The sequence below is a fragment of the Oncorhynchus nerka genome, linkage group LG23 (genome assembly GCF_034236695.1).
Source record: "Oncorhynchus nerka isolate Pitt River linkage group LG23, Oner_Uvic_2.0, whole genome shotgun sequence".
In the NCBI taxonomy this organism is placed as follows: domain Eukaryota; kingdom Metazoa; phylum Chordata; class Actinopteri; order Salmoniformes; family Salmonidae; genus Oncorhynchus; species Oncorhynchus nerka.
The window spans coordinates 44338799-44480946 of record NC_088418.1 but is presented as its reverse complement, the minus strand read 5'-3'; the positions used below and the strand labels follow the sequence as shown (position 1 = coordinate 44480946).

At 42.8% G+C, this 142148-nt stretch overlaps 9 protein-coding genes, 1 non-coding gene and 1 pseudogene across 20 annotated transcripts; 8 read left to right on the top strand and 3 right to left on the bottom strand.

The window, feature by feature from the left end:
* The first annotated feature begins 6083 nt into the window (after window positions 1–6083).
* LOC115106892 (putative violet-sensitive opsin) lies at window positions 6084–9778 on the top strand. The gene is made up of 5 exons (XM_029630081.2): window positions 6084–6847; window positions 7003–7171; window positions 7508–7673; window positions 7781–8020; window positions 8194–9778. Exons 1-5 carry the CDS (start codon window positions 6508–6510, stop codon window positions 8281–8283), a joined length of 1005 nt encoding a protein of 334 aa, XP_029485941.1. The 5' UTR covers window positions 6084–6507; the 3' UTR covers window positions 8284–9778.
* LOC115106893 (calumenin-A) lies at window positions 9095–20921 on the bottom strand. Of its 5 annotated transcripts, none has more exons than XM_065008144.1 (7): window positions 20899–20921; window positions 19828–20049; window positions 12150–12343; window positions 11773–11939; window positions 11588–11648; window positions 10603–10802; window positions 9095–10347 (listed from the first exon to the last, which is right to left on the bottom strand). In XM_065008144.1, the coding sequence occupies exons 1-7, from the start codon at window positions 20904–20906 to the stop codon at window positions 10243–10245; spliced, it is 957 nt and encodes a 318-aa protein (XP_064864216.1). In that variant the 5' UTR covers window positions 20907–20921; the 3' UTR covers window positions 9095–10242. The 5 variants fall into 5 exon arrangements, with proteins under 5 accessions (XP_064864216.1, XP_029485946.2, XP_029485942.1 ...); XM_029630086.2 differs by having other exon boundaries at window positions 12162–12343; window positions 20899–20920; XM_029630082.2 differs by having other exon boundaries at window positions 20829–20917.
* Window positions 20922–25201: 4280 nt separating this feature from the next.
* Window positions 25202–45258, top strand: LOC115106890 (regulator of nonsense transcripts 2-like). Of its 4 annotated transcripts, none has more exons than XM_065008143.1 (23): window positions 25202–25291; window positions 26181–26549; window positions 26693–27472; window positions 27668–27828; window positions 28029–28217; window positions 28312–28467; window positions 28941–29044; window positions 29202–29287; window positions 29578–29686; window positions 29836–29949; window positions 32041–32157; window positions 32698–32883; window positions 34556–34759; window positions 35159–35434; window positions 35614–35797; window positions 38384–38544; window positions 38938–39042; window positions 39112–39210; window positions 39308–39481; window positions 40434–40575; window positions 42110–42230; window positions 43528–43575; window positions 43742–45258. In XM_065008143.1, the coding sequence occupies exons 2-22, from the start codon at window positions 26182–26184 to the stop codon at window positions 43532–43534; spliced, it is 3843 nt and encodes a 1280-aa protein (XP_064864215.1). In that variant the 5' UTR covers window positions 25202–25291; window position 26181; the 3' UTR covers window positions 43535–43575; window positions 43742–45258. The 4 variants fall into 4 exon arrangements, with proteins under 4 accessions (XP_064864215.1, XP_064864214.1, XP_029485938.2 ...); XM_065008142.1 differs by having other exon boundaries at window positions 43739–45258; XM_029630078.2 differs by lacking the exons at window positions 43528–43575; window positions 43742–45258 and adding an exon at window positions 42429–43371 and having other exon boundaries at window positions 28312–28455.
* A 2580-nt stretch (window positions 45259–47838) lies between these two features.
* LOC115106889 (mucin-2-like) lies at window positions 47839–56317 on the bottom strand (annotated as a pseudogene).
* An 8551-nt stretch (window positions 56318–64868) lies between these two features.
* Window positions 64869–75008, top strand: LOC115106888 (serine-threonine kinase receptor-associated protein-like). The gene is made up of 9 exons (XM_029630076.2): window positions 64869–65392; window positions 65661–65796; window positions 69331–69412; window positions 69615–69687; window positions 69774–69873; window positions 70222–70359; window positions 70658–70794; window positions 72298–72447; window positions 74284–75008. The coding sequence occupies exons 1-9, from the start codon at window positions 65281–65283 to the stop codon at window positions 74349–74351; spliced, it is 996 nt and encodes a 331-aa protein (XP_029485936.1). The 5' UTR covers window positions 64869–65280; the 3' UTR covers window positions 74352–75008.
* A 271-nt stretch (window positions 75009–75279) lies between these two features.
* LOC115106887 (lamina-associated polypeptide 2, isoforms beta/gamma-like) lies at window positions 75280–90323 on the top strand. The gene is made up of 6 exons (XM_029630075.2): window positions 75280–75864; window positions 82976–83093; window positions 83465–83608; window positions 83845–83954; window positions 88901–89004; window positions 89216–90323. The coding sequence occupies exons 1-6, from the start codon at window positions 75634–75636 to the stop codon at window positions 89577–89579; spliced, it is 1071 nt and encodes a 356-aa protein (XP_029485935.1). The 5' UTR covers window positions 75280–75633; the 3' UTR covers window positions 89580–90323.
* Window positions 90324–95108: 4785 nt separating this feature from the next.
* LOC115106886 (solute carrier family 25 member 3-like) lies at window positions 95109–101302 on the top strand. 3 transcript variants are annotated; one of them, XM_029630071.2, is made up of 8 exons: window positions 95109–95214; window positions 95685–95821; window positions 97938–98068; window positions 98448–98627; window positions 98863–99044; window positions 99750–99922; window positions 100297–100407; window positions 100802–101302. In XM_029630071.2, exons 2-8 carry the CDS (start codon window positions 95701–95703, stop codon window positions 100960–100962), a joined length of 1059 nt encoding a protein of 352 aa, XP_029485931.1. In that variant the 5' UTR covers window positions 95109–95214; window positions 95685–95700; the 3' UTR covers window positions 100963–101302. The 3 variants fall into 3 exon arrangements, with proteins under 3 accessions (XP_029485931.1, XP_029485933.1, XP_029485934.1); XM_029630073.2 differs by lacking the exon at window positions 97938–98068 and adding an exon at window positions 96839–96963; XM_029630074.2 differs by lacking the exons at window positions 95685–95821; window positions 97938–98068 and adding an exon at window positions 96839–96963 and having other exon boundaries at window positions 95161–95214.
* Window positions 99291–99525, top strand: LOC115107229 (small nucleolar RNA SNORA53). Its single transcript, XR_003860168.1, has one exon. It is a non-coding gene; the product is annotated as a small nucleolar RNA SNORA53 (small nucleolar RNA).
* Window positions 101303–109929: 8627 nt separating the features above from the next.
* LOC115106885 (L-lactate dehydrogenase B chain) lies at window positions 109930–120859 on the top strand. Its single transcript, XM_029630070.2, has 8 exons — window positions 109930–110020; window positions 117461–117600; window positions 117848–117965; window positions 118192–118365; window positions 118823–118996; window positions 119305–119422; window positions 119910–120033; window positions 120154–120859. Exons 2-8 carry the CDS (start codon window positions 117472–117474, stop codon window positions 120319–120321), a joined length of 1005 nt encoding a protein of 334 aa, XP_029485930.1. The 5' UTR covers window positions 109930–110020; window positions 117461–117471; the 3' UTR covers window positions 120322–120859.
* Window positions 120860–127829: 6970 nt separating this feature from the next.
* On the top strand, window positions 127830–139474 carry LOC115106883 (glycogen [starch] synthase, liver). 2 transcript variants are annotated; one of them, XM_029630067.2, is made up of 16 exons: window positions 127830–128197; window positions 131479–131660; window positions 132048–132239; window positions 132480–132665; window positions 133251–133395; window positions 133627–133744; window positions 133851–133971; window positions 134064–134170; window positions 134382–134441; window positions 134775–134853; window positions 136113–136226; window positions 137222–137348; window positions 137506–137601; window positions 137848–138011; window positions 138333–138418; window positions 138740–139474. In XM_029630067.2, exons 1-16 carry the CDS (start codon window positions 128077–128079, stop codon window positions 139119–139121), a joined length of 2280 nt encoding a protein of 759 aa, XP_029485927.2. In that variant the 5' UTR covers window positions 127830–128076; the 3' UTR covers window positions 139122–139474. The 2 variants fall into 2 exon arrangements, with proteins under 2 accessions (XP_029485927.2, XP_029485928.1); XM_029630068.2 differs by having other exon boundaries at window positions 127831–128197; window positions 138333–138413; window positions 138740–139057.
* LOC115106884 (spexin prohormone 1-like) lies at window positions 139035–141433 on the bottom strand. The gene is made up of 3 exons (XM_029630069.2): window positions 140356–141433; window positions 139975–140037; window positions 139035–139797 (listed from the first exon to the last, which is right to left on the bottom strand). Exons 1-3 carry the CDS (start codon window positions 140501–140503, stop codon window positions 139673–139675), a joined length of 336 nt encoding a protein of 111 aa, XP_029485929.1. The 5' UTR covers window positions 140504–141433; the 3' UTR covers window positions 139035–139672.
* Between the last annotated feature and the right edge of the window lie 715 nt (window positions 141434–142148).

Sequence of the window (142148 nt, the reverse complement as noted above, 5' to 3'; positions counted from 1 at the left end):
CCCCTACTGTTTGTGTATCTGTGTGTGTGTAATCCCCCTACTGTTTGTGTATCTGTGTGTGTAATCCCCCAACTGTTTGTGTATCTGTGTGTGTAATCCCCCAACTGTTTGTGTATCTGTGTGTGTAATCCCCCTACTGTTTGTGTATCTGTGTGTGTAATCCCCCTACTGTTTGTGTATCTGTGTGTGTAATCCCCCAACTGTTTGTGTGTCGGTATGTGTGTAGTAGTAGATAGGGGGAAGGAGAGTTATAAAATTACATGTCTTTGCATTTTTTTAAACTTTAGAAAGTTCTCGTGAATAAAGGACCATACCTTTTTGCATAAACTGAGTCTTTGCATAATAATGATTAAACCCAGGGTCTTACAAACCTCGGGAATTGGTCAAAGCTTAATTGATTGTTAGTTATTATCATTGGGATTGAAAATTCTCGTGACAGCTTGGTCCATTCGAGCCGGATCTCAATACCTGCTTCTGTCGGTCCAGGGAGACACCGAAACCGTGCACGGGCGGATGAAATATTCGTAGTTTAAAGACCTGGCCCCTTTCTGAGGGTTCTTTACAGGCCGGTGGCGAACTGGTATGCGACAGAAACGGTGACGAGATCCAACCAACATTGAAACCTCAGCTGCAATAATAAGGTCAGTCCTCTTTATTCACGGATACAGGGGATAATATCTGTATGATTGCATTAAAGGATTTTAATGTACTCTGGGTGTTAGACGCTGAAATATCCAAAGGGGTTTATGTCTGGTGACCTGTCTTTAGAATTTTGTGTGGAGAAAAATGTTTTAAAGGGAACCAAGTATTCTGTGCAAATGGAAGGCAGGAATTGGATATAGATCCAAATTGAACGTAAGAGTTCTGGGAGGGGGGTCCGTAATTACCCTAGGCATCTGTGGCCACTGCCGATTTAAACTAGCTAATATTGAGATCTAAAAGGAAACCTGGTCAAAATATATATTAGGCTGCGAACGTAAGAGTTCTGGCGAACGTAAGAGTTCTGGCGAACGTAAGAGTTCTGGTGGGGATAGTCGAGATCTACCGGAGGGGCGCAAAAGAGGTCTGATTATTCCATGAAAGGAAGTCCCGTCAAGGTCCCTCTAATCTCGGGGGGATGGAACTGCCAGCTTTGTAGTGATAAACGAGTGGTGAGAACTATGGGGAAGGATACATCCCACCTACTGCTCCAGAGTCCAATGGCGGCGAGCTTTACACCACTACAGTTGACAGCAGCTCTAGCAGGGCAAATTTTTTACAAACTGACTTGTTGGAAAGGTGACATCCTATGATGATGCCACATTGAAAGTCACTAAGCTCTTCAGTAAGGCCATTCTACTGACAATGTTTGTCTATGGAGATTGCATAGCTGTGTACTCGATTTTATACACCTGTCAGCAACGGGTGTGGCTGAAATAGCTGAATTCACTCATTTGAAGGGCTGTCCACATACATTTGTATATACAGTGTCTCTCATGTTTGTTCATTGTTACTTGCTCTATAAGGAGTGTTGTTTTACATTTACTATGGGTGTTTAGAAGTCTGTGTGTGAAAGCTTTGATTAAAGCATCACTATATTTTAAAAGAGCAACTCTTAGGTGAACTTGATTTAGCTTGCCTTGCACACCAAGAGGGTGTGGTTAATTAACCCCTTAGAGATCATTATGCTGTTACTCCACCCTCACAAGATTACATTATTTCATAAATCCCTTTTTAAATCAGCAGTTGTCAAAAAGGGCTTTACAGATATCCAGGCTAAAACCCTAAACAGCAAGTAAACTAGAGGCAGAAGCACAGTGGCTCGGAAAAACTCCCTAGAAGGCAGGAACCTATAAAGACACCTAGAGAGGAACCAGACTCCAAGGGGCTGCCAGACCTCTTCTGGTTGTACCGGGTAGATCCCACTGGTGTCACCAACCCCCACAGCTGCTAATCTAAGGGTTTTCAAATGGATGCATTTCGATTGGCCATGGTCTCACAAGGGCAGAGTGGACAGAAGTACAAGGGTCGTTCCATTCAGTTTATTTTGTGGATCACTTCGCAAAATACAAAAGTCAAGAGTGTCATTTTAAGTAATTTTACAGCTTTTTTGGGGCTGCTATTACATTCTTCTCTTGGCAAAACGTAAAGGAAAAGTGAAGGGAAGAAAACACACCCCAAATAATCAGTTATGGAGAGCCATTGGTGTTAGCATCCTCTGTTTGAAGGCAGCAGCAGACCACCGCCAAACCCAGGTCGTATCATACCCATACTTCTAAACCATACAGGTTGGTTATGATACAACCCTGAGTCTGGGGATGATATTTATCTTGCACCCTCGTTCTCTCACTCGCGCCCCGTCATTTCTTCGCCATGTATCTTGAAGGACTGTAGTGGTCCTTCATCTTCCCCTAGTTTGAGGAACAAAATCTTCGAAGGTAAGGGTCATCGCAATGCACGGGCTTCGGTTTGCTGTTACAGTACAAACACAGCTTTGCTTGTCAATAGTGTCACACTATATAAAATACTTTTTAATGCTAAAAGTTATATACATTTTTCCAAAGATCTAATCTCGGTCAAATAAGTATTGTCGACTGAGATTTCTCCATCAAGTTAAAATCTTAAACTGATCCATATACCTCCAATTAAACAACCTACACAAATGCTAAACTGAAATACAGCCTGAAATACAGGCCTACTCACCCATACAAAAATACTGGAAATGAAAAAAGCATACCTTTATTTCTGCTGGTAAATTGGGAGAAGCTCTGGTTTTCAAGCAAAAACTAGCTCAAAACTAGATCAAACTAGCTGGTCCCTACTGCCTCAAATTTAACTAGAGTAGCACTGAAAAGACACGAGAGACAGACAGAGGCGGGCGGAGGAGGAGGATGGAGGAGGAGAAGGTTCCTTGGAAAGGTTCCAAGGGAAAGAGGATTGGCTGACTGTGTGCAAGTGTATAAAAAGGAGAACAGGGGGCACGATGAGGAGGAGTAGGGAGATTTACCAGTAAACCCACCCTTGATCCTTCCTCAAATTAGTCATTTGACCCAACAATCTGAGGCTAAAGGGATGATCCTGTAGTTTGATCCTAATCCCATGTTACATCCCTGCAGTTTGCAGAGATTTGAAGGATTGGCCAGGTACATCTCAGGTAAATCTTGTTTCCAGATTAAGGCTCATCCCTGTATTGTGGCATTTTAAGACCCCAATGTCAAGTAATCTAATATGCATGGCAGGCAACAGGCAGTAGGCGGATGGCAGAAAGGTTTCACATGTGATGAAGCTCAGGGGAAGGGCCACTGACAACAAAACTAAGCATCTTATGTAGCTAACACTATCTGTAATAACTTCAACTACTATAGCATACAGTTAATCAAGTAAACCAATAAGATGTGGGAAACTTTTCCATCATTACATAGTGGGGTGGTGTCGCTACAATGGCCTATTTATTGCCTTACTTCCTCACGCCATTTGCACACACTGTATATAGACTTTATTTTTTTCTGTTGTGTTATTGACTGTACGCTTGTTTATTCCATGTGTAACTCAACACTAACTGTGTTGTTGTTTCTGTCGCACTGCTTTGCTTTATCTTGGCCAGGTCAACGTTGTAAATGAGAACTTGTTCTCAACTAGCTTACCTGGTTAAATAAAGATGAAATAGAAAAATGACAAAATAAATGCAGACACACCAATATGCAACACACTCTCATGAGTTATCGGTAAAAAAAAATTAAAAAAACAGTAACTGAAAAAAAATTGCCTGAGAAACTTTGCAGATCAAATGTCTGCGGCTGCCATCCCTGACAATATATGCAACAATATCGTGAAGAGGAAAAATAGACAAAACGTTCTGAATTATCCATGTCCTTGCACAGAGAAGAATCATAGTAGTGAAAACATATTATTTGTTAGTGAGGTATGTTGATCAGAATTCACCTGATCAACTCTCAGAAACGTTCTAGACACCCTTTCAAGGGAGGGAGGGAGGAAGGGACGAGGGGGTGGGGTGTATTGGGGGCTGATGGTGCTCTAATTGGCTTGCTGCTGGCTAGTCGTAAGCTTTCTGTTTTTACCCGTTCAAGGTCTAGAATTATAAACCGTAATCTCTGTCCCATGTCAAAACCAAGGAGCAGTTTAAGGGTCAAATGCCTTGGTCAAAGGCCATATTTTTTGGTACGATTTGGGGATTCAAACTGGCAACCCTCAGGTTGCTGTCCCACCCCTCTAACCTACCTGCTGTTCGTTATATGGCACTCTTTTTTTGTTCCATGCTAGCTACATCTTGATACCAGTAGGTTAATTTAGATCTGAATGTGCACTGTTCAAATTAAGTGCTTTGCAATACCCAAAATAGTGGCAACTGAGCTGCCACCAACTTGAAGGAGACTTTATTGAAACACATCATATTGAAATGTTTTGAAACATGACATGGTGTATTGTAACACCACTTAATTAAGAGTAGAGCAACACCTTGCTAGAAACGGACAGTCCTACCGAATAAGGTTGTAAACATCATTTTGGTGTTTTGAGATCCTGCCCAGCGTAAAATTAGACCACTTCATCTGGAGAATTTGAACAGTTAACATTGTTTTATGTATTTAATCATTTGCCATTTTGGCAGGCATTGTCAAGCACAGTGTTCACATCACCATTAGTAACTGGAGATTAAACAGCAAGAATTGAGAATTCTGCACTTGCCTCTTCCATTAACAATCATGATATGCGCGTTCATCATGATCCATTACACCTCATGGCACAACAAGCTAAATATTAATATGAAAATATACTTTTCTTTCATCAAACTTGTATACAACATTGTGTGAAATAATTATGAAGTCAAAAAATGTTGAATTACCCACAATCATAGTCAAGTGGCAAGATAGAAAATGCAAGCTGATTAAAACCACTTCCAATGAGTTCCGTCACTAAATGTTCTCTCTCTTTGGTAATCCTCATGAAAGATACATACATTTTGAGCAACACATTAAATTCTATTTAATCTTACCTTATTTTGGTCAAAATCATTTAAACGACTGCATAATTAAATATATACTGTCTTTATTTTGGGGGTATTTTTTACACTTTATTGAGACAGGTATGAAATGACAGAGGGGATACAGATAGGTATGAGAAACAGTCTTTGGTGGGGAGAGGGGTGTCTTAGTGTGTTACTGCTAGACCATGGACTCTGCATGACTTGCATACAGTTTTTTTGGGGGGGGGGTCAATTTCAATTCACCCCAGAATAATTTCTTACAGTGTGGCTGTGTTCTTAAGTGGATAAAATTCCAACGAAATGTACAATCTTACTGCCCCTCCTGTTTCAAAAACATGCCTAAATAAAGCATTGAAAAAATAAAGATGGAATTCCACAAAAAAAATATTATTTCTAGTCCCTTATCATCAATCAATATATAAGCTATAACCCATGTCCATTTCTAAACCATTGATTGTATGAGAAACACCGTTTTTGTTTATTGGTGCTGCCTTTTACATGCACTGAAAGTCCAACATGTTTTTTTTTGTTGCGCATCACTCTCTTAAAAACACCAATATTAAGGTTGAACAACCACTTTAGGCGTTTCAGAATACTTCATTTTGGGTTCAAAACACATGTGGTGTACTACAACACTTTACATTGGGTTTACATTCAAACACCCTCCAAACACCAGACCTCAGCTTAGGTGCACTACTTTTCAGGGTTTCATGACACAATCATGGTGTTCTCAGACGTTCTAATTTCACAGTGTGACTTGTACGTGTACGATTGAAAAAGGCATTGAAATGTAAACAGTCTCTCCCAGTGCTCAGTGTGCTAGAGCTTCCCTGTACTGTAGACAGGTATACAACAAAGAGCAAGGCTCTCTATGTCGGCTCTCGGTGTTTGCTTAGACCCTATAATGAATTCATTCCTTGGTTGATGGATTAGCACTTAACAATAATTAATTGCTAAAGTGGAGTTTCCAAACATTGTGGAGGTGAGTGCCACTGCCCGGTCAGCTTCTTCTTTCTACCACTGTTCACCACATCCCCTTCCCCCCTTAGGTTATGTTTGGAGGAAGGTTAATGTCCATCAGAGATTAAAATAGGAACTGGATAAGGCAGTTACCACCTCATGAGAGCAGCCAACACAGCCTCGCTTAAATCATTGATATACATTACAAACTCCAGAAGTACGGCAATGCTTTCTATCCAAGCACTGTTCCCACCAACAAAGAATTGCTATAAGTTCAATTCTTCTTCTTCTAAATTGTATTCTTTCTCACTGGCTCTTTAAGATGGATTACTGCGCCCAACAAAGTAAGGTCTCTTCTGGCAGGTCATGGTCACGGGGGCAGCTTAATCCGAAAGTTTATTCATCCACCAGACAAGATCAGGAAGATCCGCAGGAGAAGCTTGTTCCTTACATCATTTATAAGAGGTTTATAAGTGGTTTATGGTCGTATAAAAGGGAGCCTTTCAGCATCATAGTTCACATCTAAGGGACGGACAAGTAGTGGTCTGAGTCAGAGAGGAGCCAAGATGGGAAAGGACTTCCATCTGTACGAGAACATCTCTAAGGTCAGCCCATTTGAGGGGCCACAGTATCACCTGGCCCCAATATGGGCTTTCTACCTACAGACTGCTTTCATGGGCTTTGTGTTCTTTGCTGGAACACCCCTAAACTTTATCATTCTCGTGGTGACAGTGAAGTACAAGAAGCTGAGACAACCGCTGAACTACATCCTGGTCAACGTCTCGTTAGCAGGCTTCATCTTTGTGACGTTTTCTGTGAGTCAAGTGTTTGTTTCTAGCGCGAGAGGATACTACTTCCTGGGTTACACCTTGTGTGCAATGGAAGCTTGCATGGGTTCAATAGCAGGTAAATTCAAACGTCATCATAAGAACAACAACAACAAAGATGTACTTTAACGATTCATTTTTTACTCTTCTGATTTATTTGCATGCAAACTCGTTCTTGTGTTCGATGTCTTTGATATCTCCTAACATGTTGATGGCTTCTTCTCTCTTCCTCAGGGTTGGTGTCAGCTTGGTCCCTGGCTGTCCTTGCCTTTGAGAGATATGTGGTCATCTGCAAACCCTTTGGCACCTTCAAATTTGACAACAACCAGGCTCTGGCGGCTGTTGGCTTCACCTGGGTCATGGGGATCGGATGTGCCACCCCACCGTTCTTCGGCTGGAGCAGGTACTGATCCACAAACACTTTGATCTTGTACTGTGTTATAGTTTGGATTAATAAATACTCTTTGTATTTGGCTACTATTAGGCTATTTGGTTCACATTGCACACACAGGGAATGGGGAAAATGGTAATTATCCTCAAATTTGTTAAAAGTACATGTATATGTTTTGCTGTACGTGTAAGGTTCTGAGCAGCAATTAATGTCACTAATTGGCTTCAACGTTTGCATCGCTCGCTGCTTTTCAAGTTAGACAAGTCACTGATTGATATAGGCAAGGAGGAAACCCTGCAGAGAGACAATGTGGGGCTTTAGTAGAAGTAACTTGGTTTTGTTTTACAGGTATATCCCTGAGGGTCTGGGCTGCTCCTGTGGACCTGACTGGTACACAAACAACGAGGAGTACCACTGTGCCAGCTACACCAAATTCCTTATTGTTACCTGTTTCCTCATGCCCATGTCCATCATCTTCTTCTCCTACTCCCAGCTGCTGGGAGCACTACGGGCTGTGAGTACAATGCTTTCTGGGTAAAAAAAAAAGAAGAACAAAACAAAGTAGAGTAAAGTCATGATTTGGAACCCACATGTGACCAGTGTGCGCGTGTGTGTGTGTAGGTGGCAGCTGCACAGGCTGAGTCAGCTTCCACCCAGAAGGCAGAGAAGGAAGTATCCAGGATGGTGATTGTGATGGTGTGCTCCTTCATTCTGTGTTACGGCCCCTACGCCCTGGCAGGCTTGTACTTTGCCTACACAACAAGCGAGAACAAAGACTACCGCCTGGTGACCATCCCTGCTTTCTTCTCTAAAAGCTCCTGTGTATACAATCCTCTTATTTACGCCTTCATGAACAAACAGGTGAGTCTATAACCCCCGAACTGCATAGATATACACCAACATAGTGGCACACACACACACTCAGTCATTGACAAACACTCCGAAATGAGGCACATCAGAGGTGAGTCAGAACAGGACACACAACCGTATCATGTTCATTGTCTGTCATATAAATCTATCTACTTCTCCCTCAGTTTAACGCCTGCATCATGGAGACTGTGTTCGGAAAGCAGATTGAAGAGACTTCAGTTTCAGCCTCCAAGACTGAGGTCTCCACAGCATAAACTGTGACGCTGGTCTCAGTCCATCAGGAGCCCATCCCCAACAGCCAACACCTGACCACCCCTTACCTCCACTGCTTCATACCAGGAAGGTCCTACTGTCAGAGAACTTTTCCAAACTCCATAGTATTATTATCATAATCAGTGTGTGATTTGTATAGGGTTTGTGGTGGTATTGTTGGCCATTTTATTTCTTATTCATATGGGAACACCCCTTAGCACACCATGAGAGCCAAAAAGGGGTTTATTTTCTCCTGCTCTTTCTTTCTCTCTTCCTCCTATCCACCTCTCTCTCTCTCGCCTCTCCTCTCCCCCACAAATCGCACCCTGTTTAAGACCGTAATGAATCATGTACATTTCATTCTGAATATTGACCGAACCTGTCTGATGATGGCATATATTAGCTTACTAAAGCTGCAGTCTAAAAATAGCAATGCATGAAAAAAAAATGAAGAAAAATATGAGTTTAGCACTTTTATTTTTGTATCTCCGGAATGGGGGGTCTTGGGGTGGATTCAATAAACCATCTAAGGCTCCCCAACACTTGATTGAAAATGTGAGTTCAGGGCAAATAGGGTTTATTGAATCTACTCCTTGATGAAATACTCAAAATGTTGATTTATTGTAACATATCTAAGGTAAATAAAGATTTATATTGTATTACGATGCACTTTTATAACAGTGGTGGACAGTGTTTTATTTCAACCACAATCACCATTTATTGGATGTCTTAACAAAAATCATTAACACAAACACAACCAGACAAACAAACTCTTAAAAAGAAGATGTGCCTTGAGGCTCAAACTTGAACAAATAAGTTTACTCAATTCGGGTTTTTTTTATTGAGAAATGGGCTGTGGAATCAAAAGTACAGCATTCGATCCAAAATATGAATGTCCATACATTCTGTGCATAAATTCAGAAAAGAAACACTTGCTGACTATGTAAATACTTCAACATAATCTTCATTTAATTTTAAGCAAGCGTAATTCAGCAACGATGCTGCAATGCACCAACCTTTCAGTTCAGCACACCCCACAGGAAGGAAGAACAAACGCTCTTATTTCTAACCAATAGAACAGATGCGTTCTCACACTTGTGCTGCTACTCAATTGTCCAAAACGGTTTCCCTTTCTTGTTTCACATTGGTCATCTAACATACTTCTTTCACCTATCATTTGTTTCTAGACCAATGCAGATGGAGGCAAGGAGAGGAAGCCACTGTAGACTGCTGAGAGGCAGTGATTGACAGCGGAGAAGGCTGCAGAAGCAGTGATGAACTGCTAATAATAACGGCCCTAGTCATGTAATAACGGCCCTAGTCATGTAATAACGGCCCTAGTCATGATAGACAAATACAGTACATGTGAAGAAAAGGGGGTCAAAGAAAGTGTTTATGGAGAAACAGAGCAGGGTGAGGGATGATTTCACTGTAGTGGACTCACGTTCCCATGACCCCCTGATTCACTGATATTTAGTGTCAGTTTCATTGGTTGAGCTCCCAAAAGACTACTCAGAGAAGGCACACACTGGGTAAAAGGAAATGTAGGAGGCTAATGTTGGGTAGCATCTCTCATCTACTAACTATACCAAGAAATGATGGGCTATCACTACAATCAGTGTCATTCAAAACATGACTGTAAAAAACACCAAATCATTCCCACATATGAAGAGTTTGGTGGAAGAATTATAAATGATTACAACTCTAAAAGGAGTATTCAGTGCTTGTGAGTATACCATTGTGTTTCAAACCAAGGCAAAAAGAATGACCAATCTAAACTACCTATGTACGTAACAGAACAATAAAATGAAGTGTTGGGATGGGAAGTCAGTATATATAAACACACTTAGGTGCTATCAACCACAAACGAATTGGAGACAATGTACTGTATGAATAGGTTTCATACAAAATAAAAATCAAACCAAGTATAAAAATGTTTTATCTAGCTAGGACTAAATCATCTAAAACTCATCGTGCCGTACCAGCGCCTCGCCAAAGTCAGTTGCTTGACTTCCTACAAACAGGTCGTACTTGTTCAGGATCTCTTCCTTGCTGAGCTTTCCATCCTGAAATCAAAACAAAAAAAGGATATTTAGTCAACACAAGGTTTAAAACAGACACAGACATTGAAATGAGTGAAATAAATAAAAGGGGAGAAAGAGAGAAAGAAAGAAAGAGAAAGAGTGAACGAGAGAGAAAGTGAACGAGAGAGAGAGAGAGTGAAAGAAAGAGAGAGAGTGAAAGAAAGAGAGAGAGTGAAAGAAAGAGATAAAGAGAGAGATGAAAGAGAAAGAGAGAGAGAGAAAGAGCGATTGTCTCACTTTGTTTGAGTCAGACTCGTAGACGAGGTGTTTGGCCTCGGCCTCTGCGTGGTCGTAGTCTGAAGGAAGGATCCAGTCCATAGTCTCCTCCCGATCCATCTTCCCGTCTTTGTTCTTATCCCGGAACTCTGAGAATTGCTCGCGCTCTGTCGCAACCCAGTCTGGCTCCTCCATCTCATCTTCATGGTTGTACATGTCACCTAGGAAACGAAGGAGAGGAGGTAGAAACATCAATACAGTACATCTATTGAATGGGGACCTCAGAATAAAGTGACTACACACTGAGTACACCAAACATTAGGAACTACTTCTTCAATGCTTCCTATAGTTGTGTTAAGTTGGCTGTATGTCCTTTGGATGGTGGACCATTAATGATACACACAGGAAACTTTTAAGCGTGAAAAACCCAGCAGCGTTTCAGTTCTTAAAACAAACCGGTGCGCCTGGCACCTACTACCATACCTTGTTCAAAGGCACATACATCTTTTGTCTTGCCCATTCACCCTCTGAATGGCACATATACACAATCCATGTCTCAACTGTCTCAAGGCTTATAAATCCTTCTTTAACCTGCCTCCTCCCCTTCATCTACACTGCGTTAAGTGGATTTAACAAGTGCCATCAATAAGGCCTTGTCACTTTACCCTGCCTTCATGTACATATCTACTTCAAGTACCTTGTACCTCTGCACATTGATCAGGTACTAGTACTCCCTGTATATAGCTCCATTCTTGTGTATTCAATTGTGTTAGTTACCATTACATTTTTTCTAATAATTTATTAAACTCTGCATCATTGGGAAAAGTTCGTAAGCAAGCATTTCACTGTGAAATCTACACCAGTTGTAGTCTGCACATGTGATAAGTAACATTTGATTTAAGGGACCATAGCTTTCACCTGGATTCGCCTGGTCCGTCCATGTCATGGAAAGAGCAGGTGTTCCTAATGTTTTGTACACTCACAGTATGTCCACTTCAGTCCTTACCTATGTATTCATTCAGGTCAATGAAACCATCACCATTCTTATCAATGTCCTCCATGGTTTCCTGTAGGGTAAACAAGGAGAAAGAGGAGGATGGTCAGGGAGCCGACCGGTGAACGCTGGTCCCGTGTTTCATTTTTTACAAATAACATTTCATCTAACGAACACAGAGAATGAAACACACATACCAGCACCACTATGTCCTTCATATGGTCGTACTCCTCTGGGTGTAGGAAGGCGGTGAACTCCTCTTTGTTGGCGATCTGGTCTCCGTTCTGGTCGGCCATTTTGAAACGCCTCTCGTCCCTCGCCATCATGTGCTGGTAGTTGTAGCCATCATCTGGTTCCGAGTCATCTGTGTGTTCAAAGGGAAGCGGCTATGATCTCTAGTCAATCACACGTGATACACCCTGACCTGAATTGACACGGTAAATCAACCAATCAGTGAAACTAATACTAAAGGCCCTGCAATTATCCAACCAATCATAACCAACACATTTATGTTTTGGACCAATTGCATTTCCCGGGCTCATGCTCATGCATGCTCACGTCATGCCCTTCTTACCCAGATAGGTACCATAAGTTACGTTCCTGTATTCCTCCCAGGAGATCATGCCGTCATTGTTGACATCAAAGTCCTTCCATTGGCGGTCCACGTTCTCATAGATGTACTTCTTCTGAGCCTTCTTAATCCAAGCTTTCAGCTCCACCTCAGTGACAAAACCATCACTGTCCCCATCAATCTTCTCTACAATCACACTGTAACAGAAAGGGGAAGAGCAAGAGAGAGAGAGACTTAAAAAATGAAAAATGTAGTTCAAAAGAGGACAAACTACATTTACTATAATACAAATGTAATAACAGTCAACACCAAGATCTAGAACAGTCTATGTGAAAGTGACAGCCTGTTCTTTGAATCTGATGATGGGAAAGGGGAATTCTACCTCCTCTCCATTTACTGGCAAACAAGTCTATACGTTGATGAACTTTTACTGACAAGAGAACATACTTCCTTGTATGAGTGACAGCATTAGTTTTACATTGCAATAAGTACTTTTACATTTATATTACTCTGCCACGTTAACATACAGGTAACTTGTAGGTAGCAAACTACATGAACAGTCTCTGATTGGCTCCTCAACTAGGGCTATGACAGTCTAGGAATTTGAGGTAACGGTAATTGGCAAGGCCAATGTACACGTCACCGACAGAACCGTTCAAGGGATAAGGGGTCAAAAAAGGAGAGATCACAACTCTATTTGTACACTTGTTTACATGGATATGCTTCTTAATAAAAGCCTTATTGAAAAAACCCATTACACATTGTTATCATCATGGCATTTCATTATTATTCAGGTTATTACTTAAATATTAATCAACAAATTAAGAAACAAATGATTCTGTCTTTTCTGCCACGAAGAGGCAGAATCATTATATCATTTATTCTGGTATTGCAGCTATGTAGCTTGTTTCTGGTCACAGGTTATAATATTTTTCTTCAACTTACAATCTGTAGATGCTATGCAATTAGAAAGAATTTCAGAATTCTAGGGGCGCCACCCGGCGTGCCACCTAGGCGAGCCTGACGAGCCGGCCGAGGCATGAGCACCGGACAAGCCGGGTGGAGCGTAGAAGGTGTGAGGAGGTGTGATGGTGCGGGGGTGCTTTGCTGGTAACACTGTCTGTGATTTATTTAGAATTCAAGGCACAGCATTCTGCAGCGATACGTCATCCCACCTGGCTTGCGCTTAGTGGGGCCATCATTTGTTTTTTTAACAGGACAATGACTCAACATAGAGTGCCTTGCGAAAGTATTCGGCCCCCTTGAACTTTGCGACCTTTTGCCACATTTCAGGCTTCAAACATAAAGATATAAAACTGTATTTTTTTGTGAAGAATCAACAATAAGTGGGACACAATCATGAAGTGGAACGACATTTATTGGATATTTCTAACTTTTTTAACAAATCAAAAACTGAAAAATTGGGCGTGCAAAATTATTCAGCCCCTTTACTTTCAGTGCAGCAAACTCTCTCCAGAAGTTCAGTGAGGATCTCTGAATGATCCAATGTTGACCTAAATGACTAATGATGATAAATACAATCCACCTGTGTGTAATCAAGTCTCCGTATAAATGCACCTGCACTGTGATAGTCTCAGAGGTCCGTTAAAAGCGCAGAGAGCATCATGAAGAACAAGGAACACACCAGGCAGGTCCGAGATACTGTTGTGAAGAAGTTTAAAGCCGGATTTGGATACAAAAAGATTTCCCAAGCTTTAAACATCCCAAGGAGCACTGTGCAAGCGATAATATTGAAATGGAAGGAGTATCAGACCACTGCAAATCTACCAAGACCTGGCCGTCCCTCTAAACTTTCAGCTCATACAAGGAGAAGACTGATCAGAGATGCAGCCAAGAGGCCCATGATCACTCTGGATGAACTGCAGAGATCTACAGCTGAGGTGGGAGACTCTGTCAATAGGACAACAATCAGTCGTATATTGCACAAATCTGGCCTTTATGGAAGAGTGGCAAGAAGAAAGCCATTTCTTAAAGATGTGTCGTTTAAAGTTTGCCACAAGCCACCTGGGAGACACACCAAACATGTGGAAGAAGGTGCTCTGGTCAGATGAAACCAAAATTGAACTTTTTGGCAACAATGCAAAACGTTATGTTTGGCGTAAAAGCAACACAGATCATCACCCTGAACACACCATCCCCACTGTCAAACATGGTGGTGGCAGCATCATGGTTTGGGCCTGCTCTTCTTCAGCAGGGACAGGGAAGATGGTTAAAAATGATGGGAAGATGGATGGAGCCAAATACAGGACCATTCTGGAAGAAAACCTGATGGAGTCTGCAAAAGACCTGAGACTGGGACGGAGATTTGTCTTCCAACAAGACAATGATCCAAAACATAAAGCAAAATCTACAATGGAATGGTTCAAAAATAAACATATCTAGGTGTTAGAATGGCCAAGTCAAAGTCCAGACCTGAATCCAATCGAGAATCTGTGGAAAGAACTGAAAACTGCTGTTCACAAATGCTCTCCATCCAACCTCAGTGAGCTCGAGCTGTTTTGCAAGGAGGAATGGGAAAAAATGTCAGTCTCTCGATGTGCAAAACTGATAGAGACATACCCCAAGCGACTTACAGCTGTAATCGCAGCAAAAGGTGGCGCTACAAAGTATTAACTTAAGGGGGCTGAATCATTTTGCACGCCCAATTTTTCAGTTTTTGATTTGTTAAAAAAGTTTGAAATATCCAATAAATGTTGTTCCACTTCATGATTGTGTCCCACTTGTTGTTGATTCTTCACAAAAAAATACAGTTTTATATCTTTATGTTTGAAGCCTGAAATGTGGCAAAAGGTCGCAAAGTTCAAGGGGGCCGAATACTATCGCAAGGCACTGTACCTCCAGTCTGTGTAAGGGCTATTTGACCAAGGAGGAGAGTGATGGAGTGCTGCATCAGAATGACCTAGACTCCACAATCACCCGACCTCAACCCAATTGAGATGGTTTGGGATGAGTTTGAATGCAGAGTGAAGGAAAAGCAGCCAACAAGTGCTCAGCATATGTGCGAACTCCTTCCAGACTGTTGGAAAAGCATTCCAGGGGAAGCTGGTTGAGAGAATGCCAAGAGTGTGCAAAGTTGTCATCAAGGCAAAGGGTGGCTACCCTGAAGAATCTCAAATATAAAATATATTTTGATATGTTGAACACTTTCTTTTGGTTACTACATGATTCCATGTGTTATTTCATAGTTTTGATGTCTTCACTATTATTCTGCAACGTAGAAAATAGTCAAAATAATGAAAAACCCTTGAATGAGTAGGTGTCCAAACTTTGACTGGTACTGTAAAAACAATGAATATTTTTGTCAGCACAATATTTTTTAAAAAAGAAGAAAAAAAAGAAATGGAAATGCAAATAGAAAGATATGCCTACCTTGACCTTGTCTGTTGGCTTTTCTGCATATACTATTTCGACGCACAAAACCATTCAAACGAACTCTCACTTTCCTCAAAATATTTGCATAACGTCACAAACTCTGTTGCTGCGATCATTCAATGGCAGTGGCATTGACATATTTTCTTCAACGAGAGGACGCCATAATGAGAGAAATAATGTAGCCTAAGCTACTGAAAAGAGGCCTTTTACAAGATTACATCACGACAGGAGCGCTTGATTCTTAATAAAGAAATGGAGTCCGGACTAGGGCTAGTCAAAATAATGAAAAACCCTTGAATGAGTAGGTGTCCAAACTTTGACTGGTGACCGTATTACCGTCACACCGGCAGTCACGAGTCATGAAGGCAGTCAAATTCCACGTGACCATTTAGTCATGGTAAATTGGCTTCTCCAAGCTCTGATGCTGCTGATGGTCATTAGTAGCCTACCAAACTTGCCAGCTGCCTGGTACTCAACACTCGATTGTCCCTCTAATCACTCTGACATCAATGCAAATTTATTTGAAAATCTAATCAAACACTTAATGAGAGCCCATGAGCTCATGTTGCGCAATATTTCAATAGGCTATGCAATTTGGCGAGAAAACAGAGTGAGGGCCTCTACTAAAAATAGGAGGATCAGCTTTCTATAGGCCTACTATATTTATTTCTCAACATTCCTAATATTAAGCACATTGCTTATATTTACAACAGGAGTATAGCCTACCTGGCTGGCATGAAAATAAACCACGGGGAAAAGCGTCCTCTATTCGCTATTTAAGTGCATAGATGACATGTATTTTTTCAAGTGACCCTGTTTCGATACAGATGCATGACAATGGTCCATTCTAAATCAAAACAAAAATAAATTTCACATATATTATTTAGTATATGTAAAGACAAGATTAAATCAAGAATAGTCTGATGGGTGACCATATTAGCCTATCACTTGTGAATAATGCCCAGCAGAAGAAACATTGTTTTTTTTGGCGACTTTTTCGAGTCATAGTCACACACCTCATCTAGCCTAGCCCATAGGCCTATATGTTTTAATACGGTTTGTATCACAACTAAAGTGGCCAAATAACTTCTAAAATCAGGCACATTACAAGGGGTGTAGAGCCTAACTGGCATACATAGGCAGCACGTGAGTTTCAAGTTTGGGGGAGATCATTTTCACCATAAAAATGCACCTTTATAATAAAAGCATTACATGCATAATTGCATTTGCGGTCACTTTTGATAATGTTTTCCGCTAATGTAAAATGTGCGCTTTTAGCCTACTACCATGTGCGCATTGCTGCGCTTATAATGTGAAGAAATAGCCTAATAATTTATCAACATTTTAAACTAAACATTCAGATGTGTTGCGTCGGCAACATTGCGTAAACAAGTTTTTTTCATGCTAGTTTTTGTATTCATTTGGGATATATCGCATCCCACAACTGTCCCAGACTATGTTTGTAAAATGTATTTCTAGCACAGAATAGGTCGAACTTTGGGGATAGTAGATTGACATTGGCTAGTGCTTTTGCTGTTCGTGCTTTTGCTGTTCTGTCTTCACTTGTAGCCTGTAAGAAAGACCGGATCACGTGATGGAGCACGCAGCACTTAGGGAGAAGGGAACGATGGCCACTGGCCGCAAAAGGCATGAATTTTTGGGGGGTGCATTACGGCCACACAAAGGGGATGCTGCTGTGAAATTCTCGGCATTATCAAATATTTGTCAAATTGTGAATGAGTGACTGATATAGTTTATACAGCCTGTGCAAAAAAACTAAGCAAAGCTCATGCGTTTCAAGCTACTTTTTTCAAATCATCATTAAAGTCACATGTCGGGGCTTCCCGAGTGGCACAGTGGTTAAGGCACTGCAGTGCTAGCTGTGCCACTAGATATTCTGGGTTCGAGTCCAGGCTCTGTCGCAGCCGGCCGCGACTGGGAGACCCATGGGGCTAAGCACAATTGGCTCAGCGTCATCCGAGTTAAGGGAGGGTTTGGCTGGCAAGGATCTTCTTGTCCCATCGTGCACCAATGACTCCTGTGGCGGGCTGACACAGTCGCCAGGTGACACATTAGTGCAGCTGGCTTCCGGGTTAAGTGTCAAGAAGCAGTGCGGCTTGGTTTGGTTGTTTTTCGGAGGACGCACTGCTCTCGACCTTCCGACTCTACGTACGGGAGTTGCAGCTATGAGACAAGACTAACTACCAATTAGGGTATCCAGTTGGATACCTCAAAACATACAGCCCAACGATTGTAGAACAACTAAAGATACATAAATAACTCTAAATTAAGCATATAGGAATACCTATTTCTTTATTAAACACTCAACACAGAATAACCGCACACTCCCTCAAAATCGTTTGGAGAAAATATCATTTGTATTTTATTCAGCTTTCTTCCAAATGTATTCTTCATACTATAAAATAACACCACGGAATTCTAAGCAAATCTTTTCTGCATAATAACTAGTGCAGCCCTCAGCCATTTCAGCCAGATCAGGGCCTAACATCAGCACAACTCAGAGTATGCTATTCTGTTCTTCTGAAATAGACTACATTTTCTTCATATGATGCTTCTTTAGACCTGTCTAAAATAAATCATGGATTTATTAGACTTTTTCAAATGTAGATGTTCCAAAGGTCTGCATCAGTGACTTGTAGGCTATGAGTGGAAGCCAGGAGATGCTAAATGTGTTTATGTTCATTAACGGTCAATTACTGTGAGACCAACAGTTATTTGCAGCCCTAGTCCAGATAGGCTACTTTAGGAAACTTTCTGAATGGACATTCTCTCTGTAGAGAGAATCAGCGAACTCACACACACACACACACGCCCATAAAAGCATACAACAATCAAAACCACCAGCATACTCTACTTCAGACACAAGAGCAAATATTTATCCTTTCACTAAAACATAATAAAAAACCTAGGCCTAGCTTAGGCTTTCCTGAGAGGAGGTTGGAAGACATTGACAATGAAAGATAGTATTCTATGCTATAGAATGAAGATCAAATTGACCATCATTAAAATAGAAACAAATACACGAAACATGTCCCTAGCCTATTTATCAGCGACTTTGATTATGGAGGGGGAGAGTGTTGGAAAGATTTTTCAAATACTGTGAGTAACTATTACAATGGACTTCGTTGACTTACTATGTGAAGAAAATATGACTTAGAAGCCCAGCTGGGCACTTTCCTACTTTTGACATTTGCGAAAAGCAGGCCAGGTACTTCTGTGCGTGTTCAGGCGCGCGCTCCGTCAACATTAACAGGTCAGAGAAACCAGACACATGCTCACATGGAGCGAGTAAATTATGATATGAAATAAACCAAAACTTGTTTATCACAAGTGTAGCGGGTTTTGAACTGTGAAAACAAGAATGAGAACGGTAAATGACTGTAATTAATACATGCATTAACAGAAATGAATGTAACCAGATGACAGGAATTAATGGGAAATTGCCTATTTTACAAATGGTATCCTACCACATAGGCATTCCTAAAAGTGCATTGCGGGCCTAGGCTACTATTCTACTTTGCGGGGATAGGAGGACAGCAATTTTTTGGGTCTAGCTTAGGGCAGCATATCAGCCAGAACCGGGCTTGATCAGCATTGATTTGTTTATAATTAAAAAAAAAAATCATGTATCAAATTATACCATGCCAGGTTGGAGGCTTGGTGAATTGTCCATTTGACACAACATTAGCGCATTATATGCCTCAGAGCCAGAACAACCTTGCCGACTGCTGTTGAATAATTAATGAAGTCAGAAACATCTAAACTTTTTTTTTTAAGGAAGACCAGATTTATTTACTAGCAAGCAATGAAAACATGTACTGTATAAAAAAAAGTCCACACATCAAACAATGTTTTAACTGAAATGTCATAGCCTATAACACTCTACATCCCACTCTACAAGCAATTAGCTGCTCAAGCAAATGAAAGCTGTAAAGAGGAGATGTAGAAAGTTCAATAGACAAACTAAGTTAACAAAACATTTGCTTACAATCATTAGTAAACACTTCCGCTATTAGGTAAAGTCTATCTACATGAAAATAATATTAATACAAAATAATAATTCTAAAATGAATGTAGGCCTATTTAAACGGTTTTGGCGGTTTTATTTTCATGACGCTCTTCATCCATAATCGTCAGTTACACGGTTATTCAATTACCGTCACAGCCCTACCCTCAACTTGATACTATTGATACACAGCCGAGCCGAGGGATGGTGGCCACATTGGACTGCTGAGACGCAGCTAGGCAGAGACTTGAGTCTACTCACCCTAGCCTGCGCTTGCTCTCCTCTGGGCTGAGCTCGTCAAAAGATTTGGCCTCCTTTTGTCCCAGGAAGGCATCGTGGTCGTAGTCGAAGCCCTGAGCATCGTCGTGCTCGCGGCTGCTGAGAGGTGCATCGTGGTGAACGCGTTCCTTTTTCTCGGTGGGTTTACTGGTGGCATAGACCACGCAGAGGGCAAAGCACATGAGCAACGGCCTGATCTCCATCCTATGAGAGAGAGAGAGAGAGAGAGAGAGAGAGAGATAGCAAGATTAAAGACAGATTAACATCACATCTGCTGCTCATTAAGGCTGTTCAAAGTCTTTCAGAATTTAAACATCTCTTTGAAATTATGGTGTTACAGTACTTGTTTCACATATTCAACTGTTGGTTGTTTATTAAACGGTTGCTGCTGGCAGCATGTCAGCATAGACTTGTGATAGGACATTTAAAAATGGAAGAAAAGAGATAGTCCTGTAGACAGGATAGGACAGATGAGTCAGGCAGGAAAGCCTAAATACATGGCTGAAGTCCCTGCATGATGTCATGATGTGGTATTTGTAACATTGAGGTTGTTATATTGTTAACAGTATTTGAATGCAGATCAGGGGAACCACAATATCAACATTGCTCACTATAACGGTAAAGTGGAAAGAATGTAGCGTTTGGCTGTCTGAACACAAATATAGGCAGTTTGTTAACATACACAATGTATCAACGTATACACCATTCACACACGGAATACACTTTATGTAATATGTCACATTTCGCTACATTACCAAATGTGGAACAATACAACAGAAATCAGTTGTTGACTGCAATGTAAGATATTTTGTCTTCAGTCACTTCATCCTAATAAGAACGCCTGCTAGCCGCTAGCTCTCTTGTCAGACTATTGGAATGTGCCTGAATTACATATCCTACCGTTAATGGTTAGCTGATCATACAAAGTAACACTATCAATAGTAGCGTGTAAGAGAAGTAATATCATTGTATTACCTACCTACCTGCCTGATGATTCCAGACACAATATCTACACTATATCTGTTTCACAAGTCAACAGTTTAATAAACACACCCTAGCATCGGCCTCCTTCCTTCTTAAAGGAGATCCAATGAGATTACAAATTTGAGCCTTTACGAGCTTTGATTGGTCCACTTCAGCAAAAAGGCACATTTGGACGATGACCTAACGTTCCATAATAAAACATTTATACATCGTATTCAAGTTTGATTGGCTTACACGAAAAGCGTTGTAGTGTTTGAACCAATCGTGTTTTAGAGAATGTTTTTACATTGGGTAAAATCTCAGCTGTGGACCCTTTGTCCGAAATCTCATCCTGGGCACCTGATTGGCTACTAATTGCCACGTCCCCAAATTTGAGTAAATCTTTCTAGAACTGTCATCATCCGCTGAAGTTTACATGGATATGTTTTGCAGTTGCTGTTGAACATGGGATAAAATATAAATATATGTGAAGTGAACATGTTCTTCTGCATTTCAGTCCGTCTATCAGTCATCAGTCTTGAGTGGTCCTGCCAACTTTAACTAGCTAGCTTCAGTGTCGTGAACAAGACCTAAATATATGCAGCTGATTAGGTGTTACATTTATGGGGAGATGGATATGGTAGAGGGTAAATAAATAAATACATTTACAGTATAATACATTTTGTTTAACATTTGGGTTTGAACTTTTGTGGGATTAGATGTCGCCCTAACATGAATTGTTATTTTTTTGCCCGCTATTTCACTGTCAATGGAGGTAGGCTCAACTCACTTTGGTATGAATGTATGTGCAACATTCACTGAAAAATCGAATAAAAGTTTATTGGTCGAGTACACAGTTTTGCAGATGTTATAGCAGGTGCAGTTAAATGCTTGTTACTAGCTCATAACAATGCAGTAAAATGCCAAACATGTACACAAATAATAATACAAATAAATAAATAAAAAATATTGAAATGTCGGAACAAATCCAATTAACCCAAATAGCACTGTAACAGTAATCCAAATGCAATCTATACTATATACACAATACATTTACACATTATATACTAAGAATGATACAGTATGTACAGCAGTAGATAAATTAGAGTGAGCTATGCATATTAATACATATGCAGTGTGTATAAACAGTGTAACTAAAATGCTATGTCCAGTAGTAGAAATAATAGATGAAGCTATGTCTAGAATACAGTGCTTAAATACACAGTACAAAACCCCCATGTCAAAAAACAAAACAGAGTACGGAATATAAATATACATGTATGTGAATTGTGTACACTGAGTATAGGGACACCTTCCTCATATTGAGTTATACAAGTGGTAAACTGTTCTTGACACAAACCGGTGCGCCTGGCACCAACTACACCGAACAAAAATATAAACGCAACATGTAAAGTGTTGGTCCAATGTTTCATGAGCTGAAATAAAAAATTCCAGAAATGTTCCATCCACACAAAAAAGCTTATTTCTCTGAAATGTTGTGCACAAATTTGTTTACATCCCTGTTAGTGAGCATTTCTCCTTTGTCAAGATAATCCATCCACCTGAAAGGTGTGACATATCAATGATTAAACAGCATGAAAATGATTAAACAGCATGATCATTACACATGTGCACCTTGTGCTGGGGACAATAGAAAGGCTACTGTAAAATGTGCAGTTTTGTCACACAACACAATGCCACAGTTTTGAGGGAGCTTGCAATTGGTATGCCGACCACAAGAATGTCCACCAGAGCTGTTGCCAGATAATTAAATGTTTGGTAGTGGGTCCAACCGGATTCACAACTGCAGACCATGTACTCCCAGTCATGTGAAATTCATAGATAAGGGCCTAATGAATTTATTACAAATGACTGATTTACTTATATGAACTAGTAACTCAGTCAAATCTTTGAAATTGTTGCATGTTGCGTTAATATTTTTGTTCAGTATGGCCTGAAGATAGACGTTGTTAATCAGTTTCTCGGTTCCAGCTTTGATGCCCTTGTACTGTCTCCGTCTTCTAGATGAAAGTGGGGTGAACAGGCTGCGCTTGATGGTGCATCTGTATAAGTTCCTGAGGGTCTTAGGGGCCAAGCCAAATTTCTTCAGCTTCCTGAAGGAGAGCTCAAATATTCAAGCCCCTTGGGTGCTGCCATAGAGTTAAATCAGAAAAGCCCATCCAAGAAGGCTCAAGATCATTGGCTACAGATAAAATGATATCAAAGTTTTTAAATTGAATTTATTTAACTAGGCAAGTCAGTTAACAACAAATTCTTATTTACAATGACAGCCTACCAGGGAACTGCCTTGTTCAGGGGCAGAATGACAGATTTTTACCTTGTCATCTTGGGGATTCGATCCAGTAACTTTTTGATTACTGTCCCAACGCTCTAACCACTAGAATACCTGCAACCCCAAAATCACATTATATCTACCGTAGCTTTGATTGGACCGATCATGTCAACATCATACTTTCAAAATCTTAGCTAGCAAGCAAGACAAGCAGTCATCGTCATGAATCACGTCAACAATCTACTGGAAAATCCTTTTCAATCCAACATTGGAAATCACAAATTCAACAATGAGTGGTTTGGAAGGAATCAGTGGCTAACTGCAAGCGTTGCAAAGCAATCACTAGCCTGCTATTCATCAGTGGAGAGGGTGTGTGGTCCAAGTCTGGGTTTAAGGGTCTCTATTCCAAGTTTAAATGGATAAACATTCAACACCATGGGTAAGAAAAGGTTGAATACATTAGCCATGCCGTCAATCCAGCATGACTTCTGCCATGTTCAAAACAACCGGAAACTCGGAACTGGGAAATCTCAGACTTCAGTGAGTTCAAGACAACTGGGAACTCAGAAAAAACAAGTTCCGACTGGGAAAATATGTTTTGAACGGTGATCCAACTCTGAATTCCAAGTCGGGTACTCAGGCCTATTTCTAGAGCTCCGACCTGAAGATCACTGATGCCATGATTTAACCTTGTTTTTTTCCAGTTGTCTTGAAAGCACCATAAATCCAGAGAATTACTTTCCTGTTCAAGTGAGTACAGCACAACATGGTGAGTCCAATAATATATTGTATGCTGCCGCATAAATTATGTAAAATGCCAGGGAGATATGTATACTGTAGCTAAGAAAGTAATACTCAGTGTAAGTTGTGTAGTAAGCTGATGGTGGCCCATGTGCCTCACCATCATTATTTGGTCCCTTTCCTCCTCATAACTTGGCCTACTGTTTTGACTTAGTGGTGGACATGTAGCCTAAACGCCTGTTTTTAGAGAAATGCAATAATTTAATATTGTAAGAGATTTCATTGACTGCTTTACATGCCCTCTTTATTTAGCTTACGGTTCTGACTTGGTATACAGGGAGAATAATGTAAGAACGACACATGTTCTGAATTCTGTCGCTGTACATTAAAAAAATTCTGAACAAATAAGTTATATTGACTACGTCCGTCCTAGCTCGCTCATTAATGTCTTAATCGAAATTACCGATGGCCTCTTATCCGCTCGTCGTCCCCTAATGCCATCATTTGTACATCTCAATTGTCAGTAGAATCCACATTTGTTTTAGCAAGTCAGCCATAGCAGCTATGTTTTGGTTAAAGGCAGTGAATGATGCTTTGCCCCGCAAATATTTACATGCTAAAATCAGCAGTGGACCTGTAAAGCAGATCCCCTGAATGTTCTCTCCATAGAATGTGTTCTCTTATCAGTAATAGATGAGGGAAAACTGACAAAAGAGAGAGGAAACCTTTAGACTATTGAAACCATAACACATGTATATAAATGTAATTAATGGATAATAGGATGATTTATGAATATTTATAATATGCCATACCATTAGTTGTGTTTTCTATGATGCATGCAGACATCTGACAGTAAAGTGAAAAATAAAACATGATAACCAACTATTTATCAGCGAAGACAGAACCAAAATAATTCTCTACCCACAGCAGGTAGTTTAGCGGTCAAGAGTGTTTGGTCAATAACCAAAACATCGCTGGTTTGAATCCCCGAGCCGACTAGGTAAAAAATCTGAAGATGTGCCTTTGAGCAAGGATAATTGATAAAGGATAAAAGTATAATTGCTCATGTAAGTCTGCTAAATGACTGAAATGGTATGTGTGTGTGTGTATAATTGACTGGAACTCTCTCGGCTGCAACTGTTGCTCCAGCAGACACAACAGAGACACACTCCCTAATGTCATCTGTGACGTTGCCTGTCTGAATTAATGAATACATAACTCAATTATATAATTTGTGTAGGTAAACGATTATCTATTGATAAAATATTCGTTAGAAAATACTTGAAAGATATTCGATCTGCATATCGATTCAATAAACAAAGAAGATTAGTCCTACATGTCCTTTCAGGCAGAATGTTTGGTGCCTAATCAAAGGGGTCCTTTCCCGCACAAGGAAATCATTTTTACTTATTAACACAAGTCTGATGTTTATGTTGACAGAAATCGAAGGTAATAATATGTTTTAGACTATATTCCATAATGAACGACATGTAATGATGACTAATATATATATTGCCGCTTATGTTTGGTTTATGCAGACGATTGACATCGACGATCTCAGTGCTCGCGGGCTACCAAGCCATTTGTTTACCTCTACTCAAGCCGAAGCGGCCTAACAACAGTTAGCTAGCTAACACGTTAGCAACGTAACGTTGGCTTAGTGTGTGCTGTTCTCTCGACACTTGTGGTAAAAAGCACATGTTTTTACACGTTATTGCATTGTTCTAAAATCATTGTACGTAATCGTCGTAATTTAGCAATTGTACAGCTAACGGTTCTCACTTAACCGTTCTGTGTTCAGCAAGTTGGCATGCTATGTTAGGCTAGCTATACGTGCGTCGTAGGTAAGACAATGTCAACATAGCTAACGTTACCTTAACAACACTATCAAACAACTGCGATTTAATAGAGAAAATAGTCTCATAACGCACGTTGATAAACATTTAATTGGAGGGTAATCAACTTTTTGTGGGGGGGGGGGGATTTTATAACGTTAAGTTACCTATATAACGTAAGTTAGATATGGTAGTTCGCGGATATTAGAAAAATAACTAGTTAGCTAAGCTATTGGAATGTTCAATCACTGACAATTAATCTTATGACGCTTTCACCAACGGCTGGCTAAAACTTTTAGCGGCTCGACCAGTCACAACACAGCTAGTATTGTTTTATCGACATTTTGTGATGCATGTGTAGCTAGCAATGTGAATTAGCCAATGTTATGATCAGCGAATATTAACGTTAAGTCAAAGTGTATGTTATTAACTAGGCTTGCCTAGCTCTGATATTTGTAACACTGCTAATGAGAATGACTACATTTGTTTTTTTGTTTTTCTAGAATGCCTGCTGAGGGCAAGAGATCATTAAACATGGATGAGAAAGAGGTGAGCTCCTTTAGTAACAAGGAGAAAGACCGGGATGCTGATAGACGGCCCGCCTCCTCCCGGGATAAAGTGAAGGATGAGGCAAAGATGAGTGGCAAGAAAGATATCGGTAAGGCTGCAGAGGAAAAGAGGAGGCGGCTTGAGGAGGACAAAAGAAAGAAGGAAGAAAAAGAGCGGAAACGGAAAGAGGAGGAGAAACAGAAGGCAGAGGAGGAGCAGAGGAAGAAGGAGGAAGAGGAGAAGAAGCAGCAGGAGGAGCAGGAGAGGAAAGTTCAGGAGGAGGAGGCCAAGAGACAGCGTGAAGAGGAGGCAGCTCAACTCAAGTAAGAGCTCAGGGGAGGAACCACGATAATAATGTATCATGTTCTACTGTAGGTGCTCTCAACATCATGAACTTTGTGTATGGTTAGTATTTTTGAATTCAGATAACTGCTAACTTGATTCTCCATCTTTCTTCCCACTTCAGAGAGAAGGAGGAGGGCCACCAGCTCCACCAGGAGGCCTGGGAGCGCCACCAGTGCCGGAAGGAGCTTCGCGTCCGCAACCAGAACGCCCACGAGGGCCGTCCCGAGGAGACCTTCTTTAGCCGCCTTGACTCCAGCTTGAAGAAGAACACAGCCTTCGTCAAGAAGCTGCGCACGCTCACCGAACAGCAGCGCGATGCCCTCTCCAACGACTTTGGCTCGCTCAACCTCAGCAAGTACATCGGCGAGGCGGTGGGCTCTGTGGTGGAGGCCAAGCTGAAGATCTCTGACGTGGGCTGCGCCGTGCACCTGTGCTCCCTCTTCCACCAGCGCTACGCTGAATTCGCCCCACTGCTCCTCCAGGCCTGGAAAAGGCACTTTGAGGCGCGCAAGGAAGAGAAGGCACCCAACGTGAGCAAGCTGCGCACCGACCTGCGCTTCATCGCAGAGCTCACCATCGTAGGCCTGTTCACCGACAAGGAGGGCCTGTCGCTCATCTACGAGCAGCTGAAGAGCATCATCGGGACGGACCGCGAGACACACACGCATGTGTCAGTGGTCATCAGCTTCTGTAAGCACTGCGGGGACGACATTGCGGGCCTGGTGCCTCGCAAGGTGAAGGCTGCACGGGAGAAGTTTGGCCTGGCCTTCCCTCCCAGCGAGATCATTAACACGGAGAAGCAGCAGCCCTTTCAGAACCTTCTGAGGGAGTACTTCACCTCGCTCACCAAGCACCTGAAGAAGGACCACCGCGAGCTGCAGAACATTGAGAGGCAGAACAGGTGATGGGGTCAAGGTTACTTGGAGAAACTTTACTTGGAGGAACTTTTCTACATGACCTATCTCACTTCTTCTCTTGTATTATTGATTTCAGTGTAATACTCCTGCCACAGTACATGACGATTTGCCATTTTGAGTAACATGCTAAATGTGTTTGAGTCTACATACTGACAGCTCCATGTTTTTTCTCCCTCCAGGCGTATCCTCCACTCCAAAGGGGAGCTGAGTGAGGACAGGCACAAGCAGCATGAGGAGTTTGCCACGTCCTACCAGAAGCTGCTGGCTAACACCCAGTCTCTGGCTGACTTTCTGGATGAGAACATGCCAGAGCTTCCACTGGACAAGACTGTGCAGGAAGGTAAAGAGTAACAACCCTTGTATACTGTTTATTACTTTGTTATAGGGACAATGTAAAGACTGAGCTTTTTGTTGTACTTTTGGGTGATTTGTGTTATAAAGCCACATTGTTATCATATTTTATTGCTGTTGGTTATATGTAGCCTACAGCCTTTGGTGTCAGTGTGTATCTAGCCATCTTCTCTCCTCTCTGTGTGATAGAGCACGGCCCTGGCATTGACATCTTCACCCCTGGGAAGCCCGGGGAGTATGACCTGGAGGGGGGCATCTGGGAGGACGAGGATGCCAGGAACTTCTACGAGAACATGGTGGACCTGAAGGCCTTCGTCCCCGCCATCCTGTTCAAAGATAACGAGAAGTGCAAGGACAAAGAGGAGGCTGCTGCTAAAGGTGCAGCCACCTACACATATGCACGCATGGAGACTCACACAGACACTCACGCTGTCTAACTGAGCCTGCTCTTGTTGCTGTGTCCTTTCCTCAGAGGCTAAAGAGGCTGCGGCCACCACAGAGGAGTTGGAGTTGGAGCTCGAGGCTCTAGACATCGCTGATGACCCTCTGGAGCTGGATGGACCTGACGAGGCAGAGAACGAGGCAGAGCTCGCCAAAAAACTGTTGGACGAGCAAGGTAAAGATGAAGGTATTCTCTATCCACGCACCAGCCACCAAGCAGCACACACCACCCAGCGCTTTGCACACCCAGCTTTCCATTTTGACAAAGACAACAAGAGGGCGGTAATAATCTAATATCTACAACCTCTGGATAAAGGAACCATGTTGGTTATTGTCATGGACAGTGTCTTGGTGTTTGTGTGTCTTTTCCAGGGATCAAGTTAGGGTATGAGAGAGGTCAGGGAAACAGAGCTAGGGCCCACTCATGGGTGCTCAGGGCCAATCAACTAAACAGAGGTGTGTTGCTGAGCATGTGGAAACCAGACAGTCATTCACAAGGTTTCTAATATACCACATGTATCAACCCCGTTCCTAGGCTTATACCTATGCTATGGTATATGTTTCTGTCGGTGAGTGACTCTTAAGTTAGCTAAGGAGATATTTGGAGCATGACTTTGCTCTATACATGTTTGACTGTGTCCTCCCTGTTTCTGTATGAAGAACAAGAGGATGAGGAGGCAAGCACCGGGTCCCACCTGAAGCTCATTGTGGACGCCTTCATCCAGCAGCTTCCCAACTGTGTCAACAGAGACCTCATAGACAAGGCAAGGAGAGAACACACACCTTCAGCATACCAGAAGGATGTATTCCCAGCTTGACAATTTGAGTTTAGCCACAAAGGCAACGGTTCACAGTGAAATATGGTACTAAGTATACAGTTGTGCAGTGAATTAGTCTGACTGTAGGTGTGTTTGTTCACAGGCTGCCATGGATTTCTGCATGAACATGAACACAAAGTCAAACAGGAGGAAGCTGGTCCGAGCTCTCTTCACCGTTCCCAGACAAAGGTACCACACATACCATAAAGCAGATAGTTAATTTGGAAGGATTTGATCAGGAAGCTGGTACGGAATCTCTTCACCGTTCCCTGACAAAGCACCCACGCATGCACATGCAGATAGTTAATTTGGAAGGATTTGATCATGTATTGATTTGTGTGGGAATAAGTGTTTTTTTCCCCTCTCCCTTTTTCCCCACTAGGTGGTGCTGTTGCTCCTCATTTAATTTGAAATGGCATAAAGGAAGTTAATGGTACTTATGCTATTGTAAAGCTCATGGTTGTATTGTGTTCGTCCAGGTTGGATCTGCTGCCCTTTTACTCCCGTCTGGTGGCCACCCTTCACCCCTGCATGTCAGATGTGGCCGATGACCTGTGCTCCATACTCAAAGGAGACTTCAGGTTTCATGTAGGTCCCAAGACTTTACCTCAGCTACTAACACCTTCCTCGTTGTGTCTTTCATACAGAACCACTGTCTCTAATAGGACCTATACTGAAGGAAACAAACAGTTTTGAATGAGTTTTCAATACACAATGCTTGTTGTGTTTCCTTGTAGATCCGGAAGAAGGACCAGATCAACATTGAAACAAAAAATAAAACTGTGAGGTTTATCGGGGAGCTGGCCAAGTTCAAGTTGTTCTCAAAAACGGACACTCTGCATTGTCTGAAGGTAGGGGGTGCATCTCTCTCACCAGGAAGCTGTGCTATCATTAGCTAGGTTCCCATCCAATTAGCGACACATATTCATGCAACTCTTCTAAAATCTGCATGAAAACAATATTCACATTTTCACACCATTTTCATGTACCAAATAAAAGCAGGAGTTCAATGTTTCCATTTCATTTTTACCTCTACCAATAGTTTTGTCACAAACTGTTGCTATAAATAGGTAACTTGCCCAATCTGGTTTTGGCACATGCTCTAGATAAGTTTGCTGATAACGTGGACATGGGTAGGTTATAAGTTATATGGATAAGAGCAATATAATTAAGCAATAAAGTACAAGGAGGTGTGGTACAGTGGGGCAAAAAAGTATTTAGTCAGCCACCAATTGCAAGTTCTCCCACTTAAAAAGATGAGAGAGGCCTGTAATTTTCATCATAGGTACACTTCAACTATGACAGACAGAATGAGAGGCTCCTCTGTCCTCCACTCGTTACCTGTATTAATGGCACCTGTTTGAACTTGTTACCAGTATAAAAGACACCTGTCCACAACCTCAAACAGTCACACTCCAAACTCCACTATGGCCAAGACCAAAGAGCTGTCAAAGGACACCAGAAACCAAATTGTAGACCTGCACCAGGCTGGGAAGACTGAATCTGCAATAGGTAAGCAGCTTGGTTTGAAGAAATCAACTGTGGGAGCAATTATTATGAATTGGAAGATATACAAGACCACTGATAATCTCCCTCGATCTGGGGCTCCACGCAAGATCTAACCCCGTGGGGTCAAAATGATGACAAGAACGGTGAGCAAAAATCCCAGAACCACACGGGGGGACCTAGTGAATGACCTGCAGAGAGCTGGGACCAAAGTAACAAAGCCTACCATCAGTAACACACTATGCCGCCAGGGACTCAAATCCTGCAGTGCCATATGTGTCCCCATGCTTAAGCCAGTACATGTCCAGGCCCGTCTGAAGGTTGTTAGAGAGCATTTGGATGATCCAGAAGAAGATTGGGAGAATGTCATATGGTCAGATGAAACCAAAATATAACTTTTTGGTGAAAACTCAACTTGTCGTGTTTGGAGGACAAAGAATGCTGAGTTGCATCTAAAGAACACCATACCTACTGTGAAGCATGGGAGTGGAAACATCATGCTTTGGGGCTGTTTTTCTGCAAAGGGACCAGGACGACTGATCCGTGAAAAGGCCTCTGTCATTGCCAGCAAAGGGTATATAACAAAGTATTGAGATAAACTTTTGTTATTGACCAAATACTTATTTTCCACCATAATTTGCAAATAAATTCATAAAAAAAATTCTGGATTTTTGTCTGCCATAGTTGAAGTGTACCTATGATGAAAATTACAGGCCTCTCTCATCTTTTTAAGTGGGAGAACTTGCACAATTGGTGGCTGACTAAATACTTTTTTGCCCCACTGTATATGGCCATTATACCACAGTCTAAGGACTGTTCTTAGGCACTACGCATCCTTGCTATTATAAACTGGTTACCAACTTAATTAGAGCAGTAAAAATACATGTTTTGTCATACCTGTGGTATATGGTCTGAAATACCACTGCTGTCAGCCAATCAGCATTCAGGGCTCGAACCACTCAGTTTATAATTTGATAATTGGTAGCCATGCATCAATCATCATGTCACCAGCATTCAAATAACACCTTCGAAGCTCATCACCACCCATCACTTAACCACCATGAAGTTCTTCAGAACTTATTTCATCTGCCTATAAACTCTTTGTACATTTCCATGTCGTAGTGGTGGTACAATTTAGCATATCTCGTGACTCCAAATTTACATCAACACGATGGTTTATTATATCAGTATTTGTGCATTAAGGAGTTTTCACTGCAACTCTCACATAATTAGTTTTACCTACACAAAATGACAAATTCTTGTCGACATTTCTGAAATTGTATTGACACTTCCTGTTTCCGTCACAACTGTCGTCATAAAAAAAAAATACATGACTTCACTTGCATAAAAACTGTGGATGGAAACGTGATTACTGTTACAATTATTGTATTACACTGTCATCATCATGTTACTGTGTGTGTGTGTATGTTCTACAGATGCTGTTGTCAGACTTCTCCCATCACCACATAGAGATGGCCTGCACCCTGCTGGAGACCAGTGGACGCTTCCTCTTCAGATCCCCCGACTCCCACCTCCGGACCAGCGTCCTTCTGGTACGCACGCACACGCACACACGGCAATGAACGCACGTACGTGTGCAACACAGGAGGTTGGTGGGACCTTAATTGGGGAGAACGGGCTCGTGGTAATGACTGGAGCGGAACAGGTGGATTGTTTTTCAAATCCAGGTGTTTGATGCCGTTCCATTTGCTCCGTTCCAGCCGTTATTATGAGCCGTCCTCCCCTCGGCAGCCTCCACGAGTGTACAAGCAAACACACACACACCTATCAAACACTGTACTGGAATTCCCCTAAGGTTGTGGAGTGCATCCAGAGTCCCGGAGAGAGACCTGCTTTGGCCTCCCTAACTGGTGCCAAAATCCAGGGTTAAATCTGGTTTATAGAGCTCTATTAATCCAGCTTTATTGTTAAATTGCTTTTGGACGAGGTTATTCATGTCGCATGCACAGCTGCCATATTTACTAGCTTACGTTTGGCAAGATAATAAGACCACGTGCCTTTTTGAGGGCTTTTAGCTGTGTTCTGGGCTATATTGAATGACTCAGTTGTTTTTGTATGTTTGCGTGTCTCAGGAGCAAATGATGCGTAAGAAGCAGGCGCAGCACCTGGATGCTCGCTACGTGACCATGGTGGAGAATGCCTACTACTACTGCAACCCCCCGCCCATGGAGAAGACTGTCAGGAAGAAGAGGCCCCCGCTGCAGGAGTACATCCGCAAACTGCTCTACAAGGACCTCTCCAAGGTCACCACGGAGAAGGTATGAAGATTATTACATTTGAGTTAGAGTTCGTGCATTCATCTTAAGATACAGTGAGCTCCAAAAGCTTTGAGGTTAAAGTGCAGACTGTCGGCTATAATTTGAGGGTATTTTGATCCATATCGGGTGAACCGTTTAGAAATGACAGCAGTTTGTACATAATCCCTTCATTTTAGGGGACCAAAGGTATTGGGTCAAATTCACTATGTGTATTAAAATAGTGCAAAGTATTTGATCCCATGTTCCTGGCACACAATGACTGTACAAACTTGTTGGATGCGTCTGCTGTGTTTCAGATTATTTTGTGCCAAATAGAAATGAATGGTAAATCATTTATTGTGTCATTTTGGAGTCATTTTTATTGTAAATAAGAATAGAATGTGTTTCTAAACACTTCTACATTAATGTGGATGCTACCATGGTTACGGATAATCCTGAATTAATCGTAATGAGTGTGATGAGTACAGATGCACAAATATCATACCCCCCAAGACATGCTAACATCTCACAATTACAATAACAGTGGAGGTTAGCATTTTTTTAGGGGGACTATGATATATAGGCCTCTGCAACTTTCTGTGGCCTCAGCAGTCTAAAGTGCCTGAGGCGTCACTAAAGACCAGGTTCGATCCCAGGCTGGGTTACCACCGGCCGTGACCGGGAGTCCCATAGGGCGGCGCACAATTGGCCCAGCGTCATCCGGGTTAGGGGAGGGTTTGGCCGGGGTGGCTTTACTTGGCTTATCACATTCTAGTGACTCCTTGTGGTGGGCCGGGCGCCTGCAGGCTGACTTCGGTCGTCAGTTGAACAGTGTTTCCTCCGACACGTTGGTGCAGCTGGCTTCCGGGTTAAGCGGGTGGGTGTTAATGAGCGTGGTCTGGCGGGCCGTGTTTCGGAGGACGCATGACTTGACTATCGTCTCTCCCAAGCCCGTTGGGGAGTTGCAGCGATAAGACAAGATCATAATTGGATATCACGAAAAAGAGGGTAAAAAATAAAAATATGAAACTTTCTGTGAAACGCTCTCGATACTTTGTAGAGTCCATGCCGTGACAAATTGAGGCTGCTTTGAGGCCAAAAGGGGGTGTAACTCAATATTAGGAAGGTGCTGCTTTCAGACTCGTATTATACTGCTCTATTTATACACTTGCCCCCCATCCTCCCCTTCCCCAATATACATGTAAATATTGAACAATAAATGGTGCCTTCTTGTATTATACTTATGCTAAAATGTATTCTATTCTACAGCCATTTACTTTATGTTCGTGTTCTTTTATTATTTCTTATTCTTGTTGCATTTCTCGAGAAGTAACCTGCAAGTTGGCATTTAGTTGGACGATGTATACCATGCGTATGCCGTACATACGACTAATAAAACTTGAAACTAGTAAGGGAGGGAAAAAGTAAAGTGCAAGTGTTAGTTCATGGTGCCTCATTTATACAGTCACTAGCTTATGCATATTCATCACAACACTATTGAGAGATATGAGGGGAAAAAGTGTTGTGATTTCACCCCCCGACCCCCCCTCCAACCCTGATTAGTCTGGAATTTCTTTAACATACAAAACCACAACAGAAGTATCACAAACACCTGCCAATTATCATCTTACCTTCTCGTTCTCCGCTTCCTTGTCTCCCTCGTTTCCGTCCTCTTCTCTCCTCTCTCCCCTAGGTGTTGAGGCAGATGCGTAAACTCCCCTGGCAGGACCCAGAGTCTAAAGGCTACCTGATCTGCTGCATGGTCAACATCTGGAATGTCAAGTACAACAGCATCCACTGTGTGGCCAACCTGCTGGCCGGCCTTGTGGCCTACCAGGAGGACGTGGGCATCCACGTGGTGGACGGGGTCCTGGAGGACATCCGCCTGGGAATGGAGGTGAGCACCATGGGAGGGGTGGTAAGGGGAAGGCAAGCCCAGGGTGGTGAGCAGTTTCTGGGATTGGAGGTGAGGACCGGGGAAGGGGATCTTGTTATGTGAAGAGTCCTAGCAAGAGAAATTGATGGTACGTTTCTTATGACTTGAATGATTGATTGTTGAGGCTACGTGTTGTGTACCGTGTGAACAGGCTGAATGTTAGGTTCTTGTGGGTAAGGTCTTCCTGGGGCTTCATATTTATGGTGTTTCAGAGCACGGAGGCACTCAACTTCAAAACCTCTCTGACATTCCATCTCACCTGCTTTCTCTCTCACTCTCATCTCTGTCTATCCATCTCACCCACTTTTCTCCTCTACCCCCCCCCCCCAATGTCGCTCCTTCTCCCCCTCTCCTTTGCAGGTGAACCAGCCCAAGTTCAACCAGCGTCGGATCAGCAGTGCCAAGTTTCTGGGGGAGCTCTACAACTACCGCATGGTGGAGTCAGCGGTCATCTTCCGCACCCTCTTCTCCTTCATCTCGTTCGGGGTGAACCCGGATGGCGGCCCCAGCCCCCTGGACCCCCCCGAGCACCTGTTCCGCATTCGCATGGTCTGCACCCTGCTGGACACCTGCGGACAGTACTTTGACCGCGGCTCCAGCAAGAGGAAGCTGGACTGCTTCCTCATCTACTTCCAGGTCAGTCGGTTAGACCGTTTGACCTCTCCTTATTTCACTCCTCTCAGCCTCTGTCTCTCGCTCTCTTACTCTTTCTTTCCTTTAAGAAGCATTTTGATACTGTTGTGACATAATGTCAATTACATTCATTTATTACAAGACTGTCCCTAAACTCTGATGTGGTGTTGTCTGTCCTCCAGAGGTATATCTGGTGGAAGAAGAGTGTGGAGGTGTGGAGTGCAGAGCACCAGTTCCCCATCGACATTGACTACATGATCAGTGACACCCTGGAGCTGCTCCGACCAAAGATGAGGCTCTGTATCTCCCTGGAAGACTCCGCACGACAGGTCACCGAGCTGGAGAGGGAGTTCCTCGTTAAACTGGGTAAGAGACCGAGAGAGATTGGAACTCGTGCATAAGGGCACACACACACACACATGTACGCACACGACAACAAGGTTGTTAAAGATCCTTGTCATACGTCAGTCCCCCAGATGTGTGTGTGTGCCTGCAAGCCTCAGAAATGTATTTGTGTTTCTGTAGCAACTAGCTCCATGGGTTGGCCCAGTCCTGCTCTCTGTCCTCCCTGCTGAGCAACATTCCCATGTGTGTAGGAGGGTGCTTCAGCTCTGGGCACTCTGTCTGTCAGACAGGTCTAATTCCCTCATAATAACACACATACCTGGCCCTCTCACACACAAACACACAGCAGCCAGACCTGCCTCTGCTGTAGACTGCCACTTAAAAACACTCACTCTTAAGTCAAGACGAGTACATATTTTCTGAAATAAGGGGAATATTAATCAATACATGAGTAACACCCCAATGACATGATATGTGAATATATCGTTGCCCTATTGCACCTGCTGTTCTAATGTGGCACAATACTGAAAGTGTTTCTTTAGCTGAAATGCTCATTTGTAGTGCTCTCTGAACAGTTGATCAATATCTGATGGAGAGCAAAGAGATGCACAGAGATAAAAACACAATCAAGAGACAGACAGGATGTAGATAATGAAATACCCTGAGAGACTTAGAGGAGGAAGAGGGAAGCATTCCTTTTGCAGGTGTAATGGACAGTCAACAAGCACAGCACTTATACAAATGACTGATGATTGGCTGAGAGAAACTGATGATAAAATGATTGTGGGGGCTGTTCTTGTTAGACTTCAGTGCAGCTTTTGACATTATCGATCATAGTATGCTGCAGGAAAAACGTATGTGTTATGGCTTTACACCCCCTGCTATAATGTGGGTAAAGAGTTCCTACTTCTAACAAAACACACAGGGTGTTCTTTAATGGAAGCCTCTCAAATATAATAGAATCAGGAATTCCCCAGGGTAGCTGTTTAGGCCCCTTGCTTTAATTTTTTTTTTTACTAACGACATGCCACTGACTTGAGTAAAGCCCGTGTCTATGAATGCGGATGACTCAACACAAAAACGTCAGCTACTACAGCGACTGAAATGACTGCAACACTCAACAAATTGCTGCAGTTAGAGTGGGTGGCAAGGAATAAGTTAGCCCTAAATATTTCTAAAACTAAAAGCATTGTATTTGGAACAAAACACTCACTAAACCTTAAACCTCAACAAAATCTTGTAATAAATCATGTGGAAATTGAGCAAGTCGAGATGACTAAACTGCTTGGAGTAACCCTAGATTGTAAACTGTAATGGTCCAAACATATTGATGCGGTAGTAGCTAATATGGGGAGAATGCTGTCTGTCTAAACTACTGGCACACAGTTCGGACACCCATGCATACCCCACGAGACATGCCTAAGAGGTCTCTTCACAGTCCCCAAGTCCAGAACAGACTATGGGAGGCACACAGTACTACATGGAACTTTATTCTAGATCAAGTAACTGATGTAAAATGTGATTTTAAAAACACCTTATGTGGGGGCTGTGAAGCAACACAAACATTGGCGCAGACACATGCGTACACACACAGGATAACATACGCACTATACATACACATGGATTTAGTACTGTAGATATGTGGTAGTGGTGGAGTAGGGGCCCGAGGGCACACAGTTTGATGTGAATGTATTGTATGTTTTTAAAATTGTATAAACTGCCTTAATTTTGCTGGAACCCAGGAAGAGTAGCTGCTGCCTTGGCAGCAGCTAATGGGGATCCATAATAAATACAAATACAAATATATCCTGACTCACAGAACAAGTAGTCAGCAGTATTAACACACAATGAGCATTGTTCAAGGTTTCAAGGTGTTGACATGGAATGTGAGAGAACACTTTCGAAAACCCTGTGCGTGCGCGTGTGTGTGCGTGTCTGTCTGTACTGTGTGTGTTCTGAGTGATTGATGAGGGTGACATAAGCCACAGGCTGTACAGTGGCCTCATTGTTGCACCTTTCATCCTTTAACCAAGATAAGGCAACGAAGGCATTCCTCTGCCTGTGTTGAACCTCGCTTAACTAAGTTCTACTGCTTAGCAGCGTCTCTTAACGACACACCTATCTGCTCCTCTACTGCTCTCAGCTCGTCAGGCTTCTGAAGTTATATTCGTGGTCTCAAAGCACTGTGTTGAAGCACCTGTTTTAGTTTCACCGTGAACGTCACAGTGACTTGTATTTCTTGCAATGACTTGCTTTTCCTGCAGTTTCACTTCCTATTTCTAAACGGGCTTGTCGTTTGCGTCAATCTGTCCTCGCCCCTGGACGTACTTCAAGTAGTTTAGGATATTATCTGTGGTAAATGTCTATGCTTTGTGTATAATCTGATTTAGTATGGAAAGAGCCAGGGTGTAAAGCCTGTTCAGAACATGGAGCGGTGGCTCACGAGAGGAGCTTGTTTCCAAGGACTGTAAATCAATGACTAATATGCAAATGATTTAGCGTTTTCTCTTGATTTCTTGCTTCGAGACTTAGTCTCGCGACCTGACGTTGCGCCGTTCCAATAAAGGTGTGTGTGTGTGTGTGTGCGCATACGTTTGTGCCCTGCAGGACTGGCCATGGATGGGCAGAAGGACGGCCGGCCCTCCAGTGCCATGGGGAGCGAAGGCGAGGCTCTAGACGAGGATGACGATGATGACGACGAAGAGGGAGGGGCGGACACAGAGGAACAGTCTGGCAATGAGAGCGAGATGAACGAGCCAGAGGAAGAAGTGATTCTGTCAATCTTTTATTCATGGGCATCAGACCATTCATTGCACGTCTAAGACACAAGTCTCTCATAATAGGTGGATACTAGGTCACTCACTCATTCACTCATCCCTATAGTTTCGTAGGGTCAAACTGAGGACAGAAGCCCAGTCCTAAGCAGGATACTGTATAAGAAAGTGGGTCATCTTGTGCGTCTAGAGTGATGTGTTGACACCACGGTCAGAAAAGCATGACGGGTCAATCTTCTGTAATTCTTTGTTCCTCCTTCATAAATCAACTCTATCATGCCAGGCCTACCCCTCCCTAGCTCTCCTGGTTTAGTGTTTGTTTTTCTACCTTCCACAAGCTAGCACACAATCACCCCCCCCCATCTAAGAACCCGCTGTGTGTTCCAGGAAGGGTCTGAGAATGAGGAAGAGGAGCGGGAGGAAGAGGAGGAGGAGAACACCGACTATCTGACCGACTCCAACAAGGAGAACGAGACAGACGAGGAGAACAATGTAAGAAGATGTCATGGAGGGAGGGAGGGGGAGAGAGGTTATTGTGTTGCTGACGGTCTTGCCCTGTAGGAGGTGACCATCCGTGGTGGCGGTCTGAAGCATGTGGCATGTGCTGAGGATGAGGACTTCATCCAGGCTCTGGACAAGATGATGCTGGAGAACCTGCAGGTACAGTATCTCGCCTATTCTCTCAGTTCACCATGTCTGTACTACTTTAGTTAAATAAATGGGTATTAACAGGGGTGGTGTCTGCGTGTGTGTGTAGCAGCGGAGCGGGGAGGCGGTGAAGGTGCACCAGTTGGACGTGGCCATCCCCCTGCAGCTGAAGAGCCAGCTGAAGAAAGGTCCTGGCGGACCCGTCTGCTCTGGAGAGGGGGACGCAGACATCTCAGACACCATGCAGTTTGTCATGCTCACACGGAAGGGCAACAAGCAGCAGGTACACACACACACACACACACACACACAGTAAAGATCACACACACTGAGTATGGACGCACACACACACAAACTTGTTTAGGTCTTCTTCGCTGTGAGCTCAGTTAGATCCCTCCACAGAATCAGCACTGTCAGACAGACCCAGCGATAATACTGACTCTTAACTGTGTGTGTGTGTCTGTGTGTCTCTCTGTGTGTGTGTGTGTGTGTGTGTGTGTATTTAGGCCCAGTCCGCGGGTGGAATGTAAGGTTTTGGGGTAGAGATGACAAGCTCTTGTACTGTAGTAGGGTCAGGGTGTGTCCACAGTCTCTGCCCAGACAATCAAGACGTTAAAGTAGAGCTCACTAAACTCAGTCCACTACACCTCCAGCAACTACATTTACCGGATTACAAACGCTATGTAAACATTACGTTTTGACCAAATAACAGTACCGGTTACAGACGGTCTTTGTTGATATAAAATTAAGCTATATAAATGACTTCATGCATTATAAATGACATGTCTCCATACTCCCCCATGGTAAACACAATATCCTCTCCTGTAGTGTGTTTCCTGAGGTGAGAATAAAGGGGTTCAGTGTGTGTTAGTCAGCGTCACAGCTTCTCTATGTGACGTACCTGGACCCCTCCCTGTCAGACACGTTCACTGCATTCCTCTGTCAGCTCCACACCATGGGAGTGGCCCTCCCTTTCTCTGCTGCCTGGGCCTTCGTCCGGGAAACACGTTTAGGTTTTAGGTCAAGTAGGGATCCCAGGGAACGTTGTCAAAGGTTGAATAGTAAACCAGGAGAGCATGTTTCTGCAGTGTGAATACTGAGCCCCGGTCCCGTTGTCTGCCTACAGCATGAGATGTCCTTCTTGCTCCTTATCAACCCTTAATGTACCTGTTTCAGATCTCCTAACTGCAGTGGAAGATCTTGAATGTGTGTCTGTTTTGTCTCTTGTTTTCCAGTTTAAGATCCTGAACGTGCCTTTATCCTCCCACCTGGCTGCCAACCACTTCAACCACCAGCAGGCGGAGCAGGAGGAGAGGATGAGGATGAAGAAGCTCACTCTGGACATCAACGAGAGACAGGAGCAAGAGGACTACCAAGGTATTATGTAGGGTGTCCACTCACTCGGAGCGGGTGAAAACACGCTTTGGTGACCAAATGTAACTTCCTTATGTCATAAAATACATTTCACCAAGACAAATAGAATTATTCGCGTTCTGAATCATTCAGGATGGTCTTTCTCGAACATATCACTGGCGTTCTATGCAAAATGTCGGATTTCGTAACCTAATACAGCCGACAGTAAACAAACAGTCGCCACTAGCCGGCCTCCGCCCAGCACCCTGCCCTGATACTTAATCACTGTTACTGGCTGGCTACCACCCAGTACTCTACCCTTAACCTTAGAGACTGCTGCCCTATGTACATAGTCATTGAACACTGGTCACTTTAATAATGTTTACATACTGTTTTACCAACTTTATATTTACATACTGTATTCTAGTCATGACTCATCCTATATAACTGCGGCTGTACACCTTTTCTATTCATATACTGTCTATACACACCATTTCTATATATACACATACATACATACTGCCAGTCAAAAGTTTGGACACCTACTTATTCAAGAGTTTTTCTTTATTTTGACTATTTTCTACATTGTAGAATAACAGTGAAGACATCAGAACTATGAACACGTGGAATCATGTAGTAACCAAAAAAAGTGTTCAACATATCAAAATATATTTTATATTTGAGATTCTTCAGGGTAGCCACCCTTTGCCTTGATGACAACTTTACACACTTGGCATTCTCTCAACCAGCTTCATGTTTCTGCGGGTTGCAAAAGGGCTAAATCAGCATGACACGAGCTGAATTAAATGTAAAGGGCTTTGAGAATAGAACGCTTGGTATATGCTCAGTGCTCCGTTGACATTTCCCAGAGATACGCTTGTTTTTGTGTGAAATCTTCTCAATGAAAAAGCGTATAATATAAAAATACGTATACTTAAATATGAAAATACTATATATGTCATGTCTCAAAACCGATATCCATCTTACCTCTATTGTTTTATGTCCTGGCGGTTCAAAATAAATAAATAAAAATGACGAGTTCAATGGGAAAGTGAGCCTGTCAGGAGCAGGAGCCTTAATACTTTCACAGAATCCTCCCAGCTTGACGCCATGCAATTGTCCTGACTTTTGCCCGCGTTTCTTCTCACACCTCCATTGGTTTTTAGTTCTGTCCATCCTACAAGAGTTAACTCTCAACTTTTGGAACGGGTTACGATAAGAGACATCAGGCTTGGACAATTGGTTTTCGTAGAGGAGTGTCTACACAGCAGTATTTTACACATTGGTCAAAATATGTGTTTTTGATTGAAAAGTACTAGTAAGAAGAGGGACAGATGGAGAATGAGGCATGCATTAAGGGAAAGAAATGGGGAGTGTGTTTGAGAGATGACGAGAGAAAGTAGCAGGAGTACTACCAACATTCCACATGCCTACACTTTGTTGGTTTGTGTAGCATGGTGTTAACATTGTTGGTTTGTGTTGCCTTGGTTTGTGTAGCACTGTCTTAAATTCTCTTGGTTCGTGTAGCATTGTGTTAACCTTCTTGGTTATTATGTAGAAATGATGGCGTCTCTGGCCCAGCGGCCCGCTCCTGCCAACACCAACCGGGAGCGGCGGCCGCGCTACCAACACCCCAAAGGGGCACCCAACGCCGACCTCATCTTCAAGACCGGAGGAAGGTGAGACTCGCTCCTCAACTTACCTACCGACTACTCTCTCACACACACACACACACACCACCAGGGACAGGAATTAACAGCAGACCACCAGCCAAATGATGGTAGAAATAGGGTTGGCATTAGAATGGGATCCTGTTCGAAGGACGTGGTGCTTGTCAACTTACTGACTCTCCCTCCTTGTTCTCTGCACCTGAACAGAAAGCAGGAAACAAAGCAGGAGAGAATTGAAAGGCACGAAAAGCGTGACAGACAAGAGAGGCAAGAGAAACACGAGTGAAAGGACAGATATGAGGGCCAGGAGGATAGGGCCAGCCAGCTCAGCCGGACACGCTACTGACAGACTCTGCACTCAGGCCTGCTTATGTTAAGACGGGAAAGGGTTTTAATGTCTCCCAACTGTCAAACCATATTTTGTTGGCGTATGATCACTCTGATCAGAGACAGATTTGTCCCCCTTTTATTTTTGCACTGTGAAAGAAACTATATCTTAAATGCTGTAAAGATTGCTTTCTATTTTTGGAAATAAAGATTGCATGAACTTTCTATTTTCATCAGAACAGAAATAGTTTGTGGTTCTTTGTCCTCCTCATATTTGTCTTGGAAAAGTGACTAAAGAATTCAGAAAGGAGATCTTTAGATCCGGGGCAACATCACGCATCATATTCATACCTAACATACATTTGACAGATGCTTATTTATTTTTTATATTTTTTATTTCACCTTTATTTAACCAGGTAGGCTAGTTGAGAACAAGTTCTCATTTACAACTGCGACCTGGCCAAGATAAAGCATAGCAGTGTGAACAGACAGCAACACAGAGTTACACATAGAGTAAACAATAAACAAGTCAATAACACAGTAGAAAAAAAGGAGAGTCTATATACATTGTGTGCAAAAGGCATGAGGAGCTAGGCGAATAATTACAATTTTGCAGATTAACACTGGAGTGATAAATGATCAGATGGTCATGTGCAGGTAGAGATATTGGTGTGCAAAAGAGCAGAAAAGTAAATAAATATAAACAGTATGGGGATGAGGTAGGTAAATTGGGTGGGCTATTTACCGATGGACTATGTACAGCTGCAGCGATCGGTTAGCTGCTCAGATAGCAGATGTTTAAAGTTGGTGAGGGAGATAAAAGTCTCCAACTTCAACGATTTTTGCAATTCGTTCCAGTCACAGGCAGCAGAGAACTGGAAGGAAATGATACTGATGGCAATGTACACACTGATGTTTTTGATGAATAACAAAACTTTATTTTGGATTGTCACTCACAATTCCATTTTCTTACGAACAGACGCTAGACCATCGCAACCTATGGATGGAAGGAGCTGCAGTAATGATGGTACTGAAGGAGTGAACGGGGATGGATATTGGGGTAGGAGGTTGAGGGAGGGATGGGTGGAGAAAAGGGGGTGGATGTTTTGGGGATTTGAGGAGGGGATAAATATTACAGTGAGTGTTCTGGAAGACAGCTACTGCAGTAAAAGCCCTGCTCTGTCCCCTAGGAGATGCTGATTGGAGTCTAGCTGAGGGAGCGAGCGAATGAGAGAGCGAGAGAGGGCGAGCGGACCATCGGTCTCGCCTGAGCAGGGAGTGAGTCCGCCAGCCGCCCACTGACGCAAGCGCAGACTCCCACACCTAACCCCGCCGCCGGAAGAAGAGAAAGAGAAAGGGCATCAACGAGGAGTGGGGAAGAGGGGCGCACCCCCTTCATCCAGCTAAGGCGTTCCAGAGAACACCCCTTCCTTTCTGTGCGTCGCCCGGGACGACACCAGCACAGCAGCACAAACACCCACCCCGTCTCAACAAGAGAATGAACCAAAAGATGAATGAAAGAGCGACTGACCAGCTGACGGACGGACGTATGTACGGACAGACAGACGCGGACGCAGACAAACAGACGCGCGGACAGCTAGGCAGCAGGACAAGGGACCACAGTCGTCTTCTCTTCGCTCCCGTGCCGGATGAGGATATGGTGTGCAAGGGCTCACAAGAGGAGGAGAAGGGACAGAATGTGTGTGAAAGCAAAGGGGACGGGTGAGGGTGGGCCGTCTTTGGAGATGGACTGTGCTTCTCTTACTAGGAACAGATCTGTCATTCAGTCTTTTTATCTCTTTATCTAGCTAAATCACACACTGTTCAAAGGCAGCTTCGAGAGGGGTATGGAGGAGGAGGAGAGGGAGCACAGACGGGTCACCACTACTAAATGACTTGATAAACAAGGGAACAAGGAGGACAAGATTATGTACAGAAAGGCGTGGTTGCTTGTGTGTGAGGAAGGGTTGCAGATAGATGTAGGATCTTAATTTGAGCCAGTTTGCTACAGCAGGACAATAATCCTGCAGCAATAGGAAATGTGGATTATGATTAGTGGATATTTTTGTAGGGTACATTGTTGATACATTTTTGTAAGGGAAAATCAAGTCTGAAATTTCTAAGTGGAAATTACAAACTTCAGAAGCCTTTTTAAACCTCATACACTAAAAGTTTTAAAATGTCCCGCATTGCAGCAACAGTTCTCCTGCAACAGGGTGATCAGATTAAGATCCTGCATCTGTACCATAGAGATGGTTTGCTCCTCCTAACCCTGTTGGAAATGGAACACCTTGTCACAGTGACGACCCTGACCCGGAGGCGGGTACGAGACCAGTGTTGACTGACCAGCGTTTCATCATCAGAAATAAAATATAAGTGATGAATATAATACATATTCTTTATTTTTTCAGCATTTTGGCTTTCTAGATGTTTCCTTTATTTTCATGAAAAATCTATACTTTTTTTGAGGTGATATACAGGTTGTTGATTTGGAATTTGTGTGCCGTATTGTAGTTTTTGACAAATGGATAAGATTCTTATCTGTGCTCTTGCCTCCTGAGTCCTACTCAGTGATGATAACTTCTGTTTGATTATTTCTGTCTGTTGAATCTATAGATAGATAATCTGTACTCTACTGCATGGGCCTTTCTGCACCAGCTCTGTAAGCCAATTTCTGCCTGTTTCAGTAAAAGTGTCCGTTTGTGACTCACTCCTCTGGCTCGACTTCTTTACTGGGTCCATGATCTTTTTCCCACCCAGGGTTGGGTAGGTTACTGTCTAAATGTTATCTGTTAGTTACTAGTTACTTGTCCAAAATGGTAAAATGCTACTTTTGGATTGCCAAAACTCGGTAACGTAATCTGATTACAGTCAGTTACTTTTAAATTACTTTCCCCTTATAGGCATTAGAAGAAGACATACATGTATGTTACCAACATAACCACATCATTGCTGGGTAAATAATGTTAAAATGTACATAGCTGGCCATATATGGATATTCATTTTACTTTATGGGTTGGTTATGTAGGCTTCTTCTAAACCATCGCTTTCTACAACATATATGACTAAATGAATATCATCATTATAGTCACTCCAGTAAATGTTGTAACCCTTGACCTTCAAGAATAGGACTTGGAAATATGGAAGTATAGATTAGCCAAATTGTTTTACCTGAGCATAAAACGAATGCCATACGCTGCACTTGCTTTTGGCCTATTGTCTCCCTTTTTGTTGGTGACACTTTGATGTCTTGATCATATGCAGCTGTTTAAAGGGCAAATCCACAGATGAAACAATAACAAAAGAACCACCTCTGTTTTGTTAAAAAGCTGAGGGATGGGTCTGGAGAAATGTAATCACTCTCAGATTAATAGACAGAAAGAACTATGGACGAAAAGACTGACCATCCCTGATATCAAAAGTATTGTTTTAACAAACATTGGGAGAAAAACAAGCTTATATTTTGGGTTCTGATGGAGTACGACAGTTGATCTAAGCTCATGAGGCATTTATAAGTTACATTCTTCAAGAATCAATGGATATATATATATATATAATTTACATGTCAAAATATGGATGTAGCAACTACAGATTGCCCCTTTAAGTATATCAAAAGTATTCGAGTTTGAACATGTGTCCTTTTGGCCTATGGATTTTTTAAAAATGTACCAGCATGAATTAGATTCAGCAATAAAAGCCCCACTTTTATTCCATAGGCTGGGATCCGCACTGTGCAGCTGTTGCAAGAGCGCATTTTTCACTGGCTGACCACTGGTTTCAAAAACAACGATTGATAGACACCTTAAACTTCTTGAATTCAACCATTATTGGGTTCAAATACACATTTAGATTTGTGAACAGCCATCCACAACATCCACCATCCATGAGGCGCAAATAGCTAAATGAGAGATCAGCAGTGTGATTCACATCAATGCGCTATGTAGATATCAATAATAAGTGATATCCATATCGCCGTAGACTACACCACTGCTGTCATCCTTACCTCCAAGTGTTTATTCAAGTTGGATAATCTTTGTATGCCGACAGCAGCCGCACCATTGGAAGGAATATCTTGGACTGTAGCCTACAAAAGCCTATTCCTGCTCTTTTCCCGCGATCAATCAAACCCATGTGCTGTGTCATCATAGTGGTCTCTAACTTGTGTTCAGACTCGCTCAGGTGGAACAAACATAACTTTGCGCCATTTTTCAATGCTGATTTGAATGTCATTGAGAAAACAGGTGTCCAATATTTATTTTTTTGCAAACCTCCTTTCTGAATTTTAAAGTAATCCTCGAAGTAAAGCATCTTGTTTTTCAAAAGTATCTGTAATCTGATTACAATATTTTTTACTGGTAATGTACAATTACAGTTACCATTTTGTAATCCCTTACTCCCCAACCCTGGTCCCACCAATATGGCTGGGAGCCTTAGCTCCTCCATTGATGTACCTATGTGTGTATGAGAGGGAGTGCAAGACAGTATTAGGGGATCTGTGTGTAAGAGAAAGAGGTAGTATTGCACAGGGAGTGTGTGTGTTTGTTAGAGGGCACTCTTAAAGGGTTTTTCTGCTGCCTCTAATTACAGACCCTAACTAAACATGCTTATTTCCTCAATTCCTGCCTGCGTACCTCCCCTCAACACACACACGCTCCTTACCAAACCACAGCTTTAGTTGCCCTTGCTCACACTCCCAAAAAAGCCAATGCCCCAGATCTTCTTGGTCACACACACTCAGATACACACTTAGACCCATGTCCTATAGAGGGAAAGAAAGGCTCTCTGTTTTGGCTGGGTAAAGTGGTCTGAACTCTACAGTGTAGACAGCATACCCATGTGAAACTGGGAGCGGCCGTCCGCCGAGCAGAGAGAGAGTACACAGTGGGCTACAGCTCTCCAGTGAAATATTCTGTACGAAAGAAAGTATCTCAATAGTCTTACGTCTTCCTCTGTCATCCGATCTGAAAAAGGGACAAACAAAAACAATATTGAGACTTATGGGAAGTTTGACTGTCCAATTATTTCATCTTAGTGGCAGAAAGGGAGATAGGGAACTTTGGAATCATGACCTTCATGGATGGACAGTCAATGAAGTAATAGAATGAGGGCTTCGAGTGTAGGCTGAGGTGAGTTGATGCCCTGGAAAGCTTGTCTGTTTACTGTTCCATTAAAACCATGGTGAATTCCCAGGGAAGAGAAATCATTATAAACCATACACTGAGATTCTACTCGTTCATAACATGGTATAGTAAATGCCCTGCGAAGAATAACAAACTCTGGATAGGATAAGTCATGTATATTACTCTCTTTATTAGGTGACACAGATGTACATTAAACGTTGTGTACAATAAGACAATGAGACAAAACTATAAAAGGCGCTGTTGTAACCATAGCAGCAACTTTTGTTGACAATTTGTAAATGTTCATTGAATGTCAAATAAAGATTGTGTACGTGAGTCTCTTTGGTTTCTCTCCCTGGGTCTGCAAACTACAGGTATATTGTCCCCAGTGTGTGTTTGTGTGTATTAGATACTTCATGAGTTACTGTAGATGAACTACAAAACCGGAGTCTGACTTTTTTCATTAAAAAAAAAAAACTTTAAAATGGACAAACATGTTTCTCTCACACACACACACACACACACCACACACACACACACACCAGGGTTATGTACCAATACATCTGCAGTCCAGCGAGAAACAAGAGGCATCAGTTATGATGACAGATAAATGACACACTGTAAATGCAAGTTCAGCACACAGTACATGAACAAAAGAAGGGCAAAACAAGAAAAAAAAAATGGTCCTTGTGAGTATTTCTGGATGCTGTGGCTTCAGTGCTTGTGTTTTGGACATTGCAAGCCCTTGCCCGTCCTCACCAAGTTACATTTTTTTCCCCTCAAAGTAGTAAAAGTCTACTTTTCAAACCACATTCAGTGGTTTTATGTGGGAGGCACGTCCATGGAGTAAAAATACCCTTTAGCCAGCACTGTAGTTACATATCACTCCTTTCCTAGAAACTCAAGCCTGGGTTATTTTCTGCAACTTACATTCACAAAAATGTCATATGAGGAGATAAAACACATGGGGTCACTTCAGAACTTCCAATAATTTGATAACCCTCGAGCTGAGCATATGAGGTCCATGAATGCAAACTACTTGAATCGCTGCTTAGTTTGCTTGGTATGCCAATCAATCAATTGTTACATTCCTAAGCTTTGCTCTTGCATGGGGGAATGTACCCCCCTTCTGAGTGACCTGTCATTAACATACCATGAGGCAGCAGTGGAAATCAATGGGTGCATAAATACCTATCAAGTAGGATATCATCAATATTTATGAGTAGGATGGTTACCGTCCTCACAGGGAATATAGATACATTCTAATAGATTAGTGTAACGTGTACGCTGGGAGCACGTACAGGGAGTGAATTTAATAAATAAATGAACATGGAACAATGCAAGCAACACGAGTAGCCTATATACATGAACCGGCTAGTCAGAAACAGAGTCAATAACGCCTGAGGAAAGAACCAAGGGGAGTGACAGCTATAGGGGAGGTAATCAGGAAGGTGATGGAGTCCAGGTGAGTTTCATGAGGCACAGGTGCGCGTAACAATGGTGGCAGGTGTGCGTAATAATGAGTCAACTGGTGAAGTCAATTCAACCTTATTCTGCCGGGAAAAGTCCTTCCAACCTTGTCCTTGTTCACGCTCATAAGAGCTGAACGGTGAGATACATCACACTCATAATAACCCCCTGGATAACAACAACGCTGAAATCGGTAAACAAAGTAACATGTTGTGAGGCTCTTCAGTTCTCAGGTGACTTCACAGCCAGTTTATAATGGTTCAAGTCCACTTTATCAGTACCTGCCTCAAACGGATCAGTAATCAATATAGTGTCATACAAAGTAAGCGTAAATATATTGGGTATATATATATCCATCTTTGGAGAGCGAGAGCATGTAAGGATTCTCACTGGTAGCTGAGGATGTGACATCGGTGGCAAAGGTAGTAAAAAGTCTGTTTCTGCCAAATGTGCCAATGCCAAAGACATTCAGCTTTCTGCGTTCCCCTTTGAACAAGTCTGTTGTTGTCTGTTTCGGGCCCAGAGAACAATAGAGGTACGTGTTTTCTGTAAAGTACAATATGTCTGGATTCAGAGGCAATGTAAAACACTTAGTAGGACCACAGTTAAATAGAGCACAATAAAGAGAGTGCTTTGATGCATATACGTGGGGAGTTGTTGGGTGAATGCATTTGTGGGTATGAGTGCGTGTGCAAAGTGTGTGTTTGAGTGCGTGTGTGTCTGTTTGACGAATGTGTGTGCATACATGTCCGTGTGTGTATTTGTCAACTAGGCCATGTGACGTGTCAGACTCGTTTGTCAGCATTCAGCACTCAGAACCGGGTGTGCCGGTTTCAGCCCGGATCCTGTTTCATTCCGCCGTAATGTAGGTATCCTCTCCTGCCACGCCTCGCACCCTTTCAGAAAAACTCCAGAGGCCTTCGTTACGTCTGTCCACCTGGAAGCTGAATGGAGGTTATGCAGAGAGTTAGAAAGTGTCTTTCAGCAGTCCCAGTTTCCGGAGAGCTTCTCTGCGCGACTCATCCGTCACTCCCCGTCCGGAGAACTGCACTGTGATCCCCTGGGAGCGGAAGGATGGCTTGGAGATGGACTTCGGCCGGGACTCCGGAGAAGTGGGAGACGCCACCGCCCTGTTGGCGCTAGGGGGAGTGCTATAGCGGAAAGGTCTGGAGGCTGGAGAAGGCACTGGGGCTAAAGCTTTGCTGGGGGACCTCACTGGGGTGTGTGTGAGGATATCAGGGGTGGAAACGGGGAGGGGGTGGTGTGGGATGGGGTGACCATTCTGGTCTTCCCCCCGTAGCTCTTGACCTCGTAAGACATGGTTTCTCCTTTGGTTGGGATGGAGGTGGAGGTTGGTGGAGGCATCCTATTGGCTGGGGTGGAGGTTGAGGCTGGGGGAGGCATCACTCTGGCTGGGGTGGAGGTGAAGACTGGGGGAGGCATCACTCTGGCTGGGGTGGTTGAGGCTGGGGAAGACATCACTCTAGCTGGGGTGGAGGCTGGGGGAGACATCACTCTGGCTGGGGTGGAGGCTGGGGTAGTCATCACTCTGGCTGGGGTGGAGGTGGAGGCTGGGGGAGGCACGTCCCTGCTCTCAATGTCTGGTTGGGTTAGGTCAGCCCTGGTTGTGGTAACAGGAGCAGGGTTCATTACCTTAGTCTTACCCCCGTAAGGGTTGAAGTCACTGTGAGAGGTCACTGGGTGGGCCTTACTGCCATGGCCACTGGTGGAGGGAGCAGCAGCAGCAGCCTTAGAGGGGTTCACCACGATGGTCTTCCCACCATAGCTGTTAAAGTCCTTAGATGAGACTTCGGGCGACGGAGAAGCAGGCTTGTTGTCATGGATACTTGCATGAGAGGTGTTGCTGTTGACTGTTGCTGGTGGCAAGGTATTTGCCTGTCTGGCCACATCTGGTTTAGTCACGGGTGTCAGTGTAGGGGTAGGCATAGGAACGGGTGTAGGGGTGGCAACCGGAATCGGGGCAGCAGTGGGTTTGGTGTTTGTGCTGCTGTTTCGGGTCAAGCCCAGTTTGGACAGTGCCTCCATCCGGGACTTATTTGGAGTGGGATCCTTGAAAGACACACTGCGGGTGGGAAGGTTTACATGGGCCTTCTGCAGCCCATGGAGCTCCTCCGCCTCCACAGGGTGGGTCGTCCCTGATAGGTTAGCCAGCATCTGAGACTTCCTGTCCTGGAGGTTCACACTGGCCAGCGAATGGCTGTGGTGCTGGTTGCTGCCCATTATCATGCTGATGTTGTTGGGGTAATGGGTGGGCTTGGCTGAGGTGGTCGGGTCCTGTTTGATTGGATAATCTGGGTGGGTGGGTGGTATCTCTCTGTTCTCTAAATTGAGGCTCCTACGGCAGTTGGGCAGGAGGGAGGAAGAGAGGATGTTGGTGTTCCCCGCACTCCCCTGGTGCTCTGCAATCTTCTGGGCGATGCGGACGGGGGTGGGGACAGAGCCTACAGGCTGGTACATGGCGTGGCCATAGGGGGCACTGTCCTTGCCAGGGAGGGGCAGGTTGTACTCTGAAGGGAAGTTTTCCATCACCTCACGCCTCGGCTTGTTCTCAAAATGCCTCTCGGGGTTGTTCATTACCATATTCTGGGTGAAATCTGCAAAGAGAAAGAGTTTGACAAGTAAACTCATCAGTTCTCTACACGTTTTGTATCTTCAAAAGACAAGGTCAATGGCAAATCTATATCTTCAAAGAACCATTGGGTCAATGGAAAGTCAACCATATTTCCTGTTGTAACGATGTACGCTGAGAGTCGGGAAGCAAGTTTGGGGAGTGAATACATTTTAACAAACGAACAAAACAAGAAACACAAACGGAGCTCCGACATGAAACGGCAACAACGACGACTGGGGAAGAAACCAAAGGGTGGGACATATAAAGGGCAGGTCATCAAGGAGATATATGGAGTCCAGGTGAGTGTCAGGCGCGTAATGCTGGTGACAGGTGTGTGCCCTAACGAGCAGCCTTGTGACCTGGAGGCCGGAGAGGGAGCACACGTGACACTATACAGTACAAATGTCCATGTTGAGTAATCTGTCATGCTGATGATAGTGAAGTCTGATCTCATTTGACTGTAGTAATTCTAATGATCCAAGGGACTGATAATCAAATGTAAACATTACTGTTCAGGGTGGAGCAAGGAGTGAACTGTTCTGTACCTGGCATGGGGGGGTTGAATGGAGCATGTGGGGTGGACCAGATCAGTCTGTGCTGGGCGAACCAGGTCTATGATGTCCTGGTTCTTGGTCGGCCTGTCCAAGGCTGAGAGGGGTGGTACGGGGCTGAGGCTGGGGGCGGATGCCCGGATGGGGGGTCCTGGTCCATCAAGCTCATCCACTGCTGGGGTAGTCAGCAGGGAGTCGATGGTCTCCTCAAAGAACAGGATACAATCCTGCTCCTCCTGGCTTAAGAAATGCAGCGCCTTATCCTCCTGTAGGGGGCGACACAGAGCAACAACACACGAGTTACTTGGATGGGAAGCGCCAACAACAGGGACACACTAGTAGATCATCAGAAACGTAGGTTAAAGGTGCTCTTTGGTTGAGGGGTAATTGGTAACACGAGTTACATTCATGTGACATACAGTATCGTATAACAGTATCTCCTATACCATAATCAGGTCTAGTGTATGGAATATACTTCCTGTTGCCCAAAAAAGTTATGTTAAGGATGTAAACAAACACAGATCCTGTTGGTTTAGCCTTTCCCCTCGTACTCGAAAGGACCACACACACACACTACACTGAATGTCGATCTGCTGTTCGTCTGCCGTTCGTTCGGTGTGCTGTGTTTTAGGGACCATCCGCTCGTGGACATCTGAGACCTGGAGGAAGGAGCCTACACCCTCCAGCAGGGAGGCCTCACTGCCTACCTGTTACATCACTACCCGTCCCTCTGTACAGAGCACATACAGCCACACAACACAACACAATAGACAGAGGGTATACAACGATGGGGCTGCTTTGACGGCTGCTGGATGACGCCGACCATAGATTTTTCCACTGCTCCCTGGGGTCTGTTTCACTCAAGATAATACGCTGAATCAAAGGGCAACCTGGTTAGATTGTTTAAAATGAACCTTAATGGGTTTAGGAAAAAGGTATTAGGTCAACAGAATGCACAAATGAGCTAGAGACTAGCTATATATACTGTAGATCCCCCATAAAACAATGTGTCATCTAAATACACACATGTAGGCAGTAGACACACAAACCCAGGAAAGTGCACACAGACACAAATACCTGGTTGACAATGGCCCATTTTTATTGCAACAAGAAAATAAACAACGGATGCACCTATACACCCTTTCATCAACCATTACCACCACTGTCAATCAGCGACAAACCAAATATTTTTTGTTTGCCGTTTCAGGTTACGACCCTGTGCCTGTGATTACTAGGGTGAACAGGTTACCGCAGCAGGATAACATCTCGTTGCTAGGCATCGCTGTGGGGATGGCGAGATCAACCTTTACCAGAGGTACATCTTTACCACAACACAGACCTGTTCTACTCAGCCATACACACACATGTACGCACGCACCCATGTGCACACGCACACACGCACCAGCACACACATCTGCAGGCAAACTCATTTGAAACCAAACACAAAGACCACTGACTTCTGTTGTGTGAAGCAGGACCAACAAAACTGCACCTTAACCGGTTTTCCCTCAGTCTCTCTGTTGTGTGTGTGTGTGTCATCCCTGAGGCATGCAACAGGATGTAGTCATTCATCCAGTGTAATGTCTCAGTGACAGCGTGACAGAGTGGGGCATGGAGACAGACTTTGCTGTATAAACAGATCAGACAGGTTTTTTTTGAAAGTCACACACTGAAAAGCACCTGCTCTAAACCAGGAACAGGTGGGTGAATACTTCAACGCCATGCCCCCCTAATATGGGTGCGTAAATTGTGAACAAAGGGAGAAACATTGAGACATTTTGACCTAAGATACCAAGAGAATAAACCATTAACGGAAAGGGTTTCATATAAGTTATACTCACAAATGGTTTACCGTGGGAGTTTCTATCAGCGCCGTCGTGACCCCCGTTGACCCCGAAGTGGAGGTTCGGATTGGCCTTCACTCGGACGTCCATGGTTATCGGGTCAAATGCCAGGCGACTCGTGGGCATCTCATGAGGGGCCAAGGGTTTCCGAGCAGTCCTTGGAGAGAAAGTCGAGGGAACGTGTCTGCTCTCACTCTGAATGACCTTTTAATCTCCTCAAGCAGTCTGGAAACAGAGAGAAGTGGGGACGGCTTTCAGGAAAGGAGGCTAGGTCAAACAATAACATAGTAGTAGGTGTACAGTAGAAGACTACTTCCCTGATAGCCTGAACAAAGGGTGTACAGTAGAAGACTACTTCCCTGATAGCCTGAACAAAGGGTGTACAGTAGAAGACTACTTCCCTGATAGCCTGAACAAAGGGTGTACAGTAGAAAACTACTTCCCTGATAGCCTGAACAAAGGGTGTACAGTAGAAGACTACTTCCCTGATAGCCTGAACAAAGGATGTACAGTAGAAGACTACTTCCCTGATAGCCTGAACAAAGGATGTACAGTAGAAGACTACTTCCCTGATAGCCTGAACTAAGGGTGTACAGTAGACGACTACTTCCCTGATAGCCTGAACAAAGGGTGTACAGTAGAAGACTACTTCCCTGATAGCCTGAACAAAGGATGTACAGTAGAAGACTACTTCCCTGATAGCCTGAACTAAGGGTGTACAGTAGAAGACTACTTCCCTGATAGCCTGAACAAAGGGTGTACAGTAGAATACTACTTCCCTGATAGCCTGAACTAAGGGTGTACAGTAGAAGACTACTTCCCTGATAGCCTGAACAAAGGGTGTACAGTAATAGAATGCATGTAATAATACAGTGGTGTTTTGGTTTACTGTAACATCAACATCATGTTGACTGTCTCAATACTCTCAGGGGAGACAGCTGGTGAGAACAGAACACTCTCCCACAGCTCCCCTGGCAAAATGTCTTCCTCATTCCTTCCACCCCCCAAAAAAACATCTATTTCATGTAAATACCAAACTCTCAAGCCAAAGTTTGAACTCCAAACGGACACTGACTCAACCATCTCAGCTGAGGTGAAGTACCAGTCATTTTGCAACAGGTTGTCATGTTTGCCACTGCTGGTCGCCTCAGCGGGGCAACACAACCAAGTCTTAGCCAAGTTCAGTAGGTCCCTCGACTAGTGCGTCGTTCTCTTAATACAGTTATCATACCCTCTATAGCAGGTAGTTATTACAATATACCTAGTACATACAGTGCAGGTTTTTGCACCCGTCACTCCGTGGGTAGTCATGGCCCGGCATTGTCTAGTACAAAGCTCATAAACTGATAGACGAGTTGTTCTGGAGCAGGTATGTTAGCGACGAGCAAATAGGCTCCACCGGACAAGCCCTCCTTGTTTATGACCTTCAAAATAAACTTACAATGGATGCTCAAAGCTGTTGATGGGTGATTTGTCAAGGTGACTGCTTTGACACATTCCATTCTCGCCATTGGTTTCGATGTAGCCTATGAGTTTATGTCATGATCAAATAAAGACCAAAATGAAGGTATTTTGCAATGGGATACTGGGACTTCATATCCTCATTCCCAGTATTTTCTTCGCGGATTTGAAATATTATACCCAATTAGTCCAAAATACGCGTCCATAGTCACAAGGTATGGTAGACACATTTACATTGAATGTACTGTACTTAACTTATCTTAGATATGCACTTACCTTTATAATAATCTTAAAAGAACCATAGGCTTCTGAGAAAATATATATCCAAATGTCCCAAAACGTCACTCTGTATACAGGGATGGAGTAACAAACTCTTCCTTTTCGTAGAACAAAAACATAAAATCGTTAGCTTTGTTCTCGGAGTTCTCTGCCCTCCAGTCTCCTCGCGGTACAGGCGTACTTGGCGACCTCTCCGTGCGTAATGTAGCAGGTCTCCTGTTCCAGTGAAGCGACAAGCGCACAAGACTCCACCCAATACCGCAGCTGAGCAGTGAACTGGAGCTTTCTTTCAAGTGCTGGAGACCGCCCACTGACTACTAGAAATGATCAAGAGCGCCTTTCTCTGAGTCCCAGTTAAATATGTAGGCTATTATAGGCTTTTTCACTTAAACAATTAAGCAATCTTGGCTAATGACAGCATGGCCATCCCTTGAACTTAACGCACGCACTAACGTGTCACATCTGGAAAGTTCCGCAAACCTTTTGCTTCAGACCCTATATGGCCTTAATAATTATGAGCTAATATCATGCACGAGATGTAATTAATAATCCTGTTTAGCCTACAAATCTCGTGTAGCAGCTTTGGCCCTGCCCTGGTTGGGACCAAAACTTAACAAACCCGACTCTCTGGACTAGTTTCATTACAGTTTCTCCTTTGGTACAAATGAGGTTGGCACGCAATTCACGCCATACCCTGGCATTGTTATTAACAATTAATTCATAGGCAGGCATGTCTGATATTTTCATGAATCATAGTGATTCTTTTTTTCCAGCCTAGTGAATGACATAATTTTGGGCATTCCAAAGAACTGTTATCATCATAGCAACACCCAAATTAAAATACAAGACAATTGGAGAATTGTTATGTAGTTTGGTTCACGTGCGAACATTTCGTTTAATTTGAGGACATTTTTGTATTTTTTTGGCCATGACCCGGTAGTCTTTGGCCGCAGTTTTTTCTGCTGGCATTACACTATTCGCCACCCATAATAGAAAGATAATTCGTCTTTGTATCTGTACCATAATGGCTCCTGTGAATGCATGGGCAGCACCATTGAGCGCTATCTCAATTTTAAAGTAACATGACTTCTTATTTTGTGTTTGAAAAAAGCGTAAAGCTAATATTGGTGATTTTTTCGCCACCTCTAGTGCTGGAGTACCCAGTGGCGATCCGTCATTCAGGGAAGGCACAGCAGTGCCCCACGTGCTTTGAGCCCCATCTGTTTAGACAAAATATATATTTATTTATATATTTTTGTTGTTGTTGTTGCCTGTTTTGCATGTTATTTTGGCATTAATACATGTCACATATCAGTTTGAAAACAATGTAAAAAAAAAATGTATTGAGTTAATAAATCTGCATACAAACATGGTCTCTTTTTTGCTTGTGTAAGGCAGCTCCAAAATACAGGTGTTTCAGCCTAGCTCAGTGCTTTCTGTGGTAGAGGGGCAGCCAGGGGTAAATATGTGTAGGAGGAGGTAATCTTCTCATGCGGACACCATAATCTACAGGGAGAGCTAGAAAGTTCAAGCCCCCTTTGGGTGCTGTCATATATACATTAGAAGTTCCCATCCAAGAAGGCTCAAGGTCATTGGTCACAGATAAAATGACGCCAAATCACGTTATATCTACCGTAGCTTTGATTGGACTGATCATGTCAACATCATACTTTCAAAATCTTAGCTAGCAAGCAAGACAAGCAGTCATCGTCATGAATCACGTCAACAATCTACTGGAAAATAATTTTCAATCCAACATTGGAAATCGCAAATTCAACAATGAGTAGTTTATAAAGAATCAGTGGCTAACTGCAACGGTTGCAAAGCAATTACTAGCCTGCTATTCAGTGGCGAGGGTGGTCCAAGTCTGGGTTTAAAGGTCTCTTATCCACACTGAAAAGGATAAACATTTCAACACCATGGCCCAGAAAAGGTTGAATACATTGGCCATGCTGTCAATCCGAAAAATACTTTTTGAATGGTCATCCAACTCGGAATTCCAGTTCGGGAACTCGGGCCTCTTTCCAGAGCTCCGAACTGAAGATCACTGATGTCATGATTCAACCTTGTTTTTTTCAGAGTTCCCAGTTGTCTTGAAAGCACCATAAATCCAGAGAATGCCAGACGTTGATGACAACATTTTCCCAGAAGAAACACCGTCGTGCAACCTTCCTGTTCAAGTGAGCACACACAACAATGAGTCCTAAAATGCCTTGTATGCTGCTGCATAAATGATGCAATATGCCATGGAGATATGTATACTGTAGCTAAGAAAGTAATACTAAGTGTAGTAAGGTGTTAATAGCCCATGTGCCTCACCCTAATAATATGGTCCCTTTCCCCCTCATAATTTAGCCTACTATTCAGATTTGGCGGTGCATGTACAAGATTTACATGCTAAAATCGCCACAGATCACCGCCCTCTAGTGGCCCCAACAAATGAATGCATTTTCTTCTCATTATTTTGGTTTGGGACTCCCAGTGGCGATTTTAGCATGGAAATCTTGGTGGGGTAAAGTACACTTTTTTTCTTTTGGGATACATCAAATCAAATTGATTTATATAGCCCTTCGTACATCAGCTGATATCTCAAAGTGCTGTACAGAAACCCAGCCTAAAACCTCAAACAGCAAGCAATGCAGGTGTAGAAGCACGGTGGCTAGGAAAAACTCCATAGAAAGGCCAAAACCTAGGAAGAAACCTAAAGAGGAACCAGGCTATGTGGGGTGGCCAATCCTCTTCTGGCTGTGCCAGGTGGAGATTATAACAGAACATGGCCAAGATGTTCATAAATGACCAGCATGGTCCAATAATAATAAGGCAGAACAGTTGAAACTGGAGCAGCAGCACGGCCAGGTGGACTGGGGACAGCAAAGAGTCATCATGTCAGGTAGTCCTGAGGCATGGTCCTCCGAGAGAGAGAAAGAAAGAGAGAATTAGAGAGAGCACACTTAAATTCACACAGGACACCGAATAGGACAGGAGAAGTACTCCAGATATAACAAACTGACCCTAGCCCCCCGACACATAAACTACTGCAGCATAAATACTGGAGGCTGAGACAGGAGGGGTCAGGAGACACTGTGGCCCCATCCGAAGACACCCCCGGACAGGGCCAAACAGGAAGGATATAACCCCACGCAATTTGCCAAAGCACAGCCCCCACACCACTAGAGGGATATCTTCAACTACCAACTTACCATCCTGAGACAAGGCTGAGTATAGCCCACAAAGATCTCCGCCACGGCACAACCCAAGGGGGGGGGGCGCCAACCCAGACAGGATGACCACATCAGTGACTCAACCCACTCAGGTGACGCACCCCTCCCAGGGACAGTATGAAAGAGCCCCAGTAAGCAAGTGACTCAGCCCCTGTAATAGGGTTAGAGGCAGATAATCCCAGTGGAAAGAGGGGAACCGGCCAGGCAGAGACCGCAATGGCGGTTCGTTGATCCAGAGCCTTTCCGTTCACCTTCCCACTCCTGGGCCAGACTACACTCAATCATATGACCCACTGAAGAGATGAGTCTTCAGTAAAGACTTAAAGGTTGAGACCGAGTTTGCGTCTCTGACATGGGTTGGCAGACCGTTCCATAAAAATGGAGCTCTATAGGAGAAAGCCCTGCCTCCAGCTGTTTGCTTAGAAATTCTAGGGACAATTAGGAGGCCTGCGTCTTGTGACTGTAGCGTACGTGTAGGTATGTACGGCAGGACCAAATCAGAGAGATAGGTAGGAGCAAGCCCATGTAATGCTTTGTAGGTTAGCAGCAAAACCTTGAAATCAGCCCTTGCTTTGACAGGAAGCCAGTGTAGGGAGGCTAGCACTGGAGTAATATGATCACATTTTTTGGTTTTAGTCAGGATTCTAGCAGCCGTATTTAGCACTAACTGAAGTTTATTTAGTGCTTTATCCAGGTAGCCGGAAAGTAGAGCATTGAAGTAGTCTAACCTAGAAGTGACAAAAGCATGGATTAAGTTTTCTGCATAATTTTTGGACAGAAAGTTTCTGATTTTTGCAATGTTACGTAGATGGAAAAAAGCTGTCCTTGAAATGGTCTTGATATGTTCTTCAAAAGAGAGATCAGGGTCCAGAGTAACGCCGAGGTCCTTCACAGTTTTATTTGAGACGACTGTACAACCATTAAGATTAATTGTCAGATTCATCAGAAGATCTCTTTGTTTCTTGGGACCTAGAACAAGCATCTCTGTTTTGTCAGAGTTTAAAAGTAGAAAGTTTGCAGCCATCCACTTCCTTATGTCTGAAACACATGCTTCTAGTGAGGGCAATTTTGGGGCTTCACCATGTTTCATTGAAATGTACAGCTGTGTGTCATCTGCATAGCAGTGAAAGTTAACATTATGTTTTCGAATGACATCCCCAAGAGGTAAAATATATAGTGAAAACAATAATGGTCCTAAAACGGAACCTTGAGGAACACCGAAATTTACAGTTGATTTGTCAGAGGACAAACCATTCACAGAGACAAATTGATATCTTTCCGACAGAAAAGATCTAAACCAGGCCAGAACTTGTCCGTGTAGATCAATTTGGGTTTCCAATCTCTCCAAAAGAATGTGGTGATCGATGGTATCAAAAGCAGCACTAAGGTCTAGGAGCACGAGGACAGATGCAGAGCCTCGGTCTGATGCCATTAAAAGGTAATTTACCACCTTCACAAGTGCAGTCTCAGTGCTATGATGGGGTCTAAAACCAGCAAAGCCACTGCACAACACAACACCAAACAATACATGAATTGCACTATAACGGTGACAAACGGTGCCCACAAAACTGTTAGGGCTTACATAAAGCTGTCCCAACAGCAGAGCTTTCTTTTCAGCACCATGGAGTGAATCCTTACCACCGCTACGCCTGGCAATCAGCGACACAGTTCATTCAGCCTCATTTACTGCCTAGCTGATATGGCTGACTTGCTTAAACAAATGTGGTTTCTACTGATAATTGAGATGTACAAACTATGGCATAAGGGAACGACGAGCAGATGAGAGGCAATCCGTAATTTCGATTAAGACCTTTATGAGTGAGCTAAGACGGTCGTAGTCAATAACTATTTGTTCAGCACTTTTGAAATGTACAGCGCCAGAATTCAGAACATGGGCCGTTCTTACATTTTGCCAAAAGGCACCTAAAGACTCTCAGACCATTAGAAACAAGGTTCTCTGGTCTGATGAAACCAAGATTGAACTTTGGCCTGAATGCCAAGTGTCACGTCTGGAGAAAACCTGGTACCATCCCTACGGTAAAGCATGTTGGTGGCAGTATCATGAGGTGGAGATGTTGTTCAGCAGCAGGGACTGGGAGACTAGTCAGGATCGAGGGAAATATGAATGGAGCAAAGTACAGAGAGATCCTTGGTGAAAACCTGCTCTATAGCACTCAGGACCTCAGGTTGGGGCGAAGGTTCACCTTCCAACAGGACAACAACCCTAAGCACACAGCCAAGACAATGCTTTTTTTTACTCATGTCCAAATCATCCAAAACTATATAAAATGTATTGTGAAGCTCAATAAAATCACTTATAGACGATTTGAACATGATACACAAACAATTATAATATCGGTCCCATGACTTGAATGGGAAAGCATGTCATACCTTGTCCTTAGACTGCTTACATGGAAGTAAACCCAATATGATATTTTGTAATTTGGGTGAATTATCCATTTAATATCTTTTGAAAAAATGATTGGCATCTGCAACAATTATTATTTGAATAATTCAATGGATGTTTTGTGCATAAAGTAATGATGAAGTGTCTCCATGTCCATGGGAATTGTCTTCCTGGGCCGGACTGTAGTTAAACTGCAATACCGAAAGTGTCCTCAACATCTGCAAGAGAGAGTAGCTGATCGTGAACTACAGGAAATGGGCGGGCGAGCATGCCCCCATCCACATTCTTTGGAGCTACAGGGGAGAGGGTCGAGAGCTTCAAGTTCCTCAGTATCCACATCACTAAGGAATTAACATGGTCCACACACACCCACACAGTTGTGAAGAGAGCACGACAGCACCTCTTCCCCCCAGGAGTCGGAAAAGATTTGGCATGGGCCCTCAGATCCTCAAAAAGTCATACAGCTGCACCATTGAGAGCATATTGACCTGCTGCATCAGGTATTGGTACATCAACTGTAAGGCACCCGACTGCAAGGCTCTACAGAGGGTGATGAATACAGCCCAGTACATCACTGAGGCCAAGTTCCCTGCCATCCAGGACCTCTATACCAGGCAATGTCAGAGGAAGGCCCCAAAAAATTGTCAAAGCCATATGTTCTCTCTATCACCACATGGCAAGCGGTACCAGTGCACCAAGTCTGGAAACAACAGGACCATGAACAGCCTCTACCTCCAAGCCAATAGACTGCTAAATAGCTAATCAAATGGCTACCCGGACTGCCTGCATTGACCCCTTTTTTGCACTAACACTCTTGGACACACTGGACTACCCAAACACTGACAAACCCCCCCCACACACACACACGCACATTTTCACACTCAACACATATGCTGCGGCTACTGTCTTATTTATTATGTTGCCTTGTCACTTTACCCCTACCTATACACTATCGGTCAAAAGTTTGAGAACACCTACTCATTCAAGGGTTTTTCTTTATTTTTTACTATTTTCTACATTGTAGAATAATAGCGAAGGCATCAAAACTATGAAATAACACATATGGAATCATGTAGTAACCAAAAAAAGTGTTACTACAAATCAAAATCTATTTTACATTTGAGATTCTTTAAATATCCACCCTTTGCATTGATAACAGCTTTGCACACTTGGCATTCTCTCAACCAGCTTCATCTGAAATGCTTTTCAAACAGTCTTGAAGGAGTTCCCACATATGCTGAGCACTTGTTGGCTGCTTTTCTTTCACTCTGCAGTCCGACTCATCTCAAACCATCTCAATTTGGTTGAGGTTTTTTGATTGTGGAGGCCAGGTCATCTGATGCAGAACTCTATCACTCTCCTTCTTGGTAAAATAGCCCTTACACAGCCTGGAGGTGTGTTGGGTCATTGTCCTGTTGAAAAACAAATGATAGTCCCACTAAGCCCAAACCAGATGGTTAAGTGTGCCTTGAATTCTAGATAAATCACAGACAGTCACCAGCTAAGCACCCCCACACCATCACACCTCCTCCTCCATGCTTACGGTGGGAAATACACATGCAGAGATCATCTGTTCACCTACTCTGCGACTCACAAAGACACGGTGGTTGGAACCAAAAATCTCCAATTTGGACTCCAGACCAAAGGACAAATTTCCACCCATCTAATGTCCATTGCTCGTGTTTCTTGGCCCAAGCAAGTATCTTCTTCTTATTGGTGTCCTTTAGTAGTGGTTCCTTTGCAGCAATTCGACCATGGCAGTCCTCATGAGAGCCAGTTTGAGCCAGTTTCATCATAATGCTTGATGATTTTTGCGACTGCACTTGAAGAAACTTTAAAAGTTCTTGACATTTTTCAGATTGATTGACCTTCATGTCCTAAAGTAAGGATGGACTGTCATTTCTCTTTGCTTATTTGAGCTTTTCTTGGTCTTTTACCAAATAGGGCTATCTTCTGTATACCCCCCTACCTTGTCACAACACAACTGATTGGCTCAAACGCATTAAGAAGGAAAGAAATCCCACAAATTCACTTCTAAGAAGGCACACCTGTTAATTGAAATACATTCCAGGTGACGACCTCATGAAGCTGGTTGAGAGAATGCCAAGCGTGTGTAAAGCTGTCATCAAGGCAAAGGGTGGCTATTTGAAGAATCTCAAATATTAAATATATTTTCATTTTTTTTACACTTTTTTGGTTACTACATGATTCCATATGTGTTATTTCATAGTTTTGATGTCTTCATTATTATTCTACAATGTAGAAAATAGTAAAAATAAAGCAAAACCCTTGAATGAGTAGGTGTTGTAAAACTTTTGTCTGGTAGTGTACATAGCTACCTCAATTAACTGTAGACACTATTAAGTTTTTTTTTTTTAGGGTATCTGTACTTTACTTTACTATTTATGTTTTTGAAAACTTTTATTTTTACACCCAAAAGTACTGGTTACATTTTTAATGCTTAACAGGACAAGAAAATGGTCACACACTTATAAAGAGAACATCCCTGGTCATCCTTGCCGCCTCTGATCTGGCGGACTCACTAAACACATGCTTCGTTTGTAAATGATGTCTGAGTGTTGGAGCGTGCCACTGGCTATCCGCAAATAAAAAATAAATAAGTAAAAATTCGTAATTTGAAATGTCTATTTTTGCTTTCACGTTTGATACTTAAGTATATTTTCTCAATTACATTTACTGTTGATATTTAAAACAAAATACTTTAAAACTTTTACTCCAGTAGTATTTTACTGGGTGACTTTCACTTTTTATTGAGTCATTTTTTATTAAGGCATCTTTACTTCTACTCAAGTATAACAATTGGGTACTTTCCCCACCACTGGTGGAAAGTGTGCTTCTAGACTAGAACCCCGGGGCCTTAATCCAGAACCCTCTTTCTGCCTCTATGTTTCATGTACAATCTGTGTGTGGCAAAACCATCTAAGGCAAGTCTACATGTTATTTTCAACATCATATAGCTCTAAGAGCTTTGCACAAATTGTACCCCTCACACTCTAGATTTACACATGTCCCCTCAAAAAGTTCTGTACATTTGACAATATTATAATATTCAATGTAGCACGTTAAAATATGAGTCTTGATGATACCGATAAATACAGACAGGATGAGCAATCATTTGGAGTCTAAATGTAATTAATCAAATATTATTCGAAAAGGTTGGTGGACACGTTTAAAATATTTGACAAAGTGCAAAATTATAGATGATTTCATTGTACCACCAATGATCTTGAGTCTTGATCATTAACTTAGATCTGGGACTTTTATTTAGAAAAATACGTCAGCGTTCGTGATACCGGAAGTATTTCTATATTTACAATATTATTTAAATACCTAAGGCCGTTAACTGCACGTTGCTAGTTAGTTGCAATATTGTAGCTATTAGCGCTCTTTCCTAGCTGGGAGAGAAGCCCTTTGCCTTCACTGAAACATCAATATCTTCGCTTAATTCCTTCTCTTTTTTTCATAAAATCTAGTTAACGGTGGTTGCGTTATCTTCAAACTATCTAGAATCGTTGGCTAGCTAATGTCTGTCAAGCTAACTTTGGTTCCATTGGAAGCTAACGTTAGCTATTCAGCACGAGCCAGAGTTTTAGCAATCTCATTACATACATTAGCTAGCCAGTTGCAAGCTGTCATTTATATTCATTAACTAGCTCCATACTTTTGGTGATATTATTTAACAGTTTGTATTGTTTACTAGCTAGTCAGTCTGAAACAAAGGTGAGCATGGCAATGAGACAGACACCACTCACCTGCTCTGGCCACACAAGACCTGTGGTGGATCTAGCCTTCAGTGGAATCACCCCATACGGGTATTTTCTCATCAGTGCCTGCAAAGGTAAGATATATTTGCTAGATACAGTCCTTGTTGTAGTAGATAACCATAGATAATTGTTTAGAAAATAGTGAATTTAAAGTAGAGGTAAACAAAGTTCCATCACACCTTTTCCTCTGGTGGGAGTTAGAATAGAGAGGGGAATTGAATAGATGTATTTTGAAAATGATCATCAGACTATTTCACTTCTTATGTATGTGCTACAGTTGGAGGTACTGTAGTCTAACCACTTGTGAATGTACTAACCACTTATGAATGTTCCTTCTTGTAGATGGCAAACCCATGTTGCGCCAGGGAGACACAGGGGACTGGATCGGAACGTTCTTGGGTCACAAGGGTGCTGTCTGGGGGGCAACTCTGAATAATGAAGCCACCAAGGCAGCCACTGCTGCTGCAGACTTCACTGCGTATGTATTTAGGCCTACAACATAGCCTGGCCATGACCATGTTATGACAACAATATAGACAGCAATAGTAATGGAGGCTAGCCCTTGATCATGACTCCATTACACATAGGAGTCATTGGACGAAGGCGTTTTGTTAAGAGCAGAAACGCTCAATCTGAACATTAACACATGTCGCTTGCGGTACGGTTTTGGAAGAACAAGGACCGTAGCTTTCATATCAGCAAGAAATAGTTTTCAAAATACAAAAGGTTAAATTGATACCCCTTGATAGGGTTAGTGTTGCCGCACGGCCATATACCCATGTTACAGCGCTTGCTTTTATGGGAAACCGATGGAAGACAAGCAGCGACCTCCTGTACTAATTGGCTATCTAGCATTCTCCAAACACTTGTTTGTAAGATTAACTCGCCAGTTGTGGGCGCAGCTGTTGGCTGAAAACTGTAAGGAGAAGGCAGAATGCCGACTAGAGTTTGCGGGCTATAACGGAGGCTAACTTTGCCATGGCTTATTGGCCAACGCCTATGGGGAAAATAATGTTTTTAGGTGGATAAACGCCGAAAATAAGGTCTGCGGTAAACAAGGGCTTATGAGATAATTATGAAGCATTTATGTAATCCAAACAAGTAAAAAGTTAGTGACTTGTTAGAAACTGACTTATTTTGAGCACATAAGCTTTATAATTCATAAAGGTCAGGGTAACTGACTGATATTATCTCATAGAACAAAACATATAAGATCGCCTAAGCCTCTGTTAACCTCAGACCTTAATTTCAGCATATATCCCAAAACCCCATTAATTTCCCCAATAGGAATGGTGAACGAACCATAGGTAGAAAATGTCAACCAATTTCACATTTTTAGGACTACAAGCTGGTGGGCTCTATAAGTTTCCCGAGTGGCCCAGTGGTCTAAGGCACTGCATCCCAGTGCTAGAGGCGTCACTACAGACACCCTGGTTCGAATCCAGGCTGTACCACAACTGCCGGTGATTGGGAGTCCCATAGGGCAGAATTTGTTCTTAACTGACCTAGTTAAATAAAGGTTAAAAAAAAATGAATAAGTGTTGACTGCGGCACATATGATACAGAACCAGGCTATAATCCTATACTGTACTTCAGAACAGAATGAGTGTTAAGTTTTTATTTTTATTTTTATTTCACCTTTATTTAACCAGGTAGGCTAGTTGAGAACAAGTTCTCATTTGCAACTGCGACCTGGCCAAGAAAGCATAGCAGTGTGAACAGACAACACAGAGTTACACATGGAGTAAACAATTAACAAGTCAATAACACAGTAGAAAAAAAGGGGAGTCTATATACATTGTGTGCAAAAGGCATGAGGAGGTAGGCGAATAATTACAATTTTGCAGATTAACACTGGAGTGATAAATGATCAGATGGTCATGTACAGGTAGAGATATTGGTGTGCAAAAGAGCAGAAAAGTAAATAAATAAAAACAGTATGGGGATGAGGTAGGTAAAAATGGGTGGTCTGTTTACCGATAGACTATGTACAGCTGCAGCGATCGGTTAGCTGCTCAGATAGCAGATGTTTGAAGTTGGTGAGGGAGATAAAAGTCTCCAACTTCAGCGATTTTTGCAATTCGTCACAGGCAGCAGAGAACTGGAACGAAAGGCGGCCAAATGAGGTGTTGGCTTTAGGGATGATCAGTGAGATACACCTGCTGGAGCGCGTGCTACGGATGGGTGTTGCCATCGTGACCAGTGAACTGAGCTAAGGCGGAGCTTTACCTAGCATGGACTTGTAGATGACCTGGAGCCAGTGGGTCTGGCGACGAATATGTAGCGAGGGCCAGCCGACTAGAGCATACAAGTCGCAGTGGTGGGTGGTATAAGGTGCTTTAGTGACAAAACGGATGGCACTGTGATAAACTGCATCCAGTTTGCTGAGTAGAGTGTTGGAAGCAATTTTGTAGATGACATCGCTGAAGTCGAGGATCGGTAGGATAGTCAGTTTTACTAGGGTAAGTTTGGCGGCGTGAGTGAAGGAGGCTTTGTTGCGGAATAGAAAGCCGACTCTTGATTTTATTTTCGATTGGAGATGTTTGATATGAGTCTGGAAGGAGAGTTTACAGTCTAGCCAGACACCTAGGTACTTATAGATGTCCACATATTCAAGGTCGGAACCATCCAGGGTGGTGATGCTGGTCAGGCGTGCGGGTGCAGGCAGCGAACGGTTGAAAAGCATGCATTTGGTTTTACTAGCGTTTAAGAACAGTTGGAGGCCACGGAAGGAGTGTTGTATGGCATTGAAGCTCGTTTGGAGGTTAGATAGCACAGTGTCCAAGGACGGGCCGAAAGTATATAGAATGGTGTCGTCTGCGTAGAGGTGGATCAGGGAATCGCCCGCAGCAAGAGCAACATCATTGATATATACAGAGAAAAGAGTCGGCCCGAGGATTGAACCCTGTGGCACCCCCATAGAGACTGCCAGAGGACCGGACAGCATGCCCTCCGATTTGACACACTGAACTCTGTCTGCAAAGTAATTGGTGAGCCAGGCAAGGGAGTCATCCGAAAAACCGAGGCTACTGAGTCTGCCGATAAGAATATGGTCATTGACAGAGTCGAAAGCCTTGGCAAGGTCGATGAAGACGGCTGCACAGTACTGTCTTTTATCGCTGGCGGTTATGATATCGTTTAGTACCTTGAACGTGGCTGAGGTGCACCCGTGACCGGCTCGGAAACCAGATTGCACAGCGGAGAAGGTACGGTGGGATTCGAGATGGTCATTGACCTGTTTGTTGACTTGGCTTTCGAAGACCTTAGATAGGCAGGGCAGGATGGATATATTTCTGTAACAGTTTGGGTCCAGGGTGTCTCCCCCTTTGAAGAGGGGGATGACTGCGGCAGCTTTCCAATCCTTGGGGATCTCAGACGATATGAAAGAGAGGTTGAACAGGCTGGTAATAGGGGTTGCGACAATGGCGGCGGATAGTTTCAGAAATAGAGGGTCCAGATTGTCAAGCCCAGCTGATTTGTACGGGTCCAGGTTTTGCAGAACATCTGCTATCTGGATTTGGGTAAAGGAGAGCCTGGAGAGGCTTGAGCGAGTAGCTGCGGGGGGGGGGCGGAACTGTTGGCCGAGGTTGGAGTAGCCAGGCGGAAGGCATGGCCAGCCGTTGAGAAATGCTTGTTGAAGTTTTCGATAATCATGGATTTATCGGTGGTGACCGTGTTACCTAGCCTCAGTGCAGTGGGCAGCTGGGAGGAGGTGCTCTTGTTCTCCATGGACTTCACAGTGTCCCAGAACTTTTTGGAGTTGGAGCTACAGGATGCAAACTTCTGCCTGAAGAAGCTGGCCTTAGCTTTCCTGTCTTCAAATTGTTCATTGAGAGACATTAGCTTATTACTCTCCTAGCCTAGGCACTAGTCTGTCTGCTTTAGCCAACTTATTTGTCGTTTCAACAACAGTTGTTGAAAGCAAACGCATGTCTGGCAAGTGGTAACTAGGCTACTGTATTATTTTTCTTGGCTGACATACTGATGATGATTGTATCTATTTGCTCTTCAGGAAGGTGTGGGATGCCGTGACTGGAGATGAGGTCCTCACGCTGGCACACAAGCACATTGTCAAGTCAGTCAATTTTACTCAGGTACTACAGTTACTTGGTACTGATATGGGTTTTACTGTATGTGTCAAGTGTATGAGATTGAGGACTTAAATGCTCCCTGTCATGACAGTGTAAACCTGTTTACATGTCTTGCTTATCTTTTTTGTTCTAGGGATATTCTTATGGGACTTTCATGTATTGGATATTTGAGTCAACTTCTTCCCCCTCTATTTCTCTCTGACAGGATAGCAGTTGTCTGTTAACAGGAGGGAATGATAAGATCATACGCATCTACGACCTCAACAAACCGGAAGCAGGTTCGTACCAATGCAACCCCTCGTTTAATTGTTTGTGTGAACGTTTGGTTGTGTTTAGATATGTATTGTGTTTTGTTTCCCCTCAGAACCGCAAGAGATTACAGGGCACACGTCTGCCATAAAGAAAGCCCTGTGGTGTAACAACGACACACAGATCCTCTCTGCCGCTGATGACAAAACCGTACGGTCAGTGCTCTTTGATCTACCTGGTTCTACATTTGTCATGGATATTATTATGATGCCAAAAGGCTGATAGGATGACCACACACCTTTTATATACTATTGGGAACATTTGGAAGCATTTGCAGTCATTTTCCTTTGCAGCAAAAAGTCTCTGCCCAATATGAACACAGGAGGGCAGTGTGTGATTATCAACATTGAAAGGTGATTAACATACTATGGTCATACAAGTCTGGCCATCACTCTCTCTTAGATTTTTGCTGTCATTTCTTGATGACTTTTCAATCAATAAGGTACTGTATCTATTGATCTAAAATGGGTATTGCTATATACGCACTCTGTTCCCTTGTGTAGACTGTGGGACAGGAATTCCACTGAGGTTGTGAAGCAGCTCTCCTTCGACATGTCAGTCAGCAGCATGGAGTACATCCCTGACGGAGAAGTTTTGGTCATCACCTATGGAAAGACCATTGCGTTCTACAATGCCCTCAGGTACAATACAGAAAACCCAGGCATTGCCCAAGGGCATAGCTCGAGGTAGACATTGCCACTAACCACAGATCTAGGATAAGATTTTCCCACCACCAAACCTAGCCTAAACCATTAGGGGACTGATAAAATATCTGACCCTGTATCATTGGTTAGGGACTACTTCTACCTAATCCTCAGGGGCAGTCATAGCATACAGTATATGACGTCCATTATGATTTGATTTCTCTCATATTTGATATTGATGGCTAGTGCTAAAAGCTGTGTGTGTTTCCTTACTCTGACTTGTGTTTCTCCCTAGCCTTGACATGATCAAGACTGTGGATGCCCCTGCCTCCATTCACTCTGCCTCGCTGCATCCAGATAAGGACTTCTTTGTTGCCGGGGGAGACGACTTCAAGCTCTACAAATTTGACTACGGCACCAAGGAGGAGTTGGGTAAGCAGCAGCTTACACTACAAAAAAACTTCACAAGGAGTCATATAAAATCACACCAATTTGCAGTGCATTCGGGAAAGTATTCAGACCTCTTGACTTTTTCCACAATTTGTTACGTTACAGCCTCATTCTAAAATTGATTCAATTGTTTCCCCTCATCAATCTACACAACAGCCCATAATGACAAAGCAAAAACGTTTTTTTTTATACATTTTTGCACATTTATAAATAAATAAAAAAACACGTAAATATCACTTTTACATAAGTATACGCACCTTTGGCAGCGATTACAGCCTTGAGTCTTCTTGGGTATGACGCTACAAGCTTGGCACACCTGTATTTGGGGAGTTTCTCCCATTTGTTCTCGGCAGATCCTCTCAATCTCTGTCATGTTGGATGGGGAGCGTTGCGGCACAGTTCAAGTCTGGGCTCTGGCTGGGTCACTCAAGGACATTGAGACTTGTCCTGAAGCCACTTGTGTGTTGTTTTTGCTGTGTGCCTAGGGTCGTTGTCCTGTTGGAAGGTGAACCTTCGCCCCAGTATGATGTCCTGATCGATCTGGAGCAGGTTTTTATCAAGGATCTCTCTGTGCTCCGTTCAACTTTCCCTCGATCTTGACTAGTCTCCCAGTCCCTGCAGCTGAAAAACATCCCCACAGCATGATGCTGTCACCACCATGCTTCACTGTAGGGATGGTGTCAGGTTTCCTACAGACGTGACGCTTGGCATTCAGGCCAAAGAGTTCAATCTTGGCTTCATCAGACCAGAGAATCTTGTTTCTCATGGTCTGAGAGTCCTTTAGGTGTCTTTTGGCAAACTCCAAGCGGGCTGCCATATGCCTTTTACTGAGCAGTGGCTTCCGTCTGGCCACTCTACCATAAAGGCCTGATTGGTGGAGTGCTGAAGAGATGGGAGAACCTTCCAGAAGGACAACCATCTCCACAGAGGAACTCTGGAGCTCTGTCAGAGTGACCTCCCTGACCAAGGCCCTTCTCTCCCGATTGCTCAGTTTGGCCGGACGGCCAGCTCTAGGAAGAGTGTTGGTGGTTCCAAACTTCTTCCATTTAAGAGTGATAGAGGCCACTGTATTCTTGGGGACCTTCAATGCTGCAGATTTTTTTTGTTACCCTTCCCCAGATCTGTGCATCAACACAATCCTATTTTAAGTAAATCATGTATTTCCGTTTTATTTTTAATACATTTGCAATATTTCAAAAAAATCCGTTTTTGCTTTGTCACTGTGTGTAGATTGATGAGAAAAAAGTAATGCATTTTAGAATAAGGCTGTAATGTAACAAAATGTAGAAAAAGTCAACGGGTCTGAATAGTTTCCGAATGCACTGTATATAAGAGAATGCTCACTCAATCCTAACCAACTCGCTGACATTGACCGCATACTGTTGGACGATAGTGGCTGCCTCACATGTATGGCTTTATAACCTGTGTGTGGACATGTTTAGGGTCATGTTTAACACTGCTGTGGCTCTCTCTCCACTCCTGTAGAGTCGTACAAGGGCCACTTTGGGCCAGTACACTGCGTGCGGTTCAGTCCAGACGGGGAGCTGTATGCCAGTGGCTCTGAGGACGGTACGCTCCGGCTGTGGCAGACTGCGGTCGGCAAAACCTATGGCCTGTGGAAGTGTGTCCTTCCTGGTGAGTTTTAATGCTTAATCCCAAATGAATAGGGATTCCTGGAAACTTTAGTATCTGAAATGACTGGGTAGGTATAAGTAATATGGCATGGCCATGTGATGAGCGGTGCCTGGTTTCCTCCAGACGTGACAATTGGCATTCAGGCCTTAGAGTTAAATCTTGCTTTCATCGGTCTGAGAGTCATTTAGGTGCCTTTGGACAAACTCCAAGTGGGCTGTCGTGCCTTTTACTGAGGAGTGGCTTCTGTCTGGCCACTCTACCATAAAGGCCTGATTTGGTGGCATGCTGCAGAGATGGTTGTCCTTCTGGAAGGTTCTCCCATCTCCACAGAGGAACTCTGGAGCTCTGTCAGAGTGACCATCGGGTTGTTGGTCGCCTCCCTGACTAAGGTCCTTCTCCCCTGATTACTCAGTTTGGCCGGGCGGCCAGCTCTAGGAAGAGTCTTTGTGGTTCCAAACTTCTTCCATTTAAGAATGATGCAGGCCACTGTGTTCTTGGGGACCTTCATTGCTGCAGAAATGTTTTGGTACCCTTCCCCAGATCTGTGCCTCAACACAATCCTGTCTCGGAGCTCCCCGGTCAATCCTTTGACCTCATTGCTTGATTTTTACTCTGACATGCACTGTCAACTGTGGGATCTTATATAGACAAGTGTGTGCCTTTCCAAATCATGTCCAATCAATAGAATGTATCATAGGTGGACTCCAATCAAGTTGTAGAAACATCAAGGATTATTATTTTATTTTTTAAATTTCACCTTTATTTAACCAGGTAGGCTAGTTGAGAACAAGTTCTCATTTACAACTGCGACCTGGCCAAGATAAAGCAAAGCAGTGCGACAAACAACACAGAGTTACACATGGGATAAACAAAAGTACAGTCAATAACACAATAGAAAAATCTGTATACAGTGTGTGCAAATGGAGCAAGGAGGTAAGGCAATAAATAGGCCATAGTAGCAAAGTAATTACAATTTTGCAAATTAACACTGGAGTGATGGATGTGCAGATGATGATTCGCAAGTAGAAATACTGGTGTGCAAAAGAGCAAAAAAGGTCCATTTAAAAACAATATGGGGATGAGGTAGGTAGTTGGATGGGCTATTTACAGATGGGCTGTGTACAGCTGCAGCTATAGGTGAGCTGCTCAGATAGCTGATGCTTAAAGTTAGTGAGGGAGATGTAAGACTTCAGCGGTTTTTTTTTTTGCAATTCGTTCCAGTCATTGGCAACAGAGAACTGGAAGGAAAGGCGGCCAAAGGGGGTGTTGGCTTTGGGGATGACCAGTGAGATATACCTGCTGGAACACGTGCTACGTGTTGTTATTGTGACCAGTGAGCTGAGATAAGGCGGAGCTTTACCTACGAATATGTAGCAAGGGCCAGCCAACGAGAGCATACAGGTCGCAGTGGTGGATGGTATATGGGGCTTTGGTGACAAAACGGATGGCACTGGGATAGACTGCATCCAGTTTGCTGAGTATCAATGAAAACATGATGCACCTGAGCTCAATTTCGAGCCTCATAGCAAAGGGTCTGAATACTTATGTAAATATGTTATTTCTGTCAGTTTTTTTTTTTTAAAGTACAAATGTCTAAAAACCTTTTTTCACTTTGTCATTATGGGATATTATGTGTAGATTGATGACAATTTTTTTAAATACATTTTAGAATAAGATTGTAACGAATGTGGAAAAAGTCAAGGGGTCTGAATACTTATCGGAAGGTGCACTGACTTCGTTAAGATGCTTGAAACCGAAATGGAACGAACCATGGATCTGCCACACTAATAGCTAGAGGCAAATGTCATTGACTTGTCATGTTATTTTCCTCAACAGAGGAGCTTGTGTCTGAGAACTCTGACACAATATACTGCACTCCTGCTGCTCCTGAGATCAAGGCCTGAGATGGATATTAAAGAAAGGAGAGCAGAAGGAGGTGAAGAGAAGAGCAGGGTGTTCCAGTCTCTTCAGAACACCAAGCCCCAGCAAGGACCTGAGCCCCCTCTTCACCGGGAACTGATCTGGAGTTGAGCTCCCGATTTACACACGTGTTTAGGCAGACTCAACACACAAATATACACACACAAAATGGGTTATAGTTGAAATTAGAACACACACACACAGAGATTGAGCTCCAGAGAAAAGTAGTAGACCTGTGAGCATCAGGCTCATCGCTGCCTGCTTTCTCTCTGATCAGCTCAGTCTGTCTCCCCTGATCTGTCTGTCTGTTCAACACTGTGACCCCATGAACAATTTTTGTTCAACTTTAGGGGCAATTTGGTTCTCTGATTTATTTTCCAATAAGGGAATACACACATAGTTACAGGGGGGAGGGAAACTGACCTATCTTTGAGAAATTATGTTAATTTTCTCAATTCTATTATCTTAAATTCAGTAAAAGTGGTATTTTGTCCATACTTGTACCCTAAACTAGTATATGGGGAAATGTTCTCAAACAGGCGAGAGAGTAAAATGACTTAAGTTGTTTGCTTTGTATTTTTGTCCTTGGTTGCAACTTTGCAGTTATGTAATTTAAATAAAGAGAGACATACATTACTTTATTTTTTATGCACAAAAAAAGCTTTTTGTTGCAGCAAGATAACTTATTGTATCAATTAAATGATAGTGCTTTGCAGTGAATTGTGCAAATGACTTGACTCACGTTTGAAATGTAAGTAGAGGGAAAATAGATCATTTCTATGCATTTCGGTAGCTCATAAACGCCTAAAATGTGCATGTACCCTTTACCAATGGCAAAGCCCGATGTTACCTCTCTTGTCCAATAGTGTCTGTTTTCACAGGGCAGTGGTTCACACACACAGATGGTTCCATTCTCACCGCGGTTGTTCCTTCAATGTTGGCAGAGGGCCGGTGTCCTAGCAAGTTAGCAGATATTGGTATAATAGCCCAAGACCACGTACTTTAAAGGGGAGGTCTGTCTTGTGTTTAGAGCTTTCACTTCTTCATTCTACTGAGAAGAGTTTTTACAAAAGAGGCGCCACAACTAGTAAGCTAACGTGCTAAAATTGTTCCAGGAAGCTTGAAGTATCAAGTTTGTGTACACTGGTAGTTTCGCAGATTTAATCCAACAAGAGGCGCTACTTAGCCAGTTAGCTAACATAGCCCGCTAAATAACGTTACTTCATTTTGTTACGGAGGCGGAGTTGCTTTTTCATAGCGAGCAACATGCCGGAATATCTGGAGGACCCATCGGTTCTCACCAAAGATAAACTCAAAAGCGAGCTTTTGGCCAACAATGTTGCTCTCCCGACCGGAGACCAGCGAAAGGACGTTTATGTGCAGCTGTATCTGAAAAACTTGACCGTGCAGAACAAGAAGATCTCATCTACAGACGCCTTCTCCAGCGACGAGGAGTTTCCAGTCCCGGTAGTCTTAAACAAAAGTCGCTCCGGCAGGGTGAGTTGTTTTTAATATTTTTCTTTCTCGCGGGCGAATATAATATTTGTAACAATGTTTCCAGTGTGAATGTTGCAAGTAAATGTCTAGGGAAGACGTCACTGTGTTGTAAAGTGTTTTAAACTCCCTTTTTTTTTTTTACTATCGTTGTGACGTGTTATTCTAGGTAATTACATTTTATTTTTAAATGCATACACTTTATATCTCCCATCTTTTCAATTACAGCGAGTTCCATCTCGTTTTTAAATATAAAAACAAACACATGTTGGCTGTATTGTATTACAAATCAGCTGAAAGTTTCCCGCTTAAACTATCTGCCAGTGTCACTACTGAATGCTTCCTTATGGAAACCATCCTCGCCACTCAATTGTGTGTGTAAATATCCATACTATTTGAAAATGACAAGATATGTAAGTAAACAGGGCCATATTAAGTCGAATTGACTTATGTAAATCAAGGTTTCGAGATACTAACTCAATGTCTTGACACTAACTCGAAATTGAGACAGTAGAACATAGGGCATTCAGGAAGGTCGGCGCAGGTGGCAGTATGATTTGATTACAGCTGTGAATTTTTCTGGTTAAGTCTCCAAGAGCTTTGAGCTCCAACATGTAGGACTAGTGAAATAAAATAATGAAAATGGTAATAAAAACAATGGGGGGGGTTGCTGACTAGTGGTGGGTATTCAGCAGCCTGATGGTCTGAGGGTAGGCACTATTGGCCCATCTCTGTTTTTGTCATGATGCAGTCACTGCATCTGAGTGATTGATGCAGGGAGAACAGGGCGTGGCTTGTGTCACTGATGATCTTGTTGGCCTTCCTGCGACACCTGGTGTTGTAGGTGTCCTGCCGAGCAGGCAGTGTGTGTTCGGCTGCATGTATCACCCTCTGAATAGCCTTGCGGTCAGCAGCGGTGGAGTTCCCGTACCAGGGTGTGATGCAACCCGACAGTATGCTTTCGATGGTGCTCCTGTAGAACACTGTGAGGGGCCCCGGGAGCAGGCCGAATTTCTTCAGCATCCTGAGGTTGAAGAATCGCTGTTGTGCCGCCTTCACTACAGAGTCTGTGTGGTAAGACCATTTCAGCTTCTCTGAGATGTGTACGCCGAGAAATTTGAAGTTATTTTACCATCTTCACTGCGGCCCCGTTGATGAGTATGTGAGCGTGTCCAGCCTGGTTCCTCCTGAAGTCCACAATCAGCTCCTTTGTTTTGCCAACATTGAGGGACAGGTTGTTTACCTGGCGCCACGCCATCCCAGTGCCTACCTCCTCCCTGTAGGCTGTCTTGTCGTTGTTGGTGATCAGGCCTTCTACTGACGCGTCTTGATGATGGAGTTGGAACTGTGAGGCCACGCAGTCGTGGGAATACAGGAGAGAGGACTGAGGATGCACCCTTTTGGGGCCTCCGTGTCGAGGAGGTAATGTTGCTTACATTCATCACTTGGGGGCAGCCCGTCAGGAAGTCCAGGACCCAGTTGCATAGGGAGGAGTTCAGACCCAGGGCTATGTAATGAGATTATAGGGCACAGTCCGCGGGAAGCTAGAAGTTAAATAAAATTATATTTCAACTTACTGTTGCCGGTGGGCAGGACGGTTGCTCATTATGAAGGGTGGAATTTGAGACTAAAGACAACAGACCCATGTTTGGAAAGTCTGTTTTAATAATACGTTATTCTAGAAATGTCTTATTTTCCCCATCATAATGACCAACCATCCTGCCCACTGGCACACTAAGTAGAAATGGAATTTTATTTAACTTCCTGCGAACTGATTTTGTGCAACCCAATACAATAGGAAGCAACGATGGTGTATGAAAATACACACGCTTGGCTAAAAGCAGCTAGTGTCATAAGGGGTGGAATCCATAGAAGGGATGGAACTGGACCGGAGAGGTTTTATGTTATAGGGGAAAGCCTTGGTATGCAGAGAAGAGGAACGGAACTTTAAAGGAGTTTTGAGTGTGCTGGAAATGGCATTAAGGTATAGGTAATGGGATTGAAGGAAATCAAGGCTACTGGTGTGGAGGATGGGGCTATTTTCCTATTGGGTTTGGTCTCTTTATTGAGGAAATACTTTCCCTGGAAGAGGAATGCGTGCACGGGCTATCCCTGAACAGATGTGTGGTTAACTGTGTGTGCGACAAGTGTGTAGGCTAGTACTTTCATTAGATTTAAATGCTATCGCAGCAGCACTCTTCCTGATGTTTTCATATAGTCACCTGACTCCCAATCATGCCTGTCTGTGATTTTATAGCTTCCCATGAAGCATTTGAGGCAAACATCCACTGGCACACTCAGAACATTAAACACACATTTTCACTCATAGCAGCTATCAAAATAAACCCTTTGGGATAAATAAAAAAAAGAGTGAAGTACTGTTTTTCTCTCCTACGGGTTTAGTTCAACTGAGGTTGAATGGTTTGTCATTGGGAGTTGAGGAGTTTTCCGCTTGCAGCGGTCATCATGAGGACCACAGATATGAAAACTATCATGTCTGACATAACCATCCATAAAGGTGGTTAACCATATGCACATCATCATAATTCACAACCTAGCAATTTGTTATAGTTTACCCCCAAAAGCCACATAAAATGGTCAGTTTCGATATTACATCACCAAGCTGATTTCTGTGAGTAGGAACAACCACTTAGTCAGAAAGAGCATTTTGGACATCTAGGCGATCATGCGACTGAACTATATTAATCCATATTGTTCTGCAATACATTGATGCAATCTGTATTCCATGTCATTTAAACCTCTAGTCTACAAACCTTCTGCAAGTAGCCTAACTAACGCATAACTTAAAGCACAGGGATGGTCTGGGCCTTGGGGCTAGCCATGCGCTCAGTGCCTTGATTTCACTTTTAAAGTGTGTGGTCAGAGAGCGGATGAAAAGTGAGGGAACAAATGGGAAGTCTCTTAACTGTTTTTCTTATTTCTCCCCCCTCCTTATTTCTTCCTTGGAATGCTGTGATTATGAAATGTGCTCTGCTGGGCTGAGATCCAGCTCCAACTTTACTGAGGCCTGCAGTAAAGGAGTCTAATATAGACTAGTGGGAGACTGATAGCTGCTAAATCCCCCTCTCTGTCGGTCTGTTTGAGGTTCTTTCCCTCTCTCGCCTTACTACTCCCACCCCATCAAATGTTCCATGGATAAGAGAACCATGGCAGAGTTCCAATGGAATGTGACAAGGACCATAGAAGTAGTTATAGAACTTCCTAATTCCTGTCACTTTTTTTGCTTGCGTGATTGTAAGTCAGTCAGGCAGAGTATTCCTAACTCTTGCACGTTAAACTGACCATGGCAGAGATGGTAAGGAATTGGATTTGTTATCGGCTGGGGAGTATGCCGAAACAAATTAGGCCAGAGTGCTTTATATAATTAATTATCTTACCGTCAGTACCGGTTTTAGCATCGAGTTGAATCCAAAGCTCATCGGATGGTGCTATATTATAATTTATTTATCTGTTATCTTACCAGGTAAGTTGACTGAGAACACGTTCTCATTTGCAGCAACGACCTGGGGAATAGTTACAGGGGCGAGGAGGGGGATTATTAGGTAACCGTGATGTTGTTCGAGGGCCAGATTGGTAATTTAGCCAGGACACCGGGGTTAACACCCCTACGATAAGTGCCATGGGATCTTTAATGACCTCTGAGAGTCAGGACACCCGTTTAACGTCCCATCCGAAAGACTGCACCCTACACAGGGCATTGTCCCCAATCACTGCCCAGGGCATTGGGATATATTTTGTTTTTTAGACCAGAGGAAAGAGTGCCTCCTACTGGCCCTCCAACACCACTTCCAGCAGCATCTGGTCTCCCATCCAGGGACTGACCAGGACCAACCCTGATTAGCTTCAGATGCAAACCAGCAGTGGTATGCAGGGTGGTTTGCTTCAAACAAAAAGATTCTAGACTGAAGATCAAACAGAGTAGCTGCGTGGCCGGGGTCTCTGGACTTCCTGATAGCTAAACATCCGTGCATTATGCGCATTTGCAACTTTATGCACAAGGCACAACAGGCTACTCTGGCAAATTTCAATGATGTGCGGTGTTGCATGATCACCGAGAAGCTAAATAATAGTTTTATGTTATTTTATGGTTAAAACACAGATTGTTTTCCCCCAATGCAATGTGTAGACACGGCTAGGCTACATGTTATGTTGTCATGTAGGTTAAATGCAATTGGTTTACCCTACATTTGTCTGTGTCCTGCATATGTTTGCTTCTGCAATATCACTGTTTCTTAACCTTTGTGCAAATAGCCTGCAGATGTGTCTGTTACTGTCCTGCGCTCACTGGCGTTGGAAACTGAGGGCCCAGAATATTTTATACAGTGTTTCAAGCTTCAGGACAGACGTTAGTTGATGTTTCAAGTTTGGCTACACATGGACTGTCTGCAACAATGTGATTTATAGGATATTTTATTATCAGGATATTCTTTTTTTTATCTGCGGGCTGCAATGTTTTTATTTTTTGGCTTTATGTGGGCTTTTTGTCTATAATTAGCAATAGAAGTTCCTTTTTACATTTGTACAATTTTAGATTTGGATAGAATTTTATTTAACCACATGACAATCATTTTGAAGAAGTTATTTAAAAATGAAATGAATCTGTTTCACAAATATTTGCATATGAAAACAAAAACTGGCACACAGATTGGGAGAAATGGTTGGCATTCCACGTGACAGGTTGCCGACTCCTCGTGTAGTCTATTACCAGCAACTTCAGGAGAGTAATGGCAGAATCTGCGAAAGCCAGCAGGAAGAGAATAGTTGGGTCAGGTTATCTAGAACTCTGCCACCCTCTTGAGGCATATGTCTTATCTCATCCAACCGTGAGCTTAAAACATCAGACAAGCTCAATGCATGGAGTTGATTTTATTGAAACACTGGGGTGTGTCTATGTATAGAAATATACACGTTTAAAAATGTCGACCAAACAATTGGTCGAAAGAGCACTTTCGGTCGACCAAGATTTTTTTTTTTTGTCAAGGACAACCCTTACGTGTGTGTGTACGTACACACAGTATATATGACATATTTGTTCAAATAGATGCAGGGCTTTTATTCTAGCTGTTAAGAAATATGAATCAGAGTAACAAATGCACAGAAAGTGATAGGGGACGGAGCGGAGCCCAACCCATCAGTTTCTGGGACTGAACAGAATAGCTAGAATGTTTTTCCATTCTAGAAAAATACTTGTCAGCAGAGTGGATACATTCTCTGCAGCCTGGTTGAAGGGGATTGAACCTGAGCCCTATATTACGAACCAGGTTTGAGGAGTTAACTTTGGTCAACTGGTTCCATGAAAGTGGCTCACCTTTTTAGCCAGGTACATTTCTACTCCAACAAATCCTTCCGAACTAACCTGCTCCAGGGCAGGCTAACTCCATTTATCATTAATGAAATGTCTGAGCCACGAGGTTGAGGACCAATGAAATTCGGTACCCTTCCTCTAGCAAAGTTTGTCATCATCCCCTTCATTTGAGGAAGAGGACTAATTAAATATTTTATGAATTATACTGAACAGAAATATTAATGCAACATGCTCAAATTTCAAAGGTTTTTACTGAGTTACAGTTCATATAAGGAAATCAGTCAATTGAAATCAATCATTAGGCCCTAATCTATGGATTTCACATGACCGGGCAGAGGTACAGCCATGGGTGGGCCTTGCAGGGCATAGGCCCACCCACTTGGCAGCCAGGCCCAGCCAATCAGAGTTAGTTTTCCCCCCACAAAAGGGCTTTAATACAGAGATACTCCTCAGCAACCCCCCACCCCCCTCAGACAATCCCGCAGGGGAAGAAGCCGCATGTGGAGGTCCTAAACTGGCGGGGTTAAATGTGGTCTGCGGTTGTGAGGCCTGTTGGACGTACTGAAACTATGTTGGAGGCAGCTTATGGTAGAGAAATGAACATTCAATGCTCTGGCAACAGCGCTTGTGGACATTCCTGCAGTCAGCATGCCAATTGCACGCTCCCTCAAAACTTGAGACATCTGTGGCATTGTGCAGTTTTGTCACACAGCACATTTTAAAGTGGTATTTTATTGTCCCCAGCACAAGGTGCACATGTGTAATGATCATGCTGTTCAATCAACTTCTAATCTTGGCAAATGAGACATGCTCACTAACAGGGATGTGGACAAATTTCTGCACAAAATGAAAGAAGCTTTTTTGCATATGGAACATTCTGGCATTTATTTTCAGCTCATGACACATGGGACCAACACTTTACATGTTGCGTTGTATATTTTTGTTCAGTGTAAAAGAGACAAATTATACAAAAAAATAAAATAATAATTATGACAGTATTTGCTTTCCAAACTGTTTTTGCGCTATTATATTTTGACTTTTGCGAAAGGCAAACTGCTAGCCGCAACCAACCATAGATGGCAGTACCCATTCAAGACTGGCAGCCATTGCCAGTGTATCCATGAGTTTAACAGTCAACACCCTTCTATGTCTATGCCCACAACGCAACAAGCTGTTCCATAGATGGAAGGACAAAGGTGCTTGTGCATTGATTGATAAGCACACCAAAGATGGCATTAACAATAAGTAATAAAAAATGCTTCGTAGTATACCGCTCTGTTTGCTCTCTGGTTGTTTGTTTAGTATTGATCAGTAAGGATGGTTTAGGTCAGGAGAGGGTGTTAAACTAGCTCTGCTAATAATTAGTGTGTGATTAGAAACCTTTTTAAGACGTTTAACATCTGTGGTGTTGCTGGCTGAAGCAGCCCAAGGAGCTGGGTAAAGAAAACACTAATCTAAAGATCAGTCAACTCTCTCTCACACACTCACACACTGCAGAGTTACAGAGTTTTTTTTTTACATTTCAGTTTGTGGATTTCAAATGTTAAACCCTGTGATGTTCAGTAGCACAAAATGGATTTCTTTGCTTTGCTTCTTTGGATTTGTGTTTTGGTGAGCTCCAGCACAAATTGAATCCAACCTTTTTAATTTGAAGTACATTTAAAAACAACTCAAAGAAATATGATTACTAGAATGGGTGTTCCAATTCAAGTCATCCTTCTGTGATGGGTGGTAGGCCTTGATGCAACATGAAGTGTTAATCTGACCTCTGTGGTCCTTCTTTCACAGAAAGCCACGAGGAAAACAGATAAGCCTCGGCTTGAGGACCTGGATGTGACTGAGCTGACCAGTGAGGGCCTGAAGGACGAGCTGCTCAAGTATGGAGTCAACGCAGGACCCATCGTGGGTGAGTCAGTCTGCTAGTACATTTGCCAGGGGCATTGTTTTTAGAAAACATTGGGTTCATTCTGTGTTACCGAGTCTATAATTGCCTGTTGGTTATATGGTAGGTGGAATATGTATTTAATTGTGATGGGCTCTTAAATCCCGACCATATAAATAAAACTACTACTTTGGTCCAGACAGAATGCCTTCTGTGTATTGAATTAATTTTAATAATGGCCATTATTGTTGCGGTCTTCATTTGCTTATCAATAAAGTTGTGTTGAATTCATTTGAATAATGTCTGAACTTTTGGCAGCCTCCACCCGTAGACCGTATGAGAAGAGGGATTCATGAAGTTCCATTGATTTTTATTTGAATGTCTTGTCATGGCAGCCTCAACCCGTAAGCTGTATGAGAGAAGGCTCCAGAAGCTGTTGGACCATGGTCCTCCTGAGGCCGTTGCTCTACCGGTGGTCATCACTCAGGTAGACCGCAACGGCAACTCTGACTCATACCACTACAGCGACAAGGAGGAAGGTAAGAAACGTAACACTTAGTCAACCTCTTAGACCAGGTTATTACAGATTCAAATCGGATTCATCTTGGCAGTTGACACATTAGATTAAACATTAGATATTTTTTTTCTGAGATGCCTACTTTCATACCAAATTGGCCCTCTGGGATAATACAAATCATGCGATTTGATTTGTTGGTTAATAGACTGACTGACAGCATGACATTGATGGAAATTGTGTGGTGTGTATGTGTTTTAGAGATGACTACAGTCCCAGAACCAGAGCCAGTCCCCGTGGTGGAGAGACCTGTCAGAAGCAGAGGGAAGACCCCAGTCACCACCAGGACCCGCAGCAGCCAGCACAACCGAGTGAGTCCCTCTTTTTATTTTGTCTTTATTTAATCAGTGGACAAAAGCACATCCTCACCCTAGGCCAGCCTCATGGTGTTTATTCCTTCAAAGCTCACCATACAGACTTGTGTTGAAATATGAGTTAAATAGCATGCATATCTCAAGTTGTGATTAGTAGTCACAGAGGCTATAGGGTTGATTTTTAAACCTGTCTCAAATATTCATTGAGACAGGAAATGTGTCCTTTGAGACTCCTATAGGGGTGGGAATTATGTGTGTGTGTAAAACAAAGCACCAAATGTCTGTCTGAAGGACCCTCTGTGTGTCTGTCTGCTGGTAGTTTGTGCAGCAGGTTTTGATTTCAGGACCGGCCAATTGACTTGGATTAGCTAGTTTTCTCTTTGCCACTGGGTGCCTCTAGTCCACTATTTTCTGTCTCGTTGACTCTCTCTCTCCCTCTTTCATTCTTTCCTTGCAAGAACATACTCATTATTCTCCCAACTCCTATACAAAACCTATCGTTTGAGTGTTTTTTAAATATTTACTTTTCTCCTCCTTTTTTCCTGATACTTTGGGAGGTGTTGGTGCCATCTGGTGTCGAAATCCTGAACCTACCAGATGGTAACCTTCTCAACTGAAGCTGCCTGTCTCATGTGGATATTATAACCACATTAAAGAGATTTTGGAAATTAAGCCCTGTATCTACTACCCCGAGGTAGCTGTTCCTGTGCATTTCCAGTCATGAGCTAACGAGTTAGTTTTGTCTCGCACCTTTTTAACTTCTTACATACTGGACATATAGACATCAGAATGATATCCCAGAGTTTATCGGTGTCTGGGGAAGTCGATGGGCTTCATTGGAAAAATATCAAACCATCCCTTTAAAGCATGTTTGTGGACTGCCAACTTTACTCACTGAAGTTGTGGACTTTGCTTTGTACGGTGTGTTCGAGAAGAGGTGGAAGGTCGGGTGTTCTGAGAAGTGTGTGTGTGTTTAGATCTATGCTCAGGAGGAGGATGATGATGATCTTGAGGAAGAGCATCCCGTGTTGAATATAAAGAGACCATCGAGGAGATCCTCTCATAGTCGACCAGATGGTTCCTGCAAGCGATGATTCTGTAATATACACTAAGCCTATCCATCTCACTAGGCTTGTGGTGCGATGGAGTAGTGTTTAGCTTGATAGTCACCTTTTTTTGTGGATAGTGTTAGTCATGTTATATATATTTACGGTTTATTTGGAATTGTACACATCTGCAGCTAAAAGCTGCGTATAAGTTAATGAGATGTAGTATACAATTAGTTAAGCAGTCTCACAAAGTAAGGCTTAGACTAATGTCTTAATTCACTGGGTTCTCTACATCCACTATTTAATATATGTTTGGGAAGCTACTCTCGTGTGGGTGGGTGTGTCCTCCCTTTCACCACACCACCTGCTGCCACGGTCTTCCTCAGCTATAGTCAACAATGAACACTGCACAGGTGGCAGGTCTCCCCTTCTTCCCCCTCCCAGAGAGGCAAGGACCAAGGCACCTCCGCTTCTAGTCCTGAGTAAACTTCCCTCTCCATTTGTCAGTCTTCCCTCTATTTAACTTCCTTTCGCCTCTCTCCCCCTCTGTCATGTTCCAGGAAGTCCCTAAGGAACCTAAGCCTATATCGGCAGACAAGCCAAGCTCGAAGCCCTCTCCCTTACTGCAGGGCCCAGTCCACTAGGACTATCCATCAAGATGTCCTAACAGCCAAGGCTGAGTCTCCCTCACCCAGACTGACTCAGGTACCGAGGTTCCCAGCTCAGGCGGTGGGGTTCTCTGTGGTTACTTGTCACTCACTGTCGCTATGAACTGTTGTTGTTGATCATGGCACGGATTGATATTGGAAGTTGTTCAATGGGTGTACATGGCTAATGATCACGTAGTCACAGTGGTGTCTTAGTCATAGTAAGATATGTGGGACTGTGCCATTTTGCGCATATATTTTTCTTATTGCCGAACCTTAATGTTGAAGAGTCACCCACCCACCCACCTGGAACTTTGGCTATTTAGTCTAGTACTCTAAATTCTCGACTGTGTCTTACCCTCAGTCTGTCCCTGACCGAGCCTTCCCCCTGAATGTGAATGCTGCTGCGCTCTGGGTTAAAATACTTTTTTTTTTTTAGCGGGTGAATGAGAAAATATGAAAAATAATATAAACACATTTCCAACTGTAGCAATCATAAATGACTGTTGGGTGGTGGGGGCAGGGGAAGAGTCAGTTGGCGAATGTCCATAGTGGTGCAGCAGGGGGGAGTGAGAAGTGAATGGAACTGTAATAAAACCTTTATTTATTTACGCTGTGCCAATGATAAATGTCCATTGGGGGGGTGGGTGTGTGCAGGGTAAATGTTTGTTGGGGAGGTGAAGGAAGCGGGGAGAACCGGCCCGTGGCTTGGGTTTTATCTTGGCCATCCTGTGACACCTGGTGTTCTGGAGGGCAGGCAGATGGAGGAAGTAGGGTGTCCAATCAAAAACACATCTTTTGACTAATCAGGAGATTTATGTTAATTGTGTAGATGCTCCTCTAAGAAAAACCAATAGTCCAAACTCATGTCTCTGTCATAATCTGTTCAAAAGTTGTCGTTTTTACCGTTGTGGGATGGTCCAAATTAGGATGACTAAATCAATGTAGGCCAGAGACAAAGTGGTTTTAAAAAACAGGAAAATAGCATTGCTTCAGCTAGGCTGGTTGCTGTGCGAGAATTGAGGCTAAACTGACAGGTTCACCGTTGAACTCATCTTTCTTCTGAATCCAGAGGACATAAAACAAGAGGAAAGATGGATATCGATTTTGAGACATGACAGACTATTTCTCACAAAAACAAGCATTTTCAATGCCTTTTTTATATTTAATTTAGCTTGGTTCATGCTAATTTAGCTTTTTGCGACTCAGAAACGTCTTTGCAGACTACCACCACAACATGCAAAATCCTCAAGTTCCTGTGAGAAAGTGGCACCACTTTCACAACAGTTTATGAAATCCAAAAAAGACCCCACTGAACGATTCAGAACATGAAGAATCATATTTGTCTTGGTAAAATGTATTTTTATAAAATAAGGAAGTGAAAGATCATCACTAAACCGTGTTTTCACCCACTCAGAATAGGTTGACACCCTAGAGGAAGCCAAATGAGGTGTGGCAAGAGAGACGGCGGAAACCAAAAAGGAAGAGAGGAAGTAGAGGGGGGGGGGGGGGCTGGTCGTAGAGGAACTCTGGAAGGTATGCCCACCACTCTTCTATAGTTCTAGCTAGTCTCTAGTCTCCGTATTAAACGGGATGAGCTACATGTCAATGTTTGGTTCCAATGGGAATACCTTTGATGCCAGCCTGATTTGGTTAACTGAACATGGTTGGATGATTTGATCTACTTCAAACTGAGTTTGGATGGGTTTGGGAACAATGCCTACCTTGTGTAAGCGGGTGAGTGCAGCACAAGGCAAAACATCTCGACTGTTTCAATTCAGTGGACAAGTTTGACCTCTGGTGTAAGGAGAACGTCCTGGAAGATTTCTCTCTGCCACCAAGACCAAAGACCTTTTCATCCACTTAAAAAATAAATGTTTGTGATTGTGTTGCTTGTGTAATGTTTGTATCAGTCTTGTGTGTTGTTTATCTAATTCGAAAGCCACAGCTGTTCCTTCCCCTCTGTGAAAAAATAAATCCATTCTCTTCTATTCTAGCTGTGCTGTGAGGAGGATGGTGGTGGTCTTCCTCTCACTCTGACTGATTAAGCTCCCAGTCATGAGCCAACCTCCCTACTCAATACTTCTCTTTTAGAGGTGTGGGACATCTCTCACCTGCTGTAGTACTTGGGACATCACTCTTTATTGGGTGTTTTGTCTGATTTTCAATCTTCACAATTTCCTCAGTGCTCTGATCACTGGCTATTAGTTTTGGTCTCACTCTCTTGCCGTCAGTCTCTCCTGGGTCTGTATGTATATCAACCAACCTCTTCTATAACTGATATTCCTAATCCGTATCTGTGGTCATCTCAGTAACCTGCACCAAGTGTCCATGCTCCGGTAGGACAGAGCATTAGTATATGTTCTTAATCACATTGTCCTCTTAGGATGCCCACTACTGTAATATTGCTCACTGGATTTGTAATGTACGTGTCTAAGAGATGGCCCAACTCTACGAGTATAGGATACTGACCCAGTGTGTTACTTACCCTCTCCATGTTAAAGGGAAGTCAGGAAGTCAGCCCGCTCCTAGTAGCCAAGCCTTCCTCACTACCTCATTTGTCTGAAAGTGACCCCTTTGCCTCCTTCACCGTCAGGTCTGTGAGCCACGTCTCACACACCCCCCTCATCTCCATCTCAAGTCCTGAAGGAACAAATGGAGTCCCTATCATCTCTCTCTGCCAAGTTTGACACGCTCTCCAATCGCTTTACTCTGGTATACAGTCTTTGCACAATAGTTGTTCTCAAATAGAGTTCTGTTTTTCTCACAGTGGTTTGTTGTGGTGGCACCCGGGAATGGGAACTTTAAGGTTAATTTAATTGTGTTGTGGTGGAGTGAAAGTGGTCTCACGTTTTTTTTTTCACAGGTGGTGTGATTGTAAACAAATGGGTGACAATTATGAATGGAGCTACTGTAGTGTGTGTGTGTGTGTGTGTGTGTGTGTGTGTGTGTGGCGCACAGCTGTCTGTCTACTAGTACAGCTGCTTAAATGCCAGCTGAAGTGAGGGGAGTGAAAGACTCAAGACTTGTACGGTCACATGGGAAGAGGACTGCAACAGGGCCACCTAGTGGTTCTTAGGTGTACACACCCTCTCTAGCCTTTTACAAAAAATAATACCATATGTGAATGTGGCAGTGACTTTGTAACATGCAAATGGAACAATGTCTCATCCTCACCTTAATCGCTCCGTCACGTCTAAACGTCTAAAGAACGTCTAAAGAAAGTGTACTAAAATGTGTGTTGCAGGTGGAGAAGATAGCAGCTGGTGAGCAGACACCCAGCAGGGCGGATGAGAAGGATATCCTGAAGGAGATGTTCCCCTACGAGACCAACACTCCAACAGGAATCAAGTAAGACACACGCACATTATTCTATCAACATAAACAACTTCAATAAAATGTTGCTATATCTGGCAGACTGCCACCCACAGTCTTGTCATTCCTGTAAAGCGGTGTCCTGTAACTAATTTGTTAAGAGCTTGATCGTAATACTTGCCTGATGGCAACTCATGTGTGAAATGTTACCATGAAACTCAGCGTTCTACCTTTCCTGTCCCTCTAGCGCCACCTGTCGACGGCCCATCCGAGGTGCAGCCGGCAGGCCCCTAAAGTCTGGTGACCTGTGGACAGATGAGACCCTCCTGCGCTCCGCCTCTAACTCTTCCTACACGGAGAGCCGCACCGCCACCGTCCACAGAGTCACCACCCTGCCCCCTTCTACCAGGCTGGTAACGTCAGTGGCGCCCCCTGCTGGCAAGGCTGTAGCACCACCCCGTGGCCTGCCTGTCTGGCTGAAGCTGCTGCTCCTCAGCGTTGTAGCTGGCTTCATATTCTTTGTCTACCAGACCATGGAGACCAACGCTATGGCCCCCTTTGGAGGGTCTTCAGATTCCATGCAGACCAGTGGCAGTGAGGTCCGCAAGTGAATGCAGCATAATGTTGCTGCCACTATTTTCATTGTCATCGTCCCTCACTACCTTGGCATTATTGTATTTTTTTCCTTCCCATGTTTCTGTCACTTATAATTGGTTAAATGGTCTGGTACGGTAGCCTAGTCTTTGTCAACACCTCCTGGAGACGACAATGTCCAATATGACATATTGAACCTTGAAGATGACCACCGCTTCTCATTCTGAAATGACAATACCGTCTTCTGTTTGTTTGTCTGTCCTTTCCCCATCTGAGCCTGCGAGGCTGAGAGAAAGCCAGTCGCACCACTCATCTCCAGATAACGTACATACACCGAAACAGTGGCTTGCAAATTATGTGAACTTGCTTTGTGGTCAATTTTTTTTGTTTTCTGTCTCTGCATGGTGTAGTCGTATGATTGCATTTGCGTGAGTCTGTGAGAGAGAATTGCCTGTGTCTCTGTGTTTCACGCGGTTTGCTTTTGTAATGCTGTCGCTGTAATCGAATGCAGTTATTATGAAAAAAATAGGAAAAGACTGAAAGAATTTGAACAAATTGTAATCATTTGTTTTCTTGATTGAACCATCTATACAGTGTACGTGTGAGACGGGGATTCTTAAAACTCATGCACACATATAGCTCTTATATGCCCCCGCCCCGTTTTTTAAAATTGAAATTGTCTGTGTTGCCAAATTAATAATGTATTCATTGTAATAAATAATGGAATATCTTCTCAATAAAACTGTAATATGTAAGGATAATTTGTCTTAGATTTTTATTTGACTTGAAACAAAGCACCGTTCAAAAAAAACAAGGACACTACAGCAAAGAGTAAAAACAAAACAAATATTAGCTGCGAGCAGCAATGAACGGAGTTCACAGCATAACAGGAAAAAAAACAAGATTTGTTGGATAACAGAGCAAGTGCTTGGTCATGTAGAAACAATCTTCATGTGCAATCAGTGAAAGCATTACCAAGTTTCTCTCAATACCACAAGGAGGATGCAAGTGAAGTTTAGCCTAGCACTGTAGGTTGGTTGAGTGCAGCAGGTAATCATTACTTAATGTATTGAGTTTATATACCAATCCTGGGGTCAATTTGACTAATGGTTTATGTTCAAATTAAATGTTTAGTTATATATTTTCAGCATTAGTGTAAATATTTGTCTAAATGATTTAAGTCTGTTGGTACATGCTTCAATACACTCTCTGATGTGATACTTTGACTGTGTAAGCGGCAGGACTTCTGGTTTCTAATTTTCCAAAAGAAAATCTCCACTTTTCACCACATTCAGCCCATCTACTTGGGCAACAATATGTGATTATACTAATAACGATATTTCACTTTGTGTGTCTGCATAATTGAAATCGTACATTCATTTGCATTAGACCAAGTCCACTTGATCAATAGTTATTGCACTAGTATCCTATGGCGCCACTAGTGACAATGACATCTATAGTGCCACCAATTGCTCTGATGCAGCCATTTAAGGTTGCAGTGACTTTTTAATATTCGCACAGCTTTTAAGGGATGTATACACAAGGTTTACATACCAAATTTCATTGCCCAATGTCCATCGGTTCAGTTCTAGCCCTAGTGTGATATGATGCCATCTAGTGCTGTAGTGTGGCTGACAACGAATGCAGCAACTAATCATTCTCAAAGCCATTAGACTGATATGAGTCTAAATACAAAATCTGGAGTGAATCTCATGCTTGGTTCATGAGGAAAAGATTGCAGTTTTTGAGCATTAGCTTTACATTTTTTATTTTTTTTTAAAGATAATACCAAATTCAATTCATCTCATTTTAGGGACTGATTTGTCAATAACTGAGCCACCTTTTGACCAATCCCTCAGTTTTTCTCAAACTAAGTTAAGATGTTCCATGGGCTTACATTGCAAGTTTGGTGTCATGTGGTTCATGAGAAGAAGCATAGGAGCAAGAATCCTTTGCATATTTTAGCATATTAGTGTATCCTGCTGGTATAGTGTGGACATCTTTGAATGCATCAATGTTATTTTCTCAAACTCTAGGGACTATTGTGAAAAGTCCAAAGACCACATTTGGAGTGAATCTGACTTTGTCCATGAGGAGAAGATTTCGTATGATTATTTTAAGCATTAGTGTTAAATAGTCAAAAAAGTTCATTATTAATAGCTTCCCTTTTTTTAAGATATCAATGCCAAACGTAACATGGTTCATTATGGTAATGTCTTTGATGACCTTAGAAAGATTCAAGTTGAATGGCCATTGTAGAGTGGATTTACAGAGGATTTAAATGGATACAAAGTATGATTTCCTGATTTTATCAGTAACAGACATCTCTTAACCAGTCCCTTATGTGGGCCTACATACCGAATTTGGTGTTATTTGGACTGGACTTTTGTTATTTGGTGTAATGTGGTTCAAAGGTTTTCAAAATGGAGGAAAATCTACCCTGACGGACCTTACGGGTCTTTGAGGTAAATTTGTTCAGCATGAAGAAAAACACCTACATACAAAGTTTCAAGTCTCTAGCTCAAACGGGCGGCAGATATGAGGGTTGAAGTGAGACTGCTTATAACATCGCCACCTATAGGCCAATCTGTGCCATTATTTTCGACCAAGTTACTCATGGCCTCTAGTTGCTGTGCCAAATTATTTTAAAAAGTTACCAATCTATGCTTGATTTCTTTGACCATGTCAAGAAAATAAAAACAATTAAGAATAACAGTAGCTTTCATAGCATTCTCTGTGAAACCCTCATTAAAATATAAATATAAGCTACTTATTTTAAGCTTGGGCTAAACTGAGGGGAAAGCCAGACCGAACAGGTGGAATTTTAGTCTGCTTTTGAAGGTGGTGATGGAGTCGTGGGTGGCCGGGGGGGAGAGAGTTCCAGAATTTGGGGAGCAGTGATACTGAATACCTGGTCCCCCAATCTTTGTTTTAGGGATGGTGAGTAGTCCTGTGTCAGGGGAGCGGAGGCAGCGAGAAGGCATGTGTGTATGGAGGAGGTCGGCAAGGTATGAGGGGGCAAGGCTATGGAGGGCCTTGTAGGTAAGGAGTAATGCATCATTTGACTGGGAGCCAGTGATGGTAGTGCAAAGTGGGGTGGGGGGGGTGTTCCGAGGGTTTGGTGTGTGAGAGGACCCTGGCAGCGGAGTTCTGGACATACTGGAGCCCGTAGTAGTCCAGACTAAAGGTCTTCACGGGTCCACCCGAACCTGAAATTTTCACTTTTTCCTTGGGTCCAGGTCGGGTCCTGTTTGTCATCGGTGCATTCATAAAGTATTCAGACCCTTTGACTTTTTCCACATTTTGTTACCTTACAGTCTTATTCTAAAATGGATTAAATGTATGTTTTTCCTCATCAATCTACACACATAATGACAAAGCAAAAACTGACAGAGCTTGAGAGGATCTGCAGAGAAGAATGGGAAAAACTCCCCAAATACAGGTGTACCCAAGAAAACTTGAGGCTGCAATCGCTGCCAAAGGTGCTTCAACAGAGTTTTGAGTAGAATACTTATGTAAATGTGATATTTACATTTTTAATTTTTAATACATTTGCATAAATTTCAAAAACCTGTGTTTTGCTTTGTCATTATGGGGTGCTGTGTGTAGATTGATGAGGGGAAAAAACATTTTAATCAATTTTAGAATAAGGCTGTGGGAAAAGTCAAAGGGTCTGAATACTTTCTGAATACACTGTATGTAACCACAGCTCTGCATAGCCTGTAAGATATTTATTTTACACCAATAAGGTGAATTTATTGACTTATAGAAGGCCTAGCCAACATATTAAGGTCTATTTGTCCGCGGGTTCATTCAAGTTCGGGCACCCCCTTTAAAAAATGATCGGGCCCGTACGGGTCCTCAGTTTTGGACCCGAGAAGACCTCTAGTCCAGACGTGATGTACCAAGTGATGGTGGAAGAAGGCGGATTTGGTGATATATTTTATGTGGGGCTCAAAGGAGAGAGTGGGACCAGACCACAGATGATGGGCAGATGGAACAGCCATTGATGGACATTACAAGGTCTCCCACTTTCTTGAGGAGAGCCTTGGGAGCCAGCAGCATGACCTGTTTTATTACTGTTGAGTTTGAGTAGATTGGATGTCATCCAGTTTTCATATCCTTGATATTTGATCAGAGACGGGGTAGAGAGATGAGGCGGGTTTGGTGTGGAGTTATCCGCATAGCAGTGGATGTTGAGACCATAGTGGCAGATGATCGGGCTCAGGGGAAGCATGGAAATAATGAAAAGCAGAGGTTCGAGGATGGAGCCTTGAGGCACTTCTTAGAGCAGCCTTTCCAAAATAGCTACAGTATTTTTCTTACAACAGTACTTTCTAGCTGCAGAAGGGGAGCTGAGCCTGCCCTTACAAAAAAAGATTGCCGTTTTGAAACTGCAGTGAAAGTGCAGTGACTGCAGTCGACTGGTATTTTGGACGCAGTAATTGCAGAATAACAGCAGTGTACTGCTATTGAACTGCAGTTATACTGCACTTACACTGCAAAATTACTGCAGTAAAAAAACAGTGTTATTTTGAACATAGTGTTATTTGCAATATACTGTACTGCAGTTATACTGCACTCTAACTGCAGTTATACATCAGTGTACTGCAGTTATAATGCATTCTGATGGTACATTTTTTTGTAATGGTGTCAATGATAAAATACAGGCCCCACTGAATACACTCTGCTTAGCCCAGAGTGGAAATCAGGAATAGTTTCACCTATTGCACTCATTTAGGACCCTGATGCTAATTTTAACTTCACACAGACACCTACACACAGTCAGCCAGAAGCAGGGTTGAGCTGCCTACTGACTGACCATTGCCAAATAATTGTTAAATATAGGTTGTGGTAGAGGCATGAAGGCATTCTCTGTGGTTCTCATTCTCTGTGGCTCTCTGATTTGATATTTATTCAACTGGTCCAATCATTCAGAGCTTCACATGCTACTCAGAACTAGGGCATTCTGATATTTCTGACTTGCTAACTGGTTGAACGTGGTATGTGTATAACTATAACCATTTTCCTAGTTCCGACTAGAACGTGAATGCGGCAAAAGTCAAGACTGCCCTGACACTGTTGACCTGCAGGGATGGAAGACTGCCCTGCTCCACAGGCCTAGATTAATACCATGGCAAAGAATAGACTGACTGCCAAGGCATAGTAATCTTCTTACTCTCACCCCTCTCTCTCTCTCTGTATCACTCTCTCTCTCTCTGCCTCTCCCCCCTCTCAATTCAATTCAAATGACTTTATTGGCCTGGGAAACATATGTTTACATTACCTCTCTCTTTCCCCCTCACTCCCTGTCTTTATCTGGCATACTCCATAATGTATCAACTGTTTAGTCTTCCATGTGTTTGGTGGCACTGTCACTTCTAAAACCAAATTTAAAGAGCATTCTAGCGTTGTACTTCTACAATAGCGCTGAAGGCCTAGGAACGTCCTGTTTCGTGATTGGACCCCGAATTTTGATTGACCGCACTGTCATTTCATATATCGTCCTCCATAGGACAGAACACAGAAAGTCTCTCCCACTTTTCTCCGTGACGTCAGGGAAGGACAAATTCATTTATTGCGAGGACGTTCCGCCTCTGTGAGCCGCCGGTTGCAGTAGGAGTGGAGGCGCCATTTTAAGACACGGAGAGAGTGAGTGGAGTACTATGAAATATCTTAACAAAATTCGAATTTAAAATGTTACAGTAGAAGGGAATATTAAGGCTTGTCTTTACTATAATGCTGTGTTTAGGACGTTTAGAATGTTTTATGTTGCTAGCTTGTCTTGTGCAACTGTTCCACCTTGGGAAAGCTAGCTAATCAGTTGCTCACTAGCTAGTAGTAGTGAGCTTGCTAAATAAGTTAGCTAGTTAACGTAATTTAGCTAACTAGCCAGAAGCCGAAATAGCTCGTTAGCTAACACCAACAATAACATGATGGAATACGGTTTGCATTTCCATTCCATGTTATCTGGATGTCAAACTATAGCTACATATTCACGTGACATTCCAACCCCCTTCCTATCCTGCTCTGTGTCAGCTGAGCTGTGTTACTGCTGATCGTGTTTCTATAGCAAGGTACTGTAGTGAGCTAGCTTGCTAACATTCGCTTTTATTCTACAGCCCGGTTTTGGCCATCATGTATCCGACCACACTAACACAGTTGTCCCGGGCTAATCCCTTCAACGCCCCGCTCTTCTCCCTCCAAGAAACCGAGGAGCCCAAACAGAGCCGCAACCTCGCTGCCGCAGCAATCGCTGGTAAAACCAATGTTCTGCATGCTAACTAGCTAACAAGTACAGTTAGCATGTAGCTAGCGAGCAAGTACGCAGCCAACTGAATCGATGATGATGAGACGAGATACCAATTTTATTAATGTGATATTTAATAGATATCAACATGTGTTATTTATTAGATACGACTTGTGTGCTGGTCAAACTTTTAACGCTATCTAGCCACTGTCATTAAATGTGGAATGTCAAAGACAGGCTAGGCCTTGTCTATGGAGGACATGGAAGGGCAAATGTAAACTTTGAAATATGCCGCAGGTATCTGAACTGAATTCATGTCTTTCCTCAATCGCTGTTTAAAACTAAGGTGAGAGGCCCCTAACTCAAAAGGGCAAAGTAGTAGTTAGGCGAATGTCTGTGTATTGCTTTCTAGCACACCAGCCGGCTAATGATATGCGTCTGACCCCTAGACGGGGGCATTTAATTGGTTCTCAATTCGGATAAGTTTGACAAGTTTTGTCTAGATTTAGGATCACTTGAAATGCTATCCTTTTTGTAACGTAACGCATGGCCTTCAACCACCCCTCAGTTATATTCTGACCATTGCAATATTATTGCTGTTTTTCATTGTCGCTTGAAACATTTCTATGGAATGTTTTTACGGTTTAGCCAGCCTAGTTCTAAAGGTGACATATTTGGGTCAGGCTTTTGGTTAGTTTTAGAGCTTGCTGGCCAGTGTCCTCTTTTTATAGCCTTAACACTGTGCTGGTTGGTTGATTAGTTATACAGCTAGTCTGCTCTACTAGTACATCGCCTGTTGCACAAGAGTCTGCCCTCACAGGCAGTAAATGTTCCATGTGTGCATGGCTTTTTGCACCTTTGACATTGGCCTATGCAGACTACATAGGACAGGACACACACAATTAAGCTCCACTTGTATTTGCCCTTTAGCCTAGTGAAGATGCAGTTTGCTTTGACTTATTACCACTTTTCTAATGAACAACATCAAGTCCCCATTTTGAAAGTATTGCCTGACTCTTTCTTCAGAGGGAGACAGCTGTGAGTTCGGCTCACGGAAGTATTTACTCCTCTGTGGGTTTGGTGGCATCATCAGCTGTGGCACCACACATGCTGCCCTAGTGCCCCTCGATCTGGTCAAATGCAGAATGCAGGTCTGTCTAACCCTGTGGCCTGGTGCCACTTATTAAAACCCAACACGCTAACATGTTTTTGTTGTCTGAAATGCATTAATTTGCATGGGAGAATGGATGTATCAAGCAGCCCGGTTTTGTGCAGCTGTGGTGGAATCATTGTCATTGTTCAACCTCACGTTTTATCCCACCTGATCACCTGCTTTTTAAAAATTGTTTTCGAATGACCCACATCGCATGGTAAGTGTGTGATTCACAATCACCAGTGTTCCTGAACCTCCCTGCCTGCTACCATTCCCCTTCTCAATCCAAAGCTGAAGGACTTGTAGGTCACTGAAAGGTCAGGAGTGACAATGGGAAAATGTTTTCAGAAATTTCACCCTGCTATTTATAACATGATCAAAGTGCAGCTATGCATTGCTAGAATTTAGCCTATGGCTTTAAGTTAGTCCAAAGGCCCAAGTAATTTACACCTCAATGGAATTATTCCTATCTTTAAATTGACTAAAGTATAAATGATGCATGTATTTATGCAAGCTATATGTATTTTAGCTAATTATACAGGTTGCGTGCTTCAACAATATTTTCTTTTTTTGTAAAACCTTTTAGACATTCTCGAGTAATTTTTTTTTAAACTGATTTTTAACCCTGCTTTATGATTACTTCATCAAATGAGTGAAATAAATCCTGGGTATAAAATAATCAATTTAAAATCACAAGCAGAGGTCAGTTTCAATTCAGGAAGTACACTGTAAACTGATTCAAATTTTTAAATTAAAATAAATGTATCAGAAGCATTGGGGTAAATTGGAATGTCAGTTAACTTCCTGAATTGAAAAGGAATTTACCTGAACCCTGATTCACAAGTGTTTGAAATTAACTGGCTCATTCCCTGGTGTGTTATAATGTAATGGTGGCATCTTTGTTGGTGATTATTGTCCTGTGTTGCATGTGTCGTGACTGCATGTTGGGCATGTATTGTTTTTTTGCTGCAGACTCTGCAGATGTGAGCTGTGAGTTTGGCTCGACAAAGTATTATGCCCTGTGTGGCTTTGGGGGTATCCTGAGCTGCGGCCTCACACACACAGCTGTTGTACCCCTCGACCTTGTCAAGTGCCGCATCCAGGTTTGTGGTACCCCCTGTAGCTGTCTGCTGTGTGAAGGCCTCCATAGCTCCTGAAAGGAAAGGTGCCCAATCCCAAATGTACCCTTAATTCCTATGCACTAGAATAGATGAAGACAAAATTGGGTGGGAAAACTAGATTTGTGATTGGGTGGAAGATTCTTGTAGATTAGCAGACATTAGATAAATCACTAGCTATAACTAGTCATGTTAATCTGGATAACCCCCTAGTTCACAACCTGTAACCTAGCTAGTTAAAAAAAAAAACATGGCCTTGAAACCTTAGATAAAAAGACCTACATTTCAGCCCATAGGTCTCTTATCTAGTCTACCCCCATTGTTTCTTTGACTCTCTGCTAATCAATTGTTTTTTCTTCCTTAGGTGGACCCTGACAAGTACAAGAGCATTGGCAAAGGCTTCTCCCTCACACTGAAGGAGGATGGAGCCCGAGGGCTGGCTAAGGGCTGGGCCCCTACATTCATTGGCTACTCCATGCAGGGTCTCTGCAAGTTTGGCTTCTATGAGATGTTCAAGATTTTCTACAGCGACATGCTTGGAGAGGTCAGTCAGGGGTAGTAATCAATGTGGGTAGAAACTAACACGGTTGGGTTCCCTGGTTTACAGTGTTTTAAAGGGACTTGTTCACCCACCAACAATCGTAAATGACATGCTAGTTAGCAGGCGCTTTTATCCAAGTACAGTACAATGAGTGCTTACATTGACTAATCCCTGCGTGACTTTGGTGTTGCTAGCCCACACAGGACCACAACTGACTTCGCCCCCTCTCATCTAACAGGAGAACACCTACCTGTGGAGGACATCCCTGTACCTGGCTGCGTCTGCCAGTGCAGAGTTCTTCGCTGATATTGCCCTGGCCCCCATGGAGGCGTGTAAAGTGCGTATCCAGACCTGCCCCGGCTACGCCAACAACCTCAGACAGTGTGCTCCCAAGATGTTCGCAGAGGAGGGAGTATGGGCGTGAGTAGATTGTGTTTGTGGTGGTCTATTCGTTTTTGTTTTGGAGACTGTATAACCCGGGAAAGTATTCAATCCTGCTCATGGACAGTTACGACGTGTGTATGCTTTTGTTCCTACACTAGGTGAAAGAAATCTGATACAACTTGTAGCCTTGATTACATTAATTGGGTGTTTCTTGGCTGGTATGGAACATAAGCCTACAGGAGTAATTCTTGCTCTGCATAGCTGATTTGAGGTTACCAAACAAACACGCTCCTTAGATCCACCTCTGGAGGGCAGTTCTGTGCTGGTGCTGTTGTCTCTGAGTGCTGCAGCTCCAGCTTGGAAGCCCTCAATGGCTTTTTGGCTGTACAGTTGGAGGTGCTTGAGTCATTGGTGTGTGAGAGCAGTCTACCTGCCTCCCAGCACCTCTGCTGCACTGGCAACCCTCAGTTTCCCTGGTGGGCCCCTACCAGTGCAGCTATGCTGGGGGATGGACAATCCCATAGACACTAATGTTATTTTCCAGGTTTGCGCTGGGATAGTCTAACAGTTTGTTCATCTTCTTTTACACTCTTGTCTGGTGAAAGTCAGTGCCTTGTTAGTGACCACCATATGCTTTCACCTATTGATTCTGATCAGAGGGAACGAGAACTCTGATCTGCCTGCTTGGAACTGACATTCTTCCTTCTATCTTTCTCTCCCTACCCCCTTCCTTTCTCTCAGGTTCTACAAGGGTGTGGTTCCCCTGTGGATGAGGCAGATCCCCTACACCATGATGAAGTTTGCCTGCTTTGAGAGGACCGTGGAGCTGCTCTACAAACATGTGGTGCCCAAACCCCGCGCTGAGTGCACAAAGGGCGAACAGCTGATTGTCACCTTCACTGCCGGCTACATCGGTGAGTAGTACCACAGGAAATAGGATGAAGGTGGCCCTAGGTCTAGTAGCTCACCTAGAGTCTGGTTTGTGTTGTCCTTGTAATAACTAAGGTTAGGATTGTGGGAAGCTTAATATGATCCTAGATCTGTGCCCAATTGCTGGAACTACCCAGAGAAACTGGGGTGGTATTCATGAGTGCACACCATAGCTAAATGTTTTGCAAAGGAACATGAAAATAAGCATTTCTTATTGTGCATGTATCGGTAGTTGTCCCTCCCTGTTTCAATCAGTTTTCTTCCATTTGGTGACTAGCAAAGATGACCCAGGCTTCTGTCTGATGGTATTGTGGGCCTATTTTGGATTGTGTGCTGAGCATTTGTCTGTCCCCTGCAGCTGGTGTGTTCTGTGCCATCGTGTCCCACCCAGCGGACTCAGTGGTGTCTGTACTGAACAAGGAGAGTGGCAGCACTGCTGCCCAAGTGCTCAAGAAGCTCGGACCTAAAGGTGAGTAGACAACCGTAGGGCTTGTTTTACTTAGGAAATGCATCCTTCCTCAAAGTTATCACGGATGTGATTTGTGAAACTGATTTGGTACCTCAGGTTACTTTATCCAATCAAATCCTCTCTGATTACTGGGAGAGGGGGGTAGATGGGTGTGATTTATTTAATGTCCCAATTCCAACAACACGCTCCTTAGATCCACCTCTGGAGGGCGCTCCTGTGCTGTTGCTGTATAGTCAACTGAATTATGTTTATAATTTTTCTCTATCATATATAACTGTCAAACATTGGGTGTTTGGCCCGCTCAAAGAAACAACAAAGCAGATGGAATTTATTTATACACTTCCAACAAACACCCCCCCTAAACATCCCTTCTCCCATTCTCTCCCCCTCTAAGGTGTGTGGAAGGGCCTGGTTGCCCGTATCATCATGATCGGTACCCTGACGGCCCTGCAGTGGTTCATCTACGACTCCGTGAAGGTCTACTTCCGCCTGCCCCGTCCCCCTCCCCCCGAGATGCCAGAGTCCCTCAAGAAGAAGCTGGGTCTCACTGAGTAAAAAAAATTAACAAAAGCCCACCTACACTCCAATCCCTTCACGACATCTCCGGGACCCCCCCTCTCAACTCACACCTCACCACCCTGGCTGCAGCACACAGCTCTGTTTTCTATATTTATGTTCCTAAAGCAGCTGCTCCTCTCCAGGCCCAGGGCTGTTCCTTCCATGTATATTTAAGAGAAAGAGAGACCGGAAGGGAGGGATCCATGTTTGTTCCCCCTCTGCACTGAGGTTTAGGAGAATATATGTACTGTAGAAACATGGTCTGGCTTTATTGAATCATGTCCATTAGTTGTGGAAATGATATATCATTATTTAAATAAATTGATTCCCTCTGAAACATGTCCGGTTTTAATTCTTGGAAGTTTTCCACTGCAATTAAAATAATTTGGGTATTGGCGTACTTAAGCAATAAGGCACGAGGGGGTGTGGTTTAAGGCCAATATACCACGGCTAAGGATACAACAACCCTTAGCCGTGGCCCCAAGGTGCCTTACTGTTATTATAAATGGGTTACCAGCGCAATTGGAGCAGTAAATGTTTTGTCTTACCTGTTGTATACGGTCTGTTATAAACTGGGTGGTTCGAGCCCTGAATGCTGATTGACTGACAGTTGTGGTGTATCAGACTGTACACCACGGGTATGACAAATTTGTTTTTACATGTCTAATTATGCTGGTAACCAGTTTATAATAGCAATAAGGCACCTCTGTGATTTATGGTATATGGCTGATATACTGCGGCTACGGGCTGTGTCGTGCCTAAGAACAGTCCTTAGCTGTGGTATATTGGCCTTATACCACACCCCCTCGTGCCTTATTGCTTAAATATACTATGGATGTCAGCCAATCAGCATTCAGGGCTTGAACCACCCAGTTTATAATATACAGCCCTTATTTTACATGTTTCTAAAATTCCCTAAGGGAAAAATGAATGGTAGAAAAAATGACACTAACCATTTCCTTGTTTGACCGCTAGGTTTTGTGGGTATTATGTGGGGCTCTACCCTCAGAAATAGAAACAGGTGCAGGATTTGTTTCTGATCTCTACATGAACACTAGAGGGAGCTATATACTATGTACAGCATTTGTCAGAATGGCACCCTATTCCTTTGTTAAACACAAACAATTATTCTCCCTAGTGATGCTCTAATCTGATGACTGTCTCTTGATAGAGGATCACCCCATTTATTTAAAAAATGCGTCCTATCAGAAAAACAAATTTGCCTGCGTCATTCTGTCTTGTAAAATGGGTGCAGGGCTAGGAGGTGAGCAGAACTGCCTAAGGCTCTGGGGAATCTAATGTATCTCGCATGCGGCACAATGAACCCGAGGCATCACATCGTCGGCCTCCCAGTGTTAATTGGACGGAATTGTGTCTCAGTAACCATGTCATTATAATCCATTTGGTTGCTCTTAATAATGGGGTTTTCACATTTCCGTTCTCTGAAAGCAGCAGACACAATAGAAGCAATGTTTCCAGGAAATGAAATGTGGGTTGTGTTTGCGTACCTGGAGCTCAGGTCTGCTGAGGTTGGGGGGGTGGTCATGGGATATGGATTCCCATTTCTCTGTAACCCCTTGGTGACCTCTGTATAACCTGGTAACCATTGTGTGCTTTCAAATAGTAATGACTCAGATGTACTCGGCTGCTACTGCTGTTTGAAAAAACAGGGAGGGGGTTTGCTGAGCATGAAATATTCCCCCAAAATGTGTGAAATTCAGAAATGTCTCTGTACAAATATTGATATCATGATATGAATTATTCATTCAGTCAGTAATTTTGACATTTCTTAACTATATTACTTTTGGTGTTATGTAGCCCAATGTATCATGTCTACACTTGTTTCATCCATTAGTCCTGGGAAGTACATAGCAAGTCAAACTACCACCTCAAGCAACATAACATTCCAGAGATTCTCAGTACTGCTATAGATAACTAGCTATCCGTTCAAGTTGGATTAGTCGTATGTACAGGATACATAATAATAAAATCCAAGGACGTAACGTAATGGCTCGGTAAAATAGAATAAACAAACATTTCCTCAAATGAACATCTTGTTGTGTGAACTCTAAAAGAATAGCTGCTGATGGGGACAAGCTCGGTCTGCTATTTTTACCCTGGTCTCTAATATATATCACTGTTGACTACTGAGGTGGCGACAGCTGCAGCCCATCAGTGGCAGTTCTCCCAATCCCCAGAGAGACAGGCCTGCCAATGTTTTTCCACTTCTAACTTCTGTGTTTTTTTTTAAATAATGCAACTGAAGATAAAACTGAAGATCCAATGCGGAACTGAAGACTACTACTATAAGGTAGCACTTTGGAAAAAGATTTGGAACACAAGATATTGTAAATAGTCTAAGCCTGCCCTGGTGATATTGGAACTATTTTCTATCAGGCACTTATCGCTGTCTCTTCATGATTTGACGGCACCACAGCTGACCACAGCACAGGAAACCGTTCATATTAACATCCTTTCTCCTCTGTGTTGTGCGCATGTGTGAATGTGTGTGCGGTCATGCAGAAGTGTGTGTCCCCACTCCATTGTGTTTCTGTCCTTGTGCTGGTTTTGTGGAGGTCACTCTGAAACAGGAGCCTGTGTCACAAAAGCTGGGTTGAGTTTAAGGGGTGGGCTGAGCATGAGTCTTGTGTAGCCGAAATGACACCGTGTTCCCCATGTAGGGAAGCCATGGCCTCATGGGCCTTTGTCATGTGTAGTATGAAGGTTAATAGCAAACAATGAGTTACTGTTTGGGAAACTTGAGGTAAAACTTGAGGTGTATCATGTGACTATTGTTTTTCTTATTGACTATTATTCACACGTGATGATATATATAGTTGTGTGATACACATTCAAGGACTGTGTCCAAGAAAGAGATCAGTTGTCCAAAGTGTGAATGCAAAAATAATTGTCCTTTATTACATTGAAAACATCGATATTAACGATTCACAGTTAGAGAATAAATAAAATCGCAACTGTTTATCAATTGTGTTTTGAAGGGTCAGTTTTGACTCGTTTCCTTTATTAGAAGGAACAATGGCTATCATTGGACGAATTGGATTATGCTGAGCCCCGGGGCACCGGTTTATGGCCCGTTATGTGAATGGGCAAAAACTGTGAAGGAGGAGTCCCCTTCTCAAATTGAACAGTATTCTGCGCTGCTCGGTCATGTTGTCAGCATGGTGCATCATCCAGAAACATACAACATCACTATCCCAGAAAATATATGTTTTGAATTTTCAAATTAGTTTTCATTGGGAAGGCAGATAGTGTTTTTATCAAAATCAATCACTTTCGCATGTGATAACACAGAATCCTGCTCATTACTCCAAAGGGATACTTTGAGATTTTGGCAAAGAGGGCCTTTACCTACTTCTCCAGATTTTATTGTATTTGCATGCAGTTTGAAGGAAGTTGCTAACTAGCTTCCAGCAATGACTGGAAGTCTATGGCTATCTTTAAAAAATATATATATTTGACCTTTATTTAACTAGGCAAGTCAGTTAAGAACAAATTCTTATTTTCAATGACGGCCTAGGAACAGTGGGTTAACTGCCTTGTTCTGCTAGACTAATGCTAGTTAGTATTGGATCACAAAACAACCTCCAACATCCTTCATACTGGACACAGAGACGTATCCACAAGTTCATCTGACTCTAGGGAAGTACACAAAGGGCATTATTGCCAAAATTCCGAAGTATCCCTTTAATTATGTGACTTGTTTTAAGGCTCCTGGCTCATGCCTGCACGATTCCAAAACGAATGCAATGAACTTTCACCCTTTGCAAAACACACTTACCCGAGCGCCCATGCCAGATTAATTGAATCCCGTCATTGTTCAAAAGCATTTAGAAGGAGTGTGATTGGTCACATGGTAGCTCCTTCTAATTATCCATGTAGCTGATTGGTCAGGGATTACAAACCGGGTAGTTCGAGCCCTGAATGCTGATTGGCTGAAAGCTGTGGTATATCAGAATGTATACCATGGGTATGACAAAGTACTATTACTGTTCTAATTACGTTGGTAACCAGTTTATAATACCAAGAAGGCATCTCAGGGGTTTGTGGTAATGGCCAATGTACCACGGCTAAGGGCTTTATCCAGGCACTCTGTGTTGCGTCGTGCTTAAGAACAGGCCTTAGACGTAGTATATTGGCAATATACCACACTCCCTCGGGCCTTATTGCTTAATTATAATGTGGTTGTGACCCAGTGAGGTCAAGAGTAGTACCCTTGGAAATCAAATGATGTGTAAACATTGGCACTCAACCCAATACAGGGCATATGAATACAGCATTGACAGTAATAAGAACTAAAAACCAGAGTTCTGTTTCTATGCACAATTTATAGCTGAGTTTGTTATAGGCCTACACCTGGTCACCACTATTGGTCTTGAATCTAATTGGTTCTACTCTGATAACTTAGTGCACATAGGATGCAAAGTCTAGTTAAGTCTACACATTCACTGCAGTGCCAATCCATTACACGTATGATGAAGGTCATCACTGATAATGTTGCTGGGTAAACAGTATAAGGAGTCAGCCCAGTGACTTTCCAACATACAAACACTAGATAGCACATAGTTGAGCATTTGCTTGGCTACATACAGTAATGCCTATGTGAGTGTGTGTAGTACTGTGTTTCCTAACTCCAGTCCCTGAGTACTCCCAACACAACACATGATCGTTGTGGCCCTGGTCAAACTCACCTGATTCAACTCATTGAAGGCCTGATTAGATGACAAGTTGAATCAGGTGTGCTTGTCTGGGGCTATGACAAAAATGTGTACTGTTGAGGGTAATCGAGGACTGGAGATGGGAAACACTGGTCTAGTTGTGATTGGTGCCATAGAGAGGTTGGCCATTTCTGTCACATGTCCCATTCCCATTAAATTCATTACACATATTTTGGGGGATACATTTAAACCAAATCTCTTAATCTCAAGTGCCTCACATTACAACAAGCATCGCTACTGCTCATGACCTTCTTGTAAATGGCGTGACTGTTCGTATGTGTCATTGTGCCCAGTGGTCACACGTACCCACTGTGTGTGATGATAAGGATATCTGACAGGGAGAGAGGGAGGTGTAGGGATAGGGAGAGACAGATAACTTGCTGCACCACACCACACACTCCCTGCTTGCATGTTCACCACACTATGCCCTTGCTGCAGCTGACTGGAAGTCCTTAGCAGGATCAGTGTCCTCTCACCTCATTGGCTGAGTAAATAGGAGCGACTTAAACCCCATTGGGTGCCATGGCTTCATGTGTGAGATTCATAGGATTGCAGCAACATCAGGAGAGGAGGGAGGGAGAATAGCCATCTAATACAGTATGTGATACATGAGTTTACCCCCTCAGTTAAATGAATCTATTGGACGACAGTGGAATAGATATAACAGAGTGGAATGGAACACAGTGAAATGGAACGCCGAAACCTTAGTAGGTTTACCATATGCCTATGTTAAAATATACGTCATCATAAAAATGCACGACATGACTTAAATAAAAAAATGTATCCACCCAAAATCCTGAGAACACTAACACATGACAAATGGGAGGACAAACAATGTAGCACTGAGCCAAAGTAAACATCCTAGCGGCAGGTTGTGGTCTGTATAGGAGACAGCCAGTGTCTATTATCTTTCCACTGTCTGGATTCATTGACATCATCACCCCTCTCTCTCCAGTTGACTTGTTGCAGTAGTTACAATAGGAGACCCTCAGACCCTTGAAATATTACATCGTCGTACTATGCCCTTTACCCATAGACTGTCATTGTAAATAAGAATTTGTTCTTAATTGACTTGCCTAGCTAAATAAAGGTTAAATTAAATTTTAAAATTACACTGCGCGGGAATGACAAAGATTGACTGTCACTCTAAAAAAATGTTTTTGTCAAATTAAAAAAGTTTATAACCTGGCTACCTTAACATTTTTAAGTACAATTTGGATTTTGTGTTGAGTTAACGCAATCTAAAGTTACCTAAACCTAGTAAAGTAAGTGGAACTGACAAGTTGGATTTAATAACTTGAGTGAACTTGATACTTTTAGTCAAATAAATGTGCTTCAACTGATTTTTTTGTTGTTGTCCTAACAAAGCTACTCAAGTTGTTTTGACAAACTATGAAGTGGAGAGGAAGTATTGGATAGTCAGAAAAACATTGTTTTATCTTAAAGTTTGTAATCTAGCTGCCTTAAAATGTTAAATTATATCAACTTCCTATTATACAGTTGAAACTACTTATTAAAAAATTTAACATTTCAGAACAGACCAAATCTTTGGAATGATTTCACCTAGATTTCAGTAGGGAACATTATGCTCCCACCCATCTCATGTGTGAGATTTTTAATCAGTTCCAAAACTGGCAGCGTACTCTATACTAATGTCAAACACACCACTAACTACAATGGTATTCTCTGTTACAGAAACGTTTTGTTACTTTTTACATGTGGTTGTTTATCTACCTTTGTTGAATCCACTAACTGAAGTCACTCTGGATAAGAACGTCTGCTAAATGGCCAACACGTAAATGTACATTTACAGTTGTAAGGCATGCTGGGTATTATTCTAATGAGCTCGCCCAAAAAAATCAGTTGAAGTCATCTGAAGGTTCCACAGTTGACAGTGCATGTCAGAGCAAAAACCAAGCCGTGAGTTCGAAGGAATTGTCCGTAGAGCTCCGAGACAGGATTTTGGCGAGGCACAGATCTGGGGAAGAGTACTAAAACATTTATGCTGCATTGAAGGTTACCAAGTGGCAGCCGTCATTCTTAAATGGAAGAAGTTTAGAACCACCAAGACTATTCATCTTTTGGGTGAAGCTTGTGCTCAATTGACACTCCCTATTGCACACAACAAGCTTCCATTCACCCTGTCACAAGGAGATGAATGGCTGTTTTTAAGATGAAATCGTTATTCTAATGAGCTCGCCCAAAAAAATCAGTTGAAGTCATCTGAAGGTTCCACAGTTGACAGTGCATGTCAGAGCAAAAACCAAGCCGTGAGTTCGAAGGAATTGTCCGTAGAGCTCCGAGACAGGATTTTGGCGAGGCACAGATCTGGGGAAGAGTACTAAAACATTTATGCTGCATTGAAGGTTACCAAGTGGCAGCCGTCATTCTTAAATGGAAGAAGTTTAGAACCACCAAGACTATTCATCTTTTGGGTGAAGCTTGTGCTCAATTGACACTCCCTATTGCACACAACAAGCTTCCATTCACCCTGTCACAAGGAGATGAATGGCTGTTTTTAAGATGAAATCGTTATTCTAATGAGCTCGCCCAAAAAAATCAGTTGAAGTCATCTGAAGGTTCCACAGTTGACAGTGCATGTCAGAGCAAAAACCAAGCCGTGAGTTCGAAGGAATTGTCCGTAGAGCTCCGAGACAGGATTTTGGCGAGGCACAGATCTGGGGAAGAGTACTAAAACATTTATGCTGCATTGAAGGTTACCAAGTGGCAGCCGTCATTCTTAAATGGAAGAAGTTTAGAACCACCAAGACTATTCATCTTTTGGGTGAAGCTTGTGCTCAATTGACACTCCCTATTGCACACAACAAGCTTCCATTCACCCTGTCACAAGGAGATGAATGGCTGTTTTTAAGATGAAATCGTCAACCCTGTTACAGTCAACCATGTTCATTTATTTGGCGGCTTAGTCTTTTTTTGTGTGTCAGTCCTTATGAGATGGGAAAATGTTTTTTTTTATCAAGTTGAGCCATGTGCTATTTATGAAAATGAGGTGAAATCAAATGTTTTTATTGACCAAGTTACACTTCTCAAAGGGCAACAAATTGGCGGAACGACCCCGTATCATCATGGAGAGGTCCAGGGGTTACCACATTCTTCTTCATGGAATTATGTGTAGTCTACTCATGATGTCAAGAGAGGATTTCAAGAAAATGGGCTCAACAAGGAAATCATTTATTGGGTGATGTTTGTTATTTGATCTGGTTATGTTTGTGTAACAAATCAATAAACAGTGTTGATCACACAAAAAAAGCTATGAGTATCAAAGTTTAGACAATGTGTATGCCACCATCTTATCTAATTCAAGCCTTCTCTCATTGATTGAGAAGGGTGTCCGTCAAAACGACATGTGGCACTTTGGGATGGACCCACCTCTCAAGCTTACTATAAATTAGGCCTACCTATATTAGAATCACATGTTGTCAATCACCATAGTCTTTAAAACGTGCAAACTTGAACATGATATCTCTCTCTCTCCCCCTTTCCCTCCCTCTCTGCAGGTGCTACAGTTTTCATTTTCCTATTAAAATCCATTAAATACACCTAGGCTGTGTAATAGGCCTATCATATACCTACACAGTACAACAAAGCATAGACTATAAGTACATGCACATAACGTTTTGTAACAACCAGAGATTGATTCCTGGGGAGACAACTTGAATTAAGTTATTTATAGGTAGCCGTTGCTATCACAACATAGCAGCACTTAAAATTTCCTCTTCTCTGTGTGTGCGCAAATGTATCCCCATGCCGTTTTAGTCAAATTAACGTCAAGTATATAATTTGTAGCATTTTAACTTACACTTTCCTAGCCTTAAATAATTATCCTAACCTGCTAAATTAATTCTCATAATCTGCTGTGTAAATTCTCTACCTGCTACGAAAAATCACATCTGACAATAGCTGTAGCCCATCTAGGCCAAATCTGGTCCAACCGTCTGACCACATATTTCACAATCTCAATTGCATCCTACTGGCGTCCTCTCTCCTCGTCCTCGCTTCCTCAAAAACCATTGGATGACAAAGCCAGAGATCCCGCCCGTCTGACTTTCTCCTCCAATGGGTTTTGAGAAGGAGGCGAGGAGAGCGGACGCGAGGATTTACCATTGAGATTCTCCCCGTGTCAAACTCAGCCAGTGGTAAAGCCCTATGTTGCATCCTCCTCTTTCTCCTCCTGCTAAAACACATTTAAAACCCGCACTCCACAAGTGAAGTCGTCACGCCCTCTCACCAGCTTCTTCACTCGTCTGCCTCTTTGGACCAAAAAGGGATATAAACTGCTCGTTAAATCTCTGGAAAATGTATGTATTTAGCTACTGCCGGTGTTTGTTTTGACTTTGAGTGAATTCTCATGTACGCTGAAAAATGCTCGTAGGCCGACACACTTTTTTTTATGGATACATTCTGTAGCTTGCAACAGCCTAAATGTTGTTGATATGCATACATGGTTAGGTTTTTATTGACATTTTGTAATAGTCGATGTGGGCTATTGCAAGTCCTTTTTAGATTGCCTTTACGGCTGAATAGAAATGTATATTTCTGCGTTTGTAGGCTGTCTAGTCCTAGGCTACACAAAGCCTAATGGCATGCTGTGATTTTTGCTAGGTAGTAGGCTAGCTCCCTAGAACGACAACATAGTCGATGGATTCTTACGAAGGTGGCTGTCGCTCACTGTACAGGAACATTACATATTTTCCTCGTTGAGCTTCGTGGGCGACTCCGTTTTGAACATGACAAAGTTCTCGTATTATGGAATGTGTCATTTTGAAGATGTGGCTAATGATTTACTGACGACTTGAATATTCATCTCGAACTGTGCAGAGTATTAATGGAATGTGACAAACGAGGTGGAGGTTATAGATCTGCCATCTTGCAGTGCAAAACAAGTATCTGACATTCAAGGACGATGGAAGGACTATTGTATTAAACATGGGCCTACAAGGACATGGATTCGTTTTTTTAGAGGAAAATCATAATTGACCTATTGTGATATCAGTTATGGCATGCTCGACATCTTGAGGCTTCAATATTTTGAGTATGATTAGTATTATTAATAGGCCTCAATTTGTTGAGGTCACGCCAGCAAAGGCCTGAATATATTTGTATGTCAGATCGTTATGGTAATACTCACATTGGGAGGAAGAAGGTTTGATGCACTTTTTTAAAAAAACATTTGTTATAATAAACCATTTTTGAAAAGGTCATGATGAAAGTGGGAATTGTAAGCCCCTTTTAGACTCCTCGTATGATCCGTACAGTACATGATACCAGGGGTGTAACTTTGGTTTTTAGAAGTGGGGGGGAATTATTATATATAAAATATCTATCCAGTCAGATGAACACTCCAAACAGCCTATCTGATGGCTCGGAGGGGTCGGCATGGTCCTAAAGCTTGTTTTGTATCACATTCCAATTATAACTGGGGGGGTGGGGACAAAAATGCACTTTCAGAATGTGGAGGAGGGGGGGGGCATGGCGACATGTCCCCTGTGAAAGTTGAGCCCCTGCATGATACAGACATCTTGGTAGCATTATACATTTACATTTTAGCAGATGCTCTGGATAAGTGTGACTTGCAGTGAAGGCATACATTTTTTTTTATGGCTACAGGTCCCCTGTGGGAATCAAACTCACAAACCTGGTGTTGCAAGTGCGTAGGTTTGGACACCTATTTAGGTTTGGACACCTATTTATTCAAGGATTTTTCTTTATTTGGACTATTCTATGTTGTATAATTATTTTTGTTTGCTACATGATTCCATATGTGTTATTTCATAGTTTGTCTTCACTATTATTCTACAATGTAGAAAATGGTACAAATAAAGAGAAACCCTTGACTGAGTAGTTGTTTGACTGTTACTTTATATAAATCCAGTTGTGCCTTTTTCAAAGTCCGCTATGAATACCAGGCATGGTTTCCTGGGGTTTTAATAGTGTTCTATTGTTTCCGGTACTTGTCTTTATCTCCGCTGTATCGTCCATGTAATAATAAAAACTTGTCAGATTAGGATGAATAATACCTGTTTTAAGGCTGGACAAAGTTGAATTACAGTTTAACGGATGCCCCTGCCTTTTCTCCACACCCCGCAAAAAAAGTTGGGTGTTATTTTTGGGGGGCAATATATGCGGCGCTTTGTCTATAATGCAGTGTCCGCTCTCCCTTGAGGCTTCCCAAGTTGATGCGCAAGAGACCAAACAGCCTCAGATCACACATTCAGATCATGTTCGAGCCTCGGATTGGACAGTGAAACACACATTCACACCTGCAGGCGGCGTGCAGATGTTTAGTTTCTGTCATGGCTGAAGCCATACGATTTGTGTCCAGGTTAAACGTGGGACGGCCCTCATTATAAACAGTCGGTTAACTTCTTGGCGCACCCATCCCGTTAGCGGGATCAATTTCGTCAACATCCGCTGAATTGCAGCGCGCCAAATTAAATTACTAAAAATATTTAATTTTCATGAAATCACAACTGCAATATAGCAAAACACAGCTGAGCTTGTTGTTAATCCACCTGGCGTTTCAGATTTCAAAAAATCTTTACAGCTAAAGCAAACCAAGCGTTTATGTAAGGACATCTCTCTCAGCAGACAAAACATTACAAACAAACTAGCAGCAAAGTAGATTGGTCAGAAAAGCAATAAAATGAATGGCTTACCTTTTGATCTTTGGCTGTTTGCACTCACAAGACTCCCAGTTACACAATAAATGTTCCCTTTGTTCCATAAAGATTATTTTTATATCCAAAATACCTCCATTTGGTTGGTGCGTTTTGTTCAGTAATCCACAGGCTCGAGCAGTCACGACGGGGTAGACATTCCAAAGAGTATCCGTAAAGTTCGTAGAAACCTGTCAAATGTTTTTTTTATAATCAATCCTCAGGTTGTTTTTACAATAATCGATAATATTTCAACCGGACCGTAGCTTTTTCAATAGGAGAGAGCGAGAGAGAATTTCTGCTCCAAGCTGTTGCGCATGCAAAACTCTGCTGCCATCCACTGACGTGATGTGATCGTTCACGCTCATTTTTCAGAGTAAAAGCCTGAAACTATGTGTAAAGACTGTTCACACCATGTGGAAGCCATAGGCAAAGGAATCTGGTTGATATCCCTTTAAATGGAGGGAAGGCATGCAATGGAACAAGGAGGTTTCAAAATAAGAGGCACTTCCTAGTTGTATTTTCCTCAGGTTTTCGCCTGCAATATCAGTTCTGTTATACACAGACAATATTTTGACCGTTTTGGAAACTTTAGAGTTTTCTATCCTAATCTGACAATTATATGCATATTCTAGCTTCTGGGCCTGAGAAATAGGCAGTTTAATTTGGGTACGTTTTTCATCCAAATATCAAAATACTGCCCCCTACACTCAACCGGTTAAGGTCATTGTTAATGCATCATGTTCAGATCTATTAGAAGCAATTTGAATAGACAAAACAATGTAATTGAACCAATTGACTGACCAGAGATCAGGGCATTCATCAGCAAAGACGCAGTCCAAGCTGACAGTGTTTTGGGCAACCAAAATGATTGATTGAAATTTAAGTGTCAGCTTTATAGTGATTTCGTAACTTAAATGTTACCGGTAGTAGTAGGCCAATCGATAACACCAAGACGGAATGCGTTTTGAAGTGGAGCCGCCGAGAACAGCTGGCATGTCCAGCAAAGTACATCGCCAGTGGCACGCACACACTTCGAGCAGATCAGCAGCTCCACAATGATGTGATTGACTGTCTCCAAGGTGGGGGCTTTTCGTGGCAGCCAGACGAGACAATTGAAGGAGGAGCAAAGTTACTGGGCTCGAATTTAGTCAAGCTTGAACTATACAGATTGATGCTTCTAATTTGTGTATTTTATAAACTACTTTTATTTTGATGATAGGCTATACTCTGGCTGGATTTGTATTTTTTAAATTCTTTTTGTCCCCCAATGCTACATTTAATTTGGCAGACCTAACTTCATAGAATAGGCCTTGTAGAAAGAGTCAGACAACCTGGTTCGATTCCAGGCTGTATCACAACCGGCTGTGATTGGGAGTCCCATAGTGCGGCGCACAATTGTCCCAGCATCGTCAGGGTTTGGCCGTCATTGTAAATAAGACCATATGCCAGTGGAAGGGAGGACAGTAGCAGGTGACCCAACTGTGGTTTGAGTTATGATTTCCCATTGTAGCCAATTCAGTTGCTGTAATTCCATTCGATTTTTAATCACTAACTAATTGGTAGGTCTACCATTACTGCTGTGAGCTTTCGTTATCCTTGCTCATGAGGGAGAGAAATGTGAAAGTATCTTAAAGATATGTGGGTTTTTGAAACAGAATTACAAGGCAATATTTCTTACATTTTAAAGAAGTTAATCAATCTCAAACTAAAGATGCACTGCATTTTTAATTATCAGGTCTTCAATCAAAACCTAATATTAGATAAAAGAAACATGTTTATTTAAGTTATGCAACACCCAATTTGCCTGTGTGAAAAAGTAATTGCCCCCCTTACACTCAATAACTGGTTGTGCCACCTTTAGCTGCAATGACTCCAACCAAATTCTTCCTGTAGGTGTTGTTCAGTGTCTAGCTACTTTGGAGAAGTTTTGCCCCCACTCTTCCATGCATAACTGCTTCAACTCAGCCTACATTTGTGGGTTTTCAAGCATGAACTGCTTGTTTAAAGTCCTGCCACAACATCTCAATTAGGTCTGGACTTTTGACTAAGCCATTCCAGAACTTCAAATGTCTTGCTTTTTAGCAATTTTCATGTATATTTGTGTGTTTTGGATCATTGTCTTGCTGCATGTCCCAGCTGCTCTTCAGCTTCAGCTCACAGACGGATGTACTGACAATCTCCTGTAGAATTATCTGATACAGAGTAAATGGTTCCTTCTATTAAGGCAAGTTGTCCAGGTCCTGAGGCACGCTTGACCATTGGTATGAGGTATGTAATGGGACCTATCTTGTCCAAAAAGTTGACTCAAGTTTGCTAAAAAAAAAAAAGCACCTGGGTGATCATTAAGACTTTTGGAAGTACGTTTTATGAATAGATGAGTCAAAAGTCTTAACTTTTTGGACAACATGGGCCCCATTTATGCCTTGCGAAAGCCAAACACTGCTGGATTTTAAGGTATCTGTGACCAGCAGATGCATATCTGTATTTCCTGTCATGTGAAATCTATAAATTAGGGCCTAATGATTTTATTTCTATTGACTGATTTCCTCGTATAAACTTTAACTCAGTAAAATCTTTAATTGTTTGCATGCTGTTTTTGTTCAGTATACATGACAACGATGTGTCTTGAGATTTTCCCCTTCAGTCTTCTGTGAATAGGCAGCCTCTTTGACCCCAGCCATAGGGCCATTTATCCACCCGTTTGTCTAGTATTTTGTTAGCCAATTTCTATAGGCTTGACTGACAAGGTGAACACATTGTACCAGGCAAAGTCTTCCTGGGCAAGCCTTTAATTCCCCCTCTCTGTCTAGACTTGACAGTTCATGCAGCTTTAGTATTCTGATCATGGAATTCTGAATGCGTCTACACCTGCGTTTTTTAAGTGTGTACGGATCCCCTTTTCCCACGCTATATAAAGTTCAGGAGTGGGATCTCTGCTACTTTTAAGAGTTATGATCCAATTTGTAAGCGTTACCAACAGTGAATGTGAAAATGGATTTAAAATGGTTCCCCTCTGCTGGTGATTTGCAGGATGTGCATTGATGCAATCAAAAGGTCATACAATGGGCCATAACTTTAAAACTAGCAGAAATCCCACTGAAACTTTGATATGCCTGTAGAGTATATTATGTTCAACATTTTTATATTTTTATATATTCATAAATGTCAAATGTTATTGAAATCAAAATACTACTCATTACAGAGCAAGCAATAAAGGTTCATATGACACCAACTTTTTAATTTGTAGCACCTACAGATGAAACATTATGGAGTCTTAAAGGAGACCTGGGTAAGGTCAATGTCACATTGCAACTACAATTAAATATTTCTCAATTATGCCTTTAAGAGACATGTCATATGTGAACAAGCTTTCCTCCAAAGGACCCTTTATTGATAAAATGGAGTGAAAGTCATGGTGTTCTTGTTGTGAGGAATCACCCATATATACAGTACCAGTCAAAGGTTTGGACACCTACTCATTCCAGGGTTTTTCGTTGGACTATTTTCTACATTGTAAAATAATAGTGAAGACATCACAACTATGAAATAACACATATGGAATCCGTTTTAGATTCTTGAGTAATTCAAATTTTGGGCTAATTTATAAAAGTTTAAAAAAACTGAAATCACATTTTACATAAGTATTCAGACCCTTCACTCAGTACTTTGTTGAAGCACCTTTTGGCAGCAATTTACAGCATTGAGCCTTCTTGGTATTACACTACAAGCTTCTCCCATTCTTCTCTCCAGCGCTCAGGTTGGATGGGGAGCATTGCTGACAGCTATTTTCAGGTTCGATTGGGTTCAAGTCCAGGCTCTGGCTGGGCCACTCAAGGACATTCTGAGACTTGTCCCGAAGCCACGCCTGCGTTGTCTTGGCTGTGTGCTTAGGGTTGTTGTCCTGTTGGAAGGTGAACCTTCGCCTCGGTCTGAGGTCCTGAGCAGGTTTTCATGTAGGATCTCTCTCTCTCTCTCGCTCTGTGCTGCCACCACCATGCTTCACCGTAGGGATGGTGCCAGGTGACAATTGGCATTCAGGCCAAATAATTAAATCTTGGTTTCATCAGACCAGAGACTCTTGTTTCTCATGGTCTGAGAGTCTGTATAATGTAACAAATTGTGGAAAGTCAAGGGGTCTGAATACTTTCCAAACGCACTGTATCCTTCGTTGTCTTAAGATTCAAATATTAACACTTATCAGAGGTGGCACTGTTTTCATATTTAAGAATTGCAATAACATACACACATCTGGGTCATGCTGCTCATTATAGGGCTATGTTAGGCCCACTAGTCACATTGTCATGTAAAACTGTAGTAGAACAGGTGTCGTTAGCTGAACTTCTATTCAGGTGAAATTGTAAGAACACCATTGCTTGAGCTTTCTGACTCTCCTGCCTCTGGACTCCAGTATAATTTTTTAGCTGCTGATGGAGGATTCAGGCTACTGGTGGCAAACAATTCTAACTCTTCACATTGTCATTTGTTACATGCTTTGTTAACAACCGGTCTAGGACGGGTGTACAATAACAGTGAAGTGCTTACTTAGAGTCTGCGTCTGTTCTTTAGGAGGTGTTACAAATACTGTTTGAGGAGTTTGCGAGCCATAGTAACATGGACTAGCTTGGATATTTGTGAACAGCGCAACTCTCCCACTGTCGTCACTTATCGCGCAAGTTTATGTGTGTGTGTGCGCGCCTCAGCAAATGGAGGGGGCAGTGCGTTTTGTGGATTGAATTTAGGCTCGGGGGGGCCTAAAGATGGGATAGGAGGGAGGATGAGGGGGGGTGGGGGGGGTTGGTTTTGACTCTGTCTTGAGTGCGTAAATAAATTAAATACAGTAGTGTTTGATTGGCTTAAGAAATAGATTCCTTGGGCTGGATTTCCAGACACAGATTAAGCCTATGCCTGGACTAAAGAGCGTGCTCAATGGTGAATGTCAATTTGATTGCTTTTCGCAAAGGCATGATGACCTCTCACCCAAATTTCACACTCTCTCATCTTGGTTTTCATTTTTTTTTTTTTTTTTTAGAGACAAACCTTAACTAGACTGAAGGTTAAACTTTATCTCCCTCCCTCCAGCGTTGTGAATCATGTCGTCTGTGATGCAGAAGTTGCTCACCCCCGTGGCCAGCGGCCCCGCGGAGCCCCCCAGGAACAAGGTGACCGTGGTGGGGGTGGGCATGGTGGGTATGGCCTGTGCCGTCAGCGTCCTCCTCAGGGTAAGTCTAACTATATCACTGTCTTACTGCTACTTTACTGCTATTGCGTTATTAGTACTAGCTTACTCTTGAGTTTACCTCTACTATTGTGATGCCAACAAATGGTTACTACTCAGTTATTATGTAGGCTAGTTGTAATTGTGGATTTTACCATGTCATTTCTAATTAAATACCAGGTATTCATATCCTTCCTCTCCTTCTGGCCTTTCGCCTCCTCTCCACCCTACCTTCGCCCTCTTTCCTGTAGGACTTGGCTGATGAGCTGGCTCTGGTTGACGTGATGGAGGATAAGCTGAAGGGAGAGATGATGGACCTGCAGCACGGGAGCCTCTTCCTAAAGACGTCTAAGATAGTCGCTGACAAAGGTAAGAGAATCCCCTTGTGAGTATGCCACTGGGGTGGCTCAGAGCTAAAATGGCAGAATAGTTATGTAGTTTTGCAATTGAACATGTAATGCAGCCTGTTTTGAAACGAGTGGCCTTATCAGGGTAAGGTTTTGATTACCATTTAGATGTTTTTATTTGACCCCTGCTAAATGTGAAATGGAAAAATTATACGTAATTCAATTGCTCTTTCCCGATCTCTGTCCAGATTATGCCGTAACGGCTAACTCCCGCATCGTGGTTGTGTCCGCTGGCGTGCGTCAGCAGGAGGGAGAGAGCAGGCTCAACCTGGTCCAGAGGAACGTCAACATCTTTAAACACATCATCCCACAGATTGTCAAACACTCCCCCAACTGTACCCTTATTGTGGTGTCCAACCCAGGTACACACACGTACACACACACACACACACACACACAACCAGGTACACACACACACACACAACCAGGTACACACACACACACACAACCAGGTACACACACAACCAGGTACACACACACACGCACAACCAGGTACACACACACACGCACAACCAGGTACACACACACAACCAGGTACACACACAAACAACCAGGTACACACACAAACAATCCGGTACACACGGACATTTAAAAAAAAATCTTAGACACACAAAATTGTCTCATTCTCCCCTAGATTGTGTTGTCCCAACATTCCAACCTTATCAACTACTACAGTATCACACCACTCCACATTACAAGATAGGGGGGTCACTGTGACAACAAATTCGGTGACAGGGATGGGCAGTCATTCATTAACATTGTCAAGGATAAGTGTGTGTGTGACCCTATCCCTGTTTTTTTTTCTTTTCTACCCCCTAGTGGACGTGCTGACCTATGTGACGTGGAAGTTGAGCGGATTGCCCAAACACCGTGTCATCGGCAGCGGCACCAACCTGGACTCCGCCCGCTTCCGTTTCCTGATGGCTGAGCGCCTGGGCATCCATGCCTCCAGTTTCAACGGATGGGTGCTGGGAGAACACGGCGATACCAGTGGTGGGAATGATGGGGATAGTGTTGACGTCAGTGGCGTGTGTACTTCAGTGGGAATCTGAGCTTGTGTGTGTAAACGTCTTGTCACATCTAGTAAGCCACAAGGCTGTTGGCAGATTTAAAGGCTTTAAATGAATCCCACGAAAGTACTTGTTTTGGCATGGATTTTTACATCACTCTGCACATCCAATTGTCTCTGTCAGAAAGATTGTGTTATGAATGAGTTGAGTCTGCTTGTTTTAAATAGGAAATTCTAATATATCTGTTTAAATGAATGAGTAAATATCTGATTCGCTCCCTGTGTGTGCTAGTCCCTGTGTGGAGTGGTGTCAATGTGGCTGGAGTCAACTTGCAGAAGCTGAACCCAGAGTTTGGCCTTGACGGAGACAAGGAGGACTGGAAGGCCACCCACAAGGCAGTGGTCGACAGGTAACTACCCTGAACCTACCCCCAGCTCCATCTAGTCTAAATATTTGGCTCTGGTAAAAAATAGTAGAGGCCCTAGGGAGCTGCCCTGCTGTACACCACACTTTAGATGTTTGACATTAGAAAAGCTTCCATTAAAGAAAGCTCAGACTCCACAATATGGCAGAGGTTAAAACACGTTTTTTTTATGGTCAATAATATCAAAGGCTGCACTGAAAATGTCAGTCATTTGTGTCAGTGTAGTACATGTTGAGTGCCCTTCACTATAAGCATGCTGAAAGTATGTTACTTTGTTTGCAGAGAAATGGCCAACACCCTTCCCCCCCCTAACAGTTTTCTAAGAGCTGGCAAATAGCTGATAGGTCTGCTGTTAGAACCAGTAAAGGCTGCTTTACCTCTCATACAGGTTCCTCTCATTGCGAGAGAGACCTGTTCAATATGGCAACAGTCGGATGTTGACTGACGGTGACTGTTTTGTGTGCTCCTCCAGTGCCTACGAGGTGATCAAGCTGAAGGGGTACACTAACTGGGCCATCGGCCTGAGTGTGGCTGATCTCACTGAGAGCATCATCAAGAACATGAGCAGGATCCACCCTGTCTCCACCATGGTCAAGGTGACGGGAGAACACACAGTCACACATTATCCACATGCGGAAATGTAAACACACACACACGAGAATAAAAACACCCATTTCTATGTGATTATAACTGACGGTTGTGTTTCGTTTCCCCAGGACATGTATGGTATTGGCGAGGAGGTGTTCCTGTCCCTGCCATGTGTGCTGAACAGCAACGGAGTGGGCAGCGTGATCAACATGACCCTGACCGACGCTGAGGTGGGACAGCTGAAGAAAAGCGCAGACACACTCTGGGGCATCCAGAAGGACCTCAAGGACATCTAGACACACACACACATCTACCCTCCCTTTTCCGTTCCCGATGCAGTCAAACACAGACCTAGTTCCACCAGTCCTCCGATCTACTGGATCCATCTCCCTTTCATCTTAATCTACTGGTATACTCTTCCTTTCACCCCCCTTTCCTTTTGTAGGATTAGGTTGCTGTGTTTCCATGCTAGGTACTATGTGAACCAGTATGACTGTGTGCATCCTCATTGGATTCATGTGTTGAAGCTATTGTACCACGATCAAAAAAGAATGTTGGCTTTATCCTCCGTTTGCACTGTCTTGAAGCACTGTTCTGTTCACTTCCTGTAGTGAGCGCAGAAACACAGACCCTGTAACTCAGTCCTCCTGAGGGGAGCAGTGGTGTTGGTTGTTGTGTGAGGAGAGATGTTCAGTCTTTCTTTCTGGCATAAATGTCAGAGGGAGAGAGGGCAGAGGTGGAATCAATTGAAACTTTATTTTGACTTACTGTAACACCCATGTTGATTGTGTAATGAATGACGACCACAACCAATTAATAAATATTTGAACCTTACGATGCCTGTTGTGTCTAAAGAGGTAAATGTTTCTCTGTAAAAAACAGGGCTACACAATGCCTCCCTGTGGTTAGATATTGCTACTACATAATCTGACATTTCTCAAGATGAGTTAAGTGGAGAAGGAAATCCAGATCCCTGGCCATGCTTTTATTCACATAAACTATCAAATTAATTTGGACAATTATTGACATTTTCAGCAAAGAAACATTCTGTTAAATAGACAACACTACTACATGCCTTTTACATTGCTTTTCTTCCCCAACCAACAAATGAAGGCCATGTCAACTGTTTAGTGGTACTGACAGCTGGTTATGTTTTTATTTTTTTATCTGTTATTTTACCAGGTAAATTGACTGAGAACACGTTCTCATTTGCAGCAACGGCCTGGGGAATAGTTACAGGGGAAAGGAGGGGGATGAATGAACCAATTGTAAACTGGGGATTATTAGGTGACCGTGATGGTTTGAGGGCCAGATTGGGAATTTAGCCAGGACACCGGGGTTAACACCCCTACGATAAGTGCCATGGGATCTTTAATGACCTCTGAGAGTCAGGACACCCGTTTAACGTCCCATCCAAAAGACTGCACCCTACACAGGGCAGTGGGGAATTGGGATATTTTTTTTTAGACCAGAGGAAAGAGTGCCTCCTACTGGCCCTCCAACACCACTTCCAGCAGCATCTGGTCTCCCATCCAGGGACTGACCAGGACCAACCCTGATTAGCTTCAGCTTGCAGTGGTATGCAGGGTGGTATGCTGCTGGCTCAAGATAATTACACTACATGGCCAAAAGTATGTGAACACACCTTCAAATTTAGCAATTCATTTTTAGGGGTGTCCACATACTTTAGTGTAGTTGTCTTGAATCATCACGTTGCTGAAAGGTGTATAAAATCGAGCACATAGCACATAGCCATGCAATCTCCATAGACAAACATTGGGAGAATGGCCCGTACTGAAGCGCTCAATGACTTTCAACGTGGCACCATCTTAGAATTCCACCTTTCCATTTTTTCTTAGTGGTAACAACGGCTCCGCCGTGAGGTGGTAAGCGAAACTCCCTACCGAGATTCAAACTGTCTCTGGAGGCAATGTCCGCGTAAGAACTGTTCGTCGGGAGCTTCATGAAATGGGTTCCCGTGGCCGAGCAGACGCTCACAAGCCTAATCCCCATGAGCAATACCAAGTGTCTGCTGGAGTGGTGTAAATCTTGCCGCCATTGGACACTGGAGCAGCGGAAATGCGTTCTATGGAGTGAGGAATCATGCTTCACCATCTGGTAGTCCGACGGACGATTCTGGGTTTGGCGGATACCAGGAGAACGCTACCTGCCAACTAAAGTTTGGTGGAGGAGAAATAGTGGTCTGGGTCTGTTCTTCATGGTTTGGGCTTGGCCCATTAGTTCCAGTGAAGGGAAATCTTAACCCCACAGCATTCCAGACAATTCTGTGCTTCCAACTTTTTGGCAACAGTTTTGGGAAGGCTCATTTCTCTTTCAGCATGACAATGCCCCCGTGCATGTAACGAGGGGACGTGTATGTAACGAGGGGACGGACTTTACGTCAGTCCCCTCGCCCCGACCTGGGCGTGAACCAGGGACGCTCTGCACACGTCAACAGTCACCCTCGAAGCATCGTTACCCATCGCTCCACAAAAGCCGCGGCCCTTGCAGAGCAACCCACTACTTCAAGGTCTCAGAGCAAATGACGTCACCGATTGAAACGCCACTAGCGCGCACCACTGCTAACTAACTAGCCATTTCACATCGGCTACACATACATAAATGGTTTGTTAAGATCGGTGTAGAAGAACTTGAATGGCCTGCACAGAGCCCTGACCTCAACCCCATCAAACACCTTTGGGATGAATTGTAAAGCCGACTGTGAGCAAGGCCTAATCGCCCAACATCAGTCCCTGACCTCACTAATGCTCTTGTGACTGAATGGAAGAAATTCCCCGCAGCAATGTTTCACCATCTAGTGGAAAGCCTTCCCAGAAGAGTGGAGGCTGTTTTGGCAGCAAAGGATGGGCCAACTCCATATTAATGCCCATGATTTTGGAATGAGATGTTCAATGACCAGGTGTCCACATACTTTTGCTAATGTGGTGCACTTTTGGTCATTTAGTGTATTTTTCCTGATCGGTTGTTACAAGGTGTAATAATTACATCACACAATACATGTACAAAACTTTTATTTAGCAGACTTGTATTTCCCAAACCCAACTTACAAGTAGACAATATGACACACACATTATTTACCTCGTGAGTGACGCGCTATAACGATGCTGCTATAACTGCTACAACATTAAGAAATTGACAGTCTCCGTTGTTTAAATATTGGTTCCTTCTTGGGAAGAGAAAATGCGTGTCAATTTAGACAGGAACTTCTAGTTCTCGGAGGTAGAGTAGAATAGGCAACAGTTTGCTTGTCCTGGATCTTATGAGGTTGTCCTTGGATGGGTCAAATGTATCGCGCTTTCCAAATCGGAGCCCAAACGGGTTGACGTTGAATTTGCTGGTCCGAGTTAAACGATGTTTGCAGATCATTTGTTGCTGGTCTTCATCACCCTCTTTCAAAAGGTAACAAAGGTTCGCATCGCCAGGTAAATTCGGACTGACAATCTCGCTTCTCATCACCACAGAGTGCCCCACTTGCACCTTAGCAGGTGTTTGTCCTGAGAAAAAAGAGAGAACATCAAATTATAAAATCGAATTTTCTTAGCTTATTACTTTTGGATATTACAACGTTTGGCTCAGGACATTATGATAAGAAAATGAACCTGTAAGAAATCCAAAAGTAATTAGAATATATCAAGAAATTACCTGGGATATCCGTCCATCCAAATCCATGCGTTGGAGTTCCCCATGTTCCATACTGGCGAGTTATTGCACAAACAAGGAAAAATGCCAGCATTCTCATTCTGTCAAAATCCAAGTGATGCAGAAAGAAACGATATGTTATCTAGACTAAGCTGTCTTTCTTTGATGCATGACGTGTAATTCGGTGCCTTTTATATTTCCCTCTGTATGCCCCGGATTGTTAGGAGCGAGATGACAGCGAATGAGTCGCGTTCGCAGCGCTGTCCACTGTTTAGTGGTGCTGAAATGAATAGTTCATTACGTTCTAGGAAATGTTGACAACCGCGCCAAGGGATGTCTTTTCTCTGAAAATATGACCGTCAGATGTGGTTATTGTTGAATTGATGCAGTTTGCTAAAGTGCATGAGGGGATTGAGGGATAGGAAAAGAGTATGTGTTATGCGTTTGGCTAAAGTAAAAAAATATATACATCCATACACTGCAAAAATTAAAATCTAAGTAAGATTAAATATCTTAAATGAAGGCAATATATGCTTGTTTTTTGTCTGACAATATATTTATTCTGATCAGCCAGTTTTTATGTTGGAGCATTTAACCTGTTTCAAGCTTTTTTGTCCTTAATTATCTTGATAAGATGATATAACTTGATACTGGGATTGTATTACTGGTTCTGAGTAACTTAATGCTCGAAACTAGAATTACCAGAAATATAAAGCTGTTTCATCAACACTGACAAGTACAAAACTGCTTTGTCAAAGTCCTAATTTCTTATTTCAAGCATCTTATCCTTTTCATCTCTTCACATAATAAGAACAGATAATGACCAAATGGAATTCACTGTTTTATTGTCAATCTTATACACAGCAATCATGCAGACAAAATACAGTACAGAACAAAGACAGTACACTTTTCATATCTGGGGAACACTATGAGTCATTTGAACTTTGTACAATTCTATTACATCCCCAAGATGGTATTTGACTTGTACCTAAGTTTGGCTCTTGTTGCTAATTGTGTAATAAGAGGTCAAATCAACCAGCTTTTCAGCATCCACTAACTCAGTGGCCTGTGCAAGGTGTGGGACCTCAACTTGATATGCCATGACGTTTCTATCAAAGCGTATAGTTTGAAATAGTTTATATTCCAAACAATAAAGCCTAGAATCAACAAGAAATATGTTTTTGACCAGTCCAAATTCTGGCATATTACCATTCAGTACTTTGGCAAAGATCATGGACTTCTGAGTTATGTATTTATTAGAATTTATTACAAGCCATTTGACTGATACAGCATGGTTTACTTCATTGAAACCTAGGAAGCCTCAATATTCCACGTACATATTGTAGATCTTTAACCTCTGATACAGGTCCCATCTCCCTTTCATTTGAAAGAATTGGGTGCATTGAACTGTCAACATTTTGGCAGCTTTCATATATTTGGTTCTGATTGATCAAAGTTTTTTAATTGAGCTTTAAAGCCCATTGTTTAAAGAAACAATGTTTGGACTCAAACCGCATACACGTCTAACCATTGGACCCAATGATTTTATCTGCGATGGCAAATGTATCATATAATGTGGTTTAGTTGTAACATTGCGGTCTGGAAAAAGCTCCTTCCAATGCTTCAAATTATTTTCAATGAGTAACTTCAACCTAGACACAGTCGCAATGGAAAGAACAGGTGCAAATACTATCTGTACAATCTCTATTAGCTCGAATATCAGTTGTATATATGCATTGACTTCCAAACTCTCCAAAACAAATGGCAATATCGTTAGCAGGACAAGCATTTGCCCAGACGACTGTTTTAGTTTACCATCACTTGACGTTAATGTACGAAACAGAAATTGGGGATGGCCGATCTCTAACATCCAGAGGGGAATAAGGGAAACCAAGAATAGCAGAATTCACTGAGTCCAGATCAATCTGTCCTGACACAACAAGATGATTCAAAACACATTTGATTTCCAATGGGGCTATGCCCTCCAGAATTACATGCAGAATGTCTTGCGGAGTTTGTTGTATGACATCAAAGACTGGGAATTCAACTAACTTGCTCCTTCTATTGATCCCATATTTTGTTCTCAGGCTGTTGCGAAGCAAGTCTGTCTGCGCCTTTTCTATTGCATCACACTGTCTGTCTGACATGCTTCTCCAATGTCCTTTTAGTATATGCATCCTCAATGAAGTGTGACTGCATGTCCTCAAAAGAACACTCAGAGTGTCTGCACTTACTCTAGGCAAAGCCCACACCCTCTTTGAACCCTGCTAGTTCATGTTGTGCCAGGGTGTCTCCACAGAGAGAAACCATGGCACCATATATCGTTTTCTCTCCGTTAATAGTTAGCATTTTAACCCCACTGTACAATGCATCCATGTCTTCCTTGATTCTATTCAATATTACATCTCCACCAGATTGACGGAGTTCTGCTGATCGAACCATGGCAAGTAGCCTGATAGCAGCCAGTTTAGACCTGTATTTTGGATGTATACTTCCTAGGGTGTAGTACACCATTAACAACTTGTTTTTTTGATGTAAAGGATCCTAGTGGATTACAGATCTCTATTTCATCCATGTACAGAACAATCTGCAATGCCGTTGGTGTCTCTGAAAATAAGGGATGTGATTTTAAATGAGCGCCATCCACAATGTCAAGAAAAAAACTTTCCCTGCACATCTGGGGTCCCTTTTCAACCACAGACAAAATCCTTGGGTGTGATAAGAACTGTTCTAGACTTTTGACCAATGGTACATAATGAAATCATTTATCTTTGATGAAAACGACTTTTGATCCTCCACAGTTCATCCTGCATATGGTTCGAGCAAATGTGAATTTCCTCTGCGTCCAAACAGCTAAACTGCTTTTTAATAACACTGTCCTGTCGAAATGTTGTTGCAACGCCAGCAGAAGGGTCAGTGAAATTGTCAAATATATCCATGGCATCTTTTTCAAGTTGACCTGAATGCTTCTTTAGCACTGCCTCCATCTGCTTCCTGAGGTCGTCCAATAGGGATGATTGATAATACTAAATTACTTCACCCGTGATTGATTCTTGTCACGTCGGTCCGTCAGAATTGGATGCATTACATTTGACCAACATTCAACCCCATTCAGGACGAATGCGGGTGCCAAGTGTTTGCATAGCCAATACAACATATAGGGCCTATTTCTGTCTGCGAATGAATCAAGATTATTTGCTGAGAAACTATGCCATATACCACCAATAGGCTTACCTATAGGCTGAACCACCGATAGGCTAGGCAACATTGAGAAAAGGACTATACAATGTGTGGATACACACTACACAGCCCTCACATTTGGCTGTCACTGAATGAGGAGGAGCAAAGTTCAAGCGAACGTTGCGTCACGTACAGCCTGCCTCGTCATCATCAGCGGAAGTGAACTATAGGCGACCTAGGTTTTGTTTTTGTCGCAAATACTGTTTTTTTTCCCTAACTTAAACTATTGTTTCAAAACAAAAGTGTGATTTGTGTAATTACTTAGGCTACTGTAATTAATGTCGAGGTCCTTCAATTGCAGACATATGATGTCCATGATAATAAAACTCCAGTAAGCCTAATATAGTCTACAGCGCTAAATAAGGAGGAAACTATAGCCCTATAAATAGTAGGGACAAATTCACGATATAAATAATAAACATTTACATTTTGATATAAAAAATACAATATCCAAATGTGAATGAGTATTTTTAATATCAGGAATCTGGTGTACTGTTTAAGGCTAGGGAAACCACAGAATAATGACTTGTAGGATCTTCAGGATCTGTAGGATCTTCATTCGATCACTCTTTTGTTGCTGAGAATTGTCCTGCACAGCAGGAAATGCAAACTTGTAGTGTATTTGAGTTTTAAAAATATTTCTAAAGTTTGTCAGTTCCAGTAATGAAGAATGTATCAACCCCTATAAAAATGTCAATTAATTATAATCTATATAATAATTCATATTTTCTGTTGCTGCAGGATTATTGTCCTGCTGTAGCAAACTGGCTCAAATTAAGATCCTACATCTGTATATTCTCCACTTTGGCTCACTATTGGCTTTGTCAAAACATTACTCTTGATATCTGTGTGTGGACTTCAGTCCTGTGTATGCAGCCAGGGAATGTTGACTTTCTGTTCAAAGACGAGGGTCGGATTCAATCACAAAAAGTAGGCGGGCTGAACAGTGGACTGCTAGGAGTGACGAACTGGGACCATGGGATGTGTGTTGGATCCTCTTCTGAGTCCATGTGAACTCTAGTGGGATATTCGGGTGTGAGAAGATAGACAGTTTACAGTTGAACCTACAGAGGAGAGGACCAACAAACTGAGAGAGCATCAGTGGCACTTACCTTTTCTTAACTTCAAAAACTCTACCTGTTGACAGTAACATGCCTCTGACCCGTTCCTTGTCCATGACGTCACTGAGCGGTCTGCCTCTGTGGGATGAGGAAGATCTACCTGTAGACGACCTGCTGCTGTTTGAGGTTGCCTGGGAGGTCACTAATAAAGGTTAGTATGACCTGACCGAGAATGATTTGCATGGAGACAGACAATTCACTGTGAAGTCTCTTCCAATGGTCTTGGTCCTTGGAGTATAACTGTTTTGTGTCCCTTCTCAGTAAATGTAATAGTGACAATGGATGCAATGTTGTATGCATCATACAGATGCCATTGATGACCTTGCAATTTTAATAGTCCATCATCTATTTTAGGCAGTGTTACTACTTTTGTGTAAAGATGGGTTGCGGTGGAGTGTACAAGTATGGAGCAACTATTACAGAGTTCATGACCCCTGGACTATTGGTCCAGAGTGCTCAGATATAGGATACTATCATGATTGAGAGGATCCTCTTAAAATTCCTCTGGAGCTGTGACAGTTTAGCCTAATGCCAGTGTCACCTGTCATCTTCTATTTGCTAAATATGGTCATCTTTGAATCAAATATTGAAATACAGTGAAAATACAGTGTGGAGAACATTAACCCTCTCAGTCTCACAGTCTGAACATTTAAACATTCAATTCAAGATACATTCACAATCTCTGTCAAATACATATGTCTTAATGTTGTTTGTGTATGAGGATGTGTGGTTATGAACTATGGTTATATATACTATATGAACCTTAACCTTACTGGCAAATAAACGTGTGTTCCTAGACTGAACTAGACATGAGAGTCCCAATGATCATAAAAACATGATGTACTTTTTGTAGTATAGGGCTCTTCCTGGTTCCTCTCTAGGTTTCTTCCTCGGTTCTGGCCTTTCTAGGGAGTTTTTCCTGGCCACCGTGCTTCTACACCTGCATTGCTTGCTGTTTGGGGTTTTAGGCTGGGTTTCTGTACAGCACTTTGAGATATCAGCTGATGTAAGAAGGGCTTTATAAATACATTTGATCGATTGATTGATTCAGTTCTGTGTACTGTACACGGACGGATCTGTTGTCTGAGTCTATCCTGTTGTTGTTGTGAAGAGTTCAGAGGTTATCACTTATGCTGTGTTGGGAGTAGTGAACTTCTGTATATGTAGTTCAACCTACAAAGCTTATCACTAAGCTAAGGACTCAAGGACTAAACACATCCTGGACTTCCTGACGCCGCCCACAGGTGGTAAGGGTAGGCAACAACACATCTGCCACGCTGATCCTCAACATGGGGGCCCCCTCAGGGGTGCGTTCTTAATCCCCCCCTGTAGTCCCTGTTCACCCACAACTGCATGGCCAAGCACGACTCCTCCAACACCATCCTTAAGTTTGCGGATGACACAACGGTGGTGGGCCTGATCACAGACAACGATGAGACGGCCTATGGGGAGGAGGTCAGAGACCTGGCAGTTTGGTACCAGGCCAACAACCTCTTCTTCAACGTGAGCAAGACAAAGGAGATGATCGTGGACTACAGGAAAAGGAGGGCCGAAGACGCCCCCCTATTCACGTCGACAGGGTTGTAGTGGAGCAGGTAGAGCTTCAAGTTCCTTGGTGTCCACATCACCAGCAAACTATCATGGTCCAAACACACCAAGACAGTCGTGAAGAGGACACAACAACACCCTCTCCCCCTCAGGAGAGGGTATGGGTCCCCAGATCCCCCCTTTGCTTTTACACTGCTGCTACTCACTGTTCATTATCTATGCATAGTCACTGTACAAATTACCTAGACTAACTTGTACCCCCGCACGTTGACTTGGTACCGGTACCTCCTGTATGTAGCCTCCACGTTCACTTGGTACCGGTACCCCCTGTATATAGCCTCCACGTTGACTTGGTACCGGTACCCCCTGTATATAGCCTCCACGTTGACTTGGTACCGGTACCCCCTGTATATAGCCTCCACGTTGACTCGGTACCGGTACCCCCTGTATATAGTCTCCACGTTGACTCGGTACCGGTACCCCCTGTATATAGCCTCCACGTTGACTCGGTACCGGTACCCCCTGTATATAGCCTCCACGTTGACTCGGTACCGGTACCTCCTGTATATAGCTTCTTTATTGTTATTTTATTGTGTTACTTTTAAGTTTGGGGTCACTTAGAAATGTACTTGTATTGAAAGAAAATCACATTTTTTGTCCTTTAAAATAACATATCATTTATCAGAAATACAGTGGAGACATTTTTAATGTTATAAATGACTATTGTAGCTGGAAACGTCTGATTTTTAATGGAATATCGACATAGATGGAATATCTACAGAGTTCCTCTGTCCAGTGTCTGTGTTCTTTTGTCCATCTTAATCTTTTATTTTTATTGGCCAGTCTGAGATATGGCTTTTTCTTTGCAACTCAGCCTAGAAGGCCAGCATCCCAGAGTTGCCTCTTCACTGTTGACGTTGAGACTGGTGTTTTTCTGGTACTATTTAATGAAGCTGCCAGTTGAGGACTTATGAGGCGTCTGTTTCTCAAAATAGACACTAATGTACTTGTCCTCTTGCTCAGTTGTACACCGAGGTCTCCCACTCCTCTTTCTATTCCGGTTAAAGCCAGTTTGCACTGTTCTGTGAAGCCAGTATTACACAGAACTGTACGAGATCTTCAGTTTCTTGGCAATTTCTCGCATGGAATAGCCTTCATTTCTCAGAACAAGAAAAGACTGACAAGTTTCAGAAGAAAGTTATTTGTTGCTGGCCATTTTGAGCCTGTAATCAAACCCACAAATGCTGATGCTCCAGATACTCAACTAGACTAAAGAAGGCCAGTTTTATGGCTTCTTTAATCAGACCAGCAGTTTTCAGCTGTGCTAACATATTTGCAAAAGGGTTTTCTAATGATCAATTAGTCTTTTAAAATGATAAACTTGGATTAGCTACACAACATGCCATTGGAACACAGGAGTGATGGTTGCTGATAATGGGCCTCTGTACAGTACCCCTATGTAGATATTCCATTGGAACACAGGAGTGATGGTTGCTGATAATGGGCCTCTGTACAGTACCCCTATGTAGATATTCCATTGGAACACAGGAGTGATGGTTGCTGATAATGGGCCTCTGTACAGTACCCCTATGTAGATATTCCATTAAACACCAGCTGTTTCCAGCTACAGTACTCATTTACAACATGAACAATGTCTACACTGTATTTATGATACATTTGATGTTATTTTAATGGACAAAAAGTGTGATTTTCTTTAAAAAACAAGGACATTTCTAAGTGACCCCAAACTTTTGAAGGTAGTGTATATTTTTTATTTTAGTTTGTTTAGTAAATATTTTCTAATCTCTATTTTCTGAAAACTGGGTAAGATCTACACCTTTTGTATTCGGCTAATCTCATGTATATTATATATATTTCTTCCAGTGGGTGGGATCTACACAGTTATCCAGACCAAGGCCAAGATAACGGTGGATGAATGGGGGGAGAACTTATTCATGATGGGGCCGTACTACGAACACAACTTTAACACCCAGGTGGAGCAGTGTGAGCCCCCCAACCCAGCCATCAAGAAAGCCATGGGCGCCCTCATTGACAACGGCTGCCTGGTACTACAGACTTACTCTATTCTATTATTTTCTATTATATTCTATGGATGTGACATGCACGTGGATAATAGTAGTACTGTAGTAGTACTTTCTGGCCAGAAGAGGGCAGACACGCACATCTACAGAAGTAGGCCTAGGCTATTGGTGCCAATAGAGTTAGATAGAGACGATGAATCCACAAGATGGCAGACAAACTCCATCTCCAGGATCAGAAACAAACAAATACATCAGCAGCTTCAGATTATTTTGTAGTATTTATTATTTTGTAGTATTTCAGCTTTGCCCCATGGGTTTGATACTGTGATTGTGGGTCTCGTGTTGATTGGTGCTGTCTTGTAGAACCACACATATCTTTCCCTTGTGTCGGGGTTATACTGTATGTGTTAGGTGTACTTTGGGCGCTGGCTGATTGAGGGCAGTCCCTATGTGATCCTATTTGACACGGGGTCAGCAGCCTGGAACCTGGACCGATGGAAGGGGGATCTGTGGGACACCTGTGGTATCGGCCTGCCCGCCCATGACAGAGAGGCCAACGACTCACTCCTCTTTGGATCCATGGTTGCCTGGTTCTTTAAAGAGGTAATTTGTCAGGTTGTTAAGGATGCTTTGAGAAATACTCTGAAAGAGGTTTAAAGATTGGTGTATCGTTTTTTTTTTTAAAGTCAAGAATATCTGCTTGATGTGAATACCTTAATGTCAGATACCTTTGAAAATAAATGATACAGTAGCCTACTTCTTTTTATCCAATACATATTCACCCTCTTGGGTAATATGAGATTTCAGAACTAATTATCAGTAATCAATTGCCTTCATTCCTAGTTAACCGACGAGCTTGGAGACTCGCCCAATGTCCTCGCCCATTTCCATGAGTGGCAGGTCGGGGCAGGACTTATTCTCTGTCGCTCACGGAAGATTCCCTTGGCAACCATCTTCACAACCCATGCCACTCTGTTGGGAAGATACATCTGTGCCGGAAATGTTGACTTCTACAACAACCTGGACAAGGTAAAGAGGCCGCACACGCACGCACACACAAAGTTTTGTTATTCAAATTCCTCACAAACTTTGACAATGGTGAGGTAATAATACATTAAGCGTCGTTAAGAGTTAGTTTGAGTTTAGTTTCTCATAGTATCTTCCCTGTGGGTATCAGTGAGCTATGGGTTTGTGTGGTGTTCATTCTGGTGTAGGGTATTGTAATTGGCCCTCAGGCTAAGTGTAAAAAGGTCATTGTGGACCTAAAGGTTATTCACTGGGCAGACAGGGTAATTGACAGCTGCTTCTCCTTATGGAGAGGAAGAGGAAGCCTCCTCATCACTGGCAGACAGAAGACTCAAGGGTGATCTTACTTCAAACATTTGTCAAACTGTTTGATTGACAGATACCCAACAATCTCGAAATGAACCCCATAGCCCCAATAATAGTTATTGTAGATCTCAACATTTGAAAAAGTTGTGTTCACAGGTTTCATTCACTATTCATCTAATATTTACTTAGAATGTGCATGACAATATATAATTACACACTAGTGATCTCTTAACAATGACCTATTAATGACTCTTGTGTTGATTTCTGATGTGCCCCTGTCAGTTCGACATAGACCAGGAGGCTGGTGAGAGGCAGATCTACCATCGCTACTGTCTGGAGAGAGCTGCTGTCCACTGTGCCCATGTCTTTACAACTGTATCCCAGATCACTGCTGTAGAGGCTAACCACATGCTGCACAGGAAACCAGGTGAGGAGGCCAGGGTCCTGTACATTACGGTTCACCGTACCAAAACCTTTTCGAAATGGAGGAGTTACTTACTACCTGAAATTGTCCATTTATGTCCAATAAGAATGCTCTTTTCAGGTTTAAAAAAGGTTTTCTCCTGTTTCACTCTATCTCCTCATATTGAACAAAAAGTGACAGAGCAGGGATATTTGATGTTGACGTAAGATGGGTTTCTCTCTATCTGCTGTACAGATGTGGTGACTCCGAACGGATTGAACATCAAGAAGTTCTCAGCCATGCACGAGTTCCAGAACCTTCACTCCACTAATAAGGGTCAGATTCAGGAATTCATCAGGGGACACTTCTATGGGTAAAACTGAAGTCTTTATTATGTTTTCAAGTTTGTTATCCAATACACTGCTTAACTATATCACTGTTGCCCGTTGTAAAACGATCATCCCTGTTTTGTTTGTCAGTCATCTGGACTTCAATCTGGAGAAAACTCTCTTCTTCTTTATTGCTGGACGATATGAGTTCTCCAACAAGGGAGTTGACATCTTCCTGGAGTCACTGTCCAGGCTCAACTATCTGCTAAGGGTATGGGCCTCTAATCAATACTGCACATGTACTGGTCTCGCTCATAACAAAAGGACAGTTGGAGTTTTTTTTTCTTTCTTCTTCTCTCCCAGGTGCATAAGAACGACGTCACAGTGGTGGTGTTCTTCATCATGCCAGCCAAGACCAACAACTTTAACGTAGAGACGCTGAAGGGTCAGGCGGTGCGCAAACAGCTCTGGTACGTCTCTGCAACCCCCACGATGTTACACCTCACGGAGTTCTGCAAAAATGTCTGCGATGTTCGCTCCAAACGTTTCACGGAAATGTCATTCTAATTTGTAGTCTTCTTAGAATGTTGCCTTTGGAACCCGTGTTGCCAACACAGTTTCCATGAACGTGTTCAATCTTAAAACCGTTGGCTGATTATCTACGTGTCTCTCGCTTGACAGGGACACTGCTCACACTGTGAAAGACAAGTTTGGCAAGAGGCTTTATGAGGCGTTGTTAAAGTAAGTCAATTTCAATGTAAATAATAAATACAGAGGCTCTCTTCCACCAGTGCATTCACCAGACCTGTACGGTATGTCATATCAGTGTAACACTTCTCTATTTGACAACCCTGCCATTTAGCCAGGCAATCCTTGAGCAGGCTTTTGTTATGAATGAACTTAAACTTCACTTCAGTTCATTCATGCGGATGGTGTGTGACCTTTTGGGTCGTCCGTGTTACCAAAGTGTGGAACGAGCTTCCGTGCTAATGAAGGGCTTGTCCATGCGGGTTATAATGTGATTACTTGAGTGTTGCCTTTACTGACCTGCTGATGACCTCGTGACGTCTTCAGAGGAGACATCCCTGATATGAACACCATCCTGGACAGAGACGACTTCACCATCATGAAGAGAGCCATCTATGCCACACAGGTAGGAGTTGAAGAGACAGATCATGTGTGAAATATACTCCGGTAAATGTTATAGTATATAATTGTTGTAAGATGTGCGTTATACACAGTATTAAAGCCATTAAGTGTTAGGTTGTTGAGAATGCTAACAGTCTCCATATTGTAGATTGGGTCAGGTCTACATTATGATTAAAATACCGTTTTTTTTAGACATTTGTATGATAAACATCAAATAAAACAGAGTTGGGGTGTGAGACAACCAGAGTGGTAGAAAGACAGAGACAACTGGACAACAAGTTAACATAGGGACGTATCGTACAGAGAATCCCTATATATTGTACACTGCTGTTTTATGAAAGGAGCAACTTAACATTGACGTGGTAAAATGGGCCTATAGGGTCGCCCTGTAAGGTGATCAATTCAGAATGGGACTGGGGGATTCCTGGTGCTAAAATCATGAATGAATGGTCCCTGCAGTTACACAGCCCAGCGTGAATCATTGAACTGCCATAACAGCAGGCCATGGGGTCAATAGATTGGCTGGTGTTGCAGTATTTAATAGCAAAGTGCCAGTGAAAATGGTGTTGTCACTTAGATTTATTCATGTCACTTGTGTGCAGGCGTAAAATGACGAGCCGGGTGTTTGATGGGTGGACAGATTGTGGCCGTTGTTACTCTCGCTGCCATTTTTATTGACCCCGAGTCTCATTTGTGTTAGATGTACTAGTACAGAATGACTTGTCTGTCTCCACTTTTGCTGCATTCACTCTGTGGTTAGGGTGACGAATGTCTTTGCGTGTCCTGTAAGTTCTTACGCCTCAGAGCTGACGTGGCGGCCTGTTCACGTGTGACATGTTTTTAGCATTACTGTCTATTCAGCAACTCTTTTACATGCAAGTTTATATCTTCTGAGAGAAAGGCCTGTGTTTCTTTTGAGGGTAATCCCAGGAGAAGAGAATCATTAAACATCATTAGGCCAAAGGATAGATATTCTTCTTCAGATCCATATTCCTGATGTCTACCCGTAAAGGTTATTAGTCACGGATCAGTGACTTATAGATGTTGACACGCGCCATGTTTACGGCTCAAGGCGCGTGCACAACGATGACGCTGTTACAACACGTGCACATGGGACACACACACACACACACACACACACACACACACACACACACACACACACACACACACACACACACACACACACACACACACACACACACACACACACACACACACACACACACACACACTGTACTCTGTCTGTCTCCCTCTCTGCAGAGACACACCCTTCCTCCAGTGACCACTCACAACATGCTGGATGACACCTCCGACCCCATCCTGGCCAACGTGAGACGCATCGGCCTCTTCAACGCTCGCACTGACCGAGTCAAGGTCTGCAGGATGTTCGTCTGATGTCCGTGTTCGATAGTGTTTTGCCTCGTTTATATGTGTTAAACCAGTTGAAGCGCTGTCTGGAAAAAGCCTGGCAGCTGAGACATTGACAACATAAAACACCCCATAAAGACTCATATGTGTTTATGATAAGTAATGTTCGTACTATCAGAGTATTCTTTATTCCGTTAGAGTAGTGGTTCCACAACTGTGGGTCGCGGGAGGACCCCCCCCCCCCATTTGTTTTATTTATTTTTAGAAATACATTTTCCGAATAGAAAAAGCGCTTTCATTAAACTTAAATGACTTAAAACCAAATAGAAAGTAGGTAGAGAAGATAACGGACCTATACGTTTTTCTATAATAGCTTATCATTTCTTTGAATTTACCATCAACAAAATAAAAGCTAGACAACCAGGACCACATTCATGTTTGAGCATAACAACACAACATTAGCCATGTCAAAATGCATAGAATTGTAGGAAATGAGCTTAAAAACAGCTAAATGTTCTCTAAGCTCCATGGAAAAATGTATAGGATTTCAGGAAATTGGCTTTAAAATTGCAACATTTTCTTTCAGCTCCATGGCAGGATGTGTGGAATTGCAGGAGATTCGTTTTGAAACTGCAACATTTCATCTCCGCTGCCACGATAATATGTTTGACTTATTCTTTGGTCTGTGTTTTTTTCACCACACAACACTTATGGTTGTGGCTCAAAAGAAACCTTCATTGGTGGGTCATGAAGCAAATCAGTTTGGGAGCCCCTGTATATTCCATTTAGCAGACGCTTTTATCCTCAGCAAATTGCAGCTATCGATTTTACGTACAGTACAGTTGGTTCTGGAAATTGAACCCACTACCCTAGTGCTGCAAACACCACGCTCTACCAACTGAGCTACAGAGGACCCTCAGAGCATACAGTATAGCCAGCGTTGTGCTGATCTCTATATTTGATTCTAAACGGTACTAACAGACGTTTCCTGATACTCTCAGATAGTGTTCCACCCAGAGTTCCTGTCGTCCACCAGTCCCCTGCTTCCTATGGACTATGAGGAGTTTGTACGAGGCTGTCACCTGGGGGTCTTCCCTTCTTATTACGAGCCCTGGGGATACACACCAGGTGACCTGTCACACTTACACAGCCTGCAAACATAAACTCCATCACTTTGGTTTTCTCTGGCTAATGTTTATGTCATTGTTTTTGTGTGTTCCTTCATGTGCGCGGAGAGTTGTATGATGTGTGGGTGCACTATTATGTTGTTGCTATTGTTCCCCAGGTGAGTGTACTGTGATGGGGATACCCAGTGTGACCACCAACCTGTCTGGCTTCGGCTGCTTCATGGAGGAACATGTGTCAGACCCCACAGCATATGGTATGTGCGTGCATATAGACCTCTTCACTTTCATCACCAAATCAGTGCATAGTTTGATTGACCTCTTATGGAAGAGGTCTGATATATTTTGGGAGTGCCCCAAAACCAGAAGAACTATTTTTATCAGTGAAATACAAGCCCCTACTTCCTATCAGTCAGCAGTTTAGAATAAATACTCTATTTACATTAGAATGGAATACTTTATTCCTGCGTCTCAGTGGTCCTTTCCTGTCCCGCTCCTCTCAGGGATCTACATAGTGGACCGGCGGTTCCGTTCGGCAGATGACTCGTGTAACCAGCTGACCCAGTTCATGTTCGGGTTCTGCCAGCAGTCCAGACGACAGCGCATCATCCAGAGGAACCGCACAGAGAGACTGTCGGACCTGCTGGACTGGAGGTACCTGGGACGGGTGAGTCCCTATAGGTTCATGTCCCTGTTTACCTAATGGTTGGAAAGGCAAGTGGCTCTCACAATGCAACAAAGTTTAGAAAACAAAATACTAGAACCACCATCACACCATACTGAAAGTAATTCCACTGAATTGCATGCTTTTGGAGCAAACTTCATTGCTGTTATTTGTACGATTTATTTTATATAATGTAAACAATGTCCTTTCTCTCCTCTGAGAAGTATTTCATTGTTCCTTCTTCAGACTAGTTCAGTTGATTTGTGATTGGGTCAGTTGTGTTTTACTTGTGGTTCAATTGATTCAGTTGATTTATGTTTGCAGTTCTACATGCACGCCCGGAGCCTGGCTCTCAGCAGGGCTTTCCCTGACAAGTTCAAGATGGAGCCGCTGGCCCCGCCACAGGTGAGGTACGGAGGAGAGTTTGTCTTCCTCTGACTCTATTGATGGACACTATAGATGTCTCAGAGACCCAGAGTTCATCCATTCCCTTCGCTTTAATTGACAACCTAACATTTTAGTAAATGACAAGACATGATTTTGTATTTGTGCAATCTGTTACTACTGTTCTCTAAGCACTGTCCTCTTAAGTAAAACAATCTCTCCCTGTCTCTCTCTCTCTCTGCTCATTTGTTCATGGCTTGTATGTTGTATGTATTGTACAGACGTGAATAACGTGTTTCTCCTCTCTCTCTCGCTCTCTCTCTCTCGCTCTCGCTCTCTGTCCTCAGACAGAGGGATTCCGTTACCCCCGCCCCGGCTCTGTGCCCCCCTCCCCCTCGGCGTCGGTGCACTCCACCCCCCACCACAGTGATGAGGAGGATGATGAAGAGCCGTATGATGAAGATAAGGAGGCGGAGAGGGACAGGCAGAACATCAAAGCCCCATTCACTCTGGGTGCCACGCCCGAGGGCAAGAAGACACACCCAGGAGAGTCTGCCAACTGAGAGATCTCTCGCTACGAGCCTGGGATGGCCAACCCTGGTCCTTGAGAGCTGCAGTATGTGGAGGTTTTTGTTCCAGCCCAGAACGTACAACATTAGCTCTCTCTCAAGTAGCTGTTACACATACTACCTATGTATATTTTCTAAGAGAAAATGCCTATTCTTTTGATGCTAAAAGTCCCCTCACGCCCATAGGATATGAGACATGAATAGTTTAATCAATAGTTATATTTCAGGAATTGCATTGAGACGTCTCTCGCTCTATAGCCTGGGATGGCCAAACCTAGTCCTGAACACATTACTTCTATGATCAGATATACCCTCAGACAAGTGTTGCTATGAATTCTAAATCATTTTATTCCACATTTTATGAAATAATACATTCAAACATTTTCAGTGTAGCCGTACTTAAGAGTCCAGTGTTTTTCTCACATCGCATTAAATATTCGACATCCAACAAGAGATCAACAGATGCAATAGATTAGAATGTTATCAACAATAATAAATACATTATGAAACGCATCAGAAGTACTCTCTTTTCCATGCCGGCAAGTCTTGAAAGTACAGTTGTTCAAGATTTTCTTCTCCTGAAACAAAAAAGTCAACAGTGCAATTACCTTTATGGCCATTTCAAACCTATAGCTTGGATGTAGTTGGGGGAAGCCGATGCCTGAATGAGCGCCTTTTGAGGTGGTTTTCCTAGCTAGCTTGGATGTATCCTTAACCATTACTGTAGGTTCCAATATGACCCAACTCACTGTCCTCCTTGGCTTGCCGCAGGAAGTTGAGCAGGACTGTGGCTGCCTGGTTCACACTGAGTCTCTCTGTGTTTTGACTTCGAGTCTCTGGAAAAAGAGGATGTCATACAGAGTAACGACAGGTCAAAAGTAAAAGATGATGGTAAACATCTCAAATCACCCTAATCCCCATACGGTGCACCACTTTACAGAGCCATACAGTAGAAGAGCTACACAAAAGAAGAATATGGGCATACCGCCCGAATACAAGCGTACTGTATTTACCTAAATGTAATGTGTCATATACGTCTCCTTCTTTTCTGTCCTCGCTGATGAACCGCCGTCCCTCTGTAATAGCAACATACACACAGTCACACACAGTTATGAAATACAATATATTTTTAGTTGCATTCATAAATAAACGTACATAATGAGGAAATAATAGGACAACTTCAGATTTAAATGATAATGTTCATCTCTTTACATTAAATATCATTATAGTTGTGCCTTAAAAAAAACAGCTAATAAATGCAAATTATTTCCAATTATTCTCTGTGGAGGACATACATGCAGAAATACATTTAAAAGGTACGTCAAAGGAATGCAATGTATGATAGTTAATAGTTAAATAGTTAATTAGATAGCTAATATAGGTAGTAGACGTACGGGTGCCCTTGAGGTACAGCATTGCCTGAGGCGACCAATTTCTCCGCTGGAAACTGCCCTTCGGTGCGCTCCACGAATGGGAGACGAGCGTTGCCAGAAGTAAAAGAGCAAGTGCATAAACTGTAATAGACCTCACCCCCTGAAACATGTAAAAGTAGAGTTATGACGTATGAACAAGCGGACAATGTCAAACAAATATGCGCTCAAAATACATGACAAGAAGGTAATCATTTTCGTGCGCCATGCGCATCTCCATTCGTAAGTACGCAAAGACCAAAATGTACCTCCCTAAAAGGCAACTTACTTTCATTGCGACGGAGGATATTAGATCCCTGTAACGCCGGTAGAGATCTGTTTCAAGTGGGAAAAGGGCAGAAGTTGTGTGCCTTGGCAAGTGCTATCCCTGTATTTATATTGGACGGGTGGGGGAGACCTCGTAGCCCACAGCGCAACACGTTAAGGATGTCAACAGCGATAGGTCATGTAAATTTGATGAAAGAGAGGTGGGCTCCAAGCTCAGAGAGGGAATGCAGAGAGGAACCAATCAAATCACTTACTCACATTTTAATGTACACAATACACATTTTATGAATACAATTAGCTGCCAAAGGCAATCATGGATCTACAGTGCCTTCAGAAAGTATTCACACCCCTTGACTTTTTACACATTTTGTTGTGTTACAAGGTGGGATTAAAATGGATTTCATTGTCATTTTTTGTCAATGATCAACACAACATACTCTAATGTCATAGTAAAAAAATAAAATCTAAAGTTTGTAAAAAATGTATGAAAAATTAAAACGTCATATATCTTGATTACATAAGTATTCAACACCCTGAGTGACATGTTAGTTCAATACTTAGTTCAATACTTATTGTTAGTTCAATACTTATTGACTCAAGACATTTCAGCTTTTCTTTTTTATTAATATATTTGTAAAAAAAATATTAAAAACTACACAGTACCAGTCAAAAATGTGGACACACCTACTTATTCAAACATTGTAGAATAATAGTGAAGACATCAAAACTATGAAATAACACATGTGGAATCATGTAGTAACCAAAACAGTGTTAAACATATCGAAATATATTTCAGATTCTTCAAAATAGCCACCTTTTGCCTTGATGACAGCTTTGCACACGCTTGGCATTCTCTCAACCAGCTTCATGAGGTAGTCACCTGGAATGCATTTCAATTAGCAGGGGTGCCTTGTTAAAAGTTAATTTGTGGAATTTCTTTCCATCTTAATGCTTTTTCCGCCAATCAGTTGTGTTGTCACAAGGTAGTGGTGGTATAAAGAAGACCAAGTCCATATTATGGAAAAACAGCTCAAATATGCAAAGAGAAACGAGAATCCATTATTACTTTAAGACATGAAGGTCAGTCAATCCAGAAAAAGTGCAGTCCCTATGATGAAACTGGCTCTCATGAGGACCACTATAGGAAAGGAAGACCCAGAGTTACCTCTGCTGCATAGGATAAGTTCATTAGAGTTAACTGTACCTCAGATTGCAGCCCAAATAAATACTTCACAGAGTTCAAATAACAGACACATCATCTGTTCAGAGGAGACTGCGTGAATCAGGCCTTCATGGTCGAATTGCTACTAAAGGACACCATTAATAAGAAGAGACTTGCTTGGACCAAGAAACACGAGCAATGGACATTAGACCGGTGGAAATCTGTCCTTTGGTCTGATGAGTCCAAATTCTAGGTTTTTGGTTTCAACCGCCGTGTCTTTGTGAGACACAGAGTAGGTGAACGGATGATCTCTGCATGTGTCGTTCCC

Coding starts and splice junctions, on each gene's coding strand:
- LOC115106892 (XM_029630081.2), top strand. CDS start 6,508: ATGGGAAAGGACTTCCATCTGTACGAGAACATCTCTAAGGTCAGCCCA. Junction 7,172..7,507: donor CCGTTCTTCGGCTGGAGCAG/GTACTGATCCAC, acceptor TTTGTTTTACAG/GTATATCCCTGAGGGTCTGG. Junction 8,021..8,193: donor ACGCCTTCATGAACAAACAG/GTGAGTCTATAA, acceptor CTTCTCCCTCAG/TTTAACGCCTGCATCATGGA.
- LOC115106893 (XM_065008144.1), bottom strand. Junction 12,344..19,827: donor GAGAGCAAGCGCAGGCTAGG/GTGAGTAGACTC, acceptor TTTCTGTTACAG/TGTGATTGTAGAGAAGATTG. Junction 10,803..11,587: donor TGACCTGAATGAATACATAG/GTAAGGACTGAA, acceptor TTCGTTTCCTAG/GTGACATGTACAACCATGAA.
- LOC115106890 (XM_065008141.1), top strand. CDS start 26,182: ATGCCTGCTGAGGGCAAGAGATCATTAAACATGGATGAGAAAGAGGTG. Junction 27,829..28,028: donor GGACAAGACTGTGCAGGAAG/GTAAAGAGTAAC, acceptor TCTGTGTGATAG/AGCACGGCCCTGGCATTGAC. Junction 32,158..32,697: donor TCCGGACCAGCGTCCTTCTG/GTACGCACGCAC, acceptor TGCGTGTCTCAG/GAGCAAATGATGCGTAAGAA.
- LOC115106888 (XM_029630076.2), top strand. CDS start 65,281: ATGGCAATGAGACAGACACCACTCACCTGCTCTGGCCACACAAGACCT. Junction 65,797..69,330: donor GCTGCTGCAGACTTCACTGC/GTATGTATTTAG, acceptor TTTGCTCTTCAG/GAAGGTGTGGGATGCCGTGA. Junction 69,874..70,221: donor GCTGATGACAAAACCGTACG/GTCAGTGCTCTT, acceptor TCCCTTGTGTAG/ACTGTGGGACAGGAATTCCA.
- LOC115106887 (XM_029630075.2), top strand. CDS start 75,634: ATGCCGGAATATCTGGAGGACCCATCGGTTCTCACCAAAGATAAACTC. Junction 83,094..83,464: donor CAACGCAGGACCCATCGTGG/GTGAGTCAGTCT, acceptor TTGTCATGGCAG/CCTCAACCCGTAAGCTGTAT. Junction 83,609..83,844: donor CTACAGCGACAAGGAGGAAG/GTAAGAAACGTA, acceptor TATGTGTTTTAG/AGATGACTACAGTCCCAGAA.
- LOC115106886 (XM_029630071.2), top strand. CDS start 95,701: ATGTATCCGACCACACTAACACAGTTGTCCCGGGCTAATCCCTTCAAC. Junction 98,628..98,862: donor ACAGCGACATGCTTGGAGAG/GTCAGTCAGGGG, acceptor CTCATCTAACAG/GAGAACACCTACCTGTGGAG. Junction 99,045..99,749: donor GCAGAGGAGGGAGTATGGGC/GTGAGTAGATTG, acceptor CCTTTCTCTCAG/GTTCTACAAGGGTGTGGTTC.
- LOC115106885 (XM_029630070.2), top strand. CDS start 117,472: ATGTCGTCTGTGATGCAGAAGTTGCTCACCCCCGTGGCCAGCGGCCCC. Junction 119,423..119,909: donor CACAAGGCAGTGGTCGACAG/GTAACTACCCTG, acceptor GTGCTCCTCCAG/TGCCTACGAGGTGATCAAGC. Junction 120,034..120,153: donor CTGTCTCCACCATGGTCAAG/GTGACGGGAGAA, acceptor TCGTTTCCCCAG/GACATGTATGGTATTGGCGA.
- LOC115106883 (XM_029630067.2), top strand. CDS start 128,077: ATGCCTCTGACCCGTTCCTTGTCCATGACGTCACTGAGCGGTCTGCCT. Junction 133,745..133,850: donor ATCAGGGGACACTTCTATGG/GTAAAACTGAAG, acceptor TTTGTTTGTCAG/TCATCTGGACTTCAATCTGG. Junction 134,171..134,381: donor GCGGTGCGCAAACAGCTCTG/GTACGTCTCTGC, acceptor CTCGCTTGACAG/GGACACTGCTCACACTGTGA.
- LOC115106884 (XM_029630069.2), bottom strand. CDS start 140,503: ATGTTTCAGGGGGTGAGGTCTATTACAGTTTATGCACTTGCTCTTTTA. Junction 140,038..140,355: donor GCTGTACCTCAAGGGCACCC/GTACGTCTACTA, acceptor TTGCTATTACAG/AGGGACGGCGGTTCATCAGC. Junction 139,798..139,974: donor ATATGACACATTACATTTAG/GTAAATACAGTA, acceptor CTCTTTTTCCAG/AGACTCGAAGTCAAAACACA.